The 136,490-nt window shown below is 56.5% G+C and overlaps 6 protein-coding genes across 8 annotated transcripts in view; 3 read left to right on the top strand and 3 right to left on the bottom strand.

Annotated features, from left to right (window-relative positions):
* The window catches only part of COL1A1 (collagen, type I, alpha 1), a 17,238-nt gene extending 14,781 nt beyond the window's left edge, over positions 1-2,457 (top strand). The window contains exons 49-51 of the mRNA XM_012661358.1: positions 88-278; positions 573-815; positions 937-2,457. Of these exons, the coding sequence (XP_012516812.1) occupies positions 88-278; positions 573-815; positions 937-1,083 (581 nt within the window). The 3' untranslated portion in view covers positions 1,084-2,457. The remainder of the gene's footprint in view (positions 1-87; positions 279-572; positions 816-936) is intronic.
* A 6,331-nt stretch (positions 2,458-8,788) lies between these two features.
* Positions 8,789-18,271, bottom strand: SGCA (sarcoglycan, alpha (50kDa dystrophin-associated glycoprotein)). Of its 2 annotated transcripts, XM_012660157.1 has the most exons (10): positions 18,204-18,271; positions 17,211-17,330; positions 16,965-17,119; positions 16,670-16,742; positions 16,176-16,374; positions 15,486-15,648; positions 14,269-14,477; positions 13,950-13,976; positions 9,247-9,438; positions 8,789-8,989 (listed from the first exon to the last, which is right to left on the bottom strand). In XM_012660157.1, exons 1-9 carry the CDS (start codon positions 18,238-18,240, stop codon positions 9,258-9,260), a joined length of 1,164 nt encoding a protein of 387 aa, XP_012515611.1. In that variant the 5' UTR covers positions 18,241-18,271; the 3' UTR covers positions 8,789-8,989; positions 9,247-9,257. The 2 variants fall into 2 exon arrangements, with proteins under 2 accessions (XP_012515611.1, XP_012515614.1); XM_012660160.1 differs by lacking the exons at positions 14,269-14,477; positions 15,486-15,648.
* Positions 18,272-32,058: 13,787 nt separating this feature from the next.
* On the top strand, positions 32,059-48,992 carry PPP1R9B (protein phosphatase 1, regulatory subunit 9B). Its single transcript, XM_012662154.1, has 10 exons — positions 32,059-33,726; positions 37,750-37,882; positions 39,270-39,390; positions 41,297-41,401; positions 42,422-42,557; positions 43,168-43,320; positions 43,443-43,496; positions 46,522-46,751; positions 47,064-47,160; positions 47,337-48,992. Exons 1-10 carry the CDS (start codon positions 32,350-32,352, stop codon positions 47,388-47,390), a joined length of 2,460 nt encoding a protein of 819 aa, XP_012517608.1. The 5' UTR covers positions 32,059-32,349; the 3' UTR covers positions 47,391-48,992.
* A 7,609-nt stretch (positions 48,993-56,601) lies between these two features.
* SAMD14 (sterile alpha motif domain containing 14) lies at positions 56,602-67,895 on the top strand. Its single transcript, XM_012662167.1, has 9 exons — positions 56,602-56,644; positions 63,318-63,484; positions 63,884-64,172; positions 64,791-64,878; positions 64,977-65,051; positions 65,135-65,294; positions 66,529-66,648; positions 66,757-66,912; positions 67,740-67,895. Exons 1-9 carry the CDS (start codon positions 56,602-56,604, stop codon positions 67,893-67,895), a joined length of 1,254 nt encoding a protein of 417 aa, XP_012517621.1.
* A 1,797-nt stretch (positions 67,896-69,692) lies between these two features.
* On the bottom strand, positions 69,693-84,535 carry PDK2 (pyruvate dehydrogenase kinase, isozyme 2). The gene is made up of 11 exons (XM_012662142.1): positions 84,241-84,535; positions 82,264-82,405; positions 74,997-75,068; positions 74,387-74,571; positions 73,467-73,556; positions 73,190-73,267; positions 72,416-72,492; positions 72,233-72,331; positions 71,935-72,042; positions 71,349-71,462; positions 69,693-70,762 (listed from the first exon to the last, which is right to left on the bottom strand). The coding sequence occupies exons 1-11, from the start codon at positions 84,356-84,358 to the stop codon at positions 70,622-70,624; spliced, it is 1,224 nt and encodes a 407-aa protein (XP_012517596.1). The 5' UTR covers positions 84,359-84,535; the 3' UTR covers positions 69,693-70,621.
* A 4,455-nt stretch (positions 84,536-88,990) lies between these two features.
* ITGA3 (integrin, alpha 3 (antigen CD49C, alpha 3 subunit of VLA-3 receptor)) lies at positions 88,991-117,550 on the bottom strand. 2 transcript variants are annotated; one of them, XM_012662132.1, is made up of 26 exons: positions 116,866-117,550; positions 109,611-109,738; positions 109,224-109,303; positions 107,181-107,430; positions 105,361-105,447; positions 104,741-104,948; positions 104,095-104,291; positions 102,612-102,700; positions 102,340-102,476; positions 102,087-102,173; positions 101,058-101,125; positions 100,849-100,985; positions 100,099-100,248; positions 99,896-99,993; positions 99,441-99,588; positions 99,139-99,207; positions 98,454-98,533; positions 98,296-98,373; positions 97,689-97,791; positions 97,331-97,513; positions 97,030-97,152; positions 96,178-96,291; positions 95,064-95,162; positions 91,523-91,648; positions 91,075-91,217; positions 88,991-90,377 (listed from the first exon to the last, which is right to left on the bottom strand). In XM_012662132.1, the coding sequence occupies exons 1-25, from the start codon at positions 117,069-117,071 to the stop codon at positions 91,107-91,109; spliced, it is 3,156 nt and encodes a 1,051-aa protein (XP_012517586.1). In that variant the 5' UTR covers positions 117,072-117,550; the 3' UTR covers positions 88,991-90,377; positions 91,075-91,106. The 2 variants fall into 2 exon arrangements, with proteins under 2 accessions (XP_012517586.1, XP_012517576.1); XM_012662122.1 differs by lacking the exon at positions 91,075-91,217.
* Between the last annotated feature and the right edge of the window lie 18,940 nt (positions 117,551-136,490).

The following is a 136,490-nucleotide window of genomic DNA, read 5'->3' as shown; positions in this document are numbered from 1 at the left end:
CCGGCTCCCATGTCCACACACGCCCCACCTCCCGTGTGGTGCTGGCTGCCTGCCCCCACTGACTCCACCTTGCCCGCCCCACCGCAGGAGAGTACTGGATTGACCCCAACCAAGGCTGCAACCTGGACGCCATCAAGGTCTTCTGCAACATGGAGACTGGTGAGACCTGTGTGTACCCCACTCATCCCAACGTGGCCCAGAAGAACTGGTACATCAGCAAGAACCCCAAGGACAAGAAGCACGTCTGGTTTGGCGAGAGCATGAACGGTGGATTCCAGGTGCGTGAGCGGGACCCTAGAGCCACTGTCAGGAGGTAGGCTAGCTCAGTGCCAGGAAGGGGCATGAAAGCCTGGAGGGGACTCCGGCTCTGCTAAGTGTGATAGATGGAGCTGAGCTGGGGGCAGGGGTCCTGGGTCTTTGACACTGGCTCAGACATAGGGTGCTGTGGGCACACGATGTCCCTTCTTGATGTAGGAGTTCACTGGGCTGCTCTCAGGGGAGCCCAGGCAGGGAGGCCAGGACTGGAGGCTCCCGCATGGCCGTCAATTCCTCACTCTGCCCCTCCCCCGCAGTTCGAGTACGGTGGCAAGGACTCCGACCCTGCCGATGTGGCCATCCAGCTGACCTTCTTGCGCCTGATGTCCACCGAGGCCTCCCAGAACATCACCTACCACTGCAAGAACAGCGTGGCCTACATGGACCAGCAGACCGGCAACCTCAAGAAGGCCCTGCTCCTCCAGGGCTCCAACGAGATCGAGATCCGGGCCGAGGGCAACAGCCGCTTCACCTACAGTGTCACCGTCGACGGCTGCACGGTGAGTCCCCCGAGGCCCCAGGCAGGGACCCCTCTCTGGGCTCTGGCTCTTTGGGCAGTACCCTCTCTCTGTTGCTGCCACCTGATAACGCCCCCCTCCCCTTGCCTCCACCTCACCCCAGAGTCACACCGGAGCCTGGGGCAAGACAGTGATCGAATACAAAACCACCAAGACCTCCCGCTTGCCCATCATCGATGTGGCCCCCTTGGACGTTGGCGCCCCAGACCAGGAATTCGGAGTCGACGTTGGCCCTGTCTGCTTCCTGTAAACTCCCTCCACCCCAACCTGGCTCCCTCCCACCCAACCCACTTTCCCCCCTCCCCGGAAACAGACAAACAACCCAAACTGAACCCCCCAAAAAGCCAAAAAATGGGAGACAATTTCACATGGACTTTGGAAAATATTTTTTTCCTTTGCATTCATCTCTCAAACTTAGTTTTTATCTTTGACCAACTGAACATGACCAAAAACCAAAAGTGCATTCAACCTTACCAAAAAAAAAAAAAAGAATAAATAAATAACTTTTTAAAAAAGGAAGCTTGGTCCACTTGCTTGAAGACCCACAAGGGGGTAAGTCCTTTTCTGCCCGTTGGGCTTTATGATCCCCCAACGCTGCCCTTTCTGCTCCTTTCTCCACCCCACCTTGGGGCCTCCCCGCTACTGCTCCCCAAATCTAAGTCTCCCCGAAAGACACAGTAAATAATGCATTGTCTGCCCATCAACCAAAGGCAATGCCGAAACACCCCAGTGGCTCCACCCCCAGCCCACCCAGCACCCCCAAACCCTGGGGGGACCTGGAGTTCTCAGACTGCCAAAGAAGCTTTGTCATCTGGCATCCCCACGGCCCCTGCAACATATCCCTCTTCGTTTTTTGAGGGAGCCATGCCCGGGAGCCACCGGTCCCCAACCAGGTTTGGAGGAGAGTCAGGAAGGGCCATGACAGAGCAGAAACATCGGATTTGGGGAAAGCGTGTCAATCCCTCGTGCTGCAGGGCTGGGTGGGAGAGATTGTTCTGTTCCTTGTGTAATTGTGTTGCTGAAAGACTACCTCGTTCTTGTCTTTGTGTGTCACCGGGGCAACTGCGTGGGGGCGGGGATGGGGGCAGGTTGGAAGCCGCCTCGTTTTATATCAAAGGTGCTACATCTCTGTGACGGGGCGGGGTGGGGAGGGAATCATTGGTGCTATAAAAGTTGAGATGCCCCCCCAGGCCAGCAAATGTTCCTTTTTGTTCAAAGTCTATTTTTACTCCTTGATATTTTTCTTTTTTTTTTTTTTTTGTGGATGGGGACTCGTGAATTTTCTAAAGGTGCTATTTAACATGGGGGGCAGGTGCCGAGGCTCCAGCTCTCCACCCTCTCTCCACTGCCTCTGGCTTCTCAGGCCTCTGCTCTCCCCACCTCTCTCTCCTCTGAAACCCTCTCCTCCTGCAGCTGCACCCCACCCTCACCTTCTCGCTCCTAGTCTGTCCTGCGTCCTCTCTCGCCGGGTTTCAGAGACAATTTTCCAAAGCACAAAGCAGTTTTTCCCCCTAGGGGTGGGAGGAAGCAAGAGACTCTGTACCTATTTTGTATGTGTATAATAATTTGAGATGTTTTTAATTATTTTGATTGCTGGAATAAAGCATGTGGAAATGACCCAAACTTATCTGCGGTGGTCTCCTAATTTCCTTCCTTGGAGTCGGGGGAGGGGGAGACACGGGGAGGGGGCTTGTGGGGGGGTGGACTTGCCTTCCATTTCCTCCCTCCTTCTCTTCTAGATCCCTCCACAGCCCCCCTTTCCTCTTGCCTTTCTTATGCCTTAAACTTTTTCCTTTCCTCTTTTATTTTTCTGTCTCTTGCAATTCTCCTTGCATGTCTTCCAAATCCTTGTCTCCCCTGCGATGCCACACAGCCAGCCCACGCGTGCAGCAATGCACACGCGCACACACATGCACACTTCCCTTCAGATCCTGGGCTGCCCAAACCTCACACCCACTCTCCCCTCAACTCCCCACTGCCGTGGGCACCCTGCAGGACTGGGGGTGGTGGGGGACGCTGCACATGGGCACCGGGAGCCTCAGGGTGCCGGGAGGGTGAGGGACACGGAGCTGGTGAGGAGGATGAGGCCCCTCCTTGGACAAACGTGGAGGCCGTCTGGCCTCTGCTCCCTCCTCGCCCCCGTGGAGCTCCTGCCGGAGGAGCAGCAAGCCTTACAGCTTGAGAAGGGGTCTGCTGGGCCTGGTGGGGCCTGGGCTCCCGGGGAGTGAGTTGGAGAGCTGTGGTTAAGGTGCTCACAGGACGCTCTTGGGAAGGACAGAGGCCTGGCCCCGCTCGGCATGGCCTGGGTCCCTCTTGGCCTTCTGAGACCACCAGGAGGAGTGGCCTGGGGGGCCCAGCCCCTGCCTTCTACCCACTCCTTTTCCTTTTCCTTCTTTCTTCTCAAATTCCTTCTTCTCCCTCCCCTCTCTTTTCCCTCGCCCTCTGCCTGCCCCTCCCTGCCTGCCTGAGAACCTGAGGCCCCCAGAGGGAAGGTGACCAGTTGGTTCCCCCACCTCAGGGAATGGGGACAATGGTATATGGTCAGCAGGGGACAGAGAATCCAGAGCATCAGAAGCCTAGAGCAAACCCGGCACCCAGAGACTGGGAGGAAAAGCCCGCGTTCCTCCCTGAGGTCTAGGGAGAGAGGGACGAGTGTGCAGATGCCATCCTTCAGCAGCGCTGACACCATGGCTGTCATGAAGTATTCATGGCTATTCATTATGGCCTTTAATAATTCATCATTAGCACTTCTACCCCACTTAGGACACTGTGGAAAGGGAATTAGTCTAGAGCAGAAGAAATTATGGCATATAAATGAAGGCTTATTCATACACAAATTACCCGAAGTTCTGTTGTGCCCACTGCTCTATGGATTGATGCATTGAGTGCCTCGTGATGGCTGCCTGACACACCGTGCCGGTAACCCCCACCCACCTGGGCCCCTCGGCCCCCCGCAGGGACCCTTGCTGTCCAGGCCCCATCCCCACTCACCCCCGTGGGGGATCCAGAAGCATGCTGAGCCACCCAAGCCTCTACCTGGCCACTGCCCACCTATCTGGGCTCACTGTTCCCTCCCTGTCCTCATCTGTCACACCAACCAAAAAGGGTGACTGCAATTCCCACATGGGCACCACATTTCCCCACTTCCAGGCCTTTCTGGGTGCCCTGTCCTGTGCCTGAAATGATGTCCCTTCTCTCTGCTTGCTCAGGGCTCAAGTGTCTCACCGTCCCCCATCCGCCCTTGTCCAACCCAGCTGAGCTCAGCCCCTCCAAATTTCTACAAAGCTGACCTTGGCCCTGCATCCGGGAGACTGTCACCATAAAGAGAGAGAAAGTGAGCTCGGTCGTCCATCAGGCGGGAGTGTGGCGCTGTGTGTGCCTTAGACACAGAGGAGAGCAGGTGTGCAAGGAAGAGCAGGCGAAAACCAGCCCCCGCGGGAGCCGGCAGGCACAGGGCTCAGGCCAGTACTTCCTGCAGCAGCAAAGCTGTCCCACAGCTGTGCTGTCTAGGGTGGGAGCCGCCAGCCCGCTGCAGCCATTGAGCTCTTGAAATGCAGCTAGTGCAACTGAGGAATGCGATTTCTACTTTTATTGAATTTTATTGCAATCAATTTTACTAGCTGCATGTGGGACAGTGGCCACCAGATTGGGCAGCACAGTCCTAGGCACAGCAGTGAGTCTGCTTCTCACCACATATGTACAAATCTACACGCGGGTGTGTGAGTGCGTGTGTGTGCACACGTGCACCTGTGGGTGGGCACATGCCCGAGGGTCGGGGCAGTGGCGGTGACAGCCTGTGTGGCAGTGCCCTGTGTGCAGCTTCACATCTGTGTCACGTGGTGTGAGTCGGCCTGTGGTTTCGGTGCCTGTGAAGGACAGGAGTAGAGGGGGACAAAGGGGCCATTGTGCCACATTCCCAGCTCAAACCCTCCTTTCCGGTGACATCACAGCTGCCCTAAATACGGCCGCCCAGACCCACTCCCCGAGACCCTCGCTGCCCCCTGCGCGGTGGCAGAGCCTGCCGTTCCCAGTGCTGCTCTGCCGGGCTCACCTCTGTCTCCTCCGTGAGGAGAAGGACCATGCTCCTGTGGCTGAGTTTTCAGTCAAATCCAGACGGAAAATTCTAGAAAGGGAGGCGGCTGCATTTGGATTTTTTGTTTTTGCTGCTCTTTCAGAGCCCAGCTCCTGGTAGGATTTTCTATACCTGGAATGTGGTGGGGTTTCCCTCCATTTTTTGCCCTCAGCGTCTTAACCCTCCAAGACTGTCGTCGGAGGGACGGAGCTGGGTGGGGCTGAGGCGAGGAGAGGTTGAGAGAGGGCATCCTGGCTGGGGGCCTCAGCGTGGGGCGGGACGAGGGGCTGTGTGCGGGGTCGCGTGGCAGACAGGGTGGCTGCTCACAAGGCCAATGCCCACACGAGGAGGCCCGCGCAATGGCGTCTGAGGACTGAGGTGAGTGCCGCCGAGCGGTCCCCGTGTGGGTCTCCTGGGGGTGCCTGTGAGGAGGAAAATGTGTCCCTCCCTCCCCCCCCCCGTGAACAAATGCATCTGTGTTCACAGGGGCCCTACACAGGGGTACGTGTGTGTGTGTGTTGGGGGTGGGTGGGCGTCTGTGAGGGCAGCTCCCACACACGCCTACGGCAGTGGAAGTGACACTGTGTGAACCATGAGAACTCGTGGATCATGGCATCTGGGACTCATGTGTCACAAGCATGACAGAAGGCAGAGGAGAATCTGTCTGTGTGAATGGAGATGGATGGGGGGTGAGCACGGAGGGGTGTGGGAAAGACGAGGAGAGGCTGGCTATGGGAGGACCCGTCCATCCTGAAGTCCCTGATCCAGCGGGAGCCCTGGTGCTGGGGAGAGGATGTGTCTCCCTGTCCCCTTCCTCTGTGAGTGCTCCAGAGGGCTCCAAGTCAGGCTGAGGGCATGTCGCTGGACTGGGAGGCAAGACCTCGGGAGAAGGAGGGCCCCTGTCCAGGAGGGTGCTGGGTCCTTCCACGCGTGGAGATTTCAACACTTCGCACGGGATGTGCAAGGCAAGGCCAGGAGGGAGGCGGGTTTGGGTGCGTGCTGGTGCTGGAGAAAGGGGGATTTTCTCTGCAAAAGACAATGGGAGGAATTGGGAAGGGGGTGCTCGATGAGAAGGGACAGAGAAGAGAGGAAGAGGTGGCTGAGAACCATGGTGGGGAGCAGAGCACATTTTAGAACAAGGAGGCCACGTGTTCAAGTTCTAGGTGAACTTGCTGCTGTGCGGCCAACCTCTGCATGCAGAGGCCTGGGTGCTCTGCAGAAAGCAAGGGAAGCGGAGCTGTGGGCGTGAGTCGATCTGGGTGGAAAGGAAGAGCCATGAAACCAGCACTGCCCAATAAACATATAAAGAGAGCCACATTATGTAATCTTCCATTTTCTAACAGTCATTTAAAAAAATAAAAAGAAATAGGTAAAACTAATGTTAATGATGTCTTTTATTTAACCCAATGTATCCCCAAATAAGATCACTGCATCCTGGCACTGACAGCACATCTCAGCGTGGACTAACCACATATCAAGTGTTCCGGGGCCACGTGTGGCCAGTGGCTGCCGTCCTGGACGGCGCAACATCAGGCAGCAGATCTGTGCCAAGGACCATGTGAATTTAGGCCTCCACCCCAAGTTTACAGGGAGAGGGTGAACTTTTCACAAGGCGCAGATGGAAATGCAGCCTATTTAGTCTGGATCTCAGGGGGCAAGGAGACCCCACCGACCTCTGGCCTTGGGGGGATCGCGTGAGTGCCTGCATGTGGTAACGTCTCCATTCCTGGGAGCTTCCAGAGTGCCCCGTTCCCACTAATCCTCCCAACAGCCCCAAGGCAGTTGTGATTATCGTCTCATGAGTAAGCTAACCGTCAGCTGGCTGAGCCGGCTGTTGTGTGGCAGAACCATGATTCCAGTCCTGCTCTGGGGAACTGTGTGTCCAAGGGCTGAGGCCAGCTGCAGGGGTGCCCTGTGTCCCCAGGTCTGGTGGATGGACAGATGGTGAGGAAATGTCTGGAGAGCCAGGTCACTCATGGGGGCCGTTTGGGATGAAGGTGGGGGCCGCGTGGGCAGTGCCATTGGTGGGACTTGTGGAACGGAGTGTGCCCTTGTCTCAGGGTGGGGGGAGGTGGGGGCGGCTGCTGCCGTTTGTCCTGGGCTGCGGGGCGTGGGCGTGACTGCCGGGTGGAACCTTGCCCAGTGAGCAGGGGGCCCTGAGTGTGTCTGCGCCGGGGCCGCGGGCGCGTGTGCCCAGGCACGGCTCAGCGTCCTCTGCAGGCACGCCATCCTCCCCGCTACTTGTCTGGGCCACTTCCTCTCAGGCCGGCAGCCAGGCTCCCGTGTGCTCCTTGGAGCTGAGTGGGGAGGAAGGCGCTGCCAAGACCCCAAGGCAGAGCTGGGAAGCAGAGGGAGGCGAGATGCTGGCCTCGCCCCCTCGCGGCCCTGGCCGGCACAGGAAGAGTTCAGAGGAGGCCTGGGGGGCAGGGACCAGGGAGGACCCACCCAGAGAGCTGGCTGCCTGCTCCAGCCTCCAGTCTGAGCAGACTCTGGGCAGCTCCGGGTTTCCGTCAGGAAAAAGGAAGAAATGGCAAATGAGATGTCAGAGGCATCTTCGGTCAACCCGTTTGGTTAGAGGGTGGGCACCCAAAGAGCAGCTGCTCAAATGTTTGCTGAGCACATTGGCCGTGCCTCTGCCCGAATCAGTGTTTGCCGGGTCCGGTGACCAGCCGGTGCATGTGGGCCGCCCAGCACGGCGGGGAGGACCAGGAGGCAGTGGAAGATGCTTTAGCAATGGCCTTGCTCGCCCTCTGCCCTGAGAGGAGCAGGGACAGCACTCTTCTCAAGAACTCTGAGCAAGCGTCCCTTCCTGCATTCCTTTGGGACGGGAAGTCTTTCCCGAGCGCCTACTGTGTGCGGCCGCTGCGCCTCCTGGGGGCAGCGGGAATCCTGCACTCTGGTGTGGGAAGAGGACAGGAACGGGTGAACCCAGGCGGAGCACACCTCTCAGAGGGCGAGGAGGGCTGTGGGGCAGCTGAGGCCAGGGCCGCAGGGGCACAGGGAACTCCTCTCTGAGGCAGAGACCAAAAGCACCCTAAGAGGGGAGCTGTGTGGCTGTGGGGGTCTGGGGCTCCCTGCAGAAGAAGAGGGAAGAAGAGGCCCAGGTGGTGGGTGGCTGGCCCCTTTTTGGATTCTCTTGGAGCTTCCACCCAGAGCAGGGCTGGGCGGGGGCCTGGCCCTGTGTCCTTCCTCCCCTGCCAGCCCTCCTTTACCTGGGTCCCCTCCCAGGCTCTGTCTGCAGCCCGTCCTCATATGGGAGTGGGGAAATGCGAGACTGCACCCGGCCAGGCTGGCGGCAAGTGGGCAGAGCCCACCCTCTCTGCTCAGCAGGGTTCCGGGCTGTGCCCTGTCCTGTGGACCCCCGCCCTGTCTCTGGGGGAGCCCACAGGGAGGGGAGCCCTTGCGCCCAGGGCATTCAGGGTCCCACGTTCCATCCTCTCTCCTCCATGCCTAGACTGGCTTCTCTCCCAGCACAGGTACAAAGGGACTCTCCCTCCAGCAGATCTCAACAGGTGTCAACCATAAATAAATCAGGTGAGAGCCTGGATCTCCTGCTTCCAGAGCCCCTCAGTCCTCCAGAAGGCACTGTGGAGGCAGACATGCCAGGTTCGAACCCAAGCTCTGCCACTTGCTTGCTCTGTGACCTAGAGTAAGTCACTTGCTCTCCCTAGGCCTCAGTGTCCTTATCTATAAAACGGAGATAATGATCCAGTAGTCCCTCGCAGTTAAGTTCATGTGAGGGCCACGTATAGCAGGACCTTCCTCCTCCTTCCAGAGGATTTGAGAAAATAGCAAGATGCCAAGGATCCAAAGGCTGGCAGCCCCTGGCTGCCTCTGGGGACACCCAGAAGGCAGAAAGGGAAACCAAGGCAGCACCAGCTAGGCAGAGCAGCAGGTATTTATTCTGCGTGTCCTGACACTGAACACCGCCACCCTGCCCCATCCATCTCTCTGCTTGTTCAGAGCCTGGGGTCCAGCTGGGCCAGGAGCTGGAACCAGCAGGTGGGATGTGGCTGGCCAGGGGTCGTGGCTGCTCCGAGTGGACAGAGAAGGGAGGGTGAGGCCAGGGCTGGACCTGGATCAGCTGGGGAGGGACAGTGGAGGGCTATGAGGGCCAGTCCCTGGTCCTCCTGGTGTTCCCACCCTCACCCTCCACCCCCAAGTGCTCGGCATTGGGGGCATAGCCCTGGCACTGCTGGGCACCCCACAGCTGCCTCAGAGGGACAGGCAGGTCCATGTGCCCCTTCCCCCAACCACCCCCATACCCCACCATTTGCCCCAGCCAGAGACGGAGCTCAACTCGTTCCCAGAAATGAGGCTGGCAGTGCCCACTGAACCCACCTGGCGAGGCCTCAGTGCTGGTCCAGGATGAGGGGCACCTGGGCGCTGTCCACGCGGGGGGGCAGCCGCTCACCTGTGCGCACATTGAACATGGGCAGGGTGGAGAGTGGCCGGGGCACCTCGCGGTTGCCTGCCATCTGCCGCAGCTCCTCTGTGTTCCCATGGATGGTGCAGTGGTGGACCATCTGGATGCTGGAGGCACAGGGTCGGGGGCCATCAGCTCAGGGAGTCAGTCGCCCCCGGGTCCAGCCTGGCACTGCTTAAGAGCCACCCTGCTATCCTCCCCACCAGTCAAACACATCACGAGGGCACAGGGAACAAACAGGACGTTCTCTGGTGCCTGTTCCCTGCCAAGTGATTGAGGCACGGGCTCTGGGTGCAGACAGCCTGGATTCAAAGCCGTGTGTCCTTGGCAAGTTGCTTAACCACTCTGTGCCTCAGTTTCCTCAACTGTAAAATGGGGATAATAATATCTACCTTCTAGGATTGCTGTGAAGATGAAATGAGAAAATGTGGCTCAAGCTTTAGAACGGTGCCCAGCAATGATAAGTGCTCATGTCGTACCAAGACATGAATAGATATCCACAGTGGATATATTTTTCCAGAATCCAGCAATTGCTGGGCTAATATAGTATTCCGTTTTTATGTTCTGGTGACCTTCTCTGTCCCTTCTTGCACTCAGCTCCCTCCCTCAGTACTTTCTCCAACCACAGAGCACCTAAGCCTCCTCTCCCCCCACCCCTATGGCCCTGGGTCAGGCTGGCAAACCTGCCTTCCCCTTCACCCTTTCTCACCTCCTCGGTTTGCCCGAGCTGTCTCCCCTTCCAGGAATGCCCTCCCCACATCCTGCCGGGCCTTGAGCATCTCATCCTTTGGCCCCTTGGGCGTGTCCTCCACTCTTTTTGTACCCTGACCCACTCCTGGCCCCACCCCAGCCCACCCCCAGCACCGACCAGTTCCCAACACAGAGTCTTGTCTCCCTGGGCTTGTTTCAGACCAGGGCTCCTCGACGCCAGGCACTGAGCTCCACCCTAAGATCTTCCAAGGGGCTGGAAGTCCCAGCAACACTAAGTAGCCACACCCACAGAGAGTCCTTTCTGAGCGATAGCTCCAGTTCCTCCTCGGGAGGCTCAGCCTCATTGTCTTTGGACGTTCCCAGGGACTTACTTTCTGCTGTCCAGGGGCAAGCTTTAGTTCATTCTGACAGGCGGAGTAGCACAGTAGTTAAACATGAAGACTTGCTTTGAGTTTGAGTCTGGGTTTCACTGCTTCCTGGCTGTGTAACCTTGGGCAAATTACTTAACCTCTCTGTGCCTCGGTTTCCCCAACTATAATGCAGTTGTTGTATGAATTGAATGAGTTAATATAGGAAAAGCACTTAGAACATCTCCTGGTCAAGCTTGTGGCAAGTGGTGGTTATTATCACAGGGAGCCTTCAGTTGCTATTATCATCTTTAGTGTTATTTCACTATGTTGAGCCCGCTGGTGAACTTGGCCTCCAGTAGAAGGGTGTCTCCAAGCCCTTTGTACATGAACCCACCCATATTAGTTGGCCCAGCCTGGTGACATTTTCCCAGGCTACCTGGCTGCCAGGTCAGACAGAGCTGGGACTTTTCATGATAAACAATAAAATGGGTTTTCTTAGAGGGGTTGGGGCCCCAGGCAGGGCTGAAGCGACTCCACTTGCCACTCAGTTACTGATTAGATAGGGGAAGGAAGTGGTCCCCACCCGTGTCCAGGTCTCAGGCAGCGGACACGGACTCCACTTAGAGACTGGCCGGTTAGATTACAGAAAAGACTTCCCAGCTTCATGCTGAACAGGCCACCCTCCTTGGGACGGGAGGGACCAAGTCCTGTCTGGCCAGTGGGAAAACGTGGAGTCATTGTCTAGGGCCGGGGGAGGGTCAAGATGAGCTCTTGAGTCTGGAATTTGGCAAGCCGGGTTGTCCAAAACACAGTTTGACATTCCCAGGCGAGGGGAGACTGAGGGGAAAGAGGGAAACCGGTGTGTGGACGCTGAGACGGAGGCAGCCGGGCAGGTGATGCCCCAGCGGGGAAGGGCCCCAGTCAGTGCGCCCCCGCTCACCCCCAGCCCCACATCTGGGTCTCATTACTCTGGCAACACACAGGTGGAAAAATGTTCACGGGCTGTTTTTCTAGAGCAAGAGCCAAAGCCAGACCCCGCGGTACCTTCCCCACAGTCCTTCCACACCAGCACTTAGGCAGACGCGCGGACAGGCGGCCTTCCCACACACGCATGCGCACGTGCACACGTGTGGCCTGGGCTCACCCACACCCAGCACGCCACCAACACGCGACGAGCGCCGCCTCTGGCGCACAGACCCACAGGAGAGGGTCGTCGGGGCCTGGAGGATTCTGTGACCAGTAAAATCTGATCTGGGTGAAAATCAGGCAGTAGAATACCCTTGCGGATAAATTTGAAAAAATGGCAGGCATGGAACAAGCGGTAAAAATAGGGTTTTGTAGAAATAAATCAACACGAAATCCAAACCAACTAAGGCAAACATCGCACATGGTAAATTGGTTATTGATTTCAAATTGATGGAGGAAGCAGATTTTCCTGATAACATCTGAGCTACAAAATTGACCCAGGAAAGCAGAACCTGGCAGAAATACCAGTCACAAGAGGATAACCACCGTAGCAGTAGGTACGATGGATTAAATTTGGGCAGCGCCCCACCAAAAAAGGAATCAACTTGTGAAATTTACATGGAAAATCTCTGATCCCAATGGGGGAAAATTCTATAAAATAAACATGAAGATAGAAAATAAAAGCAAAGCCTTTTAACTGCTTTGTGTAGAAAGTTGCTCAAGGAATGAAATTGATTTAACGTAGATCAAGGAATTACATCTCTGTTAACTCTGGAACATGTATTCCCCACCAAATTCCACAAATGTTGCTATAATTCTGACGTCTAAAATGTTTGTATTCCTCGACCCCAAACCCAATGATGGGTCGAGATGGTGGGGTCGAAATGGTGGGTTTAACACTGGGGGTCCAGAACACCCGAGATTGGCTTGAGTACGTGCGTATACGCACACGCACACGCCTCGTGTGCGCCCACCCATCTGGCCCACACAGCCGCAGCTGCCCTGCCCAGGACACCTGGCACATCAGATGCCCACACCATCTGCCATCTCCTGTCCACCCCTCCCAGGAGGAAACAAAGGGGCCACTGTGACCCCCACAGGATTCTGGTGGCCTCACAATGTCCCCCTGAGGTCACCAAAGAGATAACCTTGCCACCCCCCTGCACCCACAGCACAAGTCTGCTGAGGCCAACCGTGGGTGATCATCCTCGGTCCTCCCTCTGGCCACCCAGGGGAAGGCGTGGGCCGGAGCTCTACGAGGGAACCAGAACAGGGACGCACCTCCCCCACCCACTGAGGAGCAGCGCAGAGCATTTCCAGCCGCCATCCTGGAGGTCCTTGCACCCAACTCCCTTCACCTACCGCAGGGAGAGATGCAGAAAGACACTTCACAGCTGCCTACGTCTGTGCCCCTGGCCTCAAACACTGCTGTGGGTGGAGGCCAGCAGGCCAGTGTGTCAGGGGTCTCTAGCAAGAGTGAGGCTGGGCACCGAACCGGTTCCAAATCCCACCAGAAGCCCACCATATCCAAGGTGATCCTGAAGACTGTGGCAGACAAGGGAGCACGCAAACGTGTGTCCCTCACCACCCTGAAGAAGGCTGTTGCCACCATGGGCTACAACATGGCACGTAACACCTGTTACTTCAAGCGTGTGCTCAAGGGGCTGGTGGACATGGGCATGCTAAAGCAGGTGACTGGCAAGGGGGCCTCGGGCTCCTACTGCATGGGCAAGAATCGGGCCTCCAAGTCCAAGCTCAAGGTCAAGAGAAGGCGGCGGCAGCAGCAGCAGCGGAGGTCTGGGCAGCGCCGCTCTGGAGGGCGCAGGTCGCCATTGGGCTCCAAACAGGGGCACAAGCAGCTTTTCAAGAGGGTTTGCAGAGTGGCCAAAGGCCGCTGCAATTAACGGGGCAGGCCAGCAAGTGGTCAGGGGCGCCAGGCCCGCCACAGGCTCAGCTCAGTGGAAATAAAAGGAGCCTGACTTATTTCACACCTGTCTCCTGGAATCTGGCGCTCAGGGGAGTAACAGAGGAAGGGGACTGGGGGGCAGAGGAGGGGTAAATCCATGGGTAGGGGACTCCTGGGGCAAAATAAGAGAGATGGACTTGGGAAGGGCTGGCAGTGTTGGAAGCATCCACAGACACAGCTAGTCCAACCGCGTCCCGCTGCAAGGGGAGGATCTGAGGCCAGAAAGGATGATGGAGCCATTGTGTGCTGGCCTGGACCTCGGGTGTCTGACTCATAGTGTGGGGTGTGTGCGTGTGTGTGTGTGTGTGTGTGTGTGTGTGTGTGTGTGTGTGTACACACATGCTAGGAAGCTCTTAAGTTGCTTCTCAAACTCCTTCCCGCAGGGTGGCATCAGGTGCCCTTCTCCTGTGATACAAAAGACTCTTCTATGGGGACCAGCAAATAAGAAAGCAAGGTCAGGATAGGTCAGGCCCAGCAACTGACCAGCCCAGGACTAGGGCTCAGAGGTCAAGGCTGGCTCATCTTCCCAGAGTAATTTGCTTTGTCTATGCTGCCCGTGGAGGTTGGAGGGCCCAGTTTGGCCATCTAGGCAGACTCCCACCCAGCCCCCAGCTCCCCTACTCACTCGGAGGTGGCCAGGTCTCTCTTCAGCCTGTGGAAGAGCGAGGGAGAAGGTTAGCTCAGCTCTGGGCTTGGCCCAAGGCATTCCCAGGGCTCAAGCGTGTGCGGTGGTTTGTGTGTTGTGATTACCCACAACCTCCCTCTGGTGCCAGGCTAGGTGGGTCCCCAGCCCCGAGCTGCCTAGAAAGGGGCCCCACACTCCTTTCTGCCTGGGAACCCCACTCCCTGAGGGGTCTGGGTCCCCATGCAGCAAAGGTGCCACGGAGCGCCCCGTGGGTGTGACCATCAGTGGGTGCCTCCCCGCCCTCTGTCCACACACACACCGTCCCTCCCGTCGGCAGCACATGATGTAGGCCAGCAGCAAGGTGAGCAGCAGGGCTACCAGCAGGGGCACCAGGAGGGTGACCAGAGCGTCCACCAGGAAGTCACGGGCTGGGGCCTCGGTGGGTGGGCAGAAGAATGGGTCATGCTCCAGGATCCCATAGCCTGGGGTTGAGTCCTCATCTGCAGGCTCTGGCACTGACTTGTCCACCTGCACAGAGAGCCCAGGGCTGGCCCAGGAGTGGCTGGCTGGACACAGAGGCCCCCAGGGGACAGGGCAGGGGTTCCGGGGACATCCTTCCTACTCCTCATGCAACCACAGGCCTCCTCCTGCCTGCCTCGCTCAGTTTGTGTGACCTAGCTGGACAAGCACTGGACTAGGAGGCTGAAGAGACAAAGTCCCAGAGAGGCAGGGCAGCACAGTGGTTAGCACACAGATCTGGGGTCTGACTGCCTGGGCTTGAATCCTCACTCAGACAAGCGTTTAGCTGGGATGACTTGCTTGTAAGTGCCTCAGTTTCCTCACCTGTAAAATCGATAATAGTGGCATCTGCCTGCTGGAGTGGTTTTGAGGATAAAACATGTTGATTGGACAGTGCCTAGCAAGTGCTTAAGAATGTTGTCAATTATCTGGCCCTGGCTGTCAACCCCGAATAAGTTCCTGCTCTGTCAGTAATTCACAGAAACAGAAGACACAAGCAGTGGGACCCTGGGTACCTCAGTTCAGTATCCCAGAGCTGTAGTGAGCATCCCTGAGTTATAATACAGAGAGCTATCAGCTCCTGGCTGCAGGCGAGTTTGCCAGGAGGCACCTTAGAAGGAAGCAGACAGAGCTGTCATACAGAGGCCCTTGGTGGGGAAAGGCTTTGGGAATCAGTCTGTGGGGAGGGGGGCATGTGATTGATTGTTTTAGATGTTGGGCTGGGCAGATATGGGACGCGGGGAGCTGGAGACCCCAGGGGTGGAGCGCAGACTCTGTCTCCCTCTTGTGGTAGAAGGTAGAACTTCAGGGGGTGTGCAAAAGACCAAGACCAAGACCAAGACCAAGACCAAGACCAAGACCAAGACTACCTACCGACTGATTGAGGCCAAGACAGATCATCAGAGAAGCAGGGACTAGACAAATCAGAGACTGGAGTGGGAAGCAGTGCGGAGCGAAGGGGGACTGTGATGGGGGCCATGCCCCATCCCCACCCCCAGAACCAGGGTCTCTCCTCACCAGGGACACATTGCACCAGTCAATGCGGAAGTAGGGTGCCAAGGTGTCATAGCAGGATAGAAGTGGAGGCTGGCCCTGGGCGCAGCGGGCATGGCTGTCGGGGGATGCCACCATCTTCAGGCAGGTAGAGAAGGGTGAGGCAGAGCCTACCTTGATATACACCCTGGGCCCAGAGAGAAGCCACTGTCAGCAGAGCGGGGGCAGGGGACCCCAGACACCCCTCTGCCGGGTGTTGTTGAAGCTGTCCTGATTGCAGGCTGTGACCTGGGGATGGGAGAGGGGAGGAGGCCTAGGAGGGGGTTTAGGCAAGAACTGTGGTACAGCAGGGGGCCTGGCAGGAGAGGTCTTAGGGCCCCTGAGATCCGGGGTTATGGTGAAAGTGCACAGAGCATTCCACTCTTCTGTGCCCTGGGGGGCTTTAGCCCCCAGAGAATGTCCTTTGATGGACGGGTCGTCTACGTCCTCACAGGGCACCAGGAAGTAGCCAGGTCTGGGTGACCGGGGCTTAGGCTCAGCAAGGACAGGAAGGAGATGGGGTGGGGCTGGAGGGGAGTGGACAGTGGTGTGAAGCTGGGAGGTGGAGATGGGCATGGTAAAGCCCCACATGGAAATTAGGGAGACCCTGTTTATGCCCACCACCCAGACAAAAAGCAAGCTTTTTCAGGAAGCCCTCCTGGGTTGCACACCTACCCTTCCTTGCGGCCCTCAATGGGAAGTGGGACACGGCCCCCACGGTCCAAGGCAGAAGTGATGTTGAGCAGCTGGAGCTCCCCGGGCTCCCAGAGCCCCCCCAGGGCTGTGAGGAAGTGGCTGGCAGGCATCGAGGGCAGCACCTCCTCCACATCGTGGCTGAGAACCAGGAACTCAGCTTGGTATGGCAGCAGCGGACCTGGGAAGGCCAGGTGGGCACCTCAGGCGTCACCCGGCCCCCAGCTCTGCCCCCCAGATCCTTCCCAAGCCTCCCTCAAGCTCCTCCCCACACCCCCCACACCACCATACCCCATTCTGCCCCCCAAGGCCCTGTACATCACCCTGCCGCCCCAACGACACTTCCCCAACACCCACAGCCTCGCTGGTTTGCCCAAGGCCCCACAGGCTGTGTCCAGCTCCAGAGTCTGGAAGCCCGGTCCAGATCCCTCAAGACTGGTGTTACTGGGGAAGGGGTGGGGCGGGGCAGGAAGTACCTTCTGGGTCCCGAATCACTAGCATCAGCCTCTGTTGAGCGGTGTCAAAGCTGTCCCGATTGTAGGCTGTGACCTGGGGGGTGCGGAGGAGAGCTAATAGGTGGGATCAGGAGAGAAACCAGGCACAGCTAGAGCCCGGTAGGCGGTAGGCGAGGACGGAGACGCCACACCAGATTAGAGGTATGTAAATTATATGCAAATGACTACGAAGGAACACTCAATCCCCACCAGCAGGGCTGCTCCTAGAGGCCACGCTGACCCACCCCCGTGAGCTTTTGAGGGTCCCCGATGGCACCTCGATGACCTGGCTCCCGTGATCTTCTGGGGTAGCGCTGCCGTAGAGGAAGCCAGGGTGGTGGGGGCTGCGCTGGGTGTAGCGCAGCCACCGGGGCAGGTCTGGGTGTCCCTGGAGGTGGGCATGGTAGGTGATGCGGACAGTGGGGGGGACAGCTGGTAGAAGAGAAGAGAGGGGATTAGAGTAACAACAGGAGCCCCGAAAGGCGCAGCCCGGCCCTCCCGGGGTCCAGCAGGCCCCTCTCACCGACGTCCTCGGGAAGGTGCAGAAAGGTCGCATGATCCAAGGTGTGCACAAAGACGCGGCCCACAAGCGGGTGTAGGGTGGTCTGCTGGGCCTTGGTGCCCCCCAGCCCTGCCAGGAGACCTGTGGGGACCCCACAAGTCCCAAACACACAGATCAGCCTCAGTACCTTCCCCTCCAAGTCCTTGGTGCCCCTGTGGGACTTGGAGAAGGGGGCTCCTTTGCTGGCTCCCTGGAAAGGACGGGGGCCCGCAGTGGGAGGGGCAGGCCTGGCTGCGCTGGACATTGCCATCATTGACAAGACCCAGACTTCCATTTGGTTTGGATTTGTGAGGCAGCCGCCCCCACGAAAACCTTTCCACGCCTCAATTTAGGCTCCCCAGTAAGCGTGACAGTGGGCAGGGCCTGATGCTGGGCTGTGTGCATGTGTGAAGGGCACTTGGAAAAGGACCCCATGCCAAATGTCTGAGAGGCTGGAGGGGAGGGGGATGGGAAGGAGCCTACAGAGGAGGGGGTGGCCATTCTGGGACCCAGAAACCCCCTTCTACCTCCCCTAACATCCAGGGAGGAGCAGGGCCAGCCCCAGGGGCCAAGAGGAGCTGAGCGAAGGGGACCCTAAACCCCAAGAGAACTGGAGGACCTGCCCGCCAGCCCCACCCTCCCTCTCAGGGCCAAATTTAGCCTGGGCCCAGGCAGAAGCAGCGGCTGCCAGCCCATTAAAGGGCCCACAACCTTCTGGGCCTGGGCTGGCTGGCCCACCCGGGCCTAGGACACCTCCAGCCAGAGCTCCCAGCCCCACATCTCACATCCCATATCCCAGAGCCCAGCTCCCAGCCTGGACCCCACGCTCGCCATGGCTTCAACACCCCAGAACCCTGCCGGCCCCTGCCTCATCCACCACAGAACCCTCCTCTGAGGACCCTCCTTGCTTCCATCTTATCACTGCAAATCCCCTCCCTCCTCCTGGACCTCCCCCTGAAGAAGGCCCCAACTTGCCCACAAGGAGAGGGATCCAGGTTAGCACGGCTGCCATGGCTGCGCTGGCCTGGCCCTGCCTGTGAGTGACAGAGACAGGGGCAGGGAGGAGGGAGGGAGGGCAGGAGAGGAGGAGTCCCTGAGCAGCTGGGCCCCATCCCCGCCCAGAGCAGCACTCAATCTGGGGAGGACACCCTCCTCATACACAATGTCCTCCAGTCACCCCTCCGGCTGCCACGGTATGTCTTCTAAACCCCCAACCTGACTACCTCGGTCCTCCCTTAAAATCCTGGTGGCTCCCATTCCCCTCCAGCTCATGCCCTTTCCAACTCTTCCTGTACCTGCCCTCCTGTCTAGAATCCCACCTCTGCCCGCTCCCCACCCCAGCCCCCCTCTGCCCCTCCCTGGTGTGACAGGCTCTCTGAAGTCTCCAGCCTCTGCCCAGCCGTTACCTCTGCCTGGAGTTCCCTTCCCACCTTCATCCAAGCAGCAAACTTCCAGTCACCCTTCCAGACCCTGCACAGACACCTGTCTTCTCTCTGAAGCCCTTCTGCCTGCCCTCCTTCTCCTAGGCCAAGCTGGGTGACCCCTTAGCCCCCGGGTGAGACCCAGCCCCTGGGTGACCCCTTAGCCCCCAGGTGAGACCCAGCCACACAGCACTGTGGAGTGGTATCAGTGCTCCGAGCTCCTCGGAGACTGGGATCTTATCTTTATGTCCCTACACCTACTAGTCACCTGGCACAGAGCCTGGTGACTAGTAGGTGTAGTGGCTGGGTGACAGCCTCCTCACAGCAAATGAGCGTGCAGTTCTCTCAGTCCTCACCCCCGGACCAAGCACCCTGAGCATGTAGGTCTGGGAAAAGAGAGTGCCCTGGACAGGAACAGCCAGTTAGAGACAGGTGAGCAGAGGAGGTGCCATCTCTGGCCCATGGAGTCAGGGCTAAGCACACGGGCCTGGAGGTGGGCACACATGTCACCTTGGCCATAACTACACACTGGCAAGAATAGTACTTGCTCTTTGTGTCAGCGTGAGGAATCCCACAGCAGTCCCATAAGCAGGTATCATTATTGTCCCCATTTTACAGATGGTAAAACCGAGGCACAGGGTGAGTAGCTCCCTCAGGACCACATTGCTGAGCAGCCGAATGCACGTGAAGTGCTTAGCCCGGTGCCCACGCAATCAGCGCCAGCCGTCAACGTACTTGTGGGCACCTCTTCCCCATCCTTCCTGTGTCTGCCAAGGATCTTGGTGCGAGTGTGAACGGCGTGGGGCGCCCTCCTCTCCCAGGGTCTCCCACTCAGGGCAGGCAGAGGGGCACTCTGCCTAGGGGCCACGGCCACCAGGCTTCCCACGTCCTTGATGCCCGTGCGAGCGTTCCTCAAGGGCCTCAAGACCAAGGGTGCTGCCCCCCCGCCCTACAACCAAATGCCCCAGGCAAGGACAGCTGGGACCTGCCCTGTGTCTGGCCTGAGGGCAAGGGCCAGTCTCCAGCCTCTGCCTGGACTTCCCCTCCCACCTTCATCCAAGCAGCAAACTTCCAGTCACCCTTAAAGCCCCTGCACACACATCCGTCTTCTCTCTGAAGCCCTTCTGCCCGCCCTCCTTCTCCTAGGCCAAGCTGGGTGACCCCCGGCCCCTGGGTGAGACCCGGCCCCTGGGTGACCCCCGAGCCCCTGTGTGAGACCCAGCCACACAGCACCGTAGAGTGGTCTGGTGGTACCCACAGAGACTGGGGTAACTGGTGGCAAGGTTACTTAGTCCTTGTCCTTTCTTCGCTCTCTCCCCACCTGACTGTCCCATCCATCCCAGGAGAGCCACCAAATTCTAGAGTCAGCGTCTACTCAGGCTCTCAGACAAGGTGGTATTTGTCCCAGAATCACCTTGGCTTGTCTCTGCCCTCTCAGAGACAGAGGGAGGGAGGAAGAAAGGGTCCAGAGGCAGGGGGGGCGTCAGAGGGCTCAGGGGAGCAGGCAGAGTGGCCAGAGCCCAGGCAGCTACCCAGGCCTCACCCCTGAGCTTCTCCATGTGATTCCCCTCCCTTCCCCTTTCTGCCTCCCCTGCTATTTTTGGAGCCACCCACTCACACCCTCAGCTGTCTTAAGGTAACAATGCCTGTACCTGGAGTCACCAGGCGCATGGAGGCCAGCCTTCCTTAATGGAAAAGCTGCAGCCACCTCCTCCTCTGATACCCTCCAATTCAGGAGAGCCAGGGATCATCCCAGGAGCCAGCTGGAAGTCCCCAAAAAGCCTTCTTTAGACCCCTAGCCCACAGGAGGGCCTCCCCAACTCCAAGCTGTCTTTACTGCAACCTGCTGCTGTAACACACAGCATCTTCTATGTCTTGGGACCTAGGGGGGGGTGTCACGAGGTCTTTAAACATCTCTAGAAGTATACTACGAATAGGCCGGGTGCAGTGGCTCATGCCTGTAATCCTACCACTCTGGGAGGCTGAGGCAGGAGGATCACTTGAGGTCAGGAGTTCGAGACCAGCCTGAACAAGAGCAAGACCCTGTCTCCACTAAAAATAGAAGAAAAAAAGAATTAGCAGAGTAACTGAAAAAAAAAAAAAAAAAAAAGAATTAGCCGGGTGGGCATGGTGGCACATGCCTGTAGTCCCAGTGCCTCAGGAGGCTGAAGCAGGAGGATCGCTTGAACCAGGAGTTTGAGGTTGCTGTGAGCTAGGCTGACACCACAGCACTGTAGCCTGGGCAACAAAGCGAGACTGTGTGTCAAAAAAAAAAAAAAGTATACGGAATAATATAATGAGTCCCCATGTATCCATCACCCAGATTCAACAGTTATCAACTCAAGGCCAATCCAGTTTCATCTATACCCCCCCACCAATTTTCCCTCCCATTCAATTTTATCTGTCAATATTTCAGTGTGTATCTTTAAAAAATAATGACTCTCTTTAACATAATCACATATGAACATCATCAATAACTCCTTAATATCGAAGTTCCATTGTTCAAGTTTCCAATTTCTCATAAATGTCATTTTTTTAACAATGTATTTGTTTAAATAAGGATCCAAATAAGGTATACACATTGCAGCTAATTGATGGGTCTCTTTTAAATCTCTTCAAACCTATAGGTTTCCCCATCCATCTCTCTCACTTCTCTCCCTCTCTCTCGCTTTGAAGGAACCAGATCATTTCTTCTGTAATTTTCCACAGTCAGGATTTTGCTGATTGCATGTCTAGGATGTTCTTTAACAGGTTCCTCTGACCTCGGTATTTCCTGTACCTTATTATCGCCTGTAAATAGTAATTGGATCTAGAAGCCTGATCAGGTTTAGGTTCAACTTTCTTCGGCAAGACCACTTCATAGGTGGTGGTGGTGTTCTTGTATTTCTGGAGTCTTAGCTTTTTTTTTTTCCTCCAAAATGGTGATATTCAAAATTCAATCATTCCTTCCTTTATTAGCTAGAATAATTCTAGACAGAGAAACTGCTCCTCACTATTTGGTTACCAAGTGGTATAGTTCATATAGGAAAGATGAGATAAGTGCTTGATTCTTGTTCTATATTTATCAGTTTCAGAATAAGTTGATTCCCTGGCATCCTCCAGACTGTAACCAATTCAGGTTTTTTCCCCACTAGTAGTATAATTATGAATTTGTGGCTGAAATATATTCGATTGCTTCAATCTCTTGCAACAAGTGTACCTCGTGGTGCTCAAATTGTCCCAGTTGGAGCGTCTGTCTGGGGGAACTGGGGGTCAGGTCTCCCCGCCTCTCCTGGCCTTGTCTCAGCCGGAGCTTTATCCTGCCACCCAGCCTGCCCTGAGCGAGCTGGTTCTCTGTCCTCGCTTCTTTGCCATCTCTGCCCATCAGTGCCTAAACGTAAGCCCTCTGGCACTTTGTCCCTGTCTCTCCCCATCCCGGTGAATATTTGCTGAATGAATGAATGAATGAGTGAATTCTGTCAATTCTGTCTCATTCCACTTCAGTCTCTAAGAACCTGTCTCCCTAAGTCTCTGGATGTCTGAGGGCCATATGCTCTTTATCTGCATCCATACGTTGTCGTGAGGGACAAAGGAAAGGGACTGTCGTCGTTGTGATCTGATTCCGCATCTGCCTCCCAGACTCCACCCACATCTTTCTCCCCCATCCTCTTCCCCGCCCCCACCGCGACAACAAAGGGTGCGACTCGGTCAGTCCGCCACGAGAGGGCGCGTTCGCCGGCCGCAGCCCGGCCCTGCGCCTGCGCAATGTTGGGGTGGGGGCGGGATGGCGGCGGAGCGCCCCGCCCCGGGCTGGGGACGAGCGTCATCATTACATGTTGAGTGCCGCAGTAGGGGACCCAAGGCCACGGGCTGCGTCTCGTCCTTCCCTTTCCGATCCAAAGGATGTTCTTCCCTACGGAAGGAGGAGAACCCCCATGGAGTCAGGGGGCTAGACATAATGAACTCTTCGCCCTCCACTCCACCTCCACACACCCTATCATCTATATCAACCCTCTGACTTCCAGGGACATTTCCATATCCCCCTGAACGCCCCGCCCCAGACACCTTGGGGTACGAGCTTGAACACCTAAGTGTATCTCCAGAACATACCCCCCTTTTTTCAGAGACGGTGATCTCGCGATATTGCCGAGGCTGGTCTTGAACTCCTGCGCTGGAGCCTCCTCCCACGTCAGCCTCCCCAGTTGCCAGGACTACCGGTGTGAGCCACCGCACGCAGCTACCCACCTTTTTTATTGGTGACTTCCAGCCCTCAAGTGGTTCCTTGAACCTCCAACCGACCAAAGCCAGCAAACATGAGTTCCAGAATGCCAGAGACCATTCCCTGCCAAGCTTTTTGGCTTACTAGAGAAACAGAACGGGGGGAGGGGAAGGGGACTGTCCTAGACGCCACAAAACAGTGCTCTGCACAGCTGGGTCTCTGGACACGGAGCCCAGAGCCATTTCTACCCAGACACTCCCTCTATGTAAAGTGGGCGTAAGAAGGATCAATGAGATAATGGAAGTGGAAGTGCTTTGTAAACTGTAAAGCTCTGGAGAAAGTAAGGGGTCTTTTATTTATTTATAACTAACAGTGCAGGGTAATAGCTGCCCAGGGCCAGCCCACTGGCATGGCCTGAGAGCAGGATTTAGAGGTCAGATTTCGAAGCCACCATTCACCGATAGAAGGATTAGGAAAGTAAAAGAGACAAAAATCGCTGACATCGTTTGTAGATGGTATGATTCCTTATACAGAAAACCCTGAGACCACTAGCTCAAGGCCTCTCGGGTGTGGCTCCGGGCCATGGTCCTCAAATTTGGCTCAGAATAAACCTCTTTAAATTATATATTAAAAAAAAGAAAAAAGAAAACCCAGGCGATTCTACAAGCATATTGTTAGAGTTATTAAGCGAGCTCAGCAAGGTTGCTGGACAAGGATCAACATCCAAATACAAATAAAATACAAAATTCGACAGTGTTGCTATACACTAGAAATAATTTATTAGAAATCATCAAATCTTTTTAAAAAGCAATCATTCACAAAAAAATTAAAATTTACAAAATCCAGAGAAAACTTATAAAAGACATTTCAAGATATTTTATGAAGGAAAACATTACAGGCTATAAAAGGAATGAATGGAGAGATGTAGAGAAGTATTCAGTTTAGCAGTGCGAAGCCTGGATATCATGAAGATGATTCTGTCCACATCAATCTGTTGATCCAATGCATGTCCAATAAATATCCCAACAGGATTTTTCACAGAGCTAGACAAACTGATTGTAAAGGGAAGAGCAAAGGCCCAAGAAAAGGCTAGACAATTCTGAAAATGAATAAGGGGAAGGACCTGCCCCTAACAGATGCCAAGACTTTTTTGAAAGCGATAGTAATTAAAACAATGTGGTATTGGTGCTGGACTAGACAAAGGGATCAATAGAATAGAGTGCCCAGAAACAGATCCAAGCATATGTGGGAATTTGATTTATGATGGTGGTGGCACTGCAACTCAGTGAGAGAGAAAAGACTACTCACTAAAAAGTGTTGTGACAATTGGCTTTTCCTATGAAAAATCTTCATGTCATCCATAAATATGAATTCCAGATGGATGAAAGAGCTAAAAGTGAAAAACAAAACTTTAAAATAATTGGGAGGAAACGCAGGAGACCTAAGGGTAGAAGAGCATGTCTTAGACAAGAGACACACTTGCAAAAGATGGACCGATTTTATCACATTACCGTCAAAAAAAGCCCTCTGCTATGAAAATGACATTACAAACAAAGTTAAAAGACAAGCAACAGTGTGGGTGTCAATGCTGGCAACACATACAACAGATAAAGGGTTAATATTCAGAATATAGAAAGACCTTCTAGAAATCAATAAGGAAAGGACAGACCTTTTGAGTGCCACTCCAAATAGCATCCTTTGCTTTCTTCTGCCATAATAGAACCTCCATCTTATTTGGGGGTTCGGGCTTTGGGGGAAGCTGGGCCTTCCCCAGCCTCATCAGGTGAACTGTGATTGGTCTAAATATAGTGCAATGATTCTGTTCCTCTGGTCAGTGACTGGTTTAGGCGTGGACATATATGCAACTCTGGTCACCAAGATGGGAAGACAGATCTCCTGTGAGGCCCATGGAAAAGACACTCTAACAAGAGAGAATCCACTTTCTTCTGCCTTGGACATTGCTGTCTACATGAGACAACTGGAAATGAGGCAACCATCTTGGGAACATGAGGGGACCAGTCTAAGACAAGCCAACACAACAAGGAGGGTATTGCAGAAAAGCAAAAAGAACCTGGTCTTTGATGTTACAGTTGAGCCTCTGAATTAACCAACCCTAGGACTTCTTGTTATATTAGATAATAAAATTTCCTTTTTGCCTAAAGCCCTTCTAGCTGGGCTTTCTGCTGTAACTTGCACCAAAAGCTACAATAGGCTAGCAAAGGATATGGACATAAGTGATTTGCCTAGAGGAAACCCAGACGGCCAATGAGCACAGTAAGACGCTCGACCTCATAGGCAGGGAATGCAGCTTCAAATGAGATACCAGTTCACACCCATCAGATTGGCAAAAATAAGTCTAACAAGAGCAAATGTTGGCAAGGAGATGGTCACACAGGACAGCTTGTACAAATAAATGCTGGTGGTGAGAGGATAAATTGGTTCAGCTGCTGCAGAGAGCAGTCTGGCAGTACAAGTGAAGTTGAAAGTGTACCTGCCCTACCATCCCAGCTTTCTGCTTCTAAATATATACTCTAAAGATGGGTTCTGAGAAAAATACAAGGGTGTTTGTTGCAGCCCTCCTTACAGTAGTGAAACATTGAAACCTAAATGCCCATCAGTAGAGGAACTGATAAATAAAGTATGGCTTAGTCACATGATAAAATAATAAACAGAAGTCAAAATGAGCAAACCAAATGGACAAACAAGACTCCACTGTGAAGAGCATGGTGAGTTGGAAAAGGCACAAAATGATACAAATAATAGTATGATGGCTGTTACATAAATTTTAAAAATACACAACTCCATAAAACAGTACTACTCTGTGCTGTTTTATGAATACTTAAATGTGTAGGGAAAATGTGAAATTGTGGACTATACTTACAAAGGAAAGAAATTCTGACACATGCTACAACATATTATCAACCTGGAAGACATTATGCTAAGTGAAATAAACCAGGCACAAAAGGACAAATGCTGTATGGTTCCATTTATATGAGGTACCTAGAGTAGTCAAATTCATAGGGACACAAAGTAGCACGGTGGTGCCAGGGCATCAGGGTAGGGGAATGAGGAGTAATTGTTTTATGGGTATGGCATTTCAGCTTTGGAAGATGGAAAAAAGTTCTGGAGACAGACAGTGGTGATGGTTGTACAACCATGTGGATGTACATAATGCCAATGACCTGTACACTTAAAAATGGTTACTATGGTGAATTTTATATGTATAAATGTGCTATAACTGCAAAATAATAATGCAAACATTATGGGCCAGAAAGGATGCATTTCAAATTTGTGAGTGTGGGGAGGGTGGAAAAATGGGACAGGAGATGAAAAGGAAAGGTTTCAACTTAAACTCGAATATTCTCTTTCTTTTATATGAAAAAACCCAAAGCAAAAATGACACATTGCTAGCATTTGTAAATTCTGTTTGTTACAGGATTCTCTGAACGTTTCTTGTTTTTAAAGAAACTTTTACGGGCTGGGTGTGGTGGCTCACGCCTGTAATCCTAGCAATTTGGGAGGCCGAGGTGAGAAGATTACTGGAGCCCAGGAGTTCGAGGTTGTAGTGAGCTATGATGAGGCCACTGCACTCCAGCCTGGGTGACAGAGTGAGACCCTGTCTCAAAAAAAAGGGAAAGAAAAGGAAAGAAAAGAAAAGAAAGAAAAGAAGAAAGAAAGAAAGAAAGAAAGAAAGAAAGAAAGAAAGAAAGAAAGAAAGAAAGAAAGAAAGAAAGAAAGAAAGAAAGAAAGAAAGAAAAAGAAAAGAAGGCCGGGCGCAGTGGCTCACGCCTGTAATCCTAGCTCTCTGGGAGGCCGAGGCGGGTGGATTGTTTGAGCTCAGGAGTTCGAGACCAGCCTGAGCAAGAGCGAGACCCCGTCTCTACTAAAAATAGAAAGAAATTAATTGGACAACTAAAAATATATAGAAAAAATTAGCCAGGCATGGTGGCGCATGCCTGTAGTCCCAGCTACTTGGGAGGCTGAGGCAGGAGGATCCCTTGAGCCCAGGAGTTTGAGGTTGCTGTGAGCTAGGATGATGCCACGGCACTCTAGCCGGGACAACACAGTGAGACTCTGTCTCAAAAAAAAAAAAAAAAAAAGAAAGAAAAGAAAGGAACTTCTAAAAGTAAAAAATAAGGCTAAATAATAAAAATTGTCTTTAGAAGTGGAACTGCCCTGAAGGGGCAAGGTTTTCACCTGTCACCCCCAAGGCCACCTGAGGCCAACAGGCTGAGTGCAGGAGACCTGAGCTGGTGTTGTGGAGGCTGTACCTGTGTAGGCTTCACGAGAGCCTGGCAGAGCCCAGCAGGGGGAGTGGGGATGGGAGATGTCAGGGTCCTCTTTCTCCTGACCCAGGGCAGGCAAGGCAAAGGCTGGCAGAAACAGGCAACTCTGAGAACCATTAGCCTTCTCAGGCCCCCACTGCACAAGATCCAGAGAGCAGATGAAAAATAGGAGCCATCAAAATACAGAAATGTGTATTATTAGTAGTAGAAGCAGACAGTAGAAAGAATTCTTTGAATCTGCTGATGACAAAATATATTGCCCAATCCTTCTGATTATTTTTTTTTCTTTGACCTCCCTGCATATCTCTGAAGCTCCCACGGCTATGGCTGTCTGCATTGCAAAATACATATTTACAGGCCCTCTAAGCCCAGCTAAATATAGGCTTTCTTTTAAAGCAACTGATGATTTGGAGAAATCTTTCCTCTGTCCCACCCCTTCTCCCACCCCCCGAACACACACACACACCCACACACACACACACCCTGACTCCTCTCAGTCTCCCCTCCCTCCTCGGTCTCCAAGATGTATCTGAACTTTCCAAGTGCCACTGGAGTGAAGTGTGGAGAATGAGAAAGAAAGGGGCAGAGTGAGGGAACAGGCAGCAAGGCAGTCTCCCAGCTATGGGAGGACCCCAAGGGACCCCTCTCCCTGCAGGGACAAAGGTGGGCTTGCACCACCAACAGGCAGGCATGAAAACTCTGTGGGAGGTAGAGAAGGGAGGTCATCTTCGCTCCAAGAATGATCCCAAAAGCTTGGGAGTAACTGCAGGCGCGGCTGCTTATGTGAAAGAATTTCATACAGTGGACCTTAAAAGGAAACGAGAGACCCAAAGCACCATGCAGACACACTTAGAGATGCAAACACTGATGTTCATTCTGCGTGCCCACGCAGGTGCACGCAGGCACACACACCCATACACGCTTGGGTACTCATGCGGTCAGTAAGAGCCTACACTCCGAGCGCCGCCTTTGTGCCTTATGCATTGAGAGCTCATTTAATCCTCACAACAATTCTATGAGGTTGGTATATTATCTCCATCCTACAGGTGAAGGAATTTGTTGAAGTCCCCTATTATTCTAACAAAGAGGCTCTGGCTTCAAAGCCCATGTTCTGCTGTGCTCCACACACGGAGTGGAGGACACCCAGGGTACACCCAGTGTCCCCCGTGCTCAGGAGACAGACATTCAAGTTGAGCTTTTTGAAGAAATTGAGGCTTAGGGAGGGGAAATGACTAGCCAAAGGTCACCCAGCAAACAGGTGGAGCTAGGACTCAATTCAGGCCTGGTGAATCCTAGCCTGGTCTCTTTCCTCTAAAACTGGGTACACTACTTCTCAGCCTTCCTCACTCGCCCTGTGAAGGGGTCAGCCAAGGGCCACTAAAGGCCCTTCCAACACTGACATCCTGGCTTTGCGTTGTACACATACAGGCATACCTTTCCTGCATTCTAGAACCAGCCCCAGACCCTGGCAGAGGCTGACAGATGAAGGGGAGTGACTGGGGCTGAGACCATGGGCTCACCACAAAAGGGCCGGAGGGCGGGGTCTAGGCCAGCCTCTGCTTTGATGACCCTGGCCAAGGAAAAACCACTTTTAGAGGCTGAGTCTCAAGGCCCCAGGGCTGGAAAGAGAAGCCAGCCTTGGCAGCCAGCCCAGGCTTGAGCCCAGGGTGCTGAGGGCCTGGGACTTATCGCACATCAGGCCTCTCCACGCCTCTATCGCCTCTCTGCAGTTACACCTAGCGTTTAACACAGGAACAGTCCTCACAGAGCATCTTCCCAGAGGGCCCTCATCAGATGGGGGGTATGTGGGAAAACAGGGAGGGGCTTTACTAGGAGGAGAGATGGGGCCGATTATCTCCGCCTACTGCAGCCTGCGGCCTTTTTAGCAATGGCTGGGAAAGGCATCTCCTTGGCCACACACCCTATCTTCTGTGTTTCAGCCACTCTCCCCTCTCACTGGGCCTCAATGCATCCTCTGAGAGCACAGAGGGGATAAGTGACTTGTCCAAGGTCACGCAGCTAGGAAGTGGTAGAGCCAAGATTTGAACACTGGCAGCCTGGTTCCAGGATCAACCTTGGGAACCACTTCACCCTGTATGCCAGGTCAAAGTTAAGGAAGAAATTTACATCCAAAGACTACGAGGCAACTTGGCCATCAAGCTCTCCTCAGAAAGAGAAAGGGTGGTTAAATTTTCCTGGGGTGCTGAACCCAAGGAAATGGGTGAAAATCCCAGCCTGCTGAAGGAAAATTAGGTTTAAAGCCTTCAGTCTGGATAGGAGACTCCCTCCTATCAGGCGGGATTACTGCTCCAGGCAGGCAGGGAGGGGATGGAGGAAAGGACACCTCATTCCCCACCCCATCACAGGCCAGCAGGCTTGGTGCCTGACACCAGGGAAAGAGCGATGGTAAAGCACTTACGGCTCCATAAAAGCTTCTTCGGGAATTCTGGCTGGGGGTGCTGCGCTCACCAGGAGCCCATGAAATAATAATCCCACTCATTAGCCTCAGTCACCCAAGCTCTGGGCTGGCTCTACATCCCAAAGCCATTAAAGGGTTTCCAAATCTCTGGATTTGAGATTTCCAAATCTCTGGACAGGGAGACTGGAGAGGATCCTGATGACTCTAGTTCATTCCAAGCTGCTGCTGGAGATGTTGGGGGTCCCAGGGTCTTTGGGCCTGACAGCTGGTTCCTCCTCCCACCCTCAGAAGCCGGGGGCTTCCCCACCTGGCCAGAAGCGTGGGCACAGACCCCTTGGCTGGGATCAGTTAAGATGATTCACCCAAAGGGTGTGGGAGATTCTGGGCAGAACACCCAGGGGCCCGCGCCCTCCTCCAATCCACTCAAGAGCTTCTGAGGACACTCTGCCCAAACTCCCAACCCCGACCAACTGGGTGAGATTTCTGTCTTCTCTCAACTTCGGTAGTGGTGGGGTGGGGGGAGGCCGTGGGGAGGAGGATTTCAAGCCCCAAGCTTGAGTTTGGAAACCCAAGTCCCAAAGTTTATTCTGGAAAGAGGCCTTCTAAGAAGGATCAGGAGGAAGGGGAGCTTGAGCATGGCTTCTTCACTCTGCTTATCTCAAAATGCAAAATTGGGGAGGGGGAGTTTCTTCCGCAGCTGGGCAAAGACGATGCAGGTGGCATTGGAAAGCCCGAGGTCTGGGTTCATTTCTGGCTCCAGCTCAGAACCCAGATCTTCCCTCCCCCTTAGCACCAGCCTGAGGATCCAGTCCTGTGGTTCCTGGCCCCTCCCCATCCCAATATTCAGGGTTCCCAGGAGGCATCCCAACAGCCCATCCCCCACGCTGTACAGAGCTCTTTTGCACCAGGGTTAATATCCCACAAAACCCACACACACCCCTACAGTGGAGTGGTAGGAAGACTCCCTTCCCCAGCCCTTCCAGGCCAGAAGCGGAGAGTGGGAGATTAGGAAAAGGAGGAAGAGGATGGAGGGGAAGAGGGCGGGGGAGGAGGCAGAGGCCGCAGAAAAGCCTGAGATGCAGGAAGCAGCTGGGAGTGGGGGGAGGCTTTGTGCCTGAGTTGTTCTCTGGGTCCTAGGGTCCACTCTGTTCATCAGTTTCTGGGATCTGTGGACTGCAGCAGAGCATTTGGACCTGTCCAGAGGATGGACTTTACACCCAGGGGCCAGGCAGCCCCAGGCCCCTTGTTGTGTACTGGGGGCGGGGGTGGGGTGGAAGGACATCCAAGCAGCTTTCTGGGTTGCCAGGACACGGATGTGTAGGTAACTGTCATGGTCCCCGCACACCCTTGTGCACAGTGGCCAGGATCCTTTAAATCAGAGACCCAAGTTACAGCTCTTACATCTCTCACTGGGGAAACTTTGGCCCCAGGCCTCTAGAATTCCTCTTCCTAAACCCCTTCTTCCTGTTTGAGAGGCAGGAGTGCCCTGGTAGGGGCATGAAGACAGGGATTGTACCTGCTCTCTTCCAGCCTGGGTTGCAGAGCAGGTGACAGGAGACCCTCTTCAGACTTGCAAAGGGCAAAAGGCAGCTTTGGGGATCCCCTGCCACTTGGGTGATGGAGGCCACCTCCTTCCTTCATGCCCCTCCTCCACCAGCACAAGGTCAGCAACACTGGGCCAAGGTTTCATACCTTCAAGGGTGCAGAAGCTGCCCTATAGGAAAGTGATAAAATGCAGATTCCTGGGTTCCACCTGAGATTCTCCCTCACAAGGTGTGTGGGAGGGCCCAGAAATCTGTATTTTTATCAAGTGCCCAGTGATGTTGATGCTACTAGCCTTGAAGCCTACTGAGGAGTTCTAAGGACCTTGAAGGAAATGATCCTCTGATCCTCCCCACAGAAGCCCCCTTTACATCTGAGAAGGAGAGGGGCCACACTGAGACCACCGTGGCTAGGTTGCCTCCCCCCAATATTTAGTGGGGTGTGGTTCTGTGGGTTGTGATAAGCTGCAGCCAGAGGGTGGGATGGAAGGGTTGAGGAGGACTGGCCGAGGTCCGGGGGCAGCGGAAGGCTGTCCTCGAGGGGCGGGCAGGGGAGGGGATACGTGGGGGTGGAGGGGAAGAGGAGGGCTCTCAGGCTCCAGCCCCGGAAATCCGATCCCTTTAGGACCCAGAGGTGCCAGTCCCCCAGCGGCGGCGGCGAGAAGGGCAGCCGCTCGGTCTCCGGCAGCCGCCGCTCCGGCAGAGCGAGAGAAAGACCGAGGCTCGGGGCGCGGGGGGAGGGAGGGAGGGAGGGAGGCGCGGCGGCGGAGCGGCTCGGGCCGGCCGAGCAGCCATGGGCGCAGCGGTGCCGGGCCCCCCGAGAGCCGAGGCCTCTGGCCGGAGTGGGGGGCTCCCGGGCTGCCAGCCCCGCTGACACCGCCTCGGACGATGTGAACCGACGCCGCCGCCGCTGCTTCACGGGCAGGGCGCGCGCTCCCACCGGCCCCGGCCGCCGCTTTTCTAATTTGGATAGGGGCGACCGTACCAGGCCGCTCGGGCTTTTGAAGGGGGACTGGCTGTCTTTGGCAGCTTGACTGGGGGAGGCGACCCACACAGGGCGCTTGGGGATTTTTTTTTTCCATTTTTTTAAAAGCGAGATTAACTGTTTTGGGCAGCTTGGTTTTTGGGGGAGCCCTAAAAAAGGCCTTTCGGGGCTTCTTTTTTCTGGGGGAGGGGGCGGTGGTCCCGACTTGGCCAGCCGCCTGTTGGAGGGGGGGAGCGGGGAGCGGGGGCATGCGAACCCGGCTCCCCCCATCATGATGAAGACGGAGCCACGGGGGCCCGGGGGTCCCCTCCGGAGCGCCTCCCCGCACCGCAGCGCCTACGAGGCGGGCATCCAGGCGCTCAAGCAGCCCGACGCGCCCGGGCCCGACGAGGCACCCAAGGGGGCCCACCACAAGAAATATGGCTCCAACGTCCACCGCATCAAAAGTATGTTCCTGCAGATGGGCACGACGGCGGGGCAGCCGGGCGAGGCGGGTGGCGGCGCGGGCCTGGCCGAGGCCCCGCGGGCGCCCGAACGCGGCGTGCGCCTGTCGCTGCCGCGGGCCAGCAGCCTGAACGAGAACGTGGACCACAGCGCCCTGCTCAAGCTGGGCACCAGCGTGTCGGAGCGCGTGAGCCGCTTCGACTCCAAGCCCGCGCCCTCCGCGCAGCCCGCGCCGCCGCCGCACCCGCCGTCCCGGCTGCAGGAAACGCGGAAGCTGTTCGAACGGAGCGGCCCCGCGGCCGCAGGCGGCGACAAGGAGGCCGCGGCGCGGCGGCTGCTGAGGCAGGAGCGCGCCGGCCTGCAGGACCGGAAGCTGGATGTCGTGGTGCGCTTCAACGGCAGCACCGAGGCGCTGGACAAGCTGGACGCTGACGCCGTGTCGCCGACGGTCAGCCAGCTCAGCGCCGTCTTCGAGAAGGCCGACTCGCGGACCGGCCTCCACCGCGGGCCCGGGCTCCCCAGGGCCGCGGCCGCAGGGGCTCCCCAGGTCAACTCGAAGCTGGTCAGTAAGCGGTCCCGGGTGTTCCAGCCGCCGCCGCCACCGCCGCCCGCCCCGTCGGGGGATGCCCCGGCCGAGAAGGAGCGCGGCCCCGGAGGGCAGCAGCCCCCGCAGCACCGAGTGGCCCCCGCCCGCCCGCCTCCCAAGCCCCGGGAGGTGCGGAAGATTAAGCCGGTGGAGGTGGAGGAGAGCGGGGAGTCGGAGGCAGAGTCGGTGCCCGGGGAGGTGATCCAGGCCGAGGTGACGGTCCACGCGGCCCTGGAGAATGGCAGCACCTCGGCAACCACAGCCAGTTCCGTGCCTGAGGAACAGAAGGCCCAAGCGGCCCCTCAGGAGGAGGCGGCTACGGTGGCGGCGCCAGAGGGGGGGGTGGGCAATGGCAGGGCCCCGGACGCGGCCCCTGAGGAGGCAGATGAGTCCAAGAAGGAGGACTTCTCGGAGGCGGACTTGGTGGACGTGAGCGCGTACAGTGGGCTCGGGGAGGACTCTGGGGGCAGTGCCCTGGAAGAGGACGACGAGGAAGACGAGGAGGATGGGGAACCCCCCTACGAGCCTGAGTCCGGGTGCGTGGAGATCCCCGGGCTCTCAGAGGAAGAGGACCCGGCCCCGAGCCGGAAGATACATTTCAGCACTGCGCCCATCCAAGTAAGTGAGCCCCCCTCTCCGCCCCCGCGCCGCCCCTGCCACGTGCACGCGCCCGCCCCCGGCTCGACCGACAGCTAGGTTTGGCTGGCTGAGTCAGCCCCTGCCACCCAGCCCCCTTCCCAGAAGTTCCCACCCTGAGGGGGGCGTGGGGGAGTTCCAGCTGTTTGTCAGAGGTGGATGGTTTTCAGGTCTGAGATGCGGGTGGCCTGCCTCGACCTGCCCTCAGGTTCTTCCGCCTGCTGTCCTGCCCGCCCCACCCGCCGCACCCTCCCTGCCCCACGCGGGTCCTGGGACACCTGCTTTCCCTTCCTCTCCAGACGCTCCTTTCTCCAGAGATTGCCAGAAGGAGGGCCTTGGGTGGTGTGAAGGGGAGTGTGTGTCCTGGGGAGAGACTCCCTGCATTGGTCCTACTCCACCCTGGAAGGGGGTCACGGAGCTCAGGCACAGTCCCTGCTTGTCCCTTGTGCGGGAGCTGGATGGGATCAGGGCGTGTTGGCCGGGAAATTCCCAGCACGAAGGTGCAGGGGAGGAAGGTGCCAGGGACGGAGGCCCTTCCTCCGTTCTGTTTGTACCCCCACCCAACTTTGCAGAAGTGAAAGAGGGAAGCAGGTCATCAGGGTGAGCTGGTCTGTGGCCATGTGACTGGAGCTGGGTCCCTGTTCCCTGGGGGTCTGTGCCACCAGCTACCAGGTCCTGGCTTGCCCTGGGAGGGGGCACCATGAGCTCTTGAGGGTTATAGGCCTTCTGCAGGCAGGAGGAGGAGGTGGGGCTGGGAAACCCCAGGGTGCCTGGCAGTAGTGGGCATGCCTTTGCTCTTGGCTGCTCCGTAGGACAGATGCCCGTGGCTTGGCAGTCCCCCAGTGCTCTTGCCACATTCTCCTGAAAAAGGGATGGGAGCTGCCCCTTTTGGGGCTCTCATTTTACCCCCATTCCCACCACCACTATTGGTGATTGGGTTGTGGGCTGTGCCTGTGCTTTTAAATCCTCAGAACAGTGTGGTTGGGGAAGGGACATCCCCTGGGGTGAATTAAGAATCCCAGTGCCCTCCCTTGCCACTTCTTACCCCCCTCCACTCTTGGCTGGCACATTCAGCCTTGATCGTTCTTTCTCACTGCCCCAGGCTCAGCTGTGCCCGACCCCAGGTCTGCCCCATGGAAGTGTCCAGGTCCCTGCCCGGCCTTTATCCTTCCCCAGCCAAACCCCCATCTGTTTGCTTGTCGTTTCCATAACTACTCCTGGACACTGAAGCAGCCCAAGTTTCCTCTCACCCGCCCCAGAGTACAACCTCTGTCCCTCTCCCACCTCCCACCCCCCACCCCAGTAAGAGGCCTAAAAGGTTAAAAGGGAGTGGAGGTTGCTGCTCCCCTCCCAGGCCAGCCCCTTGCCCTGGGCTGGAACCTTAGGAGTCCTTTCCCATCCCCTCACCCCTTCCGAAGGCAGTGGGGTCCTGGAGGGAATGGAGGATCTTGGGACTCTGAGGGAGTCCCCTGACCCCCACCCCCACCCATTCTCTGAGCAGCCTGATGCCCTCAGAGATGGAGTTTGGTCGGGGCCTCTGACTGTCTATATTTGACACCTTACCCTGATTTTTTGGTAAAAAATAGCACATGATTTGGAGCAGTGCTTCCCGACTCCCTGGAGACTCTGAAGCTCTTCCGCCCAGCGTGAGAGCCGGGGTGTGCGGTGTGGCCTGAGTGTGTGTCTGACTTTTGGCCTTGCTGGCAATTTCCTCCTCTCCCTGGTGCCCGAGGCCCCGGCTTTCCCCTCACCCACCCCTACCCCTGCAGTGATACTGAGTGCAGGGTCCCGTGCCCACTGACAACCCAGTTGTTGCCCTTATACAGGTGGACATTTCTGCTGAGGGCAGAGAACCCAATTCTAGGTTGTCACCTAGGGAGGTGGGACTGGGCCCAGGGCCCTCTGATAGGCTGGGCTTATTATAGTGAGCAGACTCAGGAGGGGTGGGGGGTGGGTGATCTGGGGGGTGGGGGGTGGGGGGGCCTCAGAGCCCGAGAGGCCTGGGATCCCTGCAGGGGCAGGATTTGAAAGAACAGGACTTGATAGGCTGAGAACAAGGGAGGGCAAAGCCCATGTCAGACTGTGAGGGTGTGTTTTGGAGGTCACAGTGCGGGGGTGGGTGGGGGAGGTATCTGTGTGTCTTAGTAGGGGATTGGTTGACCCGGGAGACCACAAAGACTGAGAGATGAGGGGACCTTGTCTCCTGGAGCAGAGGGTGAGGGTCAGGGACTCAGAAGCAAAAGTGGGCCAAAGCCCATCTGCTGAGTCCAGGCTCACACCAGCCTCTGTCACAGGGCCTGGGGCACTTGTGTAATAGGAACAGAGTCACTGGCGACCCACCACCAGAGCCCAGCTGGGTGCAGTCTCCTCCTGCCCTGCCACTGTCTAACCTGTGTGACCTTGGGCAGAGGACCTGGTGTCTTGGGCTGTATGTGGAATGGGCAGCCTGTTCCTCCAAGGGGTACAGTGGACAGATGAGCTTTAAGGGCCTGAGCCGGGGTTTCTCTGATGCTGTGAAATTGAGGACATTGAGCTAAGTGACCACGCAGGCCCCTTCCAGCCATGCTTCTAGTCCTATGAGCACCCCTCCCCCTCCCACCATGACAGTGAGCCTCCGTGGGGGTGTGTGGAGATGACATGGAGCAAGCCCAAACAAAGGCTGGGACAGGAGTGCCACTGCCCGCCAGGGTGCCCACAGGACCTGCTCCTGGTGCAGAGGGGCCCCTAGCTGGGGCCTTTGGGGAGATAGGGCCCCACTCTGGCTCCTTCGGCCTCCGGCCCAGCCATCTGATAGAGCTACTCCCCTCCCCTCCCCACCCCCGCTTGGCTCCAAGCGGTGCCAACCTGTCGCTGCAGGCAGTGAAGCCCGAACATGTCATGGTACCCCAAATGGTGCTCATTAACCTCCCACTGAGGGCACCCCTGCCTAGGCCCAGAATTAGGCTCTCCCACAGAGCCCCTGTGTCCCAGCTTCTCTGTTCTTTGGGGATGGGGAACCCCTTTTTTCCTGGGGGAGACAGCAGAGGGGTATAGGAGATCTCAAGGCAGGGCTGGCCTGGGAACCCCTGCGGAGGCTGGGTTCACCATGCGCAGCGTCAGAGAGGCTGCCACCTTCTCTGAGTCCTCAGTCTCCCCAGGGCCCAGGTCCTAGAGCCTCTGCCTGGGCCTCCTAGCGCATGGGGACAGGCGGCATAACTCAGAGAGCTGCCGTCTGGAGGGAGACAGGTCTGGGTGCGCAGGGAAGGCCATAGGGCCTGGCCTTCTCCCCTGCTTCTGCCACCTGAGGGGCACGTGGGGTGGAGGGCCTGCCCTTTCTCTGTAGGGTAGCAGGCCCTTTCTCTGTAGGGTAGAGGTGGTCCTTCCTACCTGCCTCCTCCGCCCCCAGCATCCACTGCAGGTGCAGGTCAGCTGGGTAGCAACTGCCTCTGCCCATCCTCCTCTCTCCTGCTCCCCTCCCCCTCTGCTGTCTCACACCCGCTCCCCCCTCTCTCCCCATCTGGCATCCTCTAGCATCTTCTCCATCCTTTCTCCCCTCCTCCTATTCCCCTCTTCTGCTCAGCCTGTTCCTTCCTCTCTGTGTCTGTGTCTTTGTGTCCCCGCTCGTCTCTGTCTGGCTCCCGGAGTACTCATCCCTCACTCTTTCTGATCTGGGGGTCTGGGTTCCTAGGCCTGACAGTTTCTCTGGGATCGCACATCCATCCCCCGGCAGACCATGCTCACGCTGGTCGGAGCTGCAGAGAGAATGACAGTGCGGATCGGGCAAGGCTGGGTCCCTTTCTCTCTTGACCCTGGGCTCCAGAACCAGAAGGACCTTTGCTCAGAGCTGGGTCCTGATGGGGCTGGGTGCAGCCTTATCATCTGAAGCCTGTCTGGGGGTGGGGCAAAGGCATGTGGCCAGAGGGGAGCATGGCATGGGCTGGTGGCCCAGCCTGCCCCTCTGCCTCTCATACCAGTTCTGCCCTTGCCCTCCTGCCAGCCTCTCTGACCTGCCGCCCCTTTCCGCAGGTGTTCAGCACCTACTCCAACGAGGACTACGATCGTCGCAACGAGGACGTGGATCCCATGGCAGCCTCTGCTGAGTATGAGCTGGAGAAGCGGGTGGAGAGGTTGGAGCTGTTCCCTGTGGAGCTGGAGAAGGGTGAGAAGCCAGGAGGCCAGGCCACTTGGGCACAGCTGGAGTTAACCCGGGTCTCCTCTCTGGGGCCAGCGTCTGCCCTGTGCCCACAGGGACTCCCACAGACAGGTTGGGCCTCTACCTCTGACTCAGGTCCTTGGCGACCTTGCCCCACCCTCCCCTGCCAGCACCCCCAGCCACACAAGGACTCCAACCTTGGCCAAGCTCACAGCCCCCACCACCACTGTTCTAGAACGACATTTGCCCATTCAGTTAACAGATCTCTGTTGGACACTTTGTGCTGGGTCCGGGCTCTGTGTTGGGGATGCAGTGATGGCCCAAGCAGGCTTCCCCAGAGGCATGTGTCCTCAGAGCGGGGGAGACAGACAAGGGTGGAAAACTCGTATCCAACTGTGTCCCTAGGTACTGTCATAGGTGCTGGGAGGGAATGAGGGCTGATACGCAAACATTTAACAGGAGATCTAACCAGCCTGGGGCTGGGGGTTCCCTGGGGAAGCCATGCTCGGATTGAGCTCTGGAGAGGAGGCGTTTAGAGGGGTGTGCAGGCGAGCGGAGGAGAGAAGCTTGGCTGCATTCTCACAGGGAGGGCAAGAAGGGTGCACAGACAGGGCCTCGCAGACCACAGGCGTGACATGGTTCTTGCTTCTGAGATGGACTGGAAGCCATTGTGAGGCACAGGAAAGGTATTCTAGAAAGACCACACCTGGCTGTGATGTATGGAGAGGGTCACAAGTGGATGGTGAGAACCCACGGTGATGTGGGCAAGATGCTGGCAGAGCAGGGAGTGGGTGGACCTGAGAGATCCCAGGGTGGGAGGAGGATCAGCAGGACCTGGTGGTGATTTGGCTCAGGCAGAGGCTGTGAGGGGGAGGGAGGAATCCAGGTGCCTCTCAGGCCTGGCAGCTGGTGGGTGGTGGTGCCGTCCCCCATGAGGGTGTGTTTGTGGGGAGGGTCATGAGATTGGGTGGCAGAGGCCCATGAGAGGCGGGGCAGGTGTGGGTAGGTGAGTGGGCCTCAGGGGAGAGGAAACCAGGAGGTCTCTGGACACGGCAGCCATGAGAGTAGACGAGACTGCTTAGAAAGGGAGGAGACCAAAAGGCGTAGGGCCAGGCCCCGTCCCAGCCACCCCTTCAGGCCACCCACCCTTCTCCACATCCACAACAGTCTCTCCTTGCCAGGCCACCCTTGGCACGCCCTGCTGCCGTCAGTTCTAGGGCAATGAGGGGGTAGACAGAAACACACCCCTTCCTCAGCTGTGGGACGTCCCCTAAGTGTGGGGACTGCCTTTTGGTGGGAGCTGTGCCCTGGAGTCCGGGACGGAGGGCCTCCCGCCTGCCCCTGCAAGCCCTGTCTGGAGCGCTCCCCCACCATCCCCCCCTCTGCTCCACAGACTCCGAGGGCCTGGGCATCAGCATCATCGGCATGGGGGCCGGGGCGGACATGGGCCTGGAGAAGCTGGGCATCTTCGTCAAGACCGTGACCGAGGGTGGCGCGGCCCATCGGGACGGCAGGTACTACCCCCACCGTCCCCGCTGGCCATCATCTGGGGGGTGGGCCCTGGAGCGGGCTAGGGCTGTGCCCTGGGCAACGTGCATGCTCTGTGTGCAGGGCACATGTTCACGGCGGGAGCTCTGCTGCGCCCTGGGGTACAACAGTGAGTACAACAGACAGAAACCCTCACCCTCAGGGCGCTGCGTCCTGGGGGGAGCTAGTAAAGATGGGGCTGTCGGCGTGTATCCTGGTTCGAAGTGTGTGCTGGGCCTTGGTAGGAAGGGCACAGGCGTGAAGGCTGTGTGTCTGGAGTCCATTTGAGCATTTTCTTTCATTTAGCAAACATTGAGTCCCTGACTCTTGTCAGGCTGGTGGCAGGCCCTGGGGAGGCCCTGGTGAGGGTGCGTGCAGTGCAGTGTGAGGTAGACAGACTCTAAACAAGTGGACATACAGAAAATGGTGAAATACAGGGTGCCACAAAAGGTATAAGACAAGAGAGTGTGACCTTTCTGGGTATCAGGGAAGCCTTCCTGGAGGAAGTGGCGCCGGACCTGAGTGCTGAAGGCTGAACAGGGGTTAGCTGCGCTGAAGGAGCGCAGGAGGCTCCGGGCAGGGGAGCTGAAAGCAGGCAGGTGTGGCTGGACTATGGGGGTAGGGGGCCAGGTATTGACGCGGCTAGACAAACAAGTGGCTCCGGAGATGGGCTGCTCTGCGTGTGTGCGGTGTGCGTGCCTGTGTTGAGCGTGTCTGTGGCTGGAGGGGGTGAGTTCTGTGGGTCAGAAGGTCCAGGGAGGGTGTCCTGCAGCGCTGGGCCAGCCTGGTGACCCCTCTGTTGCCTGTGTGTGTATTGCAGAGGGTGGGAGTGGTGGTGGGCAGGGCTGTGGGGCATCCCCCAGGGTGGCTGTAAGAGGAAGAGGTTGACATTAGAGGTCGCTTGTGGTGATACCTCCAAACCCAGACCCCTTCCATATGACACAGGTGAGTAGGTGTCCTTGTGCAGGCTGGGTGACTTTGGCGTCTTGTTGCTAGAGGTGGGGTTGCCCCATTCAGGGGGCTTCTGTCTCTTGTGGCCCAGGTGGCATGGAGGGGGCAGGGAACAGGAATGGTGACAGTCCTGCTCTTTCACTTACTTCCCCTCCCGATTCGAACCTCCAGAGCCTGTCCTGCTGTCGCTGTTGGCTGTGTGGGGAGTGTGTGTGCATGCGTGTCCACGAGCATGTGGCCACCTGGGAGTGCGGAGCGTGTTGGGGTGAGCAGTTTCCTCCATTTCCATGTGGGAGCCCTGAGAGAAGGCCTGGAGTCCCCAGGGAGGTGACAGTGGAGGCAGGAGGTGGCCAAGGGGCCCCTCGCCTTGGCATCTTCCTCTCCCTTCCTCTCCCTCGGCAGGCCAGGCTGGGCACCCCATCCCTCCCCTTCCTGCGTGGAGAGCAAGGGCTTCAGGTGCCGCGGCTGGAGTGTGTTGGAGGTGTGCAGCTGTGTCAGGTGTGCGCCATGGCGTGTGAACACGGGAGAGTGCTGCTCGGGTCTCAGGCATTTAGGAGGACATCTGTGCGCTCAGGTCTGTGCAGAAATGTGCACATAAGAGGGCAGCATGTCACTTACGTGCTGTGGGGCCCCTTACTGGGGCGCATGGCAGAGATGAGCTCTGAGGATGTCATACCACTCTGTTCAGTGTGATGGAGGAGGGGACAGTTGTGTGATTGTCACAGAAAGAGTACCTACCGCCTCTCCGGGGCCCGGACACCCGTGTCTGCTTTGCTTGCTTGGCTCACTGCCCACACGGGTGGCCTGGCTGATACCCACTCCTCTGGCCTCGTGAATTTTATGCAGGCAGACAAAGTACCAGGTCCCTGTGGGGACTGAGCCACCTCTACCCCAGCTCCACAGTTCCCCTTGTCACCCCCTTAACCAGTATCACTCCCCCAGGATCCAGGTGAACGATCTCCTGGTGGAGGTGGACGGAACAAGTCTGGTGGGAGTGACCCAAAGCTTCGCAGCCTCCGTGCTCCGGAACACCAAGGGCCGAGTGCGGTGAGAGCCCAGAGGGGTGGGCACAGGGGTCGGGGGAGGCCCTCATCCAGATGCCCTGCTCACCTGCCCAGTGAAGCTGCTGGGCTGCCAGCTCATGGAGGTTCTGCTGACTCCTGCCTGAAGGAACTGCTGAGCCCACAGTCCCTTGCCCCATGTCTGCCTTCCCATGCCGAGCTCCCTGACCACTGCAGGCCACCAGGGCTTAGTGCCCCCCAAATTGTCCTCTGGGGCTATTCTCCTTAATCCCTGCCTGTCCCTGACTCACTCATTGAAGAACCAAGATGTGCAGGGTGAATGCCAGCCAAATTGGGGTGCCCTCACCAGGAACTTCGTCCCTCCCTCCCGCCCAGCCCAGTGCAATCCTGGGAAGACTTGTCCTGGACCTGCAAGGGAAGGGGATTGGATTAGAAGCTCTGCGGTTCCATCTCTGGCTTCACATTCAGGGATGACTCCCTGCCCCCCTCCAAGAGGGGCACTGCCCCCAGGAAAGGGTGGTGGAGAGAAACAGGATGTGGGTGGCCACGGGGAGGAGGGGCTGGTGCCTGGAAGTTCCACTGTTTCCTCTCCATCCTAATCTCCGGCTGCCATCATCCCGCCCCTTCCTGAAGCTCAGGGGGCTTGGAGCATACCCAAGACACACCTCCACGGCCCAGCCCTGCTGGGACGGATCAACTTCACCATTCCCCTGCCTGGGTTCCTCCCATGTGGTGGGGAAGAGCCCCTTGAACTGGCACCTCCTGAGCTCATATCACCTGCAGCCCAGCTCAAAGTTTGGCTGACACCCCCTCTCCCCCAACACTGGCCAGAAGAGCTAGTGGGCCCTCCTCTCTCCCCTGGGAAGGAAACCCAGTAAGGGCCCTGCGTTCTCCCATTCATTATTAACACTGCAGCCTTTGGACTCAGCCCTCTCATTTCACCTCCTCTGGGAGGGCTGAGTTTGGAGAGGGGAGCACCAGCAGGGAGGATGCTGGCATTGCCCGCTGAGGACAGAGGCAGGGGATGACGCCGGTGCCCCTGCAGGTTTATGATTGGCCGGGAGCGGCCCGGAGAGCAGAGCGAAGTGGCCCAGCTAATTCAGCAGACCCTGGAACAGGAGCGATGGCAGCGGGAGATGATGGAGCAGAGATACGCCCAGTACGGCGAGGAAGACGAGGAGGTAGGGACTCCGGGCCTGGCTGGCGGCGTGATGGCCCCCTGGTGGCTAGATGAAGCATTACACCCCTCTTCTGTCAACTGCTTTCCCAGTCCTAAAGAAACGAGAAGTGGGAAGTGTGGAGCTGGTGCCTATTCCTGGGGGGCCCCAGTCTGAGGGAGGAGATGCAGACCCTCCCTCAAAGAACCCCTGGTCTGATGGAGGAGTCATACCCTGTCTCTTCAGAGAGCCTGCCTAACCCTGTAAGGAAAGGGTTCCCTCAAAGAGCCCCACTGTGAGGGGAGGGCATAGCCCCTAAGCTCAGGGGACCTAATCTGAGGAGGGAGACAGAGCCAGACCTCGGGGAACCCACGGTGTAAGGGGGACGGTACAGGCTGTTTCTTCAAGGTCCAGTCTTATGGGAGAACTGCCTCTGCCTGCAGGGGACTCCTGAAGCTATTGGGGGAAGACATCAGCCTGCCTCTGGTGCAGCCCCAGGCTGGGGGGGCACGACCCACATCCCTGCATCACCCCCAGCCTCGCATGGCAGTCTGCTGCTGGTCTAAGCCCTGGTTGTGAGGGCTGAGGGAGACTGGGGTGGGTAGGGTCCATGGCCTCCTACCTTCCTTCATAGACAGGGGAGTACGCCACAGACGAGGATGAGGAGCTGAGCCCCACGTTTCCAGGTGGCGAGATGGCCATCGAGGTGTTCGAGCTGGCGGAGAACGAGGATGCACTGTCCCCCGTGGACATGGAGCCTGAGAAGCTGGTGCACAAGTTCAAGGAGGTGGGAGGAGGCGGCTGCCTGGCTGGGGTGGTGGAGGGTGGAGGTGGGCCGGTGTCCTGCACCGGCCTCAGCACCACCTGCCCCACCCAGCCCGAGCTGAGCGCCTGCCCCTCTGCCCACAGCTCCAGATCAAGCATGCCGTCACTGAGGCCGAGATCCAGCAGCTGAAGAGGAAGGTGAGGGGGCGTGTGTTGAGGAACGGGGTCCCCACCCTCACACCCGCACACTGATGCTTGTACGCCACCCACAGGCACAGGCACCCATAGAATAGGTTACTCTGAGGCAGAGGGACCTAGTGTTAAGAGATGGAGCTCTGGATCCATCTGTACCACCACCACTTGCTGCTCTGCCTCAGTCTCTTTATCTGGACTGACGATAATACCTAACACTGTAGGATCATTGTGAAGATTCAGTGGGATAGTACGTGTAAAATCCTTAGCACAACGTCTGATATAATAGATACTCAATACAAACCCCAAGGTATGGCTGGGCATGGTAGCTCACACCTGTAATCCCAGCATTTTGGGAGGCGGAAGTGGAGGATCACTTGAGGCCAAGAGTTCAAGACTAGCCTGAGCAATATAGTGAGATCCTATCTTTACAAGAAATACAAAACTTAGCCAGACACAGTGGCATGTGCCTGTGGTCTCAGGCTACTCGGGAGTCTGAGGCAGGCAGATTGCTTGAGCCCAGGAGTTTGAGGTTGCCGTGATCTATGATGATGCCACTGTACTCTAGCCCGGGCGACAGAGCAAGACCCTGTTTCAAAAAAAGAAAAAAGCTAAAAGTACTAGCTGTGATACTGAAGCACACTAAGTCCCACTCAAGTTGTCTTAGTGTTTACACTGTCCCACATATGTCCTCTCTATGTAGGCCCAGTTGTAAATACAGACCACCCAGAGATACACACAGTCATACCTTCCAGGCTGGACCCAGGCACGTGGTCCCACACACCCCCTCCCCCAGCCGTGTAGAGACGCCCACTCTACATGGACATAACCATGGAAACACCAGACCCATGCTTCCTGTGGCAGCACACCTAGGGCATCAGTCTGGATACGTAGATGTGCTCTGCATTCATCTGCTCTAAGATATGTAGTCATCATGACTGTCGTTTGAACCACCTGGTCTAGGAAGAGTGTCACAGGCATGCACATGCTCAGTGGGCAGGCAACACGGAGGTGTTGATGCTGACACCACTAGATGGTGACACACGACCTACACAAACACGTGTGTACCGTGCACAGACACTTAGACAAGCACGTTGGGTGCCAGCACCCTCACAGGCATGTAGACATGCAGACTTCATGTTAAAAGTCTGTATCGGGACCCTGCTGGGGCCTGGACAGTAGGAGTCCCAACCCCCATGGGGCTTCTGGTGTGGGGACAGACAGGTCTACAGGGGCCTTGCAGACACTGTGCACCTAGGCACACACATGCGTACACTCCCACGTGTGGGTATCCCCGCACCGCACACACAGAGAGGAGAGCGTAAAGCCAGGCCTCGGGAGGAGGCAGGGTTTAGATGGCTGGGGCAGAAGAAAGGGCATTCCTGGCAGGGAGACAAGCTGGACGGAGCCTGGAAGCTGGCTTTGGGAGGACGCCCGCTGGGTGGTGGCAGTGTGCCTGTCGGGGAGAGATGGCGGCAGGGCTGGACTGTCAGGGTGGGCCGTGGCTTGCAGCGTCCTGACAGCCCTCTAAGGACTCTAGCCTTGGTCCACACAGCATGGGGCTGTGTGGCTATATGGGGGTTTTCAGGTCACTGCCTACGAAGTGGGAAGACGTGAGGGTAGGCAGGACTTGGAGGCAGGCAAACCGGGTGGAATCCAAGACAGCGTCCTGGCAGGCGTGGGCCAGGACTTCCCAGAGTATAGGCCGAGGGTCTGGAAAGGAAGGGTGGGTTGGCGCTGCATTTTCAGGGTCGAGATGACAGGCTGTGTTTCTGGGTATGTGCAGAGGAGGAAGGGGAGGGGCACGTCAAAGATCTATTCATTCATTCAGTTTACAAACGTCCACGGGGTACCTTCTAGATGCCCGCTACTACTGTTCAGTCACTGCGATGGCACAACCGGAGTTGATCCTTGTCCTTGTGCAGCTTAGAGTCTGCCTACCAGTGACTGTGTTACAAGCTGATGTGGGGCTCCGTGGGAGAGGACAGGCTTACTGAACTCCTAAAGCAGGAGGAACCCAGTTCAGCTGGGGGCGGGGGTGGGCCTGTGCTGTTCGGGACTTCTCCGGGGAAGGGATACACTGAGCAGCGAGCCGAAGGGTGAGCTAGTGGGAAATAACTAGGCAAGGGGGAGGGTAGAAGAGGCACATTCCAGGCAGCGGGCACAGCACGTGCACAGGCCCTGTGGCAAGTGTTGAGGATCTGCAGGAAGGCTTGTGTGGCTGGGAACAGAGAGCAAGGGACGTTGGTAGCCAGCAAGGTGGCAGGGCAGGCAGGGGCTTGAGATGAGTGCCTGGATGGCTACAAGATTATGGCGCCTTTTAACACAAGTGAGCATGTCAGGAAAGGAGGCACAGGTTTGTGCAGGTGGGAGGCGTGGTTTGAGGAGTTGGGTGGTGAGGCCGGAATTTGGGAGCAAGGTTGGGCCAGGGCGTGGGATTTGGGGCTCAGTGCATGGAGTTGGGCCCATGCCACAGGGCAGTGGGTATAGAGAGAACAAAGGATTCAGGACTGAGCTGTTGGGGATTGGAGGTCTGCAGTGGGGTCACCTGGGACAGGGAGAGGAGTCAGGATTGTTCGGAAAGAACAGGGACTGGTCAGCAGGGCCAGGGCTGCAGAGAGGGGACAGAGAGCAATGGTGACCCTCACCTGCCCTGCTCTTTCACATCTGCCATCTCACTGTGGTAGCCCTTGTGAGCTAGGGAGGCAGAGGCAGGTATCACTCGCATTTCACAGATGAGAGGACTGAGGCTTGAGACAGAAGTTGCCTTGCCCCAAGTCAGAGTAGCCAGTGACTAATGAAGGAGTGGGGTGAAGTGACAGGGACCCTTGGCTTGGAGCTCTGGAGCTGAGGCCCCACCTCTTCCCTCTCTGGATTTCAGTTCTCAGGCTCAGCCAAGGAGAGTTAGTTGGGGTGCAGTGGGTTCCACATCTGTAGGAATCCCCTGGAGACTGGCCCCAGTGCCAGGATGGGGGTGCCCTGTGGCTCCCTCTGGCCCCCACCAACCCAGGGCTGCTCCTTCCTCTCTCAGCTGCAGAGCCTGGAGCAGGAGAAGGGGCGCTGGCGGGCGGAGAAGGCCCAGCTGGAGCAGAGCGTGGAGGAGAACAAGGAGCGCATGGAGAAACTGGAGGGCTACTGGGGCGAGGCCCAGAGCCTGTGCCAGGCAGTGGACGAGCACCTGCGGGAGACCCAGGCCCAGTACCAGGCTCTGGAGCGCAAGTACAGCAAGGCCAAGCGCCTCATCAAGGACTACCAGCAGAAGTACGTGGCCAGGCTGCTGGGGGCCCTGGGCCCGGGGAGGACTAGAGACCCGTTGTGGCAATTCCTCACCCCCACCTCCCACAGCTGAGTTAGGGAAGCACAGAGCACAGACGCTGGAGTGCCTCTGGGCCTGGCGTGAGTGGCAGCAGAGCCAGCACAGGGCCAGGCCCCAGAGGCTTTGGGAAAACCTGGGACCCCCTGACCTGGGAACAGGGAGAGGAGCAGAGCTGCTGCCCAGGTGGCACTGTGTCTCCCTGGATGGAAGCCAGACCACACACCCTTACCTGCCATCTCTCCCTTGCCTCTCCCCAGGGAGATCGAGTTCCTGAAAAAGGAGACCGCACAGCGCCGGGTTCTGGAGGAGTCTGAGCTGGCTAGGAAGGAGGAGATGGACAAGCTCCTGGACAAGGTAGGCCCAGGGGTGCCCTGGGGGCAGAGCCCTATGGCCGGGGCAGCACGCAAGCCCCGGTCTAAAAGCCACCCTGTGGGTCCTGGAAGGAGGGGGGTTGCATCCCCACCAGGGGGCAAAGGGGGCGGGGCCCAGGCCTGGTGCCCAGGTTTGACCCCCTTTCCTTTGTTTTCCAGATCTCAGAACTGGAAGGAAACCTGCAAACACTGAGGAATTCCAATTCTACTTAACAGGAATCATTCCTTGACCAGACAATAATTAATGCCCCTCTCACTGTACTCCCTCCCCTGTCCTCAATATCCCACCCCTCCCCATACCAGCCTGGGGACAGGTGCCCCGAATCCCCCCACCCCTCCACCCCACCTCCCCCAGCTTCAGGGACCAGAGGGCCCGTACGCAGGCCCCCTTAAGGTGGCCCGGGCAGACAGAGGTGGCTGGAAGGGCGGCCTTCTCCTCGCCCCATGGGGCTGAGGCACAGAGGCCAAGGGATGCCGTGGGCTGGCCTGGGCAGTGGATGGACACAAAGGACTTGCAGACCAAACTGCCAGACTTTACAACCTCCAGCCTTTGTCTCTGGACTGGAATGGGGCTGGGGCTCTCCCAGCATCTCACCAACTGGAGGCTGCTCCCTGCCCATGGGGTACCTGGGTGGCCCCTGGGCCTCTTGACTTGAGATTCTACCTTCTTGGCCCTTCCTTCTCCCCCATCATTGTGCTGTCTCTGTTGCATTCTGACCCTCCTGCTTGGGGAGTTGCGTCAACACCTCCTCCCATCCCAGTCCCCTGTGCCGGGAGGGATAGAGTCCACCCCAGAGCCCGGAGGCTGGGCCTGGCCCTGCACTGATTTCCTATGTATCCTTCCAGAAAGGGGGAGTGATTGTAGGAAAAAAGGAGAGTTCAGGACACCTGGTCCCTGGCTCCCTGTTTCCTGGGGCAGCAGCCCTCAATTTCTCCTTGTGCCTCCCCTCTCCCAGGTGCCAAATAGCCATAACCTCCTCCTGGAACTGTCTGCAGCCTCTCTGGGGTCCAGGTTTCCTGGCCAAGCCTGGGAATGCCAGGGAGGAGAGGAGGTCAGCTTAGGGGGCCTGGCTGCAGAGACCCTGGTCTTAGGCAAGGGGAGCATTTCTCCTTGGAGAGCCAGGCCTGGTCCTGCCCTGCCCGGCCTGCCCTGGGGGACACCTGGAAGCCTTGTACTAATAACATCGCAGAGATTCAGCCTCTACCACCCCCCTCCTGACTGTTTTCCAATGTTTTGACTGGAGGGCAAAATTTTACTACTTCTCATCTTTTTGGAGACCAGAGCTGCCCTGCTGGCAGCCTGCCTTCTAAGTGGAATTGATGCTGTTTCCCACTTTAACCCCAAATTGGGGCTTGGACCAAGGGAGGTGAGACCCCCCTCAGGTCCCCTCCCCTTTCAGAATCCATCTCATCTTGCTACTTCTTCATGCCCCGCCCCAAGCCTGGGTTTTTGTTCATTTTTTAAAAACAGACAACTCCGTCCCATCCGTTTTGGCTTCTCCTTGTCCCTGTAAATAGACCATGCCATCGATCAGTATTTCTTGCCCCGCCCCCGCCCCCAGACGTGCCCCCACCCCCTGAAAGAGCTGGCTGTCTCAGTGCCCGGCCCGTGCCCTTCACCCCGGCAGATGGAGGGGGCGGAGCCGGGCGGGCGGGGCCGCGGGGCGCTTCCGGTTTCCCGGCCGGCGGCCGCCCCTGCCCAGCCTTCCAGAGGAGCGCGTCTCTGTATATAATATATATATGTATGTATTGTTCCCGGTTTTGTACGGACCATGCCCTCTGTCAGGTCGTCCCCATAAAAGCAGCCCCCAGAGCCTCGCTGCCTCGTTTCTTGATTCGCTGGAGCCGGTGGGGGGAGGGGTCCCCACCTATCAGCTCTGCCTCCGATCCTGAGGATCTTTCCGCCGAGTTCCCCTGATCCAGCAAACTGCCCCTCTGCCACCATTCCACCCTCCAGCATCCATGCTTTTTGTCCAGTCCTCCTGGGCAGGGCTTCTAGAGAGTTCGTTCAATCAGTTGCATTCCTTTTTCAAAGCCCCGAAGGAATTCAGAGGATGGGCTAGGTAGGGCAAGAGGAACCCTAAGTCCCTCCCCAGAGAAGTCCTCTTAAACTGTATGAGCTCCACGAAGGATCCAAGGTTTCCCAGAGGTGGCAGGAGCAGGTGGGACGTGACACGTCAGGGCAGTTTTGTCCCCAGGGTCCTAGAGAATCTGTTCTGTTTGCCCCTCTCCGGGCACTCTGAGAGGCCTTAAATAGGCCTGGCCCCCTGGTCTGCGCCAGCCCGTCTGGGTGCTGACTCACCAGCTCTAATACTAATGGGTCTGGGAGCCTAGATGCCGGGGTTCCAGGGATGGCTTTGGTGAAGTCCCAGAGAGGCGAGAGCCAGCTGGGGATGGAGTGGAAGCTTAGGGCAAGTCCCAGCACCAGGCTTTCCTCTTTGGGCGCTGTGTGCAAATGTGAGAGAATGAAGCACAGGGCACTTGTGTTCAGTGCCTTGGCCTCAAGGGGATTCTCACCTTCCCCTCCCTTTGCCATAAGGAATGGAAGTCCCAACTTCAGGGCCCTTGAAGGTCACCTTGATGGGTCCCTGACAATATCCAAGATGAGTAGGCAGAACTCCCAGGGAGAGTCAGCCCTGGAGGCAGCTGCTCCCTGTGGATGGCTCAGTCACACAGGTCCCGGGCACGTCAAGCCAAATTTCGGCTTCCCATAAGGACCCCTCAAAAATCGTAGTTCTACACCTCAGGGCTCTGTACTCCTGCCACCCACCTGAGGGTGACCGGGAAACCTGAGGATGGTGACTGCCTCTGAAGGCATCTCCAAGTAGATCATCCTTGGAGTGCTCTGGGAGCCCTGAGGATGCTGAAGACAGATCCAGGTGGCTGAGTTCCAAGATCAGAGACCACCAAACCATGGGGTCACAGGTCAGTGCTCCAGAGTTAGAAGTCACTGAGGCCCTGTTCCGGAAACCTGGCCAAGATGTCCCAAGAAGTGAAGTGGCTGGACCTTCCTGGGTGGGAGGCAGGCGTGAGGGTTGTGGTGCGGCTTCTGCTAGGCTGATGGGCTAAGCATCCAGGGCGGGGGCCCACTGCCCCCATCTGACCTGTGTCTTAGGTAAGGGGCCTATATATACATGGCATGTTCTAAATGGTGGGCCAAAGTATCCCCATCGTACTTGGGGCTGATGTGTGGCTATGGGGGTGATGTTTGCTGTGCGTTTCTCAGGCCTGAGGTGTAACTTGCCTATGACGTACGGTATGTCCATGTTTGGGGCTATGTCACATGGTTGTGAGCAGGCCTGTGTGAAGCTTGTCACCTCAGCCCTTCCCCCACCCCCCCTGACCTGCCCAGTTTTGGCAGCCTGAGTAGGTTTGCCAGGGTCCCAGCACTTGCCATGGGTAGGGAAATTTTCTCAAGTCCTAGAAGCTTAGGCCTCCCTAGGAGCAGGGGTCCTCCCAGGTCCCATGACCTAGCAGATGCCTTCCCACAGATTCCCCTGTCCTCAGCACTGACCTTACATTACATATCATTGTCTCCCCAGCCCGTGGGATCTACAGGGGCTGTGTAATAACTATCCCACATAGCCCATCACCCAGATCTCGCTAGATGCCTGCAAACCACATCCTCTTTAAAGACCCCAGACATAGCCCCTACAGGCTGTCACCAGAGATGCCACCTCCTCCCCAGATCTCCACAATGTAGCTGGCACCATGTGGCTGCCTGTGGATTCTGAAGACACCCAGAGATCCCCAAACTCTCACAGATCTCCTCAGATACCCTCAGTCCCTGAGGGCTATTATAATAATTCTGCCCTCACTCACAGTCCCAAGATCATCTTGGCTCCACATGCCACTTGCCACAGGGCTTCTGACTGCAGGGAGTCCCGTGAACCATCAGGGAACTCTATCCCCACAGACTCCACCATCTCCCGCTTCACCACTTGCTTATGAACAAACCACTTTCCTTCCTTTAAGTCTCTGTTTTCCTGGAGGTGGTGGGTAACAGAAACACCTACTTTGTGGGTTTATTGTGAGGGTGACAATAAATAATCGGAGAGGGCCTGGCACATCCCAAGCCATGCCCTATGGCAGCAGTTGTTGGATCTCACAGTATGTCCCCTGGCTGGCCTGCCACCACCTCCAGCTCAGCAGGGCCAAGTCTGATCTCACCCTTCTCCACCCCCACTGTGCTCCCGGGCTCCCTGCCTCAAGTCCAGCCCATCCCCAAATCCTGTCAATTTCTTCAGTTCTCCATCCTGAATAGTTCTCAACTTGATCTTTAATCTTCATGCCCACTCTCATCATCTCTCCAGAGCTTCCCGAGGGGTCCCCTGCCTTCAGGCCGCCCTTCTGCAGTCCTTACTCCACTGAGCAGCCAAAGAGAGCTTCTAGACGCAAATCGGAGCCCCTCCCTCCCCTGCTAATTTTTTCCGTGGCTAGGAGATTACAGTGCAAGCCCTCTGCCCTGCACCTCCCCAGATTCATCTCATCTCCTCCTCTTGCCCACCCACTCCCACGGCCCGCTGACACTTGCCCCTACCCTGGCCTGCAGGGGTAACACATCACCCCCACCTCCAGCAACCCTCCCTGCCCACCCCACCCTCGCCCCCAACCGGCCCCAGGCCAGGCGCTCTGGTGTGCGCTCTCCCTGCTGGCGCTGAAGTGTCCTCTGTGAACGGGCCCGCGGCACCCGGCTTGAGGGGGCGTCCCCACTCGTCTGTGCCCCTGACTGCACCTCCAGCCCCTCCGGCCTGGGCGCCCCGGCTGCTCGGTGAACGTTTGTTGAATGAATGAATGAATCAGAAGCCCTCACAGACCTGGCAGAGGAGGCGGAAGCCCCGTGGGCCCAAGGCGGGGCCGTCTCCCCAGCCGCTCCCACCAGCGCAGACTCGGGTGCGCCGCGTCTCCGCGGGCCGAGAAGTAGCGGCAACTCGGATCCCCCTGCCCGGCCGCCGCGCCGGCCGCCTCCGCCCCCTGCGTCCTCCCGCTGCCTCCGCCCCCTCCCTCCCTTCCTCCCGCTCTTTGTCTCCGGGGCGCCCGGCCTCCCCGCCACGCGCGCCCCGCATCGCCTCTTCCCCCGGGGACCCCTGCGGACCCCAGCTGAAGGGACGCGGCGCTAGTCGGCCGGCCAGGCAGGGGGCCCAGCGTCCCGCCAGGCCCGGCAGGCGTGGGCGGGGCGGGAGGTGGCGCTCCCTCTCTCCCGCTCTCCCTCCCCCTCGCGCGCGCACACACACACACACACACACACACACACACACACACACACGCACACACACACGCACGCACGCACACACCGAGCATCCTCCCGTCAGGTCTCCCGGTCCAGCCCCGCCCGCGCCTCCTGCTTCCAGCAAACCTTCTCCCTCTCTCCGCACCCTGCCCCATTCCCTCCGGCTGCCGGACCCCCCCCTCCGACCCCCACCCGACCCCCGGGATGGAGCCGCTGGAGCCAGCCCGGAGTCCCCCACGGCCCGGGTGACGGTGCCCCCGCCCCTCTCCCGCCCGGCCCCCCGCCTCGAGCACCATGGGCCTGAGGGGTTCCCGGGGCGCCGGACGCTGAAGATGACCGATGCTGGAGGTGAGGGGCCAGGCCCCCTGGGGGGGACCGGGGAGCGGGGCTAGGGGCCACTCGGGCTCGCGGAGGGGACCCCGAGTAGGGTTGGATGGGGCCAAGCGACATGGGCCTTTCTTCCCCTAGCCCTAGGGGGACCACCCAGGGCTGGGGTGCTGGGCTGTCAGGGAAGGGGGCGGAGATAGGATTTGTGTCCCTAATCCCCTCCTTCCAGCCGGACGCCCGGAGAAATTAATAAAAAGCTGGTGTGGGGGAAGGGGGAGAGGGCTTAACTCTTTCTTGCCTGGCGCGGAGTTGGATTGATGGATTGGAGAGAAACTAGCCACAGGGCTCCGATTGGGAAGAGGGGTCCCGGGAGTGGAGTAGGTGCCCCGTCCCCCATCCCCACCCCATCTCTAGCTGCGCTTTGAAGGGGCGCCCCACTCCTAACGACTGCCCCAAGCCTGGTGCCCGAGGAAGGCGAGCCCAAAGGGGAGGGGGCGCAGCCTCTCTAGCTCCACAACTGCCTCCCGCACCCCCAGCCTCCTCTCCCGTCCATCCCTTCCTGGTCTTTCCCAGTTGCACTTCTCTCTTGGTCTCTTTCTCCTTTTCCGGAGCCCCTTTCCTCTTGCCTGCTCTGCTCTCCTTGAACCCCACCCTCGGGCCTCACTCAGGGCCACGGAGTCCTCTGTCTCGTCTGCTGCGGCCCGGCCCCCCTCTCTGATCTCTTTCTTGGTCTTTCTTCTCAGCAGCCCTGTGGACTCCCCGCCAACCTGTGTGTGTGCTCGGTCTGTTTGCTCCTACTCCCCACTCCCGCTCCTTCCCCAGGGCTTGTGCACCCTTTCTTTCTCTTTCTCCTTCCCTTGGGTCCCCAGGAGCTGTGAGCTCACCTGCCTCCCTTTCTGCCAGAGAAAGGTCAAAGGTCATCAGTGCTCCTCCTCTGGGAATTCGAAGCCTTGGGGGAAGGGATGGTCTGGTAACACCAGAGCCCAGAGGGTGTCCAGAGGAAAGGGTTCATCTCCACCCCGTGCAGCTACCATCTGGTTCAATGTATGTGCATGAGTGAGTGTGTGTGTGTAGGAGTGGGGTGTGGGGTTTGGTGTCTAATTATCCAAAGCTCAGTTTGGAAGGAGAGGATTGAGTGGAAGGGGCCTGGTGACTCCCTGGATAGCCTACTTCCCCAGACTTCCCCATGGGACAGTGTAGGGAGGGTCCCCCATACACACCCCAGGAAGTTAGTTCTTGAAGGGTGGGAAAGAAAGCAGTCTGTGCTGAATCAGGATAGATTGAGAGTGGGTATGAGCTGGAAACCCTATCCCAGCAGAGGGTGCCTGAAAGAGGACTATATCCACGAGAAGGTCTGGACCCTGGACTGGAGCTTTGCATAAAGAACCCTCAGGGGCCAGGTGTGCTGGCTCATGCCTGTAATCCCTGCACTTTAGGAGCCTAAGGCGGGAGGATCTCATGAGGCCAGGAGTTTGAGACCAGCCTGGGCAACATAGCGAGACCCTGTATCGACAAAAAAATTTTAAAAATTAACCAGGTGTGGTGGCATGCAACTGTAGTCTAGCTACTCGGGAGGCTGAGGCAGGAGGACTGCTTGAGCCCAGGAGTTCGAGGTTAGAGTGAGCTGTGATTGTGCCACTGCACTCCAGCATGGGTGACAGAGCCAGAGCCTGTCTCTTCAAAAAAAAAAAAAATCACATGGGATCTCCATTCTTAGTAGTCAGAGGAGAGAAGGCAACACTGCTGCCCTCAGAGAGCCTCCGTTCTGATGGCAGAGGCAGTTCCTGTCTTCACAGAGTCCCTAGTCTGATGGGAGAATGCATGACCCCTCTCTTCTCAGGGAGCTTCCCATCCTATGGGAGGTAGATAAGCCCCATGTAGGGAATCAATCCCCACTTCCTAGTGGTTGGAGAAGGGTGGATTTAGAAATTATGTAGATGAATGGGAGGAGGGAGGGCTACCTAGGACAACTCTCTGGAGGAGGTGGCAGCTGGGTCCTAGTCAGAGAAGGCTCTGTGATTGAATGAGGAAATTTGGTTCATTCTTGGGGACTACCTCCCATCCCATCTGGCAGGAAGAAAGGTTCTAGATCCCTGTTACTAGCCTCTAGAGTTCAAGAATGGCAGAAGGTTCTTGGGGGGTCCACTCCCTGATCCCTTCCCACTCCTCATTTCCTGATTTCAGCCCCAGGCATGTATGGAGTCTGGGGGTGGAGGTGGTTGCCCTGCCTCTCCTAGTCCTAGCCAGGATGGACCGGCTCCCCTCCCTCTACCCTATCCCTTCCCCCAGCAGTGTCCTCTCCTCGTGAATACCCCCCAAACTGCAGATCATCACCTAGGATAGGGGTGAAGCGCAGGAGACCTGGCTCAAGGCTGAGTTCTTCGTCTTCTTACTTTCTAAAATTTATTTTTAGTTTTGAGACAGGGTCTCACTATTACCCAGGTTGGTCTCAAACTCCTAGGCTCAAGCGATCCTCCAGCCTCAGCCTCTGGAGTAGCTGGGGTTACAAGCATGCAGCAAGCCTTGCTGGGCTTGCTTCTCGTCTCCTACATGTCACTTCTCACATCTGTACAGTTGAGATATGAGGATTCCCAAGCCTGGCTGCTGTGAAATGAGATGCTGTCTATGTAATAATGGAAGAGGGGTGTTGAAAAAGACCCCAGCCAGCATGTGGCCTAGCTTTCCTACACCTGTCACATGTGTGGTCTAGCCCAGTGCTCCACCCTTGTCCTGGGGACCTGAGTGTTAGAAGTAATTGGAAATCATGTCTCAGCCATGCAGTGTCCCCTTGCCCTAAACCATCAATGGTCCCTGAGCTTCCTCACTCACCTCCTCCAATTCCCTCCCCTCCTGTGCGGTCCCCAGAGCTATGGAACCCCATATCTGCTGGTAAGCCTGTCCAAATTGTTTCAGCTGCATGTATCTGCTTCTCTGTCCTCCCATCTTGCTTTCCACCAAACAAACAAACCCGTACCCGTTCAGACTTCTTCCCAGAACACACTTGATGCAGCACAGAGATTTGGCTGTCCCCTGTTCTGCTGTGAGCACTCCTCATACCCTCCTGCATCTATGAGTCTGTCTGGAACTGTGAGTTTGTCTAGAACAGTGGCCCTGCTGATGGTGCCAGCTTCCTGAACAGCTCGTGTTCTGAAAGGCAGGTGGTGAGGGCACCAGTAATGGGGGGTGGGGAAGGGGAGGCAGGATTGGATGATGGATGGAAGACAGTTGGAGGATTGATGGATGTAAAGATGGATGGGTGGATGGTAGTGGATGTTGGGTGTATGGGAGGTGGATATGGGATGGATGGACAGATGGATGGGTAATGAGTGGATGGATGAGCCAGTAGGTAGATGGATGGGAGAGCCTGGGCCCTGGTCCTGACTTTGCCACTAGCTTGCTATTTGGTCTTGGGCTGTTTGCTCCCCACCTCTGTTTCTTCATTTGTAAAATGAGAGGATTGGATTTAATAACTTCTATGACTCCTCCCAGATTTGAGGTTGGACAGTTTAGGATGATTGAAGCCTTTCAGAGGACGCTAGTGATGGAAATGCCCAAGCCAGTGAAGGGGAGAAGTTCAGTGACCCATATGCAGACACAGCAAATCAGCTTGGACCGTGACCGCAGGGCTGAGTCTGTGTCTGCGCCTGGATTTGCTTCTGCCCCTCCCTTCTGCCTGCGCCTCCTGCCGCAGCGCCACATCTGGGTTATGATTCCGAGGGCTTCTCTCCCAGGGGCTAGAGGAAGCGTTCCAAGGGAAGGTGCGGGGCCAGCGGGCCAGGAGCAGGCAGTCACTGGCGTCTCCCCTGCCTCAGCCAACCTGATCTTACTTTCTCTCTCCCCGCTTGTCTTCTGCAGCTCCTTTGAGTCATGGCTTCTTCAAAGCTCCGAGAACCCACGGATGAGGTTTTTGGTGAGTTTTGTGCGGCTCTATCTCTTGTCAATAGACACAGCTGTAGAGCACTTCCTTCCTAGGCCTCTAGGCATTGAGAGGGATAGAGCAGTCCTTGGGGGCTTCAGTGTGTGTGGTGGCCTTTTTGTCACCACTGTCTTAGTGGACATGCCAATTACAAGAGCAACAATCAAGGTCCTCATTTATTAAGTGCTCATCTTATGCCAGGTACTGGACTAAGCACCCGCAGCTCACATGCACGGGGTATTCAACCCTCACAATAATGTTAAGGAGTAGGCCCATTTATGCACAAGGAGTGGAGTTGCAGAGTGCTGAGTGACTCGCTTTGAAGATCACATGGCGGCCGGGCGCGGTGGCTCACGCCTGTAATCCTAGCACTCTGGGAGGCCGAGGCGGGTGGATCGCTCAAGGTCAGGAGTTTGAGACCAGCCTGAGCAAGAGCGAGACCCCGTCTCTACTAAAAATAGAAAGAAATTATTTGGACAACTAAAAATCTATATATAGAAAAAAAAATTAGCCGGACCTGGTGGCGCATGCCTGTAGTCCCAGCTACCTGGGAGGCTGAGGCAGTAGGATTGCTCGAGCCCAGGAGTTTGAGGTTGCTATGAGCTAGGCTGATGCCATGGCACTCTAGCCAGGGCAACAGAGTGAGACTCTGTCTCAAAAAAAAAAAAAAAAAAAAAAAGATCACATGGCAAGTTAGTGGTAGAGCTGGGACTAGAACCCCAGACTGTCTGACACCCTGCCCTTAGTCACTGTGCTGTACCTGAGCACTGACAACACACAAGTCGCATAAATAAAGAGGTGCATGGGACCTCAGCCTGCACAGATGTGCCCTGAATCAAATGTATGGCATGCACACGGCTGCAGTACCCCTGGCAGCCCGCTCACACTGGTGTGCACGCCCACCTCCTCAGTTCACACTGGGGTGCATGCACACTGCCTGTACCATCAGTCACCCCTGCAGTCTTCTGTTGTGAGGACTGGGGAAAGAGACCACCCCGGCTGGGCAGAGTTCCCAGCATGCACTGGAGTGGAAAGACTGTTTCCCAGCTGGATTCGGGTGGAGGAGGGTGGGGGGGTGAGGAGGAGTCAGTGAGCAAAGGAACATGGAGGGAGAGGTGGAGACAAACAAGAAGTTGGCCCCCAGCCTCCAGGAGCTCCCAGCTCCTCCTCCCCCCTCCTCCCCACCTCTCTTTTCCTCCCTCTCTCCCCCTGCCCTGCCACTGCCCCTTGCCCTGGTAACACCAGGAACTGCTGCCTCCTGACTTTTGGGGAATGCTGCTTCCCACTTGGGTCTCTCCGGGCTCCCCCAGCCTTTAACTGCCTCAGGGGCCACCGTGCCTGAGTCCCTGTCTCCACCCAGGCCTGGCCAGAGAGATGAGTTCTCCCTGCCTCCCTAGCTCTCTCCCCACTCAAACCCTTCCTATTTTCCTCACTGCTGAGGTAGCTGGGCCCAGTGCTTCCTGATGCAAAAGGTAATTAAATATTCATGACTTCCCACTGTCCAGGGCAGGGAGAGGGAGAAAGGGGGAGAAGGTGGCGGAGGGGGAGGAAGGAGGGAGCAAGTAAGGGCAAGAGATGGAGGAAGCTGAGCGGTGCTGGGGAGGCTGGCCCCACCTTGCCTCAAACCCCACCCCCCAGCCCCTTACCACTCCCTCTGCTCCCCAGACTCTCCAAGGTATAATGACCATGGCAGTGATGTGGCCCCGAGTCAGGAGCACAGGGCCCTCCTCCCTGGCACAGGTTGGCTGGGCACCAGCTGGGTGCCACAAGGGCAGAGGATGCAAGAGCACTGGCCTGAGAGCCAGGAGATTTGTATACTTTCCCTAACTCCATCTGCATCCTTGTCCAACATTTTCTCCTGGAACCTCAGTTTCCCCACCCATAAAATGAGAGGTCGGACTCAAAAGTCGATCCTATTTCTGCTTTGGAGAGGGCATAGCATGCTTGCTGGTTAGCAGTGGAGCCAGACTGCCTGTCTGTAAGTGTGGCTGGGTCTTCACCAGCTCTGTGCCCTCAGGCCAATTAAGCCTGCCCTGGGGATTCCTGGAGTCCCTTCTGGTAGGGTAGTGGGGAGGCTCAAATGAGCTGGTAATTGTAAAGCACTTAGAACAGTGCCTGGCACAGTAAGGGCTCAATGAGGATTAGCTGTTATTTTTCTGTGTTTCCTTCTCAGTCCTTGCTGCTTCCAGGCAGTGCCTGGAGATTCTGTGCAAGGGGCTGGGGACAGAGGGCTTCCTCCCCCAGCCCCAGGGGCTGGAAACACCAACAGAGTTTCCAAGCAAGGGCTGCTAAGGGACCAGAGGAGTGGAGCGAAGCCTGGGGACAAAGATAGCAGTCTTTTTGACAGTCCTCTGCTCTCCAAGTCGCCAGCTACACCGCTGGGCAACCGCAGCAGCCTCTCTGTATTCACCTTTCCCCTCAATCCTTGCAGGCTGCACTGGCCCCTTGGACACGTCCAGCCTGCACCTTTCCTTCTCCTTCGAAAACTCTTGTCCTTTCTACATCCTCAGCTCTTTCGTGTCACCCAGACCTCAGCCTGGCTGCCTGAGCTAAAGTGGTACCCCCACAGTCCACCGTGTCTCCTCATCCATTCCACAAGTATTTACAGAGCTCCTAGTATGTGCCAGGCTCTGATCTGGGCTCTGGGGTGACAGCAGTGAACAAGCCAGACAAAGTCGCTGCCTTCATGGAGCTTGAATTCTCGTGCAGGGGCAGGCAGGGGGACAGATGATGAAAGCACACACAACTAAACCAGGAATATATTTGATGGTGAAGTGTGCTTTGCAGAGGATGGAAATACTGGCCGTGATGGAACGTGGGCATGTGCTTGTAGGTGACCCTCGTCAGCCCTGTGTATGTCTCCACTGAAGCACGCATTGGCCCATGGAAGTGTGACTTCGCTTCGGCACTGACCGAGCACCTACTCCCTGCCAGGCACTGCACCAGGCTCTCGTGCACCTTTTCTCCTCCTTGGAAAACTCTTGTTCGTTCTCCAGCGCATCTACAATGCACCTCTCATGATGTGCGGCGGATAGGGAAGGGCCGCGCCCTCTGCAGCGTGCAGGCCAGCATGCGGAGGCAGTCATATGGCAGACCATGTCGTGACTGGTGACCATATCTGTATCATAGTGCAGGGGCCTGAAGAGGTGTGGCTGTGTGTGTGTGTGTGTGAGATGTGTCAGAGTCGCTCAGCCAGGCAAAGGCGGGGCGGAGAGTGCTGGAGCAGAGAGAGCTGCATGAGCACAGGGCTGGAGGTGGGACAGAGGTAGAGGCAGGTATAGGTGCAGGTGTACATGCAGGTATCAGTATAAGCAACTCAGTATTGCTCCCTAACACCATCAACAGCCAGTGCCTGCCGAGCACTTACTAAGTCGCAGGCATTACAGTGAAACACTTTATATGCATTATGTTCACAACAAACCTATAAGGAAGATACTGCTATTAGGGTCCCATTTTACAGATGGGGAAGCCGACACCTAAATGGAAGTAACTTGCCCGGGTCACCCAGCCAGCAAATGGTAGAACTGGATTCAGCCTGGGCCATGTGGCTCCAGAGCCTGTGCTCTTGGCCACGGTGGCATGTATGAGCATGTGAGAGGAGGAGTCTGTGGGAAACTTAGAAAGGGTGGGCTGGGTCCCCTCAGGCCTTGAATGGAGGCGGAGGAGCATGGACTTTACATCATTGGCTTTGGGGAACCCCCACCCCCACCTCAGAGAGTTTCAAAAGCCAGAGAGTACAGGACATGGTCAGAAATGTGCTTTAGAAAGTTTCTTCTGGTTGAGTGGAAGGGGTGGGGAGGCAGCCCGACTGGAAGCAGGGAGCGAGGGTGGGATAGATGTCTGTTTGGGGTGGCAGAGGCTGGGAGGGGGCCGGCTGCTGGAGGCCTGAGCTGGGGCTGTTCAGTCCAGAGGGAGAGGAGAGGCCAGGTTCCATGGGTGCAAGGAAGGCCAGTCAATAGAACATCGCACTTTCATTAAAGTAGCATTTACTAAGCACCTACTATGTGCCAGCACTGTTCTATGCCGTGGTAAAGCAGTGAACAAAACAGAGAACAACCTGTCCTTATGCAGCTGATGTTCTAATGGGTGGAGAGAGACAATAAACTAAACAGGCAGAATATACCGCATGCCGGAGAGTGATCCGTGATGTAGGGAAAAGTAGGAGTGGGCTTTTGGAGTGTGCATGTGGGGTGATTCTAAATCGGGTGCTCAGGGAGGGCCTCAGTGTGAGAAAGTGTTCAAGCGAAGACCTGAAGGGGGTGAGGGAGAGAACCATGCAGAAGTCTGTGGCAAGAGCCTTGCAGGGAGAGGGCAGAGGAAGTACAGGCTGGGCTTGTGTGAAGATGAGCTGGGGGCCAGGGTGGTTGGAGTGGAGAGACAGAAGGAGACCTCGGAGTGGCCAGGAAACATGGCCTAAGTTTGGAAGGCCACTGGGAGAACTTTGGCTGTTACTCTGCAGGAGATGGAAGTCGCCGGAGGGTTCTGAACAGAGGAGTGACACAAGCTGACATGTTTTATTAGTGTCACTCTGGCTGCTGTGTTGAAAATAGACTGCAAATGGGAAAGGGAGGAGGAAGGAAGACCAGCAAGGAGGCTTTTTGTAATAATCGAGGCAAGAGATGGTGGTGACCTAGACCAGAGAGGCTGCGAGTTCTCCCTCTCCACTCCCATCCCCTGCCCTCCTCTCCCCTCCCCTCTCCTCCTTCCCTCTCTCTCTTGCTCCCTCCGTATGCGTGCCTGTCTATGAGTGTATGTAGACACTCACACTCATGAACAATGTTTTATTGTGGAAAATCTCAAACATATTCAAACGTAGGGAGAATAGCACAATGCACTCTATCATGTGCTCATGTCCTTGTCACCCAACCTCAACAATGATCAAGTCGTGGCCAGTCTTGTGTCATATATATCCCCTTCCACTCTCTGCCCCTATTGTCCTGAATTATTTTGCACCTAATCTAAAACACCTAATCTGCACCTAATCTAAAACATCATATCACTTTGCCATAAATATTTCGGGATGTCTAGATATATTTTGAAAGTAGAGCTAACAGGAATTGTGGAAGAATCGGGTTGCAGGGTGGGAGGGAAAGAAGTCGAGAATGATTCCAGGGGTTTGGCCCGGGCATCTGGAACCGTGGAGCTGCTGTGTGTCAAGAGAGGGGACTAGGAGCAGCAGCTTGGGGCATGGGAGAGGTCAGGGGGTGACGTGGAGCATGGAACTTGAAGATACCCAATGGACATCCAAAGTGGAGGTGTCAACTCAGTTGGACACATGAATTACCAATTGGGACTGGGCTGAGGGAGAAGGGTAACTTGGAGCTGTCTGACTTGGTGACAAGAGGGGCCTTTCACTGGGCCCGAAAAGAGAGGAGAAGCTTGTCTGAGGCCAGGTGATCGGTTCATTTTGCTGGGCTGAACTCGAGGTGTCTGGGGACCTTTGATGTGGCAAATCCCCAGGCAGGTGCTTGAGTGCCCAGGCTCCGAATTCAGGGGAGGGGTCAGGTCTGGAAACAGACATGGGTGGTGGCTAAGGCAGGAGAGTAACTGGGGTGGCTTAGGGGGTGTCTGCAGGCAAGAGAGAGCAGCAGGCCAGGCAGGGTGGATGGAACGGGGTCCCTGAGATCATGGGAGGTGGAGCGGGGAAGACGGGCTCTGTCCCATCCTGAGGCCTGGGAAGACTCCTTTCTGTTTGGAGACCCCAGCACCAAGCTCTGGGCCGGTACCGAGTGAGGGCTTCATTTCCAGATGGAGCACATGAAAAGTGGAGCTGCGAGCAACAAGGGTTTAGGCACGATCCATTGGGTTTGCCCGCTCTTCCTCCATGTCCTCGTGCGGGACCTAGCACCCGGCCACAGACCCCAGGACAGGAGAGACAGGCTTCAGGGGACTGTGGGGCTTTCCTTCCTACCACTGCCACGTGGGGGTCCCTCTCCTCTGCTTCAGCTGTGAGCTCCGGATGCTCAGCAGTGCTATCTCTGAGTGTGACCCTGAGTGTGGCACAGCAAGCCAGTGCCCCCAGCAGGGCCAGTCTGGAGCTTGACTAGCCAGGCTCAAATCCTGGACCACTGGTAGCTGGTGGCTTTAGTCAAGTCACTTGCCCTCTCTGAGCCTCAGTCTGCTTAGCTGCAAAATGTGCATAATAGCCGTCCTAACCCCACCAGGTTGTTTTGAGGAAGAGACGATGTAGGTACGTTGGTGAATAGTAGGTGCTTCTTAAACAGTAGCCGTTACGACCTCCAGCCTCATCCTTTAGTCCATCTCTCCACAGAGCTGCCCTCAACTGTCCCTGGAGGTGCCACTCCTTGCTTCCCTACTTCCTAGCATGGCATAGGCCAGTTTCCCCAACCTCATCTCTTGTAAACTCCCACCCAGACCCTACTGCCCAGCTTTCGTGTTTCCTCCTCTGACCCCTCCAAACAGGGCTGTCCTGTCCCCCTGTGTGCGTATATGAGGGTTCACCACACTGTGCGATATTGATGTGCTGGCGTATCTGCCTCCCCCGCCCCTGCCTGAGAGGGAGACTGGGACTGGGAGAGACCCCGTTTTTCATATGGAAACACTGGTTCAATGTCTGGAGTGTGAGCACAGCTGGCCCCCTGAGGTGGGCCTCTGGGCGTGCCATCTCTCACGTTTCTGGTCTCTTCCTCCTTCCCCCGGTTCACAGACCTGGACTTGGCTGTGCCAGAGACCGCCAGACTGGACAGCAGTTTACACAAGGCCCGGGCCCAGCTGCTGGCCAAGGGCCGGAGACACCGGCCGTCCCGCTCGAGGCTTCGGGACAGTGCCAGCTCTGCTGAGGATGGTGAAGGCTCCGATGGGCCTGGAGGCAAGGTTGGGGCAAGCTGTGCAAACACACATACACCCACCCGGCCCTCCTACCCCTGGCTAATCCCTCCAAACTGCCCTTCCGGGGCGGCCACGCCCCCAGACTTCTGGCTAGTAATGCCAACAAATGTTAGCTGCAGTTCACTTCTGGCTCATTCCATCCTTTTAAAGAATGTATCGTTTTTCTCATCTTACAGATGAGGAAACTGAGGCCCTGAGAGGTCCCGTAACAAAGTCACAGTTAGTAAGTGAAGGAGGCGGAACTCAAGCCCAGCCTATGTGACTCAAAGCCCCAGGAATTCGGGCTCCTCGCCTGGGGGCCGCAGTTTACAGGGCGAAAGGGTCTCCCAGCCCCTCTGGGAAGGGGGCGGAGGGTTCTTGGTGAGCGGCCGCCCTCTCCCCCAGGTGACCGACGGCTGCGGGAGCCCCCTGCATCGGCTGCGCTCGCCTTTGCACTCGGGCCCCGGGTCCCCGGCCGGGGGCTCTTTCTGCCTGGAGCCTCCGGGGTTGCGGCGCAGCCAGGACGAGGACGAGCCACCGCCCTCGCCGCTCACACGCTACCGGCCCCTGCACAACGCCGCCTCGCACGAGGGCCTGGCCGCCGCCTCCTGCTCGCCGCCGCGCTCCGCGCCCTCCTCCGACAGCTCGCCCAGCTTCAGGCGCCGCCACCCGCGCGCGGAGCCGCACAGCGAGGGTGAGCAGAGGCGGCGGCAGCGCCCCTCGCGGAGCCGGCGGGACGAGGCGGCTGGGGGTGTTCGCGTCGTGCACTGCTGGGCTCCGGGACACCCAATACAGCAAACAGACGCAGTCCTTGTCCTCGTGGGGCTTGTAGTTGAAGGGAGGTACAACCAGATCATTCCTTTAACTACGCGTGTAGTTACAGACTGTAGTAAGTGCCATGCCGGAAATGTGCATCGTGGCAGCGGGACAGCATCTATCAGGACGCCTGACCTAGCTGGGAGCATCCTGGGAGGCTTCTCTGAGGAAGTGACATTTGAGCCAGCATTGCAAGGCTGGTTAGAAGTTGGCCAGGATAAAATTAAGAGTAAATAGCAGGGGCCCCTGCCTTTTTGGAGTGCTTTGTAGTTTGTCAAAGGCTTTCCTAAGGATCCCATGAGGTCCCATGAAATAGGCAGGTGTTATTATTCCCATGTTATTTGAAAAGCAGGAAGCTCAGAGAGGTAAAGTGACTTGTCCCAGGTCGCACAGCTAGTGGAGGGTGAGGTTGCCTGATTTTAAGTCACCCCACACTAGTGAAGGGGGCAGGCAAGTCACCACATGGGCTATTTCCTTCCTTCCCCTCCCCTGTAAGATGACAGCCGGGATGCCAGCCCTCCCGAGCCTGCCAGCCCCACCATCGGCCTGGATAAGAAGACTCGCCGAAAGTTCCTGGACCTGGGGTGAGTGGAGGCGGGACCATTAACGCAGGGCTTGGAGCTGTTGGGGTGAGGGGTAGCACAGTGGAGCCCTGCCCCACTCCCCTCTTCCCTCCCCGCAGGGTCACCCTGCGTCGAGCGTCCACTGGCAAGAGCCGGAAAGAGAAGGGCAGCAACCGCCTGTCCATGGGCAGCAGGTAAGAGGTGCCCACAGCACCCCATGGCTCCCATGGGCCCCGGCCCTCTGTGCCCACACCCATGCTGGGCGCTCTCTCCGCAGGGAGTCGGTGGAGGGGTCTGGCAGGTCAGGGGGCTCCCCGTTCCTGCCCTTTTCCTGGTTCACAGACAGCGGCAAGGGCTCAGCGTCCTCTGGCAGCACCACCTCCCCTGCCTGCTCCCCTAAACACGAGGGCTTCAGCCCTAAGAAGTCAGCTTCCCAGGTAAGTCCATGACTTCCTTGCCCCAAACTAGCCCCTAGACCCAGGTGCCATGAGGCATACTTCACCCTGGCTCAGGCTGGGTTCAGGCATTCCTGGAGTCCGTCGGTCCATCCACGGAGCCACTCAGTAATCCATCACTTCATTTGAGTTCATTCATTCACTCGCTCATTCGTTCATATTCTGAGTAGTTCATTCACTGCTTCATCCATTCAGCACCCATCACTGGACACCATGGTTTTCCTATTGTCCACGCAGCCTGAGGTCTGCTCCATTCTGCTGTTCTGCCAGGCTCAGTTCTCACCCCACTCCTGTGTTGGGAGCTGGGCCAGCTGCTCGGCAGGGTGAGACCTGGGGAATGTAGGGATGAACAGGACCCCAATCTAGTGCTCTGAAAGCTTAGAAGTGAGACTGAGTAACAGGCAGCAGTGAGCATCTGCTTATGTTCAGACAGCCCTCTACACTTTACGAAGCCCCACACGCCTGTGTTTGCTCCACTGTCACAGAGGCTCAGTGAATTAGGGAGGAGGGCGGGCGCGCCCATTCCGTTGTGCAGATGAGGAATGAAGTCCCGGAGAGAAAGGGACTTGCCCGCAGACTCGCACAGGTTTAGTTGCAAAGCTCTGTGACTCCCAGCTCAGTGCTTGTTCTAAGCTTCTGTTGCTTATGTGCAGCTGGGGCCAAGGAGAAAATCGGAAAGCTGGGAGTCCCTTCTGACTCGGGACTGCCTTCTTTCTTCCCTCCCTTTCTTCCCTGTGCTGGGCCCTGGTGAACAAAACACAGCCGGGCCCTCGTAGAGCTCATGGTCCAATGAGGACAAACACCTCTAATCAGGCACTGCCAAGCAGGGGTGCTAGAGGCCAGGTGGGAGGCACTTATGGGGGACACCTGACCCAGCCTGGGGGAAGCCTGGAAGGCTGCCTGTAGGAAGCGATACCTAGTCTGAGACCCCCCCCTCCATTTCTGCTAGGTATTCTGCCTGGCTTAGTTCTAGCCCCCTGTCCTCCAGATGGCTGCCTGCCCTCCCACAGGCCTCAGGTCCTGATGCCCCACACGAGTCACCATGTCCTGTATGCCTGCCTGCCTGCCTCCTGGCTCACGCACAGAGGGCACTGAGCAACTCCTGGTACCTAGTCCAGGATTTAACTCCATCCAGACCATGGTGGTGGGTTGCGGGAACTCCCTTGGGTTTGGGGGTGAGCTCCCACCTCAGCAGCCTGCACCCCTTCCTGTCTAGGAATCCACCCTGAGTGACGACTCCACGCCCCCCAGCAGCAGCCCCAAGATCCCGAGTGGGCCCCGGCAGGAGGCCAAGTGTTCTTACCCCTACCACACACTGTCCCAGTCTTCGGATGAGGTGAGTGGGGTTGGCCGTGGGGCCTGTTGGAGCCCTGACCTTGGACTCTGCCAGGTGTGCAGGCCGGAGGCCAAGCCTCCCGCTCACGCTCCTTGGTCTCCACCCCAGTTCCTGGATGAACCCCTCCCCTCTGTCCACCAGTGGACCAGCCAGCAGGTGGGCCAGTGGCTGCACAGCCTCAGCCTGGAGCAGTATGCTGCCGAGTTCGCCGCGCGGCAGGTGGACGGGCCGCAGCTGCTGCAGCTGGACGGAAGCAAACTGAAGGTGGGTCAGGGTGAAAGGTCCATGACCCTGCTCGTGCTTGGGGCAACCTTCAAGGATGGGGAGTCTCCCCTCCTGACCTTTGACCTTCAGCCCAGCGTCCTGGGCTGACCTTTTCACACCATCTGTGGCCACTGCCGTGCCTCTAACCCCCAGGCAAGGTCCTTGTCTAGTCCAGTCTTTGTGGTGTAGCATGGGTCCCCAGTTTGACTTGAAACTCAAGCCCGATACTTCAGTTTGACCTTCAAGCTCCAGCCCAAGTCGCCAGGCTGACCTTGCCCTCTAGGACTGTCATCTGACCCTGATGCTCATGAGTTTCCTGGTATTATGGGAAGCCAGGAGTTGCCTTGGTCAGCTCTTGATTCTGTCTCCCAGAAGGCTGGTGGTAGTGGGGGAAGGGGACGGGGTGGCCTCCCATCTCTGCTGGGAGGTTCCTGGCCTGTCTCCTGGTCTCCGCTGAGTTGCTTGGGGGAAAGGGTAGTGGAAGAGTCCCCAGGAAGTCTCGGGAAGTGGGGGGCCTTGGCCACTGACTAGCTGTGTGACCTCGGGCGGGTCACTCCCCATCTCTGGGCCTCCGGAGGTAGGGCAGGGTCATGCCAAGGCTAAAATCCTGAGTGGAGGCCTGGGAGCCCCAGCCCTCTCCTCTCCCCACCACTCCCTTCCAAATTCTTGCCCTGAGGGTTGTGGTCCCTGGCCAGTAGCCTGGGAGGTGAAGGCTCCACTTCAGGGTGGATTTACAGGGCTCCACGGGGAGTACACCTGGGGCAGGAAGAGTCTGGTGGCCAGGACGGGGATGGGGACTTCTCCCTTACCCCTGGATTCCTCCCCAGAGCCTGGGGCTCAGCAACTCGCACGACCGCGCACTGGTGAAGCGGAAGCTGAAGGAGCTGGCAGCGGCTGCCGAGAAGGAGCGCAAGGCCCAGGAGAAGGCCGCGCGCCAGCGGGAGAAGCTCCGGCGCCGGGAGCAGGAGGCCCAGAAGAGCTAGGGGTCCAGTGGGGCAGGCGCTGGCGCTGGGCACAGGCCTCACTGCGGAGGCTGGACCCGGGGGCCACACTTGGGCTGGTCTGGCCCCAGCCCAACTCTCAGGGGGTACATGCCTTCTCTCACCCTATCACTCTGTTTGGACCCAGAGCCCCCAGAAAGGGAGACCCAGGGAGAAGGCCTAGTGATAAATCCATTCGGAGGACTTACTTGGCACAGAGTTCCTAGGGGAGGAGGCAGATGAAGGGAGAGGGCAGAGAGGCCAGGGCTGAAGTGCTGGGAGCCCAGAGGAGCCTGGGCCAGGCTGACCCTCTGCCCTCAGGCCCGGGTGGGGCTGGGGCAAAGCCAGCTGGGATGCCCACCTGCCTGCCTGAGGCCCTGAGACCACGCAGGGCTCAGAGAGGGGGGCTGAGCATCTCAGCAGCAGGTGGACCGAGCTGTTCCTTTCCAGCTCTCCGAGGTGGCTGTGTGGTGGGGAGCTCTGTCCTGCTCCCCAGGGAGGCCAGTGGGCACCGCAGCAAGTCGCACTCAGGGTAGACTCCCAGCCAAACTCCTCAGTAGGAGAGCAGAGAAAGCAGCACAGGATACGCTTGATCTTTGAAGGACTTTAGGAGAAGGGAGGGACGATGACACCCTCTCCTTCCTTCCCCCCGGCTGTCCTATGGGTCCCAGTGGGTGCCAGATGACGTCCACGCAGGTCAGTGCCTCTTGGGGCCCAATTAAGGCCTGGCCTTTGACCCGTTCTCCAAGCCAGGACCCACTTCTCCTGCTGCTCCCTCAGAGGGTGCCTGAGCCCGCTCTGGGGGCAGAGCAAACTCGGGAGCTGCTGGGAATGAGGACACCCCCCACCAAGACCTAGGCGGCACTGAACTAGTGAACCCTCACCCCGGCCAGGCAGAGGAGCAACGTCTGGGGGTCCCTGGAAGCTGCTGGGTTGGAAGGGTTCATCAGCTCTCCATCTGCCCTGGTCATTGTTGGGGCCTCAGCGGGCTCCAGAACTGGCAGACGGTGCAGGCTCTGGTTTGCTGGGCCGCAAGGAAGGCTCAGACAGCTCCTTCATGGGGTGGTGGAGTCTTTCTGCAGCCTGGGGGTGGCATCTGTCCTTTTAAGAAAATGTCCAGGTGCACCGCTGGCCAGCAGCCAGCCCAGCTTCCAGGGCACTGGTCAGAGTTACCAATGGGGCCGGGGGGCTTCTGATTAGAGTTCCCCCTCCACCTCCTCAAACCTGCCTGGAGTGGTGGGCAGGACCCAATGCATGCTGACTCCCCTCAGTCCTGCCCAGGGGCTGTGGCTTATGGCCAGGGCGCTGGCCCTGGGACTCAGCCCTTTCCTCCCCTCTGCCATCTTTGCCGGGAGAGGGGCTTCAGAGGGATACTGAGATATGGGGACACTGGCACCATCTGGGCCTGGTAGCAGGGCCGCTGGGAGGTTAGAGGCACCCTTGTCCTCGAAGCCATCCAGAGCTCTAGAGGGTGCTCACCTGCATGTGAAGGGGGGAGGCGGTTCTCAATTTATTTCAATAAACACTATGATGTGCCAGTGACCTGTCTGCCCAGTTGGGGGACTAGGCCGGGTTTGGGGACTGTGCTGTGCCCTGAGTGTAGTGCAGTGAAAGGTCTGTCCCTGGGTGCTGGGCTGTCAGTGTTCTGAACGGACGGCTTTGCCTGGCGCTTACTCACCGTGCACCCTGGCTCAGGCCCCGAGCTGGGCTGGACATCCCGAGTGCGTCATGCATTGGTCACAGGGTACCTTGGTCTCTGTGTGTGTTCCCCTCCCCCCAGGAATGCAGCCCAGCCGCACACTCATTCAGTCTCCTCTTTACTGTGGATGTTCCTGTCACCATCACAGCCACTGGGAGGGGCACACAGCTTTAACCCCCTGTGTGCTAAGGGGAGGGTGGGGCACTCGGGGCTATAAAACTAGCTATATACATAGCGTGTTCTAGGGAGAAAGCCACGCTGAGCACCCGTGTCCGGGCACGGTGGGGGGGGTGGGGTCTGGAACTCAGGTGGGACCAAGTGGGTGTGTGCACGTACGGACATGCTGGGGGGGGGCACTGGCGGTGGCACAAACACTGCCAAGGCTGCCTGCAGGGCCTCAAGCAGCTTGGCTGGGTGGGCGACCTCTGGGTCTTCCCAGCTTCCTCTTAGGGGCGGACCCTGGGTGGGAACCCCCCACCACCCAACCTTGACCTTAAAGCCCAGAGTGGAGGGCAAGGGAGCAGGACCAGGTCTCTGACAGGTGTCCAGTGCGCATCCCCTTTCCCACTCGGCCCCCAGATCTGGGGGCACCAGCCAGCCCCCTCCTAACACTGACTACGGACCAGGGCAGGGCACCTGTGTGGGCTGGGGGATAAGGCAAGCGGGGGACATCCACCTGGATGGCCAGGGTGGTGAGGGAGACCCAGGACCCCTGGCAGCAAAGTGACAGCCCTGGTTTCAGAGAGGAGGACTGCGTGGAAAAATGTCTCTGGGACACCCCGTCAGAGTGGAGACATCCCCAATCCTCAGGCATCACCCACAGACACTGGACACCAGGAGACCGCCAGGAGCCCTCCACGGAGACAGATTGGCACTTAGGGACCACCACAGACCAGTTGCCATGGTGATTTCCATAGAGACAGAACCTGGTCATCAGGGAGAACCCACCCCTGAGGGTGGGGAGGGTCACCGTGGTGGCCGGACCCAGAGACAGCAGGCCACCCTCTCAGGTGCGGGTGAGTGGTGGCCCCTAGCTGACGCGGTACGTGGATGTGTTCTTGGGCTCTGTGCTGGGCACACACCAGTCGCCGGCTTCCTGGATGGTCTGGTAGTGGCGCCAGGCTGACTTGTTGTAGACGGGCAGGCGCTCCACCGAGTCCGTGGACAGGGCCTGGGGAGCGGCAGGGTCAGCTTCTCCCCCTCCCTGCGCCCTGCCCACCCTTCAGCAGACCACCCTCTCCCCAGGGTGGGTCATGCTGGCCTCTGACCCACACGCCCCACTCCACACTCATCCCAGCCACCAGCCACTGGCTGAGACCACTGTCCTGGGCCTAGAAAGACCCATGGAACGGTCTGTTTCTTCTGTGTCCTGCTCAGGTCCATTCAAGAAAGCTGCTCCCCGCAAGGGTCAGGGAGGGAGAGGGAGGAGGCTGGGCTGTGTGACCCTGACAAGGTGACCAACTCTGGGACTCCGTCTTCCCCTCTGAACTGAATGGCAAGACCTGTGGTCCCGCCACTTCCTTCTGGGTCTAACAAGGGAAGGGTGCCAGAACAGGGGTCTTAATCATGGACCACGGACCCCTGATATTCCTTGCCAAGTTGTACGTCTCTGGAGGGTGGGGTTATTCAGGCTGAGGACCTGTAGCTTTGCTCTGGTTCTCAGAGTCTGGAACCTGGCAAGAACTGGAGAGGCGGACAGGAAACCTAGCAGCAGGCTGAAGCCCTCCTCCAGCCGGGCTCTCAGGCAGGGCCCTCACCTTGAGATAGATGACCGCGTCAGTCCCGAAGCCCTCCATGGAGAAGAGCTGCAGGTCTCCCTGGAAGTACTTGGCGTAGAGGCGGGAAATGGGGAGCCCATAACCAAAGCCAGCCTGCAGGGGGCAGGAGGGTAGCAGTGAGGAGGCTGAGCATGCAAGGGGCTCCCACAGCTAGGGTGGGGATGGAGCAGGAGAGAGGCTTTGAGGCGGAAGGAGGGTGTGGGATGAAGGGAGTCATGGAGTGAGGGAGAAGGGCCGGGTGGGGAGAGGAGGTCTGGGCAGGTCCTGGGGTTTCTCTGAGTCTCAAGTTCCCAAACAGGGAGGCGATAGTAAGCTACACAACGCCAGGAGAAAGGCAGCAATGGGGGGTTCAGGGGGATAGAGTGGGGAGGGAGGTGGCAGAGAGACACCTGACAGGCAGGTAGGTGTGTGCAGGGTGGGGAGACACAGGAGGAACAGGGGGCCCAGACTCAGGGGAGGTGACCGACAGCACACAGGAGCGGAGGGAACGTGGACATGAGGAAGTGAGAAATGAAGAGACAGCATCCTTCAGAGGTGGGCGGGCACAGGAGCAAAGCCATCTCACCAACGGGGTTCCCCCGGTGCCAGGCTGGGGGGTGGGTGCTGTGGAGTACATGTAGCTGAAGAGTCGCTCAATCTTCCTCAAGGGGACACCCCCACCTCGGTCACTCATCTGGGGGAGATGGGACGTGTCAGGGACCCTCCAGAGCTCAGTTCCCCCCAACGCCCACCCCTGACCTTCTCCTGGCCTTCCCCACCCTGGGATCTGCCCACCACATGGAAGAAAAGGAGAGCCCACCCCAGGCAGGAGGGAGGGCCCCACCCCCAATGCTCTCCGGTCTTCAAGCCCAAGGGTCACATACTTTGATGGACAGATCTTCCTCGCCCAAGGCCACCATGACCTTGATGGGTGGGAGAACGAGGCTGGATTCGTGGCTTTCCACGGTGGCCCGCATGGCGTTCTGCAGAGGGGAAGAGGTCAGAGATGCATGGGAGCAGCTGGCCCTGACCGCGCTCCCTCGAGGGACAGCCCCCGGCCTGCTCACCTTGAAGAGCTCAAAAAGCATGTGGTAGAGGTGGGAGGGGACATAGACCATGTGAATCGGCTGTTTGGAGTTGGCTGCTGCAGGGAAGATCAAGACCAAAGGTCGGGGCATTGTCAAGAGGTCACCACTCAACTACCTTACCCAAAGCAGGACACTTGCGACCATTCTTCTTCTATCAAAAGGCAACCCCTGCCCCAGAGTTTTAACTGGGCACATGGCCGCCCAGCGAGAAACTAAATCCCCGTCCTCCCCTGAGCTGGCGCAGCCAGGTCACTCCTGGTAGGGCGGTATACGACTCCTGGGCCCTGCTCTCCACACCCTCCTTCCCTTCCTCCAGGCTGGAACCGAGACCCGGGGGTGGGCAGCCAGCTGTGGGCACCCCCCGGGGGCTGGCGAAAGGGAAACCTCCTCGAAAAAGTCACCGGCACTGAGGTTCTGGGAAGGCAGCCAGGCTAAGACATCACTCATTGCAGCACCCCATTTGATGTCCTTCCTGTCATTTATCATGATCTGAAATTATCTGTATTTATTTATTGGTTCCTGGCTCAAAGGCCCCATTCCCCAACCTCCCCAGCACCAAGAACATGAGCTCTACGAGAACAGGGACCTTGCCTGTCTTGTTTACAGTTTCCTAAATATTCATCAAATGAATTGACAAGAATAATACAATAATAGCTCTGCTTCTCCACGCCTAGGAAACTGTCCATTTCCTCCTCCCCATCTCACCATGCTGTCCTATGTCCCCAGCCCCGACACACACAGCCTTGCACTCACCATTGATCTCCTGGATCTCTAGGTCAGGTGAGGCCATGTAATACTTGTCACACAGGAGCTTGGCCATGTCGTAGGCATCTGAGAGAAGACGGGGCCAGTCAGGCATGGGCGGCCCACCCACGGGCAGTCCTCTTGACACTGACCCTGGGAGTCACCAGCATAAAACCCATGGGGCCGTGGCCCGCTCACTGGGGAATGGGTCATCCCCTGGCCAGGTGAGCTTGGCGGGGGGGCCCCGGGGCTCCTCTGCGGGCCAGGCGCAGTAGGGATGGCTCACCTTTGACCACCTCGGAGACGTTGCAGTTGGGGTCGATGCTGCCGATGTGTTTGGGGTGGGCCGGGTTGGTGCTGCCGTCAAAGATGAGGGCTGTGGGGTGGGGGAGGAGGCTGTGGGCTGGGCCACCGAGCCTGGCCCCAGCACCCCGTCTTCCTCCAGGGCTCCCCTACTCTCTACCTGCACCGCTAATGCCTTTGTGGGCTCCAGTCCTAAAGCTGCACCCCTTTCTTCTGCCCTGTCTTCCCTGACCCCTGACCCCTCCACCCCCTCGCTCAGGCCAGTTTTGGACCTTCGCAGGCCTGGAGCATTCTTCACCCTCACACCGCACCCCACATCACATTTATTCTTGTCTTTTGCTGGAACATGATAACTTATATGATCCTACTTTTGGAATTATTTGAGCACGAGGAACTGGTTTCATTTACAACGGCTGTAATTTCTCAACAATCACAGTGACTTCTCCTGGAATAAGAAACTCTAAACAAACTGATTTTGAACGTAATGAGACCTTCTATGAATACTGAAGAAAAATTTTTAAAGATGTGACATAATTTTATGTTTTATAAACATTTAAAACAATAAATTTCAATGCTGCCATTTTCTTTTTCCATTTTGGAAGCAGTAACTCCTTTTCTGGGGTCTTGAATGGCGGCTGAGGCCGCTGAAATAGCTGGATGATGTGCCCCTGCTGCCCACCGGGGCCCAGCACCCCTCCCGCAGCCCGTGTACCCACCGTGCTGGTCACCACCGCCTTCTGTAGCCCGAGCACCCACCGCGCTGGTCACCCCCTCCCACAGCCTGTGCACCCACCGTGCTGGTCACCCCTCCCGCGGCCCAAGCACCCACCGCGCTGGTCACCCCCTCCCGCGGCCCGAGCGCCCACCATGCTGGTCGCCCCCTCCCGCGGCCCGAGCACCCACTGTGCTGGTTGATGAGCATGCGGATGGAGATGCGGCTGAGGTAGAAGCGGTCCAGGAAGTACTGGATGTTCTGGTTGGAGACAGGGTCATCGCCGTATGTGTCCTTGTACTCGAGCACACCCTGTGCCATGGTGGGCACCACGTCGTTGTGCCGGTTCCGGATGGTGACCAGGGCTTCAGTGAACCTGCAGGGGAGGGCAGATATTCACCCCCAGCCAGCCCAGTCCTGGGGACGCCCTCAGGCTCCACTTCTGACCACTTCTGGAGAGTCATGGTGTCCTCGCCCACGCCACCGTTCCCAACCTGACGGGCACACAATGCCCTCCCTGCTCCTTCCGAAGCCCATCCCGAATCTCCCGGCTGCCTGACCCACAGCTTTCCTGCTCAAAAGCCCGGAGTTCTCGGTCCTCCCAAGTGCAGGGCCTGGATCTCACCCGTCAGACTCAGGGCACACTGAGAATGGAGTGGGTGTCTCGCCCACCAGCCTGGATGACCCGGAAGCTCAGGGTCTTTTCTTCCATCCTGCTGGCACTTCTGCCCCTGGGGCTGTGACTCCAGATGCCCTTCGCCTACAACTGCCTTCCCGCCCCCAGCCAGAGCCCCCACTCACTGGCTCAGGGTACGGTGGTCCTCGGGGTCCTTGTCCAGGAACTCCATGATGTCCAGGAGACTCTGGACATACCTGTGCGCAGGGGATGGGAGGAGGCACAGCCTCAGCCTTGGGCCTGGCTAGGCCCCCTCCCTGCCCACTCATCGGGACCTCACTCTTGTGCTGCCCTGCGGCGGGCAGCCCACGGAGCTGTACCTGCTGACAAGCCATATCGCAATTTTTCTCTATCCGTTTCATTTGTACGCCAGTCTCCCTGACAACCCAGTCAGTTATGCAAGAAACCTCCAATGTGTTGGTCCCCCTTATAGTGCCTTTGCTTTGGAATCCTAGAATAGTCTCAGAAGGGGCTTGGAGATCGTCCCACCCAAGAGGCCTCACAGATCAGGAGACTGAGGCTGATGCTGGGGAGGGGAGGCTGGAGCAAGGGCCTGCCGTGGGACAAAGCGGGAGGTCCGTCAACCTCTCTGGGCCCCTTCACGGAGGCAGCTCCTACTATTTGCCCCGCGGGGCTGTTGTTGCATTTTAGTGACTCTAGAAAAGACCCCACCACCTCGGGAATCATTCTCGCGTCCACAGCGCTTCGGCCTCCACCGTAACCTGGACCGGGTGGTCAGGCAGGGACCAGCCCCTCGCGCAGGCCCAAGGCAGCCCACAGCTGGCAAGTGGCACAATGAAGACTCCCCACTCCAGTCCCCGGCACTGGGCAGCAGTGACATTGCTCAAGTCTCACCTCCAAGCCGCTGTTCACGCGGTACCCTCTGCCCGGAATGCCTTCCCCTTAAGCTGAGCCACTGCGCTCTTCCCTCTCTGGCCTAAGACAGCAGAGAAGAGGGTGAAAGGAGGAGCTTTGCAGCTGGCAAGTCTCAGGTCTGGCTCTCTTCCACGTTGAGCTGTGTGGCCTGGGGTAAATCGTGGAACCTCTCTGGGCCTGAGTTTCTTCATTGGGAAAATGGGGGTTTTTACACCTACTTACCATTGCTTTTTGGTAAGGATTAAATGTGCTAATTAGCACAGTGCTTTGCACATAGTGAGCGCTCTCTAAATGCTTGCTCTTATTATGAATGGTGGCTCAAAAGTTGTCAACAGCTGAGTGCATCCTCTGAGCTCTGTGGTGGCACCCAACACCTTCCTACTACTGTAGGCTCTGAATCACATCATGTTTGTGTCCCCTACGCCCTGGAGAGCCACACCACTGCCAGCAGGGATGGGGCTGTCTCAGCCCTGGAGCTCCCTCCTGCCTTCCCTGCCTAGGGCCAGGCACAGAGCCCGACCAGGGGAGCTGCAGCTGCTGACGGGGTGGGGTCCCACATAGCAGAAAAGATCAGCTTCCTCTCAGAGCCCACCTCGCCATCCCTGCCACCCCAGCGGACAGTCAGAATGGCACTCCTAAACTCCCAAGACCTCGCCTCAGTCTCCCTGGATAAGAACAGCAGCTGGGCCAGGCACGGTGGCTCACACCTGTAATCCTAGCACTCTGGGAGGCGGAGGCGGGTGGATCGCTCAAGGTCAGGAGTTTGAGACCAGCCTGAGCAAGAGCGAGACCCATCTCTACTAAAAAATAGAAAGAAATGATCTGGACAACTCAAAATACATATATAGAGAAAAAATTAGCCGGGCATGGTGGCACGTGCCTGTAGTCCCAGCTACTCGGGAGGCTGAGGCAGAAAGATCGCTTGAGCCCAGGAGTTTGAGGTTGCTGTGAGCTAGGCTGACGCCATGGCACTCACTCTAGCCCGGGCAACAAAGCGAGACTCTGTCTCAAAAAATAAAAAAGAACAGCAGCTGACACATACCTAGTGCCCACCTGTGCCCAGAGTCTCAACAGGGTCTCTCATCTTCCAACAGCCTTGATGAGCACAAGGCATGTCCCTCCTTCTGCAGATACGGGAAGGCCCCATTCCCCACTCCCCAGCACCAAGAATGTAAGTGCCTCGAGAACAGGAACCGTGCCTGTCTTGTTTACTGTCCAATAAATATTTATCAAGTCAATTAATAATAACATAATGATAGCCCTTCTTCTCCCCTGTGTACCACAGGACAGGTAATATACCCCAGGCCACACAGTAAGCAGCAGGCTGGGATTCAAACCCAGGTCTGTGGGACTCCAACTTTACACCATGGGGCCAAGTGCTCACCATGTCCACCGGCCCTGACCATGCTGCTGCTGACAGGGACGACGATGGCAGTGTCTACTGGGCACCGACTGAGCTTCCCTGCTCCCCACCTTAACCGCTATGATAACCCTGGGCAGAGGCGCTACTGCTGTGTGACAAGGAAGTGAACATACAGGGCTGGGGTTGCCACTCCATGGCCTGGTGACTCCAGACCGCCTGTTCCCCAAGCATGATCAGGATGAAGCTTCATGTTCACATGCTGCTTAGAGGGAGAGGGGATTTGGAGAGAGAACCCGCAAGTGTGCAGTGCTGGTGGGCAGGTAGAGAGAGGAAGGGGAGGAGCCAGCTGCAGAGTGGGGCCCTGGGACCTCTTCCCGAGACCCAGAGGGCAGGTAGGGATGGAGGGGGTTGGAGCGAGGAGGCCACTCCTTCCCTGTGCTTGGCTGGGGTGGGTGGGCAGGGTCAGAGTCCCAGCCAAGGGGTAGGGCAGTGCTCCAGCTGCAGGCACCGCCCCCTTTGTGGCTGCTCAATGAACCCTGGAGAGCAGAAATGGGGCCTGGTAACACGCACCAAAGTGGAGCAAAGAGCACTGCTGCCACATGGACTGACAACGGGCAGCGCCTGCCACCACGGCCCCAGGCCTCGGCCTCCTGCGCTGGGAAGCAGGTGTGGAGTCCCTGCCTGCCACCTTCACGGGCCGCTCCTTCAGGGCTGCAGTCCTAGGCTGCTCTCGGAACGGAGAGGATGAGAAGGATTTCCCCAGAGGGCCCTGCCTCTGTCCCGAAGCCCCCCAGGTGCCTGGCACACCAGATGTCACCCTTGGTCCTGAAGAAAGAGACACTGGGGACCGAGCTGCACTGGCTCCTGGGCTGCCCACCCCTTGGTGGGCCAGAGAGAGAATGGGGCTTAGACAGGGGAGGCCTGAACGCAGTGGCGCAGTGATAGACAGGCACTTCCAGGCAGAACAGGCAGTGTTCACCCGCAAGACCTGGGGAAGGCCCAGGGCCTCTGACCTGCTGACCACTGCTGTAACAAGGCCACCAGGATGCCCCTGGTGAGATCTGGAGCTTCCAACCCTGGCCCAAGGTAACGTGGAGATCCACCCAGACCCTTCTTCTGGGGCCCTGGGCCAGTCCGGAGCCCTGGGTTTGGGAGGCAGGAGGTGGGGAGCACAGGCAGAGGCAGAGGGGGGCTGAGAGTGTAGGGATGTGGGAATGAGCCTGGCGGTGGGGTAGGGGGAGGAGGGCCCTGCAGGCCTGTGTGGGAGCCGGAGAGGCCGTGTGTTTAAGTCTTAATGTGTGTGCCCCGCCTGTGGGTGTGTGCAAGGGTGTGCCCTGTGCAGTGGTGTCCACAGCTGGTGGGGACAAGGGTGTGAGCAAGGTGGTGAGGAGTTTGGCTCGCTGCACTGAGGGGAGAGTGGCAGGGTCCTGGCTGCGTGGAAGGGCGGCAGGCACAGCCCCGAGCCAAGCAGGCTTGGGTTCCGCTGCTGGCTGTGCCCTAAAGAGGCCACTGAGCCGCTCGGGTCCCCATCTGTAAAATGCGGTTCACAGCAGTAAGCACTGCGTGGGCCCGGATGTAGACAGAGGAGATGGCGCAGCGAGTACGTGCTCAGTGAGTGTCGTTCCTACTCAGCTTCTGCTCCAGTTATGCCAGTCGTAGCTGTGCAGTTGGGGCTGAGAAGTCAGCGAGCTAAAGCCCCAGCTCCCGGTGCAGCAGGTCCTGGTGCCAGAGCCACGCCCCCGGGTTGTTATTCTTCTCAAGGGCAAGGACTGGTTCCCACAGGGTGGGGGTGGGGAGCCCCACAGGCAGGGTTTGGGGTCCACTCATCTTGCTCGCAGGCGAGGGAGGCTGGAGAGAAGGTGCCGGCCATACTGCCTCCCACCTACGAAGACTCTTAGTGACAGCAGTGACTCACTGTCATTTGATTCTACTCTACAGCTCTCACTTAACCCTGCATTTTCCGGAAGCCCAGCCCCACTGAGAGGCGCTAAGGTCGTCCCTTCTGCGCTCCAGCAACACGGCTGCGAAACAATCTTTGTAAAGGGAATCCTACTTTCCCACAGACTTGCACTTGCACCTTGAACGTGGACGCCTCTGACCCCGCATCCCGGCAGCCTTCTTCCTCTCCCCCCCAGAAAGATCTAGATCCACCCTGGGTTTGAACCCTGGCTCTACCACTTACTCCCAGAGTCTCTCAGCCAAGTTGCATCACCTCTGAGAACCTCAGTTTCTCATCCAAAAAATGGGATGACAACAAGGCCTCCTTTGTAAGGCTGTGAAAATTAAATGAGCTACTACCTGCAGACACTTAGGACAGCTGTGGGACACAGCAAGCCCTCAGGGCATGTTTGCTTTTGTTATCGTCATTATTTATGGCTCCCTTGTCTGAGAAAGCTCACCACAATGACGTCATCTTTGGCCTGGAGGTGCCGCTGCCTGGAAGCTTGGGGACAGGGCTAGTGTTGGTAGAGGCCTGCGCACTTTTCACGTCTAGCAGTGGCATTTGGCCAGTGGCATTTGACGCTCAGAAAGAGAATGGGTCCTATTTTATAGATGAGAAAGCTGAGGCTCAGAGAGGCCACGTGGCCTGCCAAGGATTGAGTGTCTCGAGCCTCAAAGTCAAGCATGCCAATGCCAAAGCTAGGGCTTTCCCCCGCCGTCCAGTCACCTCTGAACAGCAGCTCGCCACCCCCAGTCTGGCCAGCTGAAATAATTTATCAGGTTTCTTCAGAACCAGGAACTTTCAGTCTGCTCACAGAGATTCTGCCTACAACCTCTCCCCAGCTGATAGACCCTCCATTAGCTCTTCCCGCACGCTAACCGTTACCACTACGAGCAGTTGCGTTCGTACAGGGCTTTTCTGTGTTCCCAAGGGGAGGTCTTGCTCCTTGTTCATCAGACTCCAGCTAGTTGCGAGGTGCCCTGGTAAGTCACCCCTTTCTCTCGTGAAGACCCTGCCCACCTCCACCACCTCCATCCGTCCCAACAGGCAGGGGGTTTCTCCTAGAGAAAGAGATCTCCACTCTCTCACAGGCAGCCACCTCCTTCCTGTCAGGAAGTCCTCCTTGCCCTCACACCTCAGTCTCTCTTGCTGCAGCTGATGCCCATTGTCCCAGGAAACATTCTCAGCAGGCTGTCTCTTCAGTGTATCAGGATGCTTTAGTGAGCCCTGGGCCTGCTCCTCTAAGATGAATCACCCACCGGGGGAGCGTTCTCTCTGGTCTAACTTCACTCCCTCCTGCTGTTACTTGACATTACTTCCAAGCTTTGAGGGAGGAAAAAGTCAGGCCAAGCCCTCACATGTGTCACTGATTTTCAGGAAGGGACTCTGCAGGGGCCCTGGGGGAGTCACGGGCAGTTCAGCGGCCCCCTGTCCTCCTCCTGCAACCCTCAGCTCTCCCAAGAACACGCTGTCCTGGGAGGGGCCTGAGAAGCCTTGTCCTAGAGTCAAGGGCCAGGTAGAGAGGCAGCCAGGTCAGTGAGCCGGACAGAGCCGGAGAAGGGCTGGGGAGAACAGATGGCACCTTCTGTCTCCTCCCCAGCACTTCGCACCACTCCATGGTGGGAAATGCTGGCTGGCTCAGAGGTCCTGGACCTCCAAGGGGCAGGGCACAGCAAGGGGTGACCTGGTTGGGCTACATGAAAACCAGGCTCTGTGCTCCATCCCCCCACCCCACCTTCACAGCCTGCACTCACAGCACAATATCCCCAAAGTACGTTCTCGGCTGCCCTGGCCGGGTCCTGTCCTGTCTCCGCACCTTTGCCCAAGCTGTTCGTTTAGCACGGAATGCCCTGACCTTCCGTCTAGCTCTGGGCTTGCCTAGGTACCCTGTATGGTGCAGTAACAAGTCCCCTCCTCTTGTCCACTGCAAGTTCCCCACACCTCATTCAACCAGCATTCACTGTGCACCTACTGTATACCGGGCCCTGTGTGTCCAACATTGTCCCTGACCATATCTCACTTAATTAGGATAAGTCAGGTATGCACAAGTCCATGCACAGAAAAAGTGCTGGAAGGGCACCAATAAATCTTTTGAAACCTGAACAGTGTTTGGTTATGGGGTAGAGGGTAGTGGCTGGCACTTTCTTGTATCTACTTTTTTGTGTTTTCCAAGTGTCAAAGTGAGTGTGTTATACTTCCGTAATGAGGGAAATAAAACCCAGTCAATGTTTCTTTTCAACAATGTTTTGATTCGTAACTTAAATAAAACCAACTCTTCGGCAGCTCACTGCTCCTACAACCAGTTATCTTGCACTGAGCGCGCCCTGCCTGGGTGAGGACTTTCATCTTCCCCTCTGGGTCCTGGGCTCCCTGAGGGCAGCTGCTGCTGTTTTCTTAGACCCAGCATGGTGCTGGGCTCAGAGGAGGCATGGGACATGCTCCTGGGTCTAACAGGAAACCACAACCGTACCATACGACAGGTCCAGGAGAGCCAGGAGATTTCTGCACAGGCGCCACTAAAGACCAATGAGGATTAGCCATTTACATGCCCAGTGACAGAGGACACTCTAGTTTATTCTTCATGTGACCAGCCATTGGCTAATGCCATTCAGTTACTTCACCAGGGACAGAGTTCTTTAGCAAACTCTGCTGAGCCTTTCCCTCTGCTCCCACTGCTATATGCAATAAACTTTTGGTCTTTGTCCCTCTTCAGGAGGGTACTGTGCCAACCCTGTGTCTGTTTATTTTCCAACATCCAAAACCAGTCTGTCTTGCAGCTTGAACTATACAATTTGTTCAAATATTTGTTTCGTTTCTGTTTCCCAAAACATTACCCAAGCAAATACTGCCTAACAGGCGCTGGGGTTGCAGGACCAGGGCTGGTGGCTCATGCTCACATTAGCCTGACTTGGGATTTTGGCTGTGAAAACTATGATTTCCTGGGTGGATCCTGAGTTTCCAGAGAAAGGAGGGTGGTAAGAATAGGGCTGTCCCACAGAAACGGAGGCTAGGAGCGTGACCTGCGTCCCTGCTCTGGCTTAGGGTTCCCACATGACCCTGAGAAACTCCCCAGCCTCTTGGAGCCCCTGTGCCTCCCCTCTGCCCCCAAACCCCACTCCCCAAGGCTGCTGGGAGCATGGAGACTCTATCCTTGAGCCCAGGGACACCCGGTGGTGGAGCGGGAGGTGCAGGGCAGAGGCAGGGGGCTCACCAGCTCTGTACCAGCTGCACCGAAGGTGTGCTCAGCACCCTGTCGGGAAGCAGGTTGATCTCTTTCATGATGTTGGCCAGGCGCACAGGCAGCTCCTGCCTGAGGAAGGTGAATGATGTTTTCTCACAGGCATTGCTGGACCCTGGTGGGAGAGATGGAGGTGAGCCCACAGAGCCACAAACCATCTCCAGGGGCAGTCAGCTAAACCCTTCATGGACTGAGGGGTCAAAGGGGAAGTGACCTGCCCAAGGGCGCACAGCAAAGCAGCTGTCCCCATCCCCTGCTGTGCTTGAGCCTCCCACACCATGGAGCCTAATACTTCAGTGGCTGGCATCCTCTCCCCAACCCCAGCTGAACCCTGCTTGCCCTAGCCACAGGGGACAGGGCCACTCCTGGGTCCATTTGAAGCTGCCTCTGGCCTTCATCACCTTGTTTCTCTTTCCTTCCCTCCCAGCAGACACTCACTTTGGGGGTTGATCCAGGGGGCAGAGGAGCCTGGAAAATCCATCCCTACCCATGGAAAGCCTAGCTGAGGGCAGCTATGCCTCGGCCACCACGGCTGCAGGGTCCCAGTGTTGTCTCTGGCCCAGGCCACCTGACCCAGGCTGGTCTGAGCAGAGCTGCCTCTGTATCAACGCCCAGCTATGTATGAGGCAAACGGGGCTTGAGGATGGGAGTCCAGATGCCTTGCTCCTGGGTCTGGCTTCAAGATGAAGAGGGCAGAGGTCTGCATATGGCCTTGTCTTAGAGTCAGGAGACCTGAAATCCAGTCCAGACTCTGCTTCCACCTCTGACACCCAAGGCATGTCATCATCCTTTAGAAGGTCTCAGTTTCCCCTACTGTAACTACAAGTAGACCAAACTCTACTGTGAGCCCCTCACAACTGTGCCATTTCTGTTACTAGGGTCCAGTTTTGGGGGATATCTTCTAGGGGCTGGGAGCAGCAGGCCCGGGAGGCTTTCCTGCATCAGAGAAGCTCAGGACTCAAACAGGGCAGGGGCACAGGCAGACAAGTCCTGGAAACAGGTGCCCTATGTCTTGGCTGCCACCTCCCTACTCCCATCCCATCAGTGACGCAGCTGTAACTCAAGCTAGGCACTATCAACTCAACTCTTGAGAGACCGTCCCTCCACCCCCAATCTCCAGCTGGCACCATGGAAATACCGTGTAGACAGACAGGGCCCACACAATGCCTGTTTCAGCCGCCACGTTGGCACAGCCTTCCTCCTGTCCCAGAGCCACCCCCAGAATGCTGGTGGTGGATGATCCTGACCCAGGAACCCAGGAGTAGCCGGAAGAGGGTACAGGCAGCCTGACTCTACCTCATGGTGCCCCAGGCCCCTGCCTAGCTGGGGACAGGCTCCCAAGCTGGAATAGATTTGATCTTCAAGTGTCCTTGCCCGCTAGGGCGGCTGGGGTCCAGCTCTTTCAGAGGGTGGAGGTTCACTAGGCAGGGGCCTCCCTCCCATTGGCACCTTCTGTTGAAAGAGCCCCCTTCCCCCACTGCCCCCTCATTCTCGCTCACTCTCTGCCCAAGAGTGTCTGAACCTTCTGGACCGGCCCAGGTCTCCTTCCAGATGGCTGCACCTCCCAACCCTGCCTTGTTCCTCCCGCCAGCATGCCCCTTATTTTCTCTCTGTCTCCCACTCAGAGTCATCAGGACAACCCTCGCTACCCCTTTAGTGCCTGGATACCACCCCGCTCCCTTCCTGCCCTAACATCGAGGCCTCACCGCCCCTTACTCTCTAAGACCCCTCACAAAGCCCCGGAAGCCACCTTGGACCCCTCCTTCCCAGTGCCCCGGTTCCCATTAACAGTCCAGCCCAGGGACCCGGCCGGCCCTGACTCCCCGTTAACCCCTTCCTGCCTGTACTCTTCCAGGCAACCCTTCCCTGTCACTCAGGGCCTCTCCTCTCCTCCGTCCTCCCAGCCACCCGCGGGCCCCCGCAGCCAGCCGCCTCCCGCTCACTGCGTACCGAAGTCCAGAAACTGCTTCATGGACAGGGGGGACGGGGAGAACTTGCTGAAGTGCTCGATGTACTTGGGCGCCCCTACCAGGGACGCATTCTTCAGCAGCGCCCGGACCCAGCGCATGGCAGCGGCGGCCGCGGCTCGGGCTCTGGCTCCGGCTGTGGTCCCCGCGCGGGCAGCTCTCGCGCTCGGCTCGGCTCGGCCCGGCCCAGCGACGCGGTCCGGCCGCCTCCTCCCACCCGCTGCCCCGGCGGGCCCTCCACGGCCCAGCCAATCGGCTCGCCGCGGCGCCCCGACGTCGCCAATGGCCGCGCACAAACAACTCCCGGAGAACCAATAGCCTTCCGCCCCGGCACGTGGCTTCCCTCGGGGCCCGCCCCCTTAACCCCGTGCGTGTCGCGGCGGCCTGTTGTTTTGGGGAGGCTGCGCGGAGATCCGCCTCCCGTGCATTCGCTCCCCTTCCCTCCGAGGGGTGGGGCCCGCCGGCCCTGTGGCTTCCTCTTCCACTGCTGCCTTTCTCTTGATCCCTCTTGCTCGTCACCTTCCGGGTCCTTCTAACTTCCTCCCCTGAATTGTCTAGGTGGCTTCCAACTAACCCCTTTACCCCCACAGGTACCTGTCTCACCTGTCCTGAGCTTTACCTGCTCTCCCTTCACGGGTCTTGTGGGTTCCCAGTCCAGATAACAGTGACCTAGCTCGTGAATATTTGCAAAATTCGGAACCAGGACGTAGGCCTATCCTAATGCGTCGTACATAGGTGCAGCCCACCCGCTTCCGCAAAGATCTGGAGGTTCCGAAACGGCGGCGTTCTGCTTTTCCAGTGCAAAGACACCCGGGGTCAAACCCCCACGACTAGTGGCGGTGGGGGCAGCAGCTACACCGTGTCGGTTTTCGAAACACTTTCATTTTATTATTACCTAGTTCACCCGACTGAACACAAAGCCTTGGACGTGTAGCGCGACCACCGGGGAAAGCAACCTTCTTGGCACCCGGCTTCCCTGGGGAGAGGTGCGAGGAGGCGATGTGTCCGGGGACGAGGAGACCGCCCGGCCCCTGCGGACCCGCCTCGCCGGGAGGACACGTAGTGCGCCGTCTTGCGGTCAAACGAGGTATGTCCCATGCTGGGCCTAGGGCCCGACTGGCCACTTGGAAGCTTTGCTCTGCCACCATTGGGTCATTGGGCCACACTTAATAAACGCCTAATGTATGCTAGGCTTTGTGCTGGGAACCGAAAGCACACAGGATCAAGACACGGCCCTTTTCCTCTATCATTTCATCTCTCCGTGTGGGAGACAGCGGCATAAGTAAATAATTAGTTATAACGGAATGTGATTGCCGTAGGGCCAAACAAAGCACGGCTTCACAATGGAAGGGACTCTTAGCTGAATGAAAATCACTTATGTGCCAGGCACTGTTTGCACGCATTATCTCACTTAATTCTCAAGACAGCGCTATTGTACTATTATTATCCCTGTTTTATAGATGAGGAAACTGAGACTCAGGGATCATTCTCAACTGCAAAACTGACCTTGTTACTTCCTTGCTCACGGCCTCTCAGTGGCACTCTACTCCTCCTCAGTGCCTTTCCAGCTGTTCGTGGTCTGCTTTGGCTTAACTCTCTTCCTCTCCCTCCATTCGCCTGCTCCTCCCAGCCATCCCTGTCTGCTGCCTTGAACCAGCCTCTAAGCTCCAAGCCATTGTAAATGCTGTCTCTTCTGTCTGGATCATTCTTTCTCTTCATCTTCACTCACCCATTCTTCAGGTCTTAGCTGTTTAGTCACCCCTTCCTCATGGAAGCCTTCCCTGACCCTACCCAGCTGGGTTATGGGCTCCTTTCAAGGGCCCCTGAGATCTCCTGATCTTAGCATGTTAGCTCTTATCACACACAGCAGGAATTGTTTACTGACTCATCTGTCTTCCCCACTAGACTTTAAGCTCCGTAGGACAGGGGTTGTGTCTGTAGATTCACCACTCTCTCTCCAGCACCAGGCACAGTGCCGAGCACATAGTAGGGCGGATAGGGTGAAAAAAAGTGGGGTCGGCAGGGAGACATGCCATAGAGATGTCAGGGAGGACCATTACACATCCACTGGGCTGGCAGTTAGGAGGTGATTGCTAACGCTGGTGAGTGCAGTTTTCAAGTGCCCGAAGAATATATGGGATATTATATGCAAAACGCCTAGCCCCGTACCTAGCAATTACTATTGTTGTCAAAATTAAAGTAACAGTCTGGGTGTGGTGGCTCATGCCTGTCATCCGAGCACTTTGAGAGGCTGAGGCAGGAGGATCACTTGAGATCAGAAGTTCAAGACCAGCCTGGGCAACATAGTGAAACCCCATCTCTGCCAACAGCAACAATAACAACAACAATAAAGTAACAAGGAAAAGGCCATGACCTCTGAGGCTAACTGTAGGAGAGGGGAAGAGATTTCCCACAATCCTCACCTTAAAGCTGGACTTCCACAGGTGGGTTTGTACTGGGATAAAAATTTCTTCTGCAGAGACTGCTGCAGGGTGGGAACAGGAGTGGTATGCTGTGGTGTATCAGTAGGCCAGGTTAGCCGACGCTGTGGTAATGGGAAAAACCCCAATCTCCAAATGCCCCACTGTCTGTACAGTGTGGGTTGGTGGAGGGGGGCTCTCAGGGCCTCAGACTGACAGAAACTTTATCCCCACACAGGCTTCCACAGTGGCAGAGGCAGGGACGAGAGATCTGGGAGGGTTTCCCACCAGCAAGTCGATGTTTCAGCCCAGAAGTGAGCACCACTTTCCTCCTGCTTACAAGTCATTGGCTGGAATTAGTCACATGGCCTCATCCAATAGGGAGGGCCTAAGTCTAGGATGTGCAATCCCACATGTGCCCAGGTTGGGGAGAACCACCTTGATGAGTCCTTTTAGTAATGCAAGAACCAAGACCCTCTTCTGGACCAGTTTGGAGGTGCCACATCTCCAAGGACCTCAAGGAGCTTGGAATTGTGGAGGGTCCTTTTAAAGTGGGCATTGTTGCCTCTCTGCCGAGTATGTTTCTTTCATAAAAGTTTAGGTGCACTAGTCCTGAAAATGACTTATTATCCTCAAGAGTGTGTGTGTGTATGTGTGTGTGTGTGTTGTCTCCCAAGCAGTGGCTCCCAGGAGGGGTCGGGGATGGGACACTGGCCAGAGGGATGTGTAAACACCCCCTTGTCTTAAGCAGGAAGTGGCTGTAAGGACAGGACTGAGCTGGGCTTTGACAGCCCATATATGGTGTTATTCCCAAAGAAGTGAATCCCATATTCTGGAAAACAGTGAGGTCTCTGAATTCTGAGTTCTGAGAGCTTGGCCATTCTGGGTAAGGGGTGGGGTTTTCCTGGGGGAGTTGGACATTCCATTGTCAATCATCCCGGGGAAGGGCAAATCCCAGCATAGAGGCTGGGCACGGTGGCTCATGCCTGTAATCCTAGCACTCTGGGAGGCCAGAGGTGGGAGGATCACTCTGGGTCAGGAGTTCGAGACCAGCCTGAGCAAGAGCAAGACCCCATCTCCACTAAAAATAGAAAAAAAAATTAGCCAGGTGTGGTCAGGCATCATTGTGCTGACCTATAGTCCCAGCTACTTGGGAGGCTGAGGTAGGAGGATCACTTGAGCCCAGGAGTTTGAGGTTGCTGGAGCTAGGCTGACACCACAGCACTCTAGCTTGGGCAACAGAGTAAGATGCTGTCTCCAGAAAAAAAAAAAAAAAAAAATCCCAGCACAGGAAATGAAGGAGTGAGATGAGGGGAGAGGGGTGGGCATTGGGCCCTGGTGGAGAGAGTTGCAGCAAACACAGGGAGGAGGCTGGAAGGCTCCCAGAACAGCCTGGGTCTGTGGACTCTGAGAGTACCTGAACCTGGGTTCTGCCTGTAGGCTTCTCTGGGTAGTAATTTCCAGCCTTCAGTGAAGGCTCACCAAAGGTCATAGACTTGGAGAAAATTAAGGACCTATGCCACAATCAAGTTCAAAGAAGTCATGGGGAGAGCAGCCTCGCTGCATTCCCCAGGCCTGCGTGGAGGGGACAACCTGAGGGCAGAGGAGGAAGCTGCTCCGGGAACCCCAGGAAATGGCAGGAAGCAAAGCGAGGGCTTGATCCAAATGATGTGGCTACGTAAGCTTGGTACTCAAGCACTCCTGAGCAGCTTCCAAAAGATCAGAGCTCCAGGGACTCCTGCCCGAGCCTGGGGGTGGACACTACAACCTTTCAGTCTTTGCAGCTTTGGGTCACCTGTTCACCTTCTGATCTTTCCATGGTGTCTAGGGGAGCTGGTGGGGAAACAGAGGCAGAAACGCAGGCTCTTATCCGAATTCAATCACTGACTGAGCATTCTCCTCTCTCCACCCTTGTACCTGGCCTCCCTCCTCTGCCCACTGGGACTAGCTGTTCCTACAGCAGAGCGGCCTCCTACCTCTTCCGACCCTGCACACCACCACCCCTTGCCCCGCTTCGCCCCCACCCAGGGCCCCCGCCCAGTCCTCTAAGAAGCTGTTTTGGATCCATCCAGTCTACTCGGGTCTCTTCCTTCATCTCCCTCTCTGGACCTCAATTGTGTGTCTATGACCATCCCTAGGATGGGGCCATGCCTGAGAGCAGGGGCCGTTGTGTCCTCTGTAAATCTTCACTTAAACCTCCAAGTCCCCGCAGCTCGCTTTGTCCACCTAGGGGTCAGCTGGATGACGCCATTATCCATTCAGATCAGACAGGCGTTGCTAAGGGGTGGGGAGGGTGGAGGTGGACGCAGCACGTACAAACTGGGAGCTGTTTATTGGTCACTGTGAGAAGCCTATGTACAAAGAAGGCACAAGGAGGGGGAGGGCGCCCCCTGCTACAGTACCATGGAAGAGGGTAGAGGCTGGGAGTAGGTTGCCAATGGGTCAGGAGAGGTTTTCTGGAACCAGCCTCAACTTCTAGAAGGGGTCTTAGGACTCAGCCCATGATGGAAGGGCAGAGCCAGGTTGGCTCTGAAAGCCAGGGCTAGCCAAGAACTCCAGCTCTAGGCCCCCAGCCCATGGTCAGTGGGGGCAGAGTGGGGTCTGGCCAGATGGGGCAGGGACAGGGCTCCCTCCCTGCTCTACATTCAAGCGTCGCTCCCTCCGTGGTCTCGTAGGGTCCCTCCAGGCCCTTCTCGGCTGGCTGGTAGTGGGGAGTCAGCAGTAGCATCTCTTCTGTGTCCTTCCAACGTCTGCTTGGCCCAGGATTGGTCCCCTCCTCTCTCTGGAGGATCCCACTGTGCTCCAGGGCAGTCCCATCCAGCACAGTGTGTCCAGGCTATCTGGCGGCGTGTCTGTCTTTGTCCTTTCAGGCTGCGTTCCCTGCTAGTTCAGTCTGTGGCCAAGGAGAGAGGCTTCCCAGAGATCCATCAAAGAAAGCCATTCTGGGACCTTCTTTCTAGTTCATTTGCTCTTGGGTCTGAGCACTCCAGGTCCTGCAAATGCTTCCTGGACGAATTTAGGCAGGACCCCCAGCTCTCTGGCCTGGGTTTTGGGGAGCTGCACCCGGGGGCCCAGTGGGCTGCTCCCTGTCAGTAGTTTTACTCCCAACAGCAAAGTCGATCCAGTGACTGTGGCTCAAGTTGGATCCAGTGTGAAACGGGCAGGTGTCACCACATGGGGGTCTTTTCCTCCTGGCTCTGGTGGAGGCCCTTTGGCTTGGTTTTGGCACAGGCGGTGCTGGGACGTGGCATGTCCACGCACCATCCATGATGCACAAGCACAGTCCACGAGCAGTGGGCCCATGTGTGTCTGGGACTCAGGGCTGCAGTGTGCTGGGCATTGCGAGGTCCACGGCTCCAGCCCCCCTGCAGAGAGATGCCGGTGGCCAGACAGCACGTGCATGCGCTTGAAGAGGTGTGTGTGCCTGAGCTTGCTGGCGCCAGCCAAGGCAGTGGTCCCTGTGGACTGTCAGTGGCATAACTTATGATAAATAGGAAGAAAGGGGAGATGGGGGCAGGGGAGGAGGGTGGGATCTGGGACGATGTCAGTAGTATCGGTCTCGAGTCTGCCAGCTGGTCACCCAGTGTTTCTTGGTGGGCAGCGTGCTCCCTGGAGGTGGGTAGCGCTCCTCCTCGCGGATCCGCACCGCGTGGTACTTGGGCATGATCCGGTAATAGTGAGTCCGCTTAAAGAAGTCACACTGGTGTTGGGGGAGAAGACAACATGCGTCAGCATCCAGCCTTCGGGCCAGTGGGAAGAAGCGCCAGCCTCTTCCTCCTACACCCAGAAGTCCTTGAAGCCAGGACCCCTGACTGCAACACGCCCATCTCCCTGCACTGAACCGGGGAGGGTGAGGTTCCCCACCCAGGCTCCAGAGGAAGGAGGAGTCGAGGAAGGCAGAGGTGAGAGGAAGAGGCAGATGGAGACCGAGGGGCAGCTGCAGAGACAGGTGACGGATTGGCCAGGAGGGGTGGGGGTTGTCAGTTTGTCATCCCAGAGGGGTGGGTGCTCAGGAGGAAAAGTGCTGGTTCCCTGGAGCAGGTTCTCTGCTAGTCCCCCCCCCAGGTGGGAACAGAGGGGGGAATCATTCTGGATGCGCCCTGTGGCCTACAGAGATGGGGCGCAGCCTTGGCCTTGACCCTGTCCCAATCCCCAGAGTCATCACGGGGAGGGTTTTATGGCTTCCTCTTGGGGTCCCAAGTGCCTGAGGGGTCCATGGGGAGGCAGGTGAGAGCTTGACCAGGGGGCTGGCGGGGGTCAGACAGTGTGGCCCACTCATTGACGTCAGGGGACAGGGTGAGGTCAGAGCGGACCCGGAGGGAAGAGGAGCAGACAGGACAGAGTCAGGCCCCGGCCAGCCATGGGGCTCGGGGAAGAGGGCCCGGAGGCCGTGTTACCCGGGTGGGCTGGGGGCGGGGGGCTGCCCCCCTCAGTAGTCGTCGGTCAGCCTCTCTGTCTCTGATGGCTGGCTCTTCATCTCCGCCTTCTGCCTCTTAGCTTCATACAGGGCGCGAGTGCGGGCTCGCTTGAAGAAGCCGCACTGCGGAGGGGAGCAGGTGGGGGCCATCAGGGGGGTGTGGGGCATCCTCGCCAGCAGCACTCATGGGCTGGGGCTTGGGGCGGGGGAGCCTGGGTGCTGGGGTCCCAGCCCCAGCTTGGTGGTGCGGCCAGAAGCCAGGGCTCCCGGGCCCCCCTTTCCACTAACCCAGGAAGGGCTGGACGCTGGGGAGGTGGGAGGAGTTGGGGGGTGAGATGGAATGAGGAACGGGATGGGGAGGTGCAGGAGGGAGAGTGTGCTGGCAGGAGGCCCCGGGGTGGGGGTCCCAGGGCGGGCTGGGTGCTAACCTTCCACAGCAGGAGGGTGACCAGGCCCAGCAGCAACAGCCCCGCACCCACGGCCACAAGCACCAGCCACAGCTCGATCTCGGCAGGCAGCTCTTCCACCAGGTCGGAGTCAATGTCCACAGAGAACTGGAGAGGGGAGGGAAGGGCTCAGTCCTGTGTCTGTGCCCTCAGGCCCTGTACTCACTTGTCCCAGGGCCCCGCTGTTTCACCTACTGCCAGTAGGGGGCAGCCAGGGACTGGGAAAGCCCCTGCCTGCCCCGTGACATCAGCAGGTCCATCGTCCTCCTGCTTCTGCTGTGCACAGACTTGGCTCCAGAGCAGTAGCAGCCCAGAGACTGGGTCTGTGACCCACACATCTGAGCTTGGATACCAGCTCCATCCCTGACAAGCTGTGTGACCTTGGACAGGTAATTTCGCCTCTCTGAATCTCCCATTTCATGCCCTCTGACGAGGCGATCACAATGCCTACCTCAGAATGGCCAAAAGCATGGGGTCAGGAGCCTGACTACTTGGGTTCAAGTCCAGCTGTGCTATCCACTAGCTGTGTGACTTTGGTCAAGTTACTTAACCTCTCTGTTGTTCATCTATAAAATGGGAATTATGATAATAATACCTACTGCTTGGTTGCTGGGGAGGATTCAATGTGTTTATTAACATGTGTAAACTGCTTAGAGCAACACCTGCTACACAGCAAGCACTCCATAACTATTTACCAAAACACCAAAGAATGCATAGCATATAGTACCATTCTTTTTCTTCCCCTACAATGGAGATGTATGTGTATGTGTATAAGTTTTTTTCTGACTACATATGATTTTCACTTCTGTTAGAATTATCTCGATGATTATTTTTTAAAAAATGTGGATGATATAAAGAAAATGAAAGGTTCCCAGTAATTTTACTCTCCAGAAATATCTCCATAATCTCTATTGAGTCTCTTTCCACATTTTGGTGAATCTTTCTGTATTTTTAAATACATATGAGTCATATAAATAGGATCATACTACATACGCTTTTCAGCAACTTATTTCTTTCTTCACTTGGTGTCATCACCTGTCCGTGTCAATTGATAAAGATGAACCTGATCTCTTCTAAGGGCTACAGAGTCAGTGCAGGAAATGTAGCATAATTTATTGAACCACTCTCCTACTGAAAGACATTTAGATTGTTTCCAATTTTCTGCCATTATAAATAATCCTTTAAAATATTCCCATATATTATCTTTGCATACTTATCCTATTAGCTCCTTATGATATATTCTCATGTGCTAGATCAAAGGAAATGGTCATTTTAAATTTTAATAGATTTTGACAACTTCATCTCCAAAAGGAATCTACCAATTTATACTCCAATCGATAGCATTTCCCTCCAGCTCATCGGCATCAGACAGCACTATTCTTTTTAATATTTTCCAATCTGATAGACAAAAAAAAAAATCTTTCTGCTGTTATTTATATTTCTTTATGATTAACTTGTATAGAGATAGGGTCTTTCTATGTTGCCCAAGCTGGTCTGAAACTCCTGGCTTCAAGTGATCCTCCCACCTTGGCCTTTCCAAAGTACTGGGATTACTGGTGTGAGCCACCACGCCTGGCCCTAGAGAATAATTTAATAGTAATTTTTCTTTTTGTTGAGGTATGATAATACCTACCTCTTAGGTTGCTGGGGAGGATTCAATGTGTTTAACATGTGAAAACTGCTTAGAGCAACACCTGCTACACAGCAAGCACTCCATAACTATTTACCAAAACACCAAAGAATGCATAAGCATTGTACATTGCCTGTTTATGCCTTTTATCTTTATATATTAAAAAAATATGTGTCAATACTTTGTCATATATGGTATAAAATTTTTAAAAAGTATATTATTTGTCCTTTTAGTTTTTTTACCAGCTTGCTGTACACAGATTTAAATTTTCACATAGTCTAAATGATCACATTTTTCCTTTGTGACTTCTGGGTTTAATAAAATAACTTACTCTTCCCATAGTTAATGATTACTATTGGCCAGGTATGGTGGTCACACCTGTAATCCTAGCACTTTGGGAGGCTGAGGTGGAAGGATTGCTTGAGGCCAACCTGAGCAAGAGCGAGACTGCATCTCTACAAAAAATACAAAAATTAGCCAGGTATGGTGGCATGCGCCTATAGTCACAGCTACTTGGAGGCTGAGGCAGGAGGATCGTTTGAGCCTAAGAGTTTGAGGTTACAGTGAGCTATGATGGTGCCACTACACTCCAGCCTGGGTGACAGAGCAAGACCCTGTCTCTAAAAATAAAACAAAATTTTAAAAAATTATAAATTATTCCTTATATATTATTCTAGCATGTTAGGTTTTAATTCCTATATTTAAAAATTTAACTTTAATATATTTTTGTTTATGGTATGAAGTAGGAATTTATCTTTATTTTACAAACATATTCTCCCAATACTACTTAATAATTTGCCTTTTTCCCCTGATTAAAAATGCCATCTGTATCATAAACTAAATTTCTATTTCGTTCCATTGATCTTTCTGGCCCATCCTCTACCTCTTCTATACTACATTATCTTAGGAAATGTACAATAATGTATTTAAATCAATGGTCCATTCATTTCTCCATATACATCTCCTACACATCTCCACTTAAAGATGTGGGGGGGTCTCATATCATATTTATTCTTCCAGATATAACTCAAAATCAAGTCTGGGAATTTTTTTTCAAGTTTCTTGAATTCTACTGGGACTGGAATGATTTGGGAAGATCTGTCAACTTGATAATACACTATTGACTTTTTTCCATCTATTATTCAATTTTGTGTTGTACATTTATTGTTATGTTTATTCCTAGAAGGTGTATAACTTTTCTGATGAGTTTGAATAGGATATTTTCAATTATATTTTTCATTGGTTATTATGAGCAGGTAGGAAACCTATGGGCTTCAGTATTTTGATCTTGTTTTGAGCCTCCTCGACCTGTGGAATTCTTTTATTGGGGCGAATAGCTTTTTGGCTTCTTCTCTATTCTTCCCTGTAGACAATCGCATCATCTGCAAATATTGATCAAGTTCTCATGGTTGAAGCTCTGTTTTGTCTTATTGTCCTGCCCCTGTCTCTTTACGGCCTGTGGCCAGAAGCTGACATGTCCATAGTAGATGTGTCAGTGGGTGAGAAAGGAGGCCCAGGTTCCCGCCCCTGACAAGCTGTGCCACTTTGGACAGGTCACCCAATTTCTGTGGGCCATCGGTTTCCTGCTCTACTCTTCATGGAGATGTTGTACAGATCAAATAAGCTAAAGCAGTGGTTCTCAGGCCTGGCCACGCAGTAGAGTCACCTGTGGGTACTCTGAACCAGACCAGTGCCAGGGTCCCACTCCTAGGGACTCGTATCGAATTGCTCTGGGTGTGGTCCAGCCACCAGAAGTCCTCTGGATGATTTTAACATGCTGCCACACGTTCATTGGGCAACACATAGCTAAAGTGTGTCCATATGCTCCTAAAAGGTGCCCTGCACTCCCGTGCCCCGGCCAGAGACTGCTGTCCTAGTTAACATGCCACTCACCCATGTGGTCTTGTTCTCCATGCTGATGGTGGGGACGCCGCTTCGGAGGAACAGGGTAGCCCAGCCATCTACCCTGACTCGGTCAAAGTCCCTGTAATCCTGGAGGGTGACAAGAGGTGGGTCAAAAGAAGCAGCTGAAGCCCCTTTGAGCCCCCTCCTGACCCTAAGCCCCCCTACCCTGTCGCCCTCCCACCAGGCAGCATCCTTAAGCAGCACCCCCAAAGGATCTGTTAGCCAGGCCTCTCCTTCTCACACATATGCACATCATTCATTCGTTTTTCAATCATTTGTGCATCAGGTCCTGTGCTTGATACTGGGGACAGCAGAGACAGTGAAGGTCACAGTCTAGGTCAGGCCCCTGGGCTAAATCAGACCCAACACCTGCTTTTGTAAATAAAGTATTTTTGGCACACGGCCACGCCCATTCATTTGTCTAAGGCAGCTTTTGTGCTGCAGCGGCAGAACTCAGTAGCTGCAACAGAAACCCTGTGGCCCACAGAACTGAAAAGATTTAGCATCTAGTCACGTGCAGAAAAAGTTTGGTCTAGATGGCATGAGAAGGTTGGCACGTGAGTAAACTGTAACTCGGAGTCAAGCGTGACAAATGGCATGTGTGGCTTTTGAGAAAGTGCTATGGGTGTCCAGAGGAAGGGAGGTCATTTTTAGCTGAAAAGTCAGAGAAGACCTTACTGACAGTGACACATCTCGTGGAAACCTTGAAGGCCGAATAGGAGTTTACACGCAGAGATAGAAGAGTGGAAATTGGCATTCCGGGGGGAAGGAACAGCCTGGGCACAGCGTGGAGGTGGGAAAGTGAGGGACGCGTAACAGAATAGTGGACACATGAGAGAAGGTCACTTTGGCTGGAGACAAACACATACACATCCACACCAGAGACTCAAACATAACACTGATGTGGCACACGGGGACAGGAGTACGACCACGCATAAAACGCGATGCTGTCTCTCTTTCTCACACACACACACACACACACACACACACACACACACACACACACACACACAGCCCTGCTGTGCCCCTGGCCTCGCCCTGTCCCTGCAGTTCCCCCCAGCAGGGCTGCTGGCAGTGGAGACCTCCGGACCTGGGCACTGACCTCAATAAAGGTGCTGTTCCACACCCGCGCCTTCACGGTCACATTGGTGACAACGGGAGCATCAGGAATGGGGCACTCCAGCCACACGCAGCGGGCACGGCCAGTGGCACAGTTCTGAGGCAGGCAGGGAACAGACACGGGATAGTCTGGGCTCCGGATTCTGCATGGAGAATCCTTCCCTTCGACCCCTCCCAGACTTTGTTTCACCCTTGGGTGACTCGAGGGGCCTGACCTCATCCCTTCACTCATGTACACGCCCCCAGCCCTGTACTTACACTTCTCAGACACATCCTTTGGGCCGGGCTCCTATAATGCCAGGCACACGGATAACATGGAATCTGGTCCCTGCTCACATAAACGAGGCCCAGCCTTGGACACCCCTTCCCAGCCCACTGCCACACGGAGTCTTTGTTCATGCCAGCTCCCTGCCTGGGACACCACCTCCTACCTCCCCACCCCGCTAGGCCTCCACTTGCTCTCCAGGCCTGCTCCTCCCTCCCTGCAGAGGGCGCCCCATGCCACCTGTGATGCCCTCCCCATTCCCCCACCCTGAGGGCCGAGGCTTTGAGCAGCTTTATCCCCCTAACAGCTTGGGGCTCCTTGGAGTAGAGCCAGTGTCCCCTCCTTTGGTCCTCTGTGTTGGATGCTCCCCAGCAGAGTGGGGCACCCTCTGAGGGCAGGGTATGAGTTTCCCCACTGTGTAGAGGCTCCTGAGGGCGGGGCCACATCACCTCGTCAGACAGGGGTCTCCTGGTGAGGGGTTCCTATGCCCCTTGCTTCATGCGCCCCCTGGTGCCCACATGCCTGTGCTGGGGTGGGCACACTTCCCTCTAACTCCTCCTGGCCACTCACCAGCATAGTCTCAGACTTGGCTTTTTTGGCAGCAGCCAGAGTGACAGGTGGGGGGCCTTGGCCTCCCCCTGGGTCTAGCTGTCGCCGCCTGCGCTGTGGAGATGGCGGCCTGTCCCCAGGCTCCTGGAGAGGAAAGAGCAAATCTGCTGGGAGGGCGGAGGAAGAAGTGGCAGCAGGGGCGGGGGAGGGGAGAGGGTAGGGAGAGTCAGGTTGCCTGCCAAAGGGGAGAAAGGGGAAGACACTGCCTTTCTGCCCTGTAGCGTGCAAATGAGATGCATATAAAAGGTTCCTGATGGCTTACAGAGAGAGTGAGGTTGAGAGGGTTGACAAGGTCTCTGGGTGGCAGGCAGGGCCAGGACCCATTGCCATGGACGGTGATCTCCGTGGGGTACAGCAGCCACTTGCCATTGGTGACTTCATAGGGCCACTCCAGACCTAGGACCAGGGTCCCTAGGGCTGCCAGCCCCTCCCCCATTGGGCCCACCTGTGGGTATAAGAGGTCATGGTTATTGTCTCCTGAAAAACCACCTCCATCTCACCGATCCCCAATCCTCCTGCCCTCAGACCTCAGAGCCAAGAAAAACAAAAACAAAAACAAAAAGACAAAACCATTGTTCTTCCTAGAAGTCCCCAGCCTAGGACCCCAGAGGTCCCCTTACCTGGAATTCATACTTGAGGGGGCTTCCCACATCCTCTACAGTTTTCATGCCAGACTCGCCCATCACTGTCCCCCCAAAGAAGCTTTGTAGCCGGTGATTTACCCTAGGGGTCAGGAAGATGCTGGAGTCACAGAGGGACAGGAGACAGGGTCCTGGCAGAGGGGGTGGGTGCCAAAGCTGGTTAACTACAGCTCCTCTGAGATCAGGCAGACTTGTATAAACCCCAGCTCTGCCATTTACCAGCTACATGGCCTCAAGCAATCCATTTATCCTCTCTGAGCCTCAGTTTCCTCATCTGTAAAATGGAGTTAACAATAGTTGCTACATCATCTTTGGATGATGAGCTCTGAAGAAATGGTAGGGACCAACACCTCAGCCCCAGGGTGGCCAATTCCTCCACTTCTACCTGCTTTACAGGGGAAAAATAATAATAATAATGATAGCGATTGCTCTTGTTAAGGGGAGGAATGACCCAGGGGAGGTGGGGGCCTGAGGATACCAGGCCAAGAGAGGTGTCAGGGGAGCTGGGGAGATACCCTGGGGCAGGAAGGCACTAGCTCAGCACAGCAGGCTGGGGGTGGGAGGTGGGGCAGAGAGAGGTACCCACATGCTGAGTGAGGCCTGGAGTGTGTAGTCCACCAAAAGTGTCAGGGTCATGGGCTGCAGGTTGTCCTGGTGACTTGACCTGGGGAAGGAATGCAGGGCGTAGGAGGGAGACCCAGAACACCTCGGCCTCGACTCAGATTGGTTCTTGATGTCACTCACGTGGAGAGCTGCAGCTGCACCTGAAGGTCCCTTGTGTTCAGAGTCACCCCAATGACCTCAAAGGCGATGAGCAGCTCCATCTGCCACGAGGGTCAGGAAGGCAGAGAGGGGTGTTTGGAGTCCAGCAGGGGTGATGTCATGAGGGAGAGAGGGACTAAACACTGCACTAGGGACTTAGTTCTCTGGCCTCTTCCTCTTCCTCTTCTGGGTGAGTGGTCTCCACCTCCCCACCTCATCTCTGTCTCCTTTCCCCCCTTTTTCTCCCTTGGGTCACATCTCTGCTACTTTTGAGCTATATGACATTGACCTTGAGCAAGTTACTGAAACTTTCTAAGTCTGTATTTCCTCTTCTGTAAAATAGCATCTACCTCCTCTGATGGTTGTGTGAATTACATCATATAAAAGAAGCAGTTTGGGGCTGAGGGCCTGGCACCCAGTTGGTGCTTAGTAAAATTGGTTTCCTTGCCTCCACTTGCTCTGGCTTTGTGCACAGCGCCCTGGCGGCCCCATTTTTCTTAGTCTCAGGGCCTTTTCCCACCTTCTACTGGATCTCTGCCTTCCCTACTCTGGCTCTTGGCTTCAAGGAAGCCTGGGAAGCAGGCAGGCAGAAGCAGGAAGGATAAGGAGCTGGTCGGAGGAACAGTCTGGGACACCCCAGGACTGGGAGGATGTGGCCAGTGCTCACCCTCTGGTTCCGTTTGAAGGGGTTCCCCAGCTCACAGAGGATGGTCTCGTTAGCCTGGCAGGCCCCGGGCTGAGCAAAAAGGACGATTTAGGTCAGGGTTGGGTCAGAGTGAGGCTTGTCTTCCCTGCCTGCAGTGCAGGGTCTGAAGCCCTAGGCTCCCCCAAAGAGCAGAGCAGCCGCAGGGCCCAATCAAGAGGAGGGGGCACAGGGCAAATGACAACACACGTACATGACAGGCATACTGGGATGCGAACACTTGGTGGAGCCCTACTCGGGCTCTGAGCCGGCTGGTGGGCACTCACCGGGCGCACGGAGGACAGCAGCAGCTCGGGAGGCACCGCCAGGGTGAGCAGCGCCTCGTGGGCGTCCTCCCCGGCGCGCTCCGGGCTCCGGGCGTTGGTCACGTTGATGCTCAGGAGCAGTTTCCGGACGTCTCTGCTGTACTGGAGCCTGGGTGGAGTGGCCTGGGACTCAGCCAAAAGCCCCGTCCCCGGGTGTGCCCCCGATCAACGAGGCTCCGCCCCTCGGGCCTCCTAGGTTAGAAAAGTCCCTTCTCGGGATAGCCATGCCCCGCCCTCTAGTCTCACCTGGAGGAGAAAGCCCCTTTTCTGGCCATCCTACCTGACCCATTAAAGCCCCTGCCCTCAAACTCGCTTCGCATGAGGCCCCGCCCCTGGCCGGTGAGGCCCGCCCCCAAACCCTGCTAGCCAATGAAGCCCCGCCCTGCGTTGGCCAATCAGCGCGGCCCAGCGCCCACCTGCTCAGCCTCTGCAGTTGCTCCGACACGAAGGCCGCGCGCATCTGCAAGTTGCTCTCGCACTTGTTGTCCGGCCCGCACTCCTTCTGGAAATGGACCTGGGGGTGGCCGGAGGCGTGAAGGGCCGCACCACCCGCGGTGCCCTCTCGCCCCACAGCCCTCCAGGCCCCCGCCTTTCAGGCCCCGGCTCCGCCCTCACCCACCTCAGTGTGGTTCTCCAGTGCCTGCGCCTGGTTGAGGACTGGGTAGGCGTCCAGAGACCGCAGCCCCAGCCGGGGGCGATCGGGCATCCGCAAAGGTAAAGAGTAGTTCATGGAGATGATGATGGGACGGAGTTTGTCACGGACGTTGTCCTAGGAAGGGAGGGCGAACTAAGCCCAGCCCTGCACAGCATCCCCGACCCCAGTGAAATCTTCACACCACTCTGAACCCCAGGGAGGACCTGGGGTCCCCCCACACTGAAAACCCCACAGTTAGGCTGAACCCATTCTAATCTGAACCCCAAATTGAGACTTCCTATGATCTTGACCCCCTAAGAGATAGGGCTTCTCCTCCCCAGGGGTCCCTGGGGAAGGGGGTTCAGCCTCCTCGTCCACAGGGTCCCCAGGTTGAGCTCTCCCCTTCCACCCTGATGTCCCAGAGAGGGACTGAGCTTATCCCCACTCAGGGACCCTTTTTTCTCAGAGGTGAGCTGAGCTAAGGGCTCCCACATCCCTCACTTTTCTCAGAGGTGCTAAGCCCTCTGGCCCCATCCCCTCCCCAAGGGTCTCCATCTCTCCTACGGTGTGCTGAATGCTGTGCATGGTTCCCCTACGCACCCATGGCCTTCGGGCTGACTTTCCCAATCTCTGTCTCTGGGAGGACTCCAGTCCCTCACTCTTGACCTGGGAGGACATTGGGCACCTCCTGCAGTGATCCTGGAGCCCTCATCTTGCCCCTTGGCCCACCCTCACCATCAGGAGCAGCTCCAGCTTCTGGCAGCGCATCTCAGGCATGGAGAAGAAGCCGTGGAAGACAGCTGACTGGCTGCGGGCGAAGCGTAGCCGGGGCGGCCTGCGGTCCCGGTCAGCCTCCAGGGTGTAGGCCAGGGCTGCAGGTAGACAGGTGGTCAGCAAGTGGCAAGATGGGCATGCTCCCCCTCACCCCACACCCCGGCACTCACTGATGTTCCGCCTGTAGTTGGGGTTCCCGGCACTTTGATTGTAAGCAAAGCACAGCTCCACCTGCACGCTATTGGGGGGACATACAGGAGGGCCCGGTCACAACGGAACACAGTTATCCAGGCCCTAGCTTTCACCCCCAAAACCATGCAAAGGGAAACCAGGCCCTTCTGGAGACAGGCAGGGGCAAAACTGGAGAGTCCACAGAGCTGGTCTGTGGTGTCCCTGGCTCCTTCCCTCCCACTCCCATTAAAGCCATCAAAAACAGTTAAAGGTCACCAGTGGGGAAACTGAGGTATAGAAAAGGACTTGTCTGAAGTCATCAGTCAATGAGTGGCCCAGCCTAGTCTTAAACCCAGGTCTCCCGGTCCCCAGTCCAGATCTCCTTCCCCACCCACCCCACTGCTTCCCTGCTCTGTCTCCCTCTGCCTTCTGACCCAATATCTTTGTTCACATAAAGACTTTGGGGTCATCACCATCATTATTGTCACTTTCTTAGCAACTAACATTTTTCGAGCACTTAAGGCATACAGACTATTGTGCTAAGGACATTTTGTATGTTACCTCATTTAATTATCACAACAACCCTGAGAATTGGTTATTACCAATTCTGTTTTACAGCCAAGCAGTCTGAGACTAAGTGAGATTAACAATGTGCCCAAGGTGACTCTCCTTCCCTACATCGGTCCATTTAAACGCATCCCCCTTCCCTCTTCCTCTGCAACCTCACTTTCCCTGAGCCTGGCCCCGCCCCCGCCCCTACAATGGCATAGCTGGGATTTGAACAAGGCAGCCCAGATCTCTCACTCTGAACCACTACACTCTACGGTCCCCCAATTCATCCATTACCCTTGCAAGGAATTCTGTTTTTTAATGAGGTTGGGTAGCGAGGGCAAACACTGACCTCAAGTATCAACTCTCTAAAGGCAGGATACCAGGAGTTGCCAGGGAAGGGGTTTGGGAGCTGGAGGCCCTCCTGGCCTTCCCATAAATGAGGAGTAGGCGGGCAGAGTAGGGGCTGATAATCTCACCAGGAGGAGGCTGTGCAAAGTGCAGGGTCCAGCACAGCTGGCCTGGCCACCAAGGTCCTGTGGACGATGTTAATGACAGGCCGGGCCCTGCAGAGACAACAGAGCCAGACACAGATCAGTGCCTCCTGCCTGCCCGAGGCCAGGCTGGGGCTCAGGCTTCTGTAGTCCTGGTGCGGAAGATGGACAGCGATGGGGCTCCATGCAGACGTGGACGGAGAAGAGAAAGGCCCCCATCCATCGCCCCCCGGCTCACCGCAGCAGCACGATGCGGTCTGACAGGCTCCCCACTAGCAGGTCTGGGTAGAAGTTCTCATCTACGTCCATCTGCCCACTCAGGGAGTAGCCGAAGGTGGCCAAGCCAGGCAGTCCTAGATTCTCTCCGTGGATTACCTGGGGACAGGGGTCAGTGGTGGGGGTAGGCTCTGAGGAGTGGGGCCTTGGGGAGCAGGGAAGGGGGGGTGAGGGAAGGAGGGAAGGCCCACCCCAGCTGTCAGAGGCAGCTGACTGAACCCCGTCCATCCATACCTGCTGGGGCTGTCTGAGGAGCCCCCTGGAGCTGCTGTGGTAGATGTACACTCTGCCCAAGCCCTCGAAGGGGGCTCCCACAGCAATGTCTGGGGAAAGAAGGCAGGCCCAGGTCACCCAGGGGCTCTGGGCCCCACATCTCCCTAACCCTGTGCTCCAGGCCATAGAGCCCAGTATGGCGTCGACCTCACCCTGCCACGTATTGCTCTGAGCATCAGGCAGAGGGCAGAGCTGTGTGGCTCAGGATCAACACTGGGGACTCCTTTCATAGGTGGGAAGCAGAGTTCAGGAGAGGGGAGGAGACCTCCCCAAAGTAACACAGCAAGTTAATGCCACAGGCAGGCCTACACCCCAGATTCCTGACCGGCCTGGGGTTTTGCCCTGGTTACGGTGCCTTCCATCTCCCCCACCAACCTCCTCCCCGACACCCTGGCTCTTCTAATGGCGTTACCAGGAGGGGCAGAGAAGGAGGTTTCTCCATTGGTGACCCTGCCAGTGCGTTATCAAGCATTCACCTCGTTTAATCCTCACAAGAGTGCCGTGGGGTAGGTACTACTGTCCCCACTTTACAGATGAGGGAACAGACTCAGAAAATCCAGAGTCAGACAACCAAAGAGTAGAGAAGAAGATATTTGGGCCCATGTCTGTCTAACACCAGGGGCTGGGACTTTAATCATCACACTATAGTGCACCTTACTGAAAGTCGAGACTTTAAGAATTCTAACCATGAATAAATCTAAAACATTTTATTATCTTCCTGAACTTTCCTGAACTCTTTCTGGTTTGCTGCTTTTGATCTGATAAGGCCTAGGTAATCAGATAGCCGAGCTTGTTAGTAAAGTGTGTAAAGGAAGAGTTAGTAGGTCCTGACTATTCTGTAGTAAGTGCTTGGTCTTTGTTGACTGAACTTTCTGGCACCTATGTGGGTCTTCAGAGGCGCCTCTGCCTTTCTCTTGCATCTCAGCTATGTCCTGGGATGTTGAGGTTGTCAGAGAAGTGACTTCCAGATAAGGCAGGTGCTTCTGTGGCACCCAGGCTCAACCGCTGGGTCTGTCCCTCTCCCTGGCACTGCAGATTGGTCCCCAAGTCCTGCAGAACACTAGTGATGACCCCTCTATCCAGTGCTGCCACCTTGTCCCAGCCCTTATCATCTCACACCTGAGATGCTACATGCATGGTCTTAATTCCCCAGCCTTGCTCCAGCTTTGGGCACGTCAGGCAAGTTCCCCTGCCTGCGCAGTGCCCTTCTGCTCCTGCCCATGGAGCGTTCTCGGCGCAGCCTGGGTGGCACGGCAGCGTGCCAGCTGCTTCAGGGGGCCCCCTGAGCTCGCCTCTGCTGCCCCCTCTGCACACTCTCTCTCCAGCACTGCTTTGCACTCCCTGAGCCTGGCCCCATCCAGTCTCCTCTGTGGGCCCTGTCTAGCCTGGTATGCAGCTGGCGCTTAGTCAGTGGGGGTGCTAGGGGAGGGGTGCTGGCTCATACCCTGGAATCCATCCTGGTTGATGTCACCAATGCTGGCCACGGAGAAGCCAAAGGCGGAGCGACTGGGGCCATGAAGGAGGAGGGAGGGGAGGGTGGGGAAGGAGGTGCCCGCCTGGTTCATGAAGACATAGATGGCACCTCCTACCTCTTCTTTCCGCTCAAAGTAGTAGGGGGCACCCACCAGGAGGTCCTGCCACCTGCACAGGAGAGAAGGAACAGGTAATGGGAGTGTGAGGTCAGCCCCCAATATGCAGCATAATTCTCGTTTAACAGGCATGACGGTGCCAGGGCACATGGCTGTGCAGACAGCTCCTCTGGCCACAGGTCATGGGAAGGACACGGAAACGCCAATGTGACCCACCAAATAGAAAACACATGCCATGGAGAAGCATGCAGGCACAGATCACACCCAAACAGCCCACAGCCACTGGAGCCAGTCAAATGACAGGCACCAACAAGCAAGTGCAGGTGTCATGCAAATGACATGCAAACATCCAAACTCCCATACAGTCTGATTGCAAATCCCTGAAAACAACACGCAGACAAATGCACAATTGCAAAACCTCCATTTCCCTGACCTGGCTTGGGCAAGCCCACCCTCCCCCACCTCTCTCCCTGGGCTCAGAGGATGTCCCTAGATTCTCACCCATCGTTGTTCAGGTCTGCCAGGGCAATGGCGCTGCCAAAATAGGCGCCCACCTGCGTGCCCTCCAGCACCTGCCTCCTCCGCAGGTCTCCGCCTGCCTCCTGGCTCAGCAAGAAGACAGCGCCCATATGTTGGTGCCGTGGGGCACCGGTCACAATGGTGATGTCCGTGGGGTGCAGGATGGCGCTGCCTACCTGCACCGTGTACCCTGGAATTAGGGGAAGATGTTCAGTGAAGGCCCTGGTAAACTTTGTCCCCTCCTGCTCTGGACCCATGGCACTGGTCTGTCCCCGCTCCCTCCCTCCATTACCTTCTATTCCACCATCCCAAGTTGGGCAAGAAATTGGACCCCAGATGTCCCATAGCCATGTCCCATTCATCCCCCAGACACTGTGCTGTGAACTTCGTGATGGTAGAGACTTTGCATCTTGGGAGCTTGGAACAAGGCCTGGCATACAGGTGGTGCTCCATAACTGTGTGCTAGTTGAGCTCAATGCAACTAGTCACATTGCACCTGGGCCTCACTCTTCCACCAGGCACTGAAGGTAAGAAGGCCAGGGTGTCTGGGCTGCACCCCCTTTTCCCTCTGCCACCCAATGGGCCACCACAACCGCACTCACCAATATAGAGGTTTCCTTGGTCCTCTGGGTCCTTGTAACTATACTCAGATAAATCCCAGTCCTTCCGCTGAATCATGTAGCTGTTTCCTTCACAAGGATTTGGGGAGGGGATATGGGAGGAGTATAAGTCACAACCTCCTTCCTCCACCTTATCCAGCCCCCCCACTGGGGAAAGATAATCCTTTTTATTTGCAAGCACTTCACCATTTATAAATCACTTCCTTTTTATTTTAACAATGCAGTGAGGTAGAACGGTGACCCCCATTTTGCAGATGAGAAAAGCAAGGCTCAGGGAGGGAAACCGACATGCTTGCTCACAGTCCCATGGGGAGCTAGTTATAGAGATACGGCTGGAATCCAGTCGCCCAGGCTCCTGGGTATTAGACACTAGATGGCATTTCCCTACTCTCTAGATGCTGAGGTCAGACTCTGCACCATCACCTCCTTCTGGTCCCGTCTCTAAACTCAGGCTGCCTACCTGGGCCCTGATCCTCAGGCTGTGCTGGAGAGGACCTGTGACCCTGACAAGGTTCTAAAGGGACAGGGGCTGGGAGGCAGGACCAGAGGAGGAGGCAGAGGCCTTAAGTGAGCCCACAGCCGTGACTATGCCCCAGCCTGCCTGTTGGTCAAGAGGAGGTTCAGGGTTCCCTCCGCCTGCTGATTCTGCAACAGTAAGGGCTTGCTGAGGGGAGAGGGGTCGCTATGGCTACAACCTGTGTTAGGGAGAGAGGCAAAGAGACGGAGGGAGTGTCAGGCATCAGACACGTGTGACACCTGTGACAGTGTATAGCATGGTGGTTACAAGCATGGGTCTTGATACAAGGAAATACTCTGCAGCCCCTAAAAGGATGGTCCTAGATGTATTGACATGAAAAAATGCCCACGACTTTGGATAAGTCAGAAAGAGAAAGTAGCAGAACAGCATGTTAGTATGATTTGTTTGTGGGGTTTTGTTTGTTTTTTTAAAACATACCTATGTATTCAAAAATAAGTCTGGAAGGATCCACAAGATACTGTTAACATTGGGAAATGGGACAAGGGAGATGGGTGGGAGAGGAGGGGCACTTTTACTCTTTTACCAAATCTTACTGTACTATTTAGTAGTTGTACTGGGAACATGTTTTATTTTTAATACATTTTTTAAATTTTTTATGAAATAGGGGAGTGAGGAGGAGGATTTAGTTTCCTTGTTTATTTATTTATTTTTTGAGACAGAGTCTCCCTCTGTCCCACTGGGTAGAGTGCCGTGGCGTCAGCCTAGCTCACAGCAACCTCAAACTTTTGGGCTCATGCGATCCTCCTGCCTCAGCCTCCTGAGTAGCTGGGACTACAGGTGCACCCGGCTAGTTTTTCCATTTTTAGTAGAGATGGGGTCTTGAACTCTGGAGCTCAAGCGATCCTCCTGCCTCAGTCTCCCAGAGTGCTAAGATTATAGGAATGAGCCACCATGCCCGGCCTATTTTTAAAATAAGTTGTTAAATGGTTAAACTGCAGTCAGATGGACCTGCATTCCAACCCAGGTTTCACAACTTACTCTTGGCCTTGGTTAATTTACTTCTCTAAGGCTCAGTTTTCTTTTCTATAAGATGGGTATAATGATACTTGCCTCCTAAGAGTATTTTGAGATCGACTGGGATAATATGTGGAAGGCCCCTGGCACATAGCAAGAGGTATAAAACAGTGGAGGTCATGGTGCTTGCTGATATTGGCACGGGGGTCCTGGCTCTTCTGCCCCCCGTGTGGATGATCTGGCCTGCTGTCCCAGCGGCTAACTGGAGTGGGTGGTCTCTGCTCCTCCTCCCTTCCCCCACGGTCCCCACCTTTCCAGTTGTAGGCGCCAGGGGCACCGAAGTACACAGTGCTCTGGGTGAAGCCGCCGCTGGTGCCCAGCTGGCACATGCCCGTCTCCAGGTAGTCGGTGTTGCTGTTGCACATCTCGTTGTGGTAGGTCTGCCAGTCGTCGCTGGGGTCCAGCTCTAGGTCATTGCCTCGCACGTAGCACTTGCCCACCATGCGGCGCTGGTCCTCCGACCCTGACCACAGCACTTGAGTGTAGCGGTGGGCACAGACCTGGGGACCCCGCCCCCGCAACACACACGGCCTTGGTCAGGAGCAGGGACCCAGGGCCAGCTGTCTCCTTTGCCCCGGGCACCTCTGGCTTTGTGGGAGAGGAGTTGAAGGCGCTCCCCGGGCTTCTCTTTCTTCCCACAGTGAAACTTAAGCCCATGTCTCCTTTCCAGAATTCAGAAATCTGCTCTGAAGGTCGGGAACACTTTTTGGAAAGGCAGTTTGGATTTGAGAATGGTTTAGAGATCTTGGGAAAGAGAAATGGGGGAAGGAGGAGGGATTGTGGGGCTCAGGTTCTTGGGTCTAAAAGAGGCTATTTACAGAGAGATTAGGAACCCGCTTCTCTGCTGTCCCGATGGCCCTGTCCTTTCATTGAAAGGACCATTATCAAAACAATAACGATATGATAGTGACAATAATAGCAGCAGCTAACCCTTCCTGAGTGCTTAGTCTATGTCAGGCACAATTCTAAGCTCTTCATGAACTAGCTTTTAAGCCTACTAACAACCCTATGGTGGAGGGATGATTATTTTCTCCATTTCGGATAAAGACACTGAAGCACAGGGAGCTGAGTCACCTGCCTAAGATCTCACATTGAGAGACAGAGCATCCACACCGAGGCTGTCTGTTTCCAGACTCTCAGCTCTTAGGCAGTCCGCTGCACCTCCTCACCGGGGAGAGTGTGCACAGCTTCTCGGGGCACGCTCTAGGTGCTTAATATAGATTCACCAGGCAAATCAATGGATCAGAATAGGTGTTTTAAAACAGCCTGGGGCCAGACAAAATCCAGAAATAGACCTAGTTCTTGTTTACTTGTGTTTTGTGTCCTCTTCCTGCCGTGAGTGCCACTAGCATAGCACCCAAGCTGCTCTGAGCCACCGCTAAGCTTCTGGTGTTTGGTACACAGTAGGTGCTCACTAAATACTTGTTGAATGAATGGATCGATGGGTGAGTAGATAATTGCTAAAGGACCCAGTGTCTAGAATCGCTTTAAATGGACTCCTAACCCCACAACCCTCCATAACAGGAGTCTTCAAAAGGCATCTCAGTGAACTAATGCAAACCTAGAGCTTAAAACTGTGTTCAAAGGTGACAGAAATCACGGCAGTGAGGGTTATGGGGGTGGTAGTTGATTGGAAGGGGGCACAAGGAACTTTCTGGAGTGATGTAAATGTGCTATATTGTTAAAGGGTGTTGGTTACACAGGTATATATACATTTGTCAAGAATTCATTGAAATTTAAAATCTGAGCATTTCACTGTATATAAATTTTATGTCAATTTAGAAAATGAAGAAAATGTATCCATCTGGGACCCATAAATTGAGACCTCAGGGGACACCACTGAAGAATGCGGGCAGGAGGTGACAAGTGACATCAGGGAGTGGCACCCAAACCAGAGCCGACTGAGCCGGGTCAGCAGGGCTGTGCCTCTTCCGGCAGCCAGCCTCCCAGGAAGGAGCTCCGGCCAGCGAGAGCCGCCTGGGGCCTTCTCTGCCCTTTCCTCCTTGCCATTCCCTCGGCTCACTCCCACGACGGGTGAGCACCAGCGTGCGTACGGGGAGGAAGTGGCTGAGTCAGAGAGGACTCAGGCCGTGCCTGGCCTGGGAGAGCGCCAGACGCCCCCCTCCCCAGGAGCTCAGGGAGCAAGGGACGCCAGGCCAGAGACACGGACATTTGCACAGGCCCCAGAACACGCACCGAGGACCCCTCTGCGGCTCTCCGCTTTCCTCCCAGCCCCTGGGAGATGGAGAGAGCTGGGTGGGGGTGGAGGAACCGATGCTGAGCACCCACTTACCAGGACTCTGCCTGCAGGGCCCTGGCTGGCCACAGTCACCCCGAGCCACATGTCCTCAATAATGTGATGGTCAGGGTCACCTGTGGGCACGGAGGGATCGTGAGCCTGGGCACCTCACTCCATACCCCAGTGCCCAAAGCCTCCAGAGGGCAGGGCTTGGTCGTCTTGGGCCCTCCCCGCAGCAGGGCAGCCCTCCCTGCACCCTTCCTCCAGCCCGTTATCACTGAGCACCCCGGTCCCTCACAGTCCCACTCTCGCCAAGCTCTCTTCCCAGCTGGACGAGAAGTGACTAGAAACTGCACCTCGGATCTCCTCCACCTCCTCCTCCCTGTTTACCCCTCTGCCAGGCCTCCCACCCAGCACTGGTCCCCAGCGCCTTCCCCTCACTTTTCTCTGTGATGTCCATGCGCTCACAGTCGTCCTTGTTGGCAGTGAGTGGGCACAGGTACACGGCACCGGTCCGGTTGGTGTAGCCATCGGGCACAGCAAGCTCCCGGGGGGCACCAGCCAGGAGCCTGGGGGCAGGGAGGGAGGGAGGTCCGAGCTCAGACTCCCCAAGGCCAGCTTCAAACCAAGTACAGTTCAGCAGGCATTGACAGATGCTCTGTGCCAGGTTCCGGGGCTCCAGAGACAAGTGGATTCCAGCCCCTGCCCTCAGGAGTGGCCAGTGTAGGGGAAGGCAGGCCAGGAAACAGACACTTGCAGTAAGTGCCTCATGAGAGGGAAGCAGGAAGCACACCGGCCCAGATTCAGGGGTGGGGACACTCATCCACAGCGGAGGTGACCCAGTCTGAGTGTGAGGAGGATGACCCAGGCTCACCAGGTGAAGAAGGGCAGGAAGGGCACTTTAGGTACGACATGTACAAGGGCCAAGAAGCAAGAGCAAGCAGGGTGACTCAGGGGTCTGCCAGACCCTCAGCATAGCTCGGGCCCAGGGATGCCCAAGGAGGACAGAAGGGGAGGATGGGAAGGACATGGGGGAGCTGCGGATGGATTTTAGGCAAGGGTGTAAACATGGTCAGATCTGCGTTTTGGAAGGAATGTTTCGGCCTTTGAGCTGAAGGTAGACCGGAAGAGAGTAAGACTAGAGGAATCCTGGCATAGGGTTCAAATTCTGGGGGGTCCAAAGGGAGGAGAACTTGTGAGGGGGTGGGATGGGTTGTCGTAGAAGCCTGGGTTCTTCCTCCTGAAGCCATCTGAGGACTTAGATCTCGGAGGCCTGGGTCCCTAAGTGACCCGGGTGATGTCCAACACCTCCCCCCTACCCTGCCTTGAGACAGGGTCACAGGGTATGGGGTGGGAGTGGGTGCCTGACACTCTGAACAGTGTGGCCCCAGAGCAGAGTTCCCAGTGGGTGGGCATGAGGGTGGGGGTGGGCAAGGACTGTCACCTTGCCCCCAGCCTGCCCAGAACCCATCTTCGCGGATGCCAACCGCAAGTTCCTACAAGGATGCTTAGGCCTAGTAACCCATCCCATACCAGGGGGGTGGCTAAAGCAGATAGAGGCAGGGGTCAACCCTGAAATACCAACTTGGAGGACAGTCCTTGGGCCATCAGCATCAGAAATCCCTGGGGTATTTGTTAAAGAGGCAGATTCCTCTGCCCACCATAGACCATCTGGATGGAATCTTCACACTCCAGTTGGAGAACCCAGTTCTACCATCCCTTCTTCTCCCCACATCATCTCCCTGTGGCCTCTCAATGCTCTGCCAGGACACCCTCCTAAATCCTGATGGACCCAGCCTCCTGGGTGACAAGCACGTTTCAGGTGTCCCTCCATTTGGCCCCAGCAACACCATTACCTTGCGGCTCCCAGCTCAGAACCTGGGCTCTGGGTCTCCTGCCAGAGTCTGGAAGTGCCAAGCTGTGGCTGCCTGGGACTCGTGAGTGTAGGCTGCAGGGAGTGGGTAGGGCAGGGCCTGGGCATGCCGGGGCCTGGGGTGCCTCCGCCCACTGGGAGTCAGGAATGCACTGCCTGGGGGTGCTGGCAAGGGGTGGGACCTTGCCTGCACCTCACCCTGGGGAAGTGTTCCTGGGAACAGGAGTGAAGCTTCCCAGCCAGGAAGGCTGGCAGGGAGCCAGGGTAGCAGCCAGGCCTGAGTAGTCACCTTCTGTCTGGGCTGGGGAGGAGCCTCGATGAGTCCACTGCCTGACCACCCATGGACATCGCCCCTTGGCGTGCCTGACACCTGAGAGAAGGAAGCCATGCCCTGGGAAAGGAGCATCTCGGCCCGGAGCCTGAGGACCTGGTTCTAGGGTTTGTTCTGCCTGAAGAGGCAATTTCCTTTCCCTTCCTGAGCCTTGAATGCCTGGTCTGTAAAATGGGGACAGCAGTTGTTCTGCTGACTTCCAGGGTTTTTGGAGGAACAAGTGGGTTTATTCTGCAAAAGGGTTTTATGACTATGAAGCCATGGCCAACGTAAGCACTGCTGCTCTGATTTCTTCTAGCACCAAGGCTGGCCCTAGCATGACCTCAGGCCGCCCTGCAGGGACCCAGGAATTTCTGCTCAGGTGCGGGAACATGGAGCAGAGGGAAAAGAATGGACTGCTTGGGTCCTTTCGAGGGAGCAGGGATGGTAAGGAGGACTTCCAGGGCCTGAGGATAGCAGGCGATCACCAAGGTGGGGGTGTGGTGCTGGCAGCTGGAGTCATTCTAGGGTGGGAGATCAGATTTGGCTAGAGGTGGAGATTGGGGCTTGGCTACAATGACCTTGAAGGAGTCCAGTCCTCAGGGAGTGAGGGGGGCCCTGGGGAGCTCAAGTTGCCTCCAGGCCATGCAGCGGAATGGGAGTGTCGCCCCTGCCCCTGCTGCTGCTGCCACCTCCGCCACTGCCTTGTCCAGGGTGTTGAGTCAGAGGTGGTCGAAGAGCAGGGTCTCCATGCTGTCTCTGCTCCTCATCTCAGCTGGGGGGACCGAGGGACCCCCTCCTCCTAGCCTCCTGAAGTATTCAGCAGGCAGAGCTGGGCATGAATGGCAACTGGATTGAAATGAACCCCCTTACCACCTTTACCCTCCCACCCCCTGCCCCAAGCCAGCCTTGTGCCCACTGATGGGGGAGGGGCAGGACCAGGGCTCTAAGCACAGCCCCCCATCCCAGGCCCCTCCCTTCTCACAGATTCCACAGGGAGCCCCCCCAACCCTCCCGGAGTATTTTTAGCTCCTACTTGGCCTGCTCAGAAGCCCTTTTAGGCCCTCTGGCTCCCAGCCCAGGATCCAATGGGTCTACAGCCAGAGGCCTGCACATGGATTGGGGAAGGCGGGTGTGCAGAGGTTCGGGTCCAGCTTCTTCCAGCCACAGCCATGTGTGTGCAGTGGGGGCTGGAGAATACAGAGGGTGAGAGGGACCTTACTGGTATGCAAATGAAATGTAAATTGCCATGCAAATACGCACCTCAGCTAGCCACCTGCTGTTGCGTCTGGTCTGATGGATCGCAAAGTGCAAAAGCCGACTCCTTCCAGACCACTACTGAGCCCACCCTCGCAGTGGAGGTGAGAAAGAGGGAGAGGCCTAGATGGAGCTCTTGGAGCAAGGAAGACAGGAGCTGGGATGGCCCCTCTCCTGGAGTCAGGCTGGACTAGGGGGAGCAGACAGCCCCAGCCCCCTGGAGGTAGCGGGATGGGTAAAATGACCTCTCAAGGGCTTTCAAATAGCTGCCTCTTCACCCTCTGATGGCTCCAGCCAGACAGCCCCTCCTAGCCTCTGGGGAACCCCCTGAGCTCCAAGTTCCGGAAAAGCGCCTCCTCACCCCTGCCCCGGCACTCATCCCACCGCAGTTCAGAGCTAATGGAATAGCCAAGCAGAGAGCAATAGAATCAGAGAAGGCTGGAGCATAGGGCCCAGGAGAGTTCAGGGCACCAGGGTGGCTCATCCCAAAGATCAGGCCCCCAGGGGGCACTGGGGTGGGCGATGCTAGGAGAAACAGCCTATAAGATCCAACTTCCCAGATACTCTCACCTCGGGGTGCTCAGTGGCTCCAGTGGGAAGATTCAGAGGGGGCCAGAGGATCTAGCACACAGGCCAGCAGGGCCCCTGTGCCTTACTGCTTGAGTCTCTAGCCACCTGTGTTCCCCTCTCTTCCCAGGCCAGGAAGCAGGTGGGGAGGAGACTTGCTGTAGCCATGAGCCCCAGGGTAGGGGTGGGGGCAGCTCTCAGATGCCTGGATCCAGCTCTGTGCCAGCTCTGCTGCCCGAATTAGCCAGCTCCCCAGAGGCTGCTCCTATGGTAGCTGAAGCTGCAGCCCTCCTCGTCCTCCCCTACTCCTCCTTCGCTGCTCATCCAGCCCCCTCTCCCCACTGGTGACTCAGCCCTAGAACCAGAGCAACGAACTGTAGGGAACGAAAGAATGAGAAAGGCCGGGAGAAAGAGGCCTGGCCAAGCCTCAGATAAGAAAGAACAAGGCCGTTTTTTTTATTTCTTCTCCCCTTCCTTGGCTCTTTAGTATTTTTTCCATATTCAACCCCTGAGGGCATCCCTCACAACATCTAACCTCAATCTCTCTTACTGTAAGGGACGTCCTCTTCCTCCCATGTTTAGCTCTGACCAAGCCCCTTTTGCTGCTACTTTTCCTACAAGACCAGCCTTCCCTGACCTCCAGCCCAACTGAAAACCCTTTGGCTTATCACTGGAGAGAGCCAGAGGAAAAGGACACACACGTGCGGGCCTTCTGCCTGCAGCCACAGCTGCTGTGCCCATTTCTGCTGGCACGAGCCTTGGAGGCTGCCAGGCACCCGCCCTGCCCGAGGAAACATGATTTAGGACAGCACAGCAGGTAAGCCTGGCTCTTGCCTACCTCAGGCATGATCTCATTCCAGGAGCCACAGCCACTCCCACCCTAGGCTTCCCAGACACCCTCATTTCCCAGCAAAGGTGGAAGGGAGAGAGGGCCCCGAGGTATCCCCCACAGCCGGTGAGGTCAAGCCACACGAGGACACCTGGATTCCCAGGAGGGAATGACAGAGCAGGTCCTGGGGGGAGGGTGTAAATAACCACTTCCCAGAGAACAGTCCCTCTCCCCACAAGGTGCCCTCATGCATCCTGCCAAGAAGCCCAAAGCACCTTGGTCCTCCGCCTGCCCCTCCTCCCTCACTTCCAGAGACTGGGAGATGGGGGCCTGGGTGCGGAGAGCCTCCTACGTTGTGGTCAGGGAACCCCAGCCCAGAGATGATGGTGATGGGGCAGCAAAGAGAGTCTACCTTGGGTTTCTAACCATTTCTGGAACAAGGCCTCCTTTGAGAACCTGAAAGCTGTGCTCTCCCCTCCTCCCACCCCCCGGACAATGTACAAACACACATGACTTTTCATATACTTCCAGGGGTCCCCGCATCTCCTAAAAACCTACGAACCCCAGGCTAAAATCCCGTTCAGGACCACGAACCATCCCCCTTCTCCAAAGAGACTTTGAGGCTAACAGATCATGAGGCTGCAGCTTGATTTGCCAGCTCCCTCGAGCTGTGCACTGAGGCAGCTGTTCACATCTGGCTACGCAGCTGGCTGCAGCTAAGCCCAGCTGGCTCAGCTGGCTCCTCCAAAGAACCAAGGGGCAGAATTCAGTGAGATGAAGAGACGAACCAGCCCTAGGAAAGACTGAGGGTAGCCACGGGAGGACTCAGAACTCTATGTAGAACTACTTGCCTCTGGGAGGTTCATTAGCTTTAGAATCTTCTGGGTTCTTGGAAGCCTAATGCCATCTGTAGCTGCCCAGGAAGAAAAGTGGAACCCCTTTGCTCTGCCACCTTGGGTGGGGCCCGTAGGTAATGGGGGTGCCTCCAGGTCCTGGAGCCTTTGGGTGCTCCTTGGAAAGATGGGCGTGGGCAGGGAATTTTACACATTATCTCATTAAGGCCCCACTAACATCCAGGAAGAAGACATGTTGTTTCCTCCCCAACGTGTGAGGAAATTAAGGCCCAGATATTGGTGACAGATCCAAGACAGGATCCTGGCCATGGGACTCTGAGCCTTTTCTCCCTCCACGATGCCAAGTTGCCTCTCACAGGCCAACAGAGGTAGGAGGCAGCTTGCAGATCCAGGTCCAACCCCCTTTTGGGGAAAACTAGCCCCAGAAAGGGATATATCTTCGTCAAGGTCACATAGCCAAGCGGGGGAGGGGTTGCAGAATCATTATTTACTCATTCTTTCCAGTGAGATCCTCTCTAGGCCTGTGTTACCTTACAACATGCAAATTTGGCGTTGAAAATATGAAAATCTTTTTCTGGGCTTGGGCAGAAAGAGCACTGACATAGAAACTTGTGCTGATGGTCAGTCACTCAGGAGCTCCAAAAGGTGCAGGGTTGGCCAAGGCAGGTGGCAGCTGCTAGGGCTGGGCTGGGAAGGGTGTGGTGGCCCTGGCCTCTGCAAAAGCGAGCAGCAGTGGAGGCCGAGTTCAGGTAGGGAGGCTGGGCAGGGGCTGGGCCAGCAGGGCAGAGGCCAAGGCTGCGCAGAGTTTGGACTTTGAACATTCCCAACTCCCACAAGTTTCTTCAGGCCCCAGTCAGAGCTGGGAGAGGCTTCAAGGCAACCTTCGTCTGACCACGTCTTCTTGTTCAGTGGGGTCAGAGGCCAGGTGGGGTCATCCAGCCCAAAGAGGTGGATGGGACCAGCCTGACCTATCCTGACCACCATCCCTCCCTGGCAGCCTCATCTCCCCCAGACACCTTCTTCCCCCAGCAGCCAAACCGAGCACACTCTGAGTCCATGGCAGAGAGACCTCTGAAACCCGGACATGACCCCCTGGGCATGAGTGCCTATGGTGGGGTGGGGACCCAAGCAGCTGAAGGCAACCACCTCCATGCATGGCTCTTCCCTTCTTTCTCCTAGCAGCTGTTGGGGAGGGAGAACAGAAGAAAGAGAAAAACACTACTTTCCTCTTCAAACCAAAACAAACACACTCAGGGTTGAAGATTCAACATGAATCTGTGGAATGCAGGGAAGATGTCTGGTGGGAGAGCACCACTGCTGGGGGTGGGCACAAGAGACCAGGCCAAAGTGCGGACAGCTCCTCCACTCTCTTCTAGTCCCCCCACCCTCAGGGGGTCAGAGGCAGTGTCTGGACAGCTCCAAACGCCCAGACTCACCCATCGCCTCACCCCCCAACCGCCAAGGGTTGAGAAGGCCATTCAGTCTGGCTCTGCAGAGGGTGTGGTTGGTGTGGCCGCAGACTCCATGCGAGGTGTAAGGGGGGGTGGTGTGCTTAAATGCATATGCTCAGGGGTTTTTCCCAAGCGTAGGGGAAGGGGGTTCCGCTAGGTATTTATCTTGCAGTTTTCCCCAGCTCCCAGGCCTGGAGAGAAGAGGCTAGTTCTGGTACTCGGTTCGCAGAATGGGAGGGGCCTCAGGCAACCTGGACCCCACTTCCGCTCGCAGGAGAGGTCTAAAGGGCGGAGGAGTGGCGTCTAGACAGGTTCTAGCCCGGTCAGCACTTGCCAATAATTACTGCCCCCTATCCCACACCCAATTCTCCACTTCCCGCCAAGCCCCAGCAGCCAAAGGGCTGCCCGGGTATCCGCCCCCTTAATCCTGGCTCACCAGGGCCAGCGGCAGCGGGCCTGGAAACCAGCGGGCCCAGGTCTCCGACTCAGCTCCCGATCGATCGCACCCGGCACACACTCTCTCCCTCCTACCCCACCCCCGCCGGCCTCACTTACAGGTAGCGCTGCTGCCGCTCCGTCTGCCGATGGAGGGCGACCGAGTAGCCGAAGAGGCTGCCCGGGTTCTCGGCCTCCTTCACCACCAGGAATCGGGTGTCCAGGTTGAAGGCGGAGGCGATGCGGCCGCCGGCCGCCACCATCAGGGCGAGCGCGCAGAGCATCGGGCGCGGGGCGCCGGGCGCACGGCGGGGGCCGGGGCCCATGGCTGCGAGCCGGAGCGGGGGCCCGGGCGAGAGCGCGTGAGGGCGCGGAGCTGGGAGTGAGGACCTGTTCACCTGCTCCCCGCTCCGCCGAAGGGCACTGGCACCCGCCGCGCGGTGGAGCCCAGTGGTGCCGATCAGTTTCCTGCCCCCAGCCCCGGTCAGTTTCACGTCTGCTCAGGGTCTGCGCTCTCAGATCCCCTTCCAAGGTCCGTGGGTCTATTCTCCCGCCTCCCCAGCAACCGGGTCACCGCTGCCCCTGCCCCAGGCACCCGGCCCTCCAGCTCGTCCTGGCCGCGCCCCCTTGGCCGCGCTGTCGCCTTCGATCCCGACTCGGCGGCGGTTCTGGCAAGCAGAACGGCAGACCGCAAGGAGGACGGGAGGGAGGGGTCCCCGCGGCGCGCGCCCCGCCTCCCCACGCCCAGTCCCGCACCTCCCCACCTTGCGCGCCCAGCCCGGGCTCCGCTTTCCTTCCGGGGAAAGAGAAAAGGTCCCGGCTCGGCCGCCGCCTCTTAAAGGGGCAGCACCGCCCCTCCCTCCTCATCCTCCCTACCCCGGCTCCGCCCTTTCCCCCAAACACCTGTCGGGTGTCCCCAAAGACTTGTATTTCCCCTCTCCGCCCCTCGCTTCTCCGGGGAAGCGTCGCCTCCGGAGCAAGACGGATCGGACGGGCGGGGCCGTGGGTGGGATTTGTCCAGCTCCTTGCTGCGGCTGCTACTGCTGCTGGAAAGGCCGACCCAGGCGCCGCCACCTCGGCCGGCCAGGCTGGAGAGAACCGGCGTTGGCGCATCTGCGAACCGCCGTCCGCGGCTGGCTGGAATACTGGACTCGCCTCCGCAGCGCTGTGAGTCCCAAAGAGGTGGCTGGCGGTCTCTGGGCGTTCTTCCTCTCACCCAGCCCCCTCGCTGCCTTTGTCGAGATTTATTTCTCCTGCCAACCCGCCCCACCCACCCCGATCCGAGCTGAGACTGGCTTCTCAGCAAAGCTGGACAGATATTTAGCGGTGGTGATAACAATATCGCTAATTGTAATTAACAAAAAAACATTTGTCCCCAAGGGCTGCGCCTTCTGGTAGCACGGGATGAGACTGTGGATGTGTAATGAGTGCCTGCTTCTCAGAGCGCACGGCGTGGCCGGGAGCTGGGCCCAGACTGTACCCGTTCTCATCCACTCCAGCCTTCAGGGCCCAGCCCTGCAGAATCCCAAAGTTCCCCTCCTCCCACCCACGCTCCGACCGAGTGTTTGGAGACTGGGCGGGGACGCCACCGCCTACAGGTGTGCAGTGGGAAGCACCAGGTGGCGTAGGTGGGCGGGGCCTAAAGAGCTCATTATCCGCAGAAGAGTCAAACTGAAAGGGAACTTCGAGAGGTCACTGTTATTTTCTTGAGTCTAACTCAGATTTCCCTTATTGCAGCACAAAAACTCATTTTCCCTGGCAGTCTTTTCTCTATATATTTTCAAATAAGAAAAAAATACCATGCATTAAGCACGTATGCAGCAGGAACTATACTAAGTGCTTTACAAATACTAAGTTAAATCCTCACAACAATCTTTGAGGTGTTATCTCTGTTTTAAGATGAAAAAACCGAGGCTCAGGGAGGTTAAGTAATTTGGCAGAGGCCACACAGCTGGGATTCGAATCCTGTGTGATCTGACCCTGGGGCCCTTCTTGCCCACTTATGCTAATAATTAATGTGTGTACAATACTTTGGGCACATCCAGGTTTGGTGGGGCCTGAAGCTTGTGCAATTTGGGGGCTCTCTTTAAGGAAAAGAAGAAAGAATTAGGAGTAAAAACTAGCTTCAGAGCCTGGGAAAGGGCCCCAGCCTAACTTTATAGTTTACAAATCATCTCACGAGCAGGCTCATTTCATCCTCCCAGCCTCCCTGCGAGGTCAGGATGATCATCTTCTTTTGACTTATGGGGGAACAGAGCCTCAGGAGGTTGCCTGGATGTCCAAGGTCAGGAAGCTTATGGGAGGCAGAGCCAGGACTGGAAGTCACTGACCACAGCTGTGTCTTTAAGAGACAAACCCCAGGCACATGTTGGTCAGACAGCCAGACATGTCTAAACAAAAGCAGCTGCCATAACAGCTTTTCTGGGGTTTGGGGAGAGGACACTTGTCCATGACTGCCCTTAGGGCAGCATTTGTTCCCAAGTTGTGACTCCCAGAGCCACCCGGCCTCCTTCACGGTCTGCCTTGTGGCTTAGGGTCTCTGCGGGTTAGGAGACATCTGGGGTCAAGGAACAGGAAGCTGACCTGGATGGAAGTTAAACAGACCTTTGCTCTCCAGGCTGGCTCCTGAGTCTTCCACTGTGTTCCTGGAGAAAAGGAGATAGCTAGGGCCCGGAGGGCAGAGGCCCAGGGTGGACACTGAGTGTGGTCAGGGGGCCTGTCTAAAACAGCTCTGAGACTCCTGTGATGACAGATCGGCCCCATGCCAGGCCTTATCTCTTTGGCCATCCCAAACAGGAATGACCAGCATGTCCGATCCCGGGACTGGGAGCAGGAAAGGGATGAGGGATGGTTTTTCCACTCCAGGGGAGTGTCCAGAGGGAATGTGGGAGCGGAGCAGGGGTGACTGGTGGGGGTGGGCTGAGCTAAAGAATGTGGGGGAGTGTCAGGCAGAACTGGGGAGATGGAATGGGGGTGGAGGGAGATGTGGAGAGTGCAAGGGTCTGCGCCGGAGAGATGGAAAAAGAGAAACTCCAACATCATGCCAAGGGGCTTAAATCCAAGCGTCCAAATCAGTGACGTTGTCATCTACAGCCTCATCTCATCTCTCAGTTGACTTTATCATGTCAACTCTTTATCTGTCAACCTCTCCCCGTGGAGAAGGGACCCACCTAGAAACACAGGCAGAGAAACAAGGGCACAGGAATAACGTGTGTAATGAGAAGCCTAAGTCTATTTTTTGCTGCTTACTGACAGCTTTCAAGCCTCACCCCTCCCTCACCCCCTGCACCCCACACCTGGACAAGCTGATAAGAAAGCCTGGGTGCTCTCTCGCTTGGCATCCGAGGGAGGAGATCCGCAAGCCCCTTCAGGCAAGAACACTCGCTCACGACCGCAATAAAAACCCAGGCCAATCTCCTCCCTGGCTCTCTCAAGCCATTTGGGACCGGCATGAGAGGCTGGCCCTGCTCTCCCTGGAGACCTCAATTATGTCAATAATAAAACTTTTCATACCCTCTTGGCGTGTGGGTGGCGTCATCAGTCTTGACATTGAAACCAAACCTTGGATGGCGTCCATCTGCCTCTGCAGGTGACCATAACCATGGGCAAACTGTGGGTCCTGCTGGAGGGCCAGGGAGGCTTCCTGGAGGAGGAGTATCTGGACAAGGGGGAAAGACAGGAGTGGCAAGAGGAAGAAGCCTCTGGGGAGAAGAAAGGCAGAAGGGTTGGAGCTGCTTCTGGGTGAAGTTTTCCCAGCCAGGGCAAGGACAATGTCAATATTCTGTAAAGGCGACTTCCGTTTATTTAGCACGTGCTGTTTTTGCACCAGCCTTCCCCTGCCTCCCTGTCCCCACACCCAGAGTCCCAGAGCCCCAGAGCACACCACTCGGGGCCCTCACCTCCCGGGGCGAGGCACACAGAGGGAGTCCAACTGTGTGCACTTGGTTGAGGGCAGGCTCTCTTCTGCCTTCTCAGCTTGGGCCACTTACCTTCCTGCTCCAGGCCTTGGTTTCCCCATCTGTGAAATGGAAGGGCTGGAGAAAGCCCCTCATTATTCCCCAGTCTGCACCCACTGGGTGCCAGGGTTTCTAGTATCTGCTGAACCAAGTGGACCAAAGCTCTGCTGTTGAACTAAGACTCCCGTCTGTATCTCAGACTTGAATTGAAAATGCAAATTACTGAGGAGGGAGGGAGGGAGGAGTGGGGAAGCTGAATGGGCTTATCGGATTTCCTTCTGTGACCCAGATGTAGGCCAGGTCTAGGCAACTCCCCTGGCTCAGAATCCACCAGCCTCAAATGCTCATTGACAACCTACTAGGTACCAACTTGGGGCTGAGTCCTCTTGGGGGTATCTTTGAGGCCGGGTCTCATCCTGGCCTCACATTCTAGAAGCTCTCAAATTTAAAGAGGCTAAACACACTTTTCGTTGTATTTTAGGGGTGGTGCTTATGGGGCAAGGAGGGCTGTCAGGAAGAACATTCTGGCTGTAGCATGAATTTGACATTGCCGGGAGAGACTGGGCAGGGTGGGAGGGGGCTGCTATAATAATTTGGACAAGGGGTGAGGTGGGCTGAGCAGGGGCAGAGGCTGAGGGAGGGAGTGAGTGAGGAAGGCCCAGGGCTCTGATTTGACTGGACTTCAGGAACAGGTAGGGATCAGTGGGCAGTGACCCCCATGGGGGTGTGGTGAGCAGGACCCAAACACTGGGGAAGCTCCCTGCCGGCCTATCCTCTCTCTCTATTTCTCTAGCTCTCCCCAGGCCCACGCCTACCGCACAAGGCCTAGCCTTGATGCCCACCCCCTGCCCCAGCCCCCAGGGGCCATCCCCTCCTGGCAGGGAAATTAGGACTCTGGTAGGCTCTTCAGTATTCTCTGTCTCATGTCAAGGTGGCCCCTCTGAGCTTAGGAGGCCACATGGTAGAGGCAGCCCCAGCTGAGCCTGGCTGTCACCACCCCACAGGGGCCTTGTCATTTCCCCGGGAGAAGCCTTCTTATGGGAAGAGTTCTGTGCTCAGGTGGGAAATCTGGGTAGGTGGCGGGACTTCATCTACCCCGCCCCCCACCCTGCTCCTACTAAGTCCCTAGATACTCCACTAGGGTGGAAGGTTCCTACATGTTCATTGATCAGAATGTGTGTCTGTGCACATGGACCCTTATGCATGCACATGTGTTTGCCTGTGTGACTATGTGTCTCTGAATGTTTCCTGTTATATTTCAATGTGGAAAGGGAGCTAATATTTTTTGAGCACCTACTATGCACCTGGCCTTTTATGTGTGTTACCTTCTAATACCCCTATGAGGTATAGATGTCTCCCAGTTTACAGATGAAAATACTGAGATGCCCAAAGTACAAGAGTGTGATTCCCTCCCCCGGTGTGGCTGGCACCTGCCCCAGGGCTGCCTAACTCCATGGTCATGTCCTTCCAGAGTGGGCTCCGCAGGGACAGGGTGTGAGAAGTGTGTGTGTCTACATTGATCCTTCTCCCGGTGGCTGTGATTGGTCTGGGGGCTAGGGACAGGTCAGTAAGGCCCTATGGGAGTGGCTGAGTGAATGGATGAGAGTCGTGTCCCTTGCCTGTGGCACATACTTCTGGTCCGGTCGGTCCACGTGGCTGACCAGCCCGGACTTGCCCCACTGGAGGCCAACATTCTCATGGCTCGTCAGTGCTCGCTGTGCTGCCTTCCTTGTACTGCAGTACTAATGGATGTAGGAACGTACCTGCTACAGTACGTGAAACATGGTTGTCTGCTCAGGTAGAAATAAAAACTGGAAATACCAAAGTGGGAAATCCTGTCTCCATGGTGTCTTACTGATATTTAGGGAAAAGTCATTTCATTGCCTCCCTTTTTTTTGTAGAGATGGGCATCTTGCTATGTTGCCCAGACTGGTCTTGAACTCCTGGCCTCAAGCGATCCTCCCACCTCGGCCTCCCAAAGTGCTGGAATTACAGGCATGAGCCACCACACCCAGCCTCATTGGCTCTTAATAACTCAGACCACGCGGCAACTCCCGAATCAGTGTCCTCCTAAGTTCCAGCCCTGTGGATTCAGTTGCTGATTGGAAGTTCCTCAGGCACTGTGGCTCAGGGTACCCAAAAGTGACCCATAGGCCTTCCCCAGCCTGCTCTGCTCCTAGGTGCTCACCTAAGCTGGAAGCCCAACGCCTCCTCCTCCTCTGCACCCAACTTAGCTAGTCGCAGTGTCGCATTGATTCCACCTTCCTGCTGTCTCGCCAGTTTGTCCACTGTTTCTGCCCCTTCTCCTTAGATTACTGTCGGGGCTTCCTGCTGCCCTCCCTGCCTCCACCTCTCCCTCCCATCTGCATGGCGGCCAGAGTGTCCTACCAACCTGCCCTCTTCACTCTCCTGCTTAGCACTTCCAGTGGTTCTCCTCTGCTCTCAGGACATGTCACCCTCCCTGGCCCCACTCCGCTACTTCCCCTCCCCCCTTCCAGTGCCCCGCCCAGGCACGGGAGCACCTGCAGTTCCTCACTGGCCCTGAGCTTCCTCGGGCCTCCAGCCTTCTGCTGTTCCCTCCACCAGGCATCCCACTGCCCTCACCCACACCCTAGTCATCCTGGCTACCTCCCATTCTTCCAGGAGGCCACAGCTTAGAAGTCACCTCCTCTGAGTGGAGTCACCTGTCTGCCTTCTCCTGGAGTGGGGATCCTGCCCTCGGGTCATCGTGGTCCCTTCCATCTCCCTGAAACCTCCTGCTCTCCTCGGGCTGCAGCCTCCTCTGATGGGCGAACTCTGTGCTTGTCTTTGGGCCTTTGCCCCTGACCTCTCTAGGGTGGCAGCAGTGACCTCTCCCTCTGTATTTTATTTAAACTCCTGCCTGACAGTGCCTTCCCAGCACCCTCTCCCCCTGCAAGACTCCTCGGCCCAACCTGGGCCTGTGTGTGGTCCTCCTCCCTCCTGCCTCCCCCAGATGACCCCTGTGCGTTACCATCTTCCTACGCGCTGACGCCACCTGCGCAAGCTCCTCCACGCTCCAGGCTTGATGTTCAACTCTCACCAGCCACCTCCAGAAAGGACTCAGCATCTCCCCTCGTCCCCACAGCCTGCTCCTCCCCTGACAGCCTCTGTCTCAGTGCTTTGTCCCCACTCCCAGCAGGATGACACCAACACACAGCGCCAGCCCATGTCCCCGGCCTTTATACGTGCTGGTCCCTCTGCCTGGAATGCGCTTCACACACTCGTTCCCTTGGAAAACATCCACTTGTTCTTCCAAATCTTTCATGAGTTTCCACTTTAGCAGCAAAGCCTTCCCTCACCCCACCCCCACCCATCTTCCAGGACTTGCACTGACTTCCAGCCAGGCTGGAGGGACCGTGACCTGGGACAAGGCCCCGCACCTCTCAGCTTCAGGTTCCTCATCTATGAACTGGACACAAAGAGAGCAAATTCCCAGGTTTGGTGAAAGACAACTGGGGCCCCAGGTCAGCCACCCCTTCCCTAAGCGGTAGTTGTTACCCTCAGCGTTGGTGACACCTGTGTGTCCCAGCCCCTGTGGCAGGCCCTCCCTCACACACAGCCGTGTCCAGCTGAATTCAGTCAAAAAGGAGCCCAGGGGAGGTGAGTGAGAGGCCAGCTCTGTCTCTTTAATATCCCTCGCTCTGTCCCCTCCCCCACCCCGGGATCCTGTTGGGACAAACGTCTTGGCTCAGTGGGTTGAAAAGGAAAGTCAGAATTCTGAGGCATGAATCGCTGTGCCCACTGACTCACTTCCTCCTCCCCGCCTGCTCCGGACAGACGAGGGCCTGAGTAAATCAGGTTGAAGCCTCCTCCCAGCCCTCACCCCCATCCCAGCCTCCCCGCCCCCCTCACTGCTGAACTCGCCGGGAGCCAGCTACTGCCGGTGTAGGGCCAGCCACCTCAGGACAGGCACAGCCCTACTCGGGCCCCAGGTCTGGCGTGCAAGGCAGGCGCCCTGGTGGGTTTGATCTGACTGGCAGCGAAAGAGCCCTCCTCACAGAGCCCCTCTCCTTCCCTGCCAGGGTCTTGAAGTTCAAAGTTCACACCAGCAGGCAGCCCTCCTGTGCATTCCAGCCTCACCCCCCAAGGGCTCCTGTTAAAATGCCAGAGCCCTACCTGGCAGGGAGGGGGCAGGATGTGACAGCATTGCCCACAGAGGCTAGGGCCCCGGGGTACAAATGAGTCAGGCAACTGGGGGGGAAGGGGGACAGGAAGGGAAAGGGCCAGAGCATGGGGAAGGGCCGGGACAAAGAGCGATTTAGTGGGTGGGGTGGGCAGGGGCTCCAGACAGACCCCCGCATCTGCCATCTGTGGTTAACTGTTGGCACCATGTGGGCAGTGATGAGGAGCTTTCGCTTCCCCGCAAAACCATCCCCCCACCAGGCCTCGGCCTTTTCCCTTTGGGCTCCCCTTCCCCACCTCGTCCTGGACATCTTCAGGGACTCCTCTGAGAGGAGGAATCAGATGGGGTTTGGGGGATGTCAGGGTCACTCCCTCAAGTGGCAGAACTGCTCTGGGCAGGTGCAGCTGGGAGTCAGAGGCAGAGCCCAGCCCAGCTCAACTGCAGAGAGAGGGAAGCGGGGAGCCAGAGAGGACACAGGGAGGCGAGTGGGTCAGACACCACAGCCATGGCTGACTGTAGGGGACAAGCCCAGGACGTCACTGGTGCCTGGCCTGGAGTCTGGGCTCCAGCTTGCCGGCGGTGGAACTGAAGGGAGCTGGTGGATTCACACACAGAATGGGTGTCGGCCCTTGCGGATTCAAAAGCTCCCCCTGACTGGGAGTCCAGGAGACCCCCCTTTGGCTGGCACAGGGCGGGAAACGAGAAGGGGTGAGGGCCTGTCCCACTGCAGGGCAAAGGGCTGTGCGATGTAGATGGATTTGAGAGGTATGTGAGGGAGCGCTGTGGGCAGGAGCCAGCGGCTGGTAGAATGCAGGGACATGGGGAGAGGGCAGCAGCAAGGACGGCCAGTGGGTCTGTGGGACCTCCAGAGCCTCCTACGTGGAGATGCAGGACCGGCTGGCAATGTGCCAGAGGTCGCAGGAAAGGGATGGAGATAGACAAGGAGACCAGAGCCCAGGAGAGACCCCAAGGTGGTCCACCCCAAACCCACCAATAGAGGGACATTCTTAGAGGCCTCTCCCTGGGGTACCAGCCTTGACTTTGATGCTGACAAGGCCATGCCAGCCTGGCTCCACATTGTCAGGCTGGGCCCACAGGAAGCCCACCCAAGATAGCCCCCCTAAGCCCCAGTTCCGACGGGCCTCTCACCACCTGCACCCTGGGCTCCCCCAGCTCTGCCCTTCCTTCCTCTCTCCCTCCCTCCCTCCCTTCCTTCTTCCCTTCCTTCCTTCCAGCCCCCTTGTTGCTCTAGCACTTTTGGTGGCCACAGCCCCAGGAGCCCCTACTTCATTCATTCCCTGACAGTCCTGCCCTCCTCTCTGCACCCACAGATGTCCTCATAGCGCTGCACCCACCTTCCCTGCCAGTGTGCAAACATGGCCTGTGCCCTGGTCCACCCCAGGCCATGGGGTCCCCCAGTGCACATTAGCCTCTAGCTTGCCTCTGGTCATCTCTGAGCCTCAGTTTCTCTGTTTGCAAGGATGTGACAGCCATGCCTGCCCCTCAGCACTGTGGGGAGGATTAACTGAGGTCATCCATGGGAAGCACCTGGCAGTGGGCCCAGCACACCATGCCCTTCCCTTCCTTTCCCTTAAAGACAACACCTGGCTCCAGGAGGCCTCTTACTCCCTTCTGATCTGACCCCAACAAACCCAACCCTGGATGCCTTACAGAACCAAGCCCGAAGCCGAGCTCCCCAGCCCGGAGTCCGAGGTCCCCTGGAAACCTCCCTGCTTACGTTCATCCCCTGTCTCCCACACCCCACTGTCCTCCTCACAGCCCTGCCCCAGACATCTGCCTTGGCTCAGCTGTGCCCTCCACCCACCATACCCCAGCTTCCTCTCGCTTATTGACAGCCCCCCTTTCTTCAAGGCCAAATGAAATCCACCATCTCCCCATACTTCCTGAGTCTCATGTGACACTTTCCACTCCAGCACGGGCCTGTTTCTCCCTCTGCTAGAGCATGCACCACATTTGGTCACCTGTTAGCTCAGGCAAAGTTGCTTAAGCTCCCTATGGCTCAGTTTCTCTATCTGTAAAATGGAGTTAATAATTGCAGTCTAATCATAGAATTGTTGAGGAGAGTAAATGAGAACCCGCACAGTGCCTGGCACATAGAAATAGCTCGATAAATGTTATTTTTTATTGGGATGATTATGGCCACGGTGGTGGGGGTGGCAGTGGCTGTCTCTCCCCCAGAAGCCCTGACCCCCAGGGAAGAAAGCTCAGACCCTGTCTCTCCACCCTGCCAATAGCTCCTACTCCACAGCTCTACGTGGATTGGACATCAATGATGTGCATCAAACCGAATCTTCTCTGGTCCGTTGAAAGACTCACAATGTCCCCATGGGTCCCCTCAGGTCCCATCACTGTGGGGCATGAGTGTTTCTACATCAAGGAAATGGACACCCAAGGGCTAGTGGAGGCATCAGCACCTGGAGAAGGTGCCCCCATCACAGAGGAGCCCAAAAGGCTTCCTGAGACCCCAACACAGGGAAGGGGAACAGGGGACATCCTGGAAGACTTGGAGGAAATGGAGAGAGATAGGCTGAGAAAAGGGACAGTAGTTTCACTGGGAGTTTCATTGTGCCAAGCTCTTTATGTATGTTTCATCCTTTACTCTTCATGGCAGCCTGCGAGTCCGTCATGGTATCCCCTCTTCCAGAAGAGGAAACAGGCCGGGCGCGGTGGTTCACGCCTGTCATCCTAGCACTCTGGGAGGCTGGGGCAGGAGGATTGCTTGAGCTCAGGAGTTCAAGACCAGCTTGAGCAAGTGAGACCCCATCTCTACTAAAAATAGAAAAATTAGCCAGACATGGTGGCGTGTGTCTGTACTCCCAGCTACTGGGGAGGCTGAGGCAGGAGGATGGCTTGAGCCCAGGAGTTTGAGGTTGCTATGAGCTAGGCTGACACCATGGTATTCAAGCCCAGGCAATAGAGCATGACTCTGTCTCAAAAAAAAAAAGAAAAGAAGAAGAAGAAGAAGAAGAGGAAACCAAAGCCCAGAATGGCAAAGCGACAGGCCCAAGGTGACACAGCAATGGGAGAAGCAGGATTCCCGCTTGGGTCTGCCGGGCTCTGAGGGTGGGTGGCCGAGAGTCAGCGGAGGCTGAGGATGTGGGAGAGTTCCAGCCAGGCCAGCTGCCCACTCAGCCAGGGAGGCTGTGGGCGGGGCGGAAACAGCCACCAGAAGCCAGGGGCACGCGGCAAACAAGGGTGCCAGGAAATGAACTGGACCGGGGGCCCTTCCTCCTGGGCCCGCCCTGTGCCCGTGGCCTGTGGCCGCCTCCCATTCCTGCTGCTCCCTCCAAGGGAACAGAGAAAGCTGGCCCAGGGGATGGCCCTGCATGGGGGAGGGGCCAGAGGGTCTTAAAGCCCAGGAGGAGCTCTGTCCCTTTCCCTGCCCTTCCCCGGAGGAGAGAGGGCAGGGTCCCAGGGATCTTGCCCTGTGTGCCTCAGGCCTGCACAGAGAGGGTACCAAGGAGCATGCGCTAAATGGAAGCACAGCCAACATGGTGTCACAACTGCTGGCAGGAGGGGAACAGACCTAGGTCCTGTCACGGCCTCTGCCCCCATGTTGTGACACGGGATAAGTCGCAGAGGCCTTCCCGTCCATCAAGTCGTTACCCTGGAATGCGCACCACCGCTTGGGTTCCTTCCAGCTCTGACAGTGCAGTTCACTCACTAACTTGTTATTTCAGCCAAATATGTGGTGGAGCTCAGTAAATACATTTTAGTACAAATGAAGTGGTAGGCAGAGTTACAGAGATAAGCAAAGATTGATAGGACAGCAGCGATTTGTTAAGAGCAGGCATTCTTGAGTCAGATGGCCTGGGTTCAAATTCTTCCTCCGTCACTTGCTAGTTGCATAACCCTGGGCAAGTTACCCGACCATGTTGAGCCTCGATTTCTGTGAAGTGGGGATAATGGGAGCATATGCCTCATAGGGTCACTATAAGAATTAACTGAGATAATAGGAATAAAGTGCTTAGAAAATGTCTGGGCTGGGCACAGTGGCTCACCCCTATAATCCTAGCACTTTAGGAAGACAAGGTGGGAGGATCGCTTGAGGCCAGGAGTTCGAGACCAGCCTGGGCAACATAGCGAGACCACGTCTCTACAAAAAAAAAAAAAAAAATTTTAAATTAGCAAGGCATGGTGGTGCATGCCTATAGTTCCAGCTACTCGGGAGGAGCATCACTTGAGCCCAGGAGTTTGAGGTTGCAGTGAGCTGTGATTGTGCCACTGCATTGTAGCCCTGGTGACAGAGTGAGACCCTGTCTCAAACAAAAAAAAAAGGAGGAGGAGGATGTCTTGTACATGTCAAATGCTCCTTAGAGCATTAGCTATTATTATTCCTTGGAGGATGCATGAATTTCAGCAGGCAGAGATGTGTGTGTGGGGGTGGGGGTGGTGTCATGAAGTAGCAGGAGGCATCAAAATAGCATATACTGTAGCAGGAAAACCCAGTGCAATCTAAGGAACAGCAAGAGGCCAGTCCAGACAAATTGGGAAAAGACAAGTTGGGGGCCGATGGGAAGGGGCCTCATGCCAGGCTAAGAGACTTGGACCTGATCAATATTCCCAGTCAGTGTTTCCTAGAGCACCAGAGTCCTGTGAGACGCTATTGGATATTTTGTAAGCTCACGAGAGGGCGAGGGGGAGGGGAGGACTGGACATCCACATGCGAAAGAATGAAGTTGGACCCCTACCTCAGGCCTTGTACAAAAAATTAACTCAAAATGGATCAAAGACCTAAATATAAGTGCTCAACTTATAAAACTCTTAGAAGAAAACATAGGACTAAATCTTTGTGATCTTGGATTTAGCAATAGATTCTTAGCTATAACACCAAAAGCATAAGCAGTAGAAGAAAACAATAAACTCAACTTCATCAAAATTTAAAACTTTTGTGCTTTAAAGAATAATATCAAGAAAGTCAAAAGACAACACACAGAATGGAGTAAAATATTTGTAAGACAAATATCTGATAAGGGATTTGTATCTAGAATATATTAAAGAACTATTACAACTCAATACTAAAAAGACAAATAACCCAGTTTTACAATGGGCAAAGGATCTTTAGAATGAACATTTCCTCAGAGAAGATGTAGAAGCAGCTAGCAAGCACAGAAAAAGATGCTCAACGTCATTAGCCATCAGGGAAACGCAAAACAAAACTACAATGAGATGTCACCTCACATTCGCGAGGATGGCTGGAACCAAAAAGTCAGATGACAAATGTTAGTGAACATGTGAAGAAACTGGAGCCCCCATACACTGCAGGTAGGAATGTAAAATGGTGCAATCTCTTCAAACACTAGTGTGGGGCCGGGGTGGTGGCTCACACCTGTAATCCTAGCACTTTGGGAGGCTGAGGTGGGAGGACCACTTGAGGTCAGGAGTTTGAGACCAACCTGAGCAAGAGCGAGACCCCGTCTCTACAAAAAATAGAAAAATTAGCTGGCATGGTGACGAGTGCCTGTAGTCCTAACTATGTGGGAGGCTGAGGCAAGAGGACTGCTTGAGCCCAGGAGTTTGGGGTTGCAGTGAGCTGTGATCATGCCATAGCACTCTAGCCCCTGCCACAGAGCTAGACCCTGTCTCAAAAATAGAAACACACATCCACGCAAAAGCTTGTACAGGAATGTTCACGGCAGCATTATTCATAATTGCGCCCAAGTGGAAACAGCCCAAGTGTCCACCAACTGGTGAATGGATAAACAACATGTGATAGAGCCACACAATGGAATATTATTTGCCTACAAGGAATGAAGTCCTGACGCGTATTACAATATGAATGGACCTTGAAAACGTTATGCCGAGTGAAAGAAGCCGGACACAAAGGCCACATGCAGTGCGGTTCCACGTATATACGGAACCCCCAGCGCAGGCAAACACGGGGACACAGGACAGATGAGTATTTGCCTGCAGTTGAGAGCAGGACGTGAGCGGGCGAGTTGGGCGCAATAGTTAAAGTGCACAGGGTTTCTTTTCAGGGTGATGAAAATGTTCTAAAATTCACTGTAGCGATGGTGGCACGTATCTGTGAATATTCTACAAGCCATTGAATTGGGCACTTGTTCAAATGAGTGAGTTATGTGACATGGGAATGATAACTCCATAAAGTTGGAAAAAAGAAAATACAAAGGGAGGGGGTGTGACTCTACCATCGAATTAGTTTGGGAAGTGCTGGCTTAAGGAGGGCATTGTTTGCTTCGGGACTTCTCTGAGTCTCCCGAGGTGCACTGATCAACTCCTGGAGTGGGCGAGAACATGCGGCACGTCCCAAAATTTGACTATGGTTTAACCATAGAGGCGTCTTCAGAGGAACCTCTCTCAGCCTCTCACAAAACACTTTTCAAAGAACACAACTGAGCAAGTTTGGCGGCAAGCAATGGGGAGCCATTGAAGGTTTAAGCAGAAAAGCCTGGCCAGGGCTGCACTTGGAGGGAAGACAGGCTAGGGGGGGAGGATGGAAGAGGGGAGGACAGCCGAATGGCTTGGTGCCAGTGAAGTGTTTAAAAGGGATCTGAATAGACATTTCTCCAAAGAAGATATACAAATGGCCAGTAAGCATATAAAAAGATGCTCAACTCATTAGTCATCAGGGAAATGCAAATCAAACCACAATGAGATACCACTTCACACCCACTAGGCAAGAAGCGGCTGGTGGCAGGGGTCTGCACACAGCCTTTGGAGGGTGCTACCCTGACCCCTCAAGCGTCCACAAGGACGTTGCTCTCTTCCCAGCTCCAGGAAGGGGAGCATCTCCTCTCCCTGGGCTCCCTGACCTGAGCCCTAGGAATTCCCAGACCCTCCCTGACCTGGACTGGAGCCCCTGACTGCCCCATTGCTTCCGGAGAGGATGCAAGCTGTGTTTATGTCCCTCTTCCTGGAAGTGGGTTGGACACCAGCCTGGCACGTCTGGTGGGGGTGGGAGGGTGGCACCTGATCTGGGGGCCCATGAGAAGCCTTGGGACGGGGGCAGCAGTGGGTGAGGGCAGGGTGGCCTGCCCAGAGCCAGGTGGGCTGGAGCACAGCGTCTTGTCTGGTCCCAAGGTCCCTTGTTCCCGAATGGCTCTCTTCCCCCTAGGCCATGAGAGGCACACTCAGAGCTCAGGGATGAGGGAATTTGGGGAAGGACAATTGGCCTTTAAGTCTTAAAAGCCTTAGTCCTAACAGTTAATGTTTGTTGAGTGCTTCCCATATACTCTATCCTGTGCTGAGTGCTGTGTGTGCACATCTCATCCGATACTTTACAAAATCCCATGAGCTAGGTCCTGTTATTATCCCCATGCGACAGATAAGGAAACTGAGCCTTAGAGGGTTTCTATAACTTGCTCAGTGTTACACCAGGAAGTGGGCCAAGGGAGTCTTATAAAGATAGGCTAGAAACTGAGTTCTAGACAAGGGAGCAAGATTGAAGAAGCTGGCTCCTTCCAGCTTGCCGCTCCACGGCCCAGCCCAGCGCAGCCCTGCACCTGCAGCCTCTCTCAGGCCCTAGGGGTGGAGCAGAGAGCACCCCAAGACTACCGCAGCTACCCCCTGCAGCAGGCAGCTGGCGGTTACCCGAAATTCCCAGCTGCCTGGTGTAGTGAGTGTCCAGAGACTTCTTTCTAAAGACATCCTATTGTCTTGGTCTGAGGCCACAGGAGAGGGGAAAAAGTCAGGAAAGGTTGAGGGCTGTGCCAACCCCAAGCTTCTACTGGGGCAGGGAAGGGGACCCCAAGGAGCATGGGGCATCCCCCCCAGGCTGAGCCCTTCCACAGGGTGACAGCAGGCAGACAGTTCTCCAGGAGGGGGCGCAGCCGAGCAGGGTGAGGAGCAGCTGTTAACCACCCAAAGGGCAGCCAGATCTGTTTCCATCCCAGTTTCCATCCCAGAACCAAAGAAAGGGGTCCTGGAAGGGCAGAAGCTAGATTTCAGGACAAACCCCAACATCAAGGGATTCTGCACAAGAGAGAAGGCTTGGGGTCTGCGGGCTGGAGGAGATGCTGGCCGGCCTGGGGGCAGGGGCATGGCTGAAACGGTGCTGCCAGTGGTGATGAAGATGGTGCCAAACCTGGTCGAGGCTTGGCAGCCTGGACCCCCAAATCTCTGATGCCATCTCAGCTTGGAGGCAGAGGGATGGACACCGTGGCCTCCTCCCGCAAGTCTTCCGGGCTGCAGGCAAGAGTTGGCTGTGTGGGGCGGGCATCATCACTCCCCAAATATTTACGGACAGTGTTCCTAGCGCTGGGCCCACAGCCAAGGCCCTGGGGTCAGGCCCTGCGCCGTGTCCATTACTCTTGTCTCGCTCAGGCAAGCAGGCCCTGGACGCAGGGAGGGCAGCCAGAGGAGGCAGGAGCCTGGCTCGCCCTGCCTTGGATGGGGGTGCAGGAGAACGGTAGCCACTGCCTGCCAGCCACCCCCCACAGCCCACCCGCCTGGCAGGAACCTGGCTGCATCCCAAGCACTAACGGCTGCTCTCGAGGAGAGGCTGGGAAGCTGGGGGCGGGGAGGGGGCCTCCCAAGCTCCTGGGATGGGGTGGGGAGCAGTCTCTTTTGCCTCCCTAGCTCGGATTATCCACCCGCAAGAGGGGGCTCCCCCAGGGCCAGGCTGGGTCAGACAAGCTGCTGCCTGCCTTACATCCTGGGCGGGAGGCAGTCGCCACAGACAGAGCCAACAGGAAAAAATAATCAAGGAGCTCAACAGGGGTGGGGGCGCTGCGCTGGGCCCATCAACCACATCACGAGTCCGGAACTACTGAGGGTGCGGAGAGGCTGCAGTGGGCCCCCAGACAGTCAGCCCTCTGCTGCCCCCGCTCTGGGCCAGGACAACCTGGGCACCTGCCCAGGGCCCCTGCCCAGGGCCCTTCTGGAACCTTCTCCCCTGCCCCACCCACGCTGCCCTCCTGACTGGCACTTCTACCCTACTCCTGTCGGCCCTCTGTCTCTCTGTCCCTTCCCCCTCAGCTCTCACATCTGCACAGACAGGCTGGGACAGGCATCCAGGGGCCACCCACCCTACAGGGGTTTGGCAGGAGGAGGGGAGCTAGGCCAGGAGGAGTGGTCGCTGATTCTCCTGCAGACCCTCAGCCTTCTCTGTCCCTTTCGAGCCCCCACCCAGGCCCTGGGCGGTTTGGGGTGGAAACATGGGAACAAACAGCATCTCTCCCCCATGGTGTGGTTTAAGGAGCTAAACCTGATTCCCACCAAGCCTCTCCTGACCAGGTAAACACCTGCCGCTTTCCCCAGACTGCCTCCGAGGAAGCTGCTGTCTTCTGGGGCAGGGCTGTCAGCCCTAGAGGCTGACCCTGCTCCGTCTCCACCTCTCCTCTGCGGACGGGCGTCCCTGTCTGGGACTGCACACAGGGAAGGGTGGGAGCTGGGGGGCAGACAGGGGCCCCAATTCCTGCCCGCCCAGGGTGGGGTAACAGGCTGGTCCTTTCACATCTTTTGTGGGCCCCGAGCCGGGGCAGCTAGGGCAGGTCCGCCCTGGACTCAGGGCTTTGGAGGGAAGTGTGGCATCACAGGAGACCTGAGCCCCCTCCCCGGCTCCACCCCTCCTTTTCCTCCCCCCACTTCTGGAAGATCCTCCTGTCTCTCCCCCAGGAGGAGGGGAGTCTTTCAGGTGGAGGTGACCCCTCTGGCTGCCCAAGTGCCGGTGAGCACCCGCCCTGCGCGAAGTCCACGCGAGGCACCCTGGGGACCCGGAGGAGCCCATCTGCCCTGCCCTGCTGCTCAGGACTCGATAAGGTCCGTGTGCTGGGGGTTGGGGATGGGGACGAGGACGGTGACAGCTTCTCTGAGGAGGGCATCTGGGAAGGCTTGCTGGAGGAGGTGGTGTCTGGAGATGGCCTGATGAAGAGGGTCCCCTCTCTCGGGGGCTATGTCCACCCCTGCCACCCCCTCACCCCCACACCAACCTGGAGCCTCCTTAACCACCAGGAGCAAAGCAGTCCCCGGCAGCCCTGCCACCTCACCAGGGCCCCAGCCTCTTCTCACCTGCCCCCAACCTGCCAGACATGAACCCCGAACCCCTGTATGTGACGGGGCCCCTCCAAACCTCCTGTGTGCAGTGGAGCTGGTGAAACGTGGCCTCCTGGGTTTCCTGCTGGTGACAGCTCCGGGTCTGGGGGAGGCAGCATGGTCAAAGGCTTCAGAATCTCTGCAGTCTCCAAACTGCGAGGCAAGTGAGATATTGCGGATAAACCTCTTTCCGCCCGCCCCACCCCACTCGCCTCCTGGCCTTCAGTAGCAGCTGCCCCCAAGCTACCCCCACTCGACTCGTTACAGCAGCAGGTCACTTGTTCCTAGCTGCTCAGGGCCAGCCCAGCCTCTGGTTGGGGACTGGGACCTGCATTTAATCCCTTGCTTCTGTGGGGGTCAGAGTCCTTCCATCCAAGGACAGGTGCAGGGGTGGGGGGAAGTGGGGGAGGCTCTCCTTCGAAGCTCCGGATGTCAGGGGATGAATATCCATGGCCTCGTCCAGCCATCGCAGCCTTTGGCACCAACATCCTCCATAGTCTGTGCTCACATCTGGCCAGAGGGGCTGAACCTCTGCCGTGCTCAGCCTGTGTAGGCAGGGGCTTGGGGAGAATTTGCTGGGTGGGGTGGGCCCTAGATCACATCTGATCTCCCCTGCTGCTTTTACATGAAACCCCAGGGTCAGTCGCCTGGACACCTTGAGTCCCCCACACTTCCAGGCTCACCTCCCCCCCCCACATTAAAAAATCACACTGGAGCCCCGCCCTCTTCTCCTTCCCAGCTGCTTCTGCCTCTCACCTGAGGGCCCTGAGCAGCCCAGGTGTGGAATGCAGCCCCCCCTTCCCTTTAATTCCTCCCTAAATACTCTCCACCAAGGCAGTGGGGCGGGGAGGGGGGAGGCCTACTTTCCCACCCCTCACCGACTACCCACCTCTCACCGGCCATGTTGACATCTCACGCTGCTCGTCCCACCTTGCTGTCTTGTGGGTTTTCAGCCTCTCTCTCCACATCTCTCCTCAGGAACTCTCTCCTGAGTGGTCTCTCGAAACCCAGAGTTCGCCCAGGCTCTTATTTTATTTATTTATTTTTGGAGACGAGGTCTCGCTCTGTTGCCCAGGCTAGACTGCAGTGGCGTCACCGTAGCTCGCTGTAACCTCAAACTCCTGGGCTCAAGCGCTCCTCCTGCCTCAGCCTCCCAAAGTGCTAGGATTACAGGCGGGAGCCACTGCGCCTGGCACCGCCACCGCCCCCGCCCCCAGGCTGTTAGGTAGATCCATCTCTTTCTTTTCTGTTTCATGTCCTGAGAGAGCCCAGCAAGGTATTTTCCCAGACAAAGGTTTCTCTCTCAGAGGAATTTTGCTGTGAGCTTTTGCAATTTTGTGCATGTGTGTGTGCGTGTGTGTGTGTGTTTCCTTTTCACTCCACACAATGAGGGAAAGCGAACCCCAGAAGAGAAAGTGACTTACAGGACCTTACAGAGGGAGGAACAAAGCAGGAATAAGAACCCAGGACTCTTAATTTTCTAAGAGCTGAGTGACTCTGGGCAAGTTAATGCGTCTCTCTGGGCCATCTCTCTCTTATTTTATTTTAATAGAAGTGTTTTATTGAGCTATAACATGCAGTTAGAAAAGTAGGTGGGTGTTCACAAAATGAACACACCTGTGTAACCAGAA

Source organism: Propithecus coquereli, unplaced genomic scaffold (genome assembly GCF_000956105.1).
Source record: "Propithecus coquereli isolate 6110/MARCELLA unplaced genomic scaffold, Pcoq_1.0 Scaffold119, whole genome shotgun sequence".
Lineage (NCBI taxonomy): Eukaryota > Metazoa > Chordata > Mammalia > Primates > Indriidae > Propithecus > Propithecus coquereli.
The sequence above is the reverse complement of the archived record's forward strand: the minus strand, read 5'-3'. Positions and strand labels throughout refer to the sequence as shown.

Excerpts from the sequence above, each read along its gene's own strand:
- SGCA (XM_012660157.1), bottom strand. The coding sequence starts at position 18,240 with ATGGCAGCCGTGCTAACCTGGATCCCTCTCCTTGTGG. Across the intron at positions 17,120-17,210 it reads GCACCTTCCCGAGGACGTCG|CTGTCCCCCCCACTGTCCGC; the intron begins GTGAGAGGGGCC and ends CTCTTCTACCAG. Across the intron at positions 16,743-16,964 it reads ACGGGAGCCAGGTCATCGAG|GTCACAGCCTACAATCGGGA; the intron begins GTGCCATCGGGG and ends CGCACCCCCCAG.
- PPP1R9B (XM_012662154.1), top strand. The coding sequence starts at position 32,350 with ATGATGAAGACGGAGCCACGGGGGCCCGGGGGTCCCCTCCGGAGCGCC. Across the intron at positions 43,321-43,442 it reads TGGTGCACAAGTTCAAGGAG|CTCCAGATCAAGCATGCCGT; the intron begins GTGGGAGGAGGC and ends CTCTGCCCACAG. Across the intron at positions 47,161-47,336 it reads TGGACAAGCTCCTGGACAAG|ATCTCAGAACTGGAAGGAAA; the intron begins GTAGGCCCAGGG and ends TTTGTTTTCCAG.
- SAMD14 (XM_012662167.1), top strand. The coding sequence starts at position 56,602 with ATGGCTTCTTCAAAGCTCCGAGAACCCACGGATGAGGTTTTTG. Across the intron at positions 56,645-63,317 it reads ACCCACGGATGAGGTTTTTG|ACCTGGACTTGGCTGTGCCA; the intron begins GTGAGTTTTGTG and ends CCCGGTTCACAG. Across the intron at positions 63,485-63,883 it reads CCGATGGGCCTGGAGGCAAG|GTGACCGACGGCTGCGGGAG; the intron begins GTTGGGGCAAGC and ends CCTCTCCCCCAG.
- PDK2 (XM_012662142.1), bottom strand. The coding sequence starts at position 84,358 with ATGCGCTGGGTCCGGGCGCTGCTGAAGAATGCGTCCCTGGTAGGGGCG. Across the intron at positions 82,406-84,240 it reads GAAGCAGTTTCTGGACTTCG|GGTCCAGCAATGCCTGTGAG; the intron begins GTACGCAGTGAG and ends CTCTCCCACCAG. Across the intron at positions 72,493-73,189 it reads AGAGATCCAGGAGATCAATG|CAGCCAACTCCAAACAGCCG; the intron begins GTGAGTGCAAGG and ends TCTTCCCTGCAG.
- ITGA3 (XM_012662122.1), bottom strand. The coding sequence starts at position 117,071 with ATGGGCCCCGGCCCCCGCCGTGCGCCCGGCGCCCCGCGCCCGATGCTC. Across the intron at positions 101,126-102,086 it reads CTTTGCACAGCCTCCTCCTG|CGTGCAGGTGGAGCTGTGCT; the intron begins GTGAGATTATCA and ends TCCCCCCAATAG. Across the intron at positions 99,589-99,895 it reads CAACTGCAGAGGCTGAGCAG|GCTCCAGTACAGCAGAGACG; the intron begins GTGGGCGCTGGG and ends CACTCCACCCAG.